At 40.9% G+C, this 144,179-nt stretch overlaps 1 long non-coding RNA gene across 1 annotated transcript; it reads left to right on the top strand.

The window, feature by feature from the left end:
• The first annotated feature begins 50,952 nt into the window (after window positions 1-50,952).
• LOC132371604 (uncharacterized) lies at window positions 50,953-136,765 on the top strand. The gene is made up of 4 exons (XR_009504887.1): window positions 50,953-51,027; window positions 58,518-58,606; window positions 68,882-68,940; window positions 136,687-136,765. It is a non-coding gene; the product is annotated as an uncharacterized LOC132371604 (long non-coding RNA).
• The last annotated feature ends 7,414 nt before the right edge of the window (window positions 136,766-144,179 follow it).

Raw genomic sequence — 144,179 nt, 5'->3', positions numbered from 1 at the left:
AAAGGAGACGTGTACCACAATGTTCACTGCAGCTCTACTTACAAAATAGCCAGGACATGGAAGCAACTTAAGTGTCCATTGACAGACGAATGGATAAAGAAGTTGTGGCACATATATAAAATGGAATATTACTCAGCCATAAAGAGAAATTAAACTGAGTTATTTGTAGTGAGGTGGATGGACCTAGAGTCTGTCATACAGAGTGAAGTAAGTCAGAAAGAGAAAAACAAATACCGTATACTAACACATATATATGGAATCTAAAAAAAAAAAAAAAAGGTCATGAAGAGCCTAGGGGCAGGACAGGAATAAAGATGCAGACCTACTAGAGAATGGACTTGAGGACACAGGGAGGGGGAAGGGTAAGCTGGGGCAAAGTGAGAGAGGGGCATGGACATATATACACTACCAAATGTAAAATAGATAGCTAGTGGGAAGCAGCCACATAGCACAGGGAGATCAGCTCGGTGCTTTGTGACCACCTAGAGGGGTGGGATAGGGAGGGTGGGAGGGCGACGCAAGAGGGAGGAGATATGGGGATATATGTATACATATAGCTGATTCACTTTGTTATACAGCAGAAACTAACACAACATTGTAAAGCAATTATACTCCAATAAAGATGTTAAAAAAAATACACTTTTAAATAGCAGGGTAGAGAATAGTTTATATCCTATCATCCCATAACTGTAAACATGTATTTATATGTGTATGTACATAAATCTCATTTATAGAGAGAGAAATGTTTGGGAGATTGGTCATTAAAGTATTATTAGTATTCAGCTCCACAGTGTGACATTAGGTGATTTCTCTTTCACATTTTCACCTCCATATATTGTTTGAATAATTCCAATGAGCCAGAATATGGTATGTAAATATTTATCAGGTTGTACACTAAAGATGTGAGTACTTGTCCCCACACCCAATCTTCCATGAACAGGAGGCAACTTCAAGGTCTACATATCTCCCAAGGAGGACATGTTCCACAATCCCTACCACAGCTGTGGCCAAGGAAAACCTTAAAAAGCGGAAATCTCCCTGAGGGTGGAGGAAGGCACCATTGAGAACAACGGATGAAGAAATTACTCCCTGTGCAGACCCAGGACCTGGTCAGAGAATCCCCACACTCCACGTGATAAAGCCTTCACCCTGTCGGCCAGGAAGATTTCAGAATTGCTATGGGTCTATCATTCTTCACTTTGAATATTAAAGTAATAAACAATTCCAAGCATTCTTGTTTAAAACAACAAAAAGCTTTTATTCCCTTTTATATAACTCAGCAGGGCAACTCTGCCCATTGTAGTCCTCAAAGATCTGGGTTCACGAACCCTCTCTCTTCCCTTCTGTCCCACATTTGGGCAGCTGATTTTTTAAAAAGCCCAGATGCTCCCTGCTTTGGCAGCGGTGGGAGTTCAAACCTTCAAATCCATCCTTGTGGAACCCTCATCCCAGCCTCACACGCTAACCATCTTAAAAATTCCAAGCCTATTTCCTTTCTCTACTCTCCCAAGGCATTTTTCAGGCCAGCTGAGAGGCTTCTCCTGCTGTTCTTGGAAGACCTTATTATGTGAGACATAAACCTTTTCATTACCTCTCATGTGTGTGTGACTTTATCAATCTCAACATCAAACTAGATTTTGAGTGGGGGTCCATACTGTCTCTTCACGGTATACAAAACCCTCTGCTTCCTCGATACACCTTAGATGTGCAGCTTAACATCAGTTGCAATCCTGGAATGTAGCCACTTTTTTTAGGCTCTGAGCATGTATAGAATCTCAGCTGACCTTACCTTTTTCAGGGCCCAAGAGGTCCATAGCTTCTGCTTATACTTATTGCTGTGTGGTCCTGATCCACTCAGATCTTTGGAGATATTCCTGTTGTTCTTGAGTTCAGCAATGTGTTATGACTAAAAAAATATGTTATCTGTTGCTGCTATGTGTTTGTGGAGGAAAAAGTAGAGAGAGCTATAAAGCAGTTTGCAAGTAAACAAAAAATGGCAATACAAAGTGACAAGTACTATGACATGGTAGTAGCATCAAAAAGTCTGGAAGAATTCAGACTATTTCCCATGACCCAATTAAGAAGAGATCAGGGAAATCGTCTGGGAACTTAATAGTGATTCACAATTTTTATATTCCATTTATTCCTATTATAAAATATTGGCTATATTCCCTGGATTGTACAATATATTCCTTTTTTAAATTAATTTTTATTGGAGTATAGTTGCTTTATAATGTTGTGTTAGCTTCTACTGCACAGCAAAATGAATCAGCCATACATATACATATATCCCCTCCATTTAGGACACTATAGTGCTTTAAGTAGAGTTCCCTGTGCTCTACGGTATATTCCCATCAGTTGTCTATTTTATACATAATATCTGTAGTTTATATGTGTCAATCCCAATCTCCCAATTCCTCCCACCCCTCTCCTTCCCCCTTTGGTTTCCATACATTTGTTCTCTAAGTCTATGTCTCTATTTCTGCTTGGCAATTAAGGTCATCTATACCATTTTTCTAGATTCCACATATATGGGTTAATATACAATATTTGTTTTTCTCTTTCTGACTTATTTCACTCTGTATGACAGTCTCTAGTTCCATCCATGTCTCTACAAATGACCCAACTTCGTTCCTTTCTATGGCTGAGTAATATTACACTGTATATATGTACCACATCTTCTTTATCCATTCCTCTGTTCATGGACATTTAGGTTCCTTCCATGTCCTGGCTACTGTAAATAGTGCTGCTATGAACATTGAAGTGCATGTGTCTTTTTGAATTATGGTTTTCTCTGGGTATATGCCCAGGAGTGAGTTTCCTGGGTCATATAGTAGTTCTATTTTTAGTTTTTTAAGGAACCTCCATACTGTTTTCCATAGTGGCTGTATCAATTTACATTCCCACCAACAGTGTAGGAGGGTTCCCTTTTCTCCACACCCTCTCCACCATTTATTGTTTGCAGATTTTTTGATGATGGCCATTCTGACCAGTGTGAGGTGATACCTCATTGTAGTTTTGATTTGCATTTCTCTAATAATTAGTGATGTTGAGCATCTTATCATGTGTTTGTTGGCCATCTGTATGTCTTCTTTGGAGAAATGTCTATTTAGGTCTTCTGCCCATTTTTTGATTGGGTTGTTTTTTTTTTGAACTTGAGCTGCATGAGCTGTTTGTATATTTGGGAGATTAATCCTTTGTCACTTGGTTCGTTTGCAAATATTTTCTCCCATTCTGAGGGTTGTCTTTTTGTCTTATACCTAATAGCTTCTACCTCTTAATCTGCTACCCCTATATTGCCCCTCCCCACTTCCCTGTCCCCACTGGTAACCACTAGTTTGTTCTCTATATCCGTGAGTCTGTCTCTTTTTTTGTTACATGCACTAGTTTGCTGTATTTTTTGGAGTCATTTAATTAACTGCACTTAGTGATTATCTGCAAAGCAGCAGAAGCAGAAACCTAGAATAACTTCAAGTCTATGCTTGGTCAGCTGGGTGCCTGGCAGTACCATCATGATGATAAGCGATGTACCAGGAGGAACAGGATTGCCAGAGAAAATGATCACAAAGATTCTGACTGTGTTGAGTGGAACTATTTGTGGGAAACCTGGGGGTGATTTCCAGAAGGGAGTTTAAAATAAAAATGTATATATCTGGACAAAATTTAGGGTTGGAGACAGTGATTTAGGAGACATCTGTGGGAGCATATAAGTGTCTCCAAAGAGAGTGGGTAAATGAGTACAGAAAGAGGTCAAGGATAGAACTTTGAATTATATTAAAACCTAAAAGTGAACCTTATCTGCCTATAAATTTCCTTACTAGTTCCTATGTTGGACTCATTTCCCTAGCTAAATTGTAATCCCTTTGAGGGAAAAATAAAACTAAGCAAAAAATGTGTCTCATAGTACAGAAGAGATTATTTGACACAAGATAGGTGAGAAAAAGCCAGGTTGGAAGACAAAATACAGGCCTGAAAATTATTGAATGCATCCATTGAGTACAGAAGATAGAAAAGCATACAATAAATGGAAATTAAATGGATAATTTGAATCAAAAGCCATAGAAATCAGGGTCTTTCCAGACCTGTAAGTTATTAAATAACTAGTATTTGCAGCATGATCCAGTTTTAACTGGAAAATGTAGAAGTTTGGCTTTCATGAGAAACAGACTTGATTTTAATGAAGTTGTTGAATATCTTACTTTCACATGAGTAGGGATAACTTAAATCGTATTCAAGTGTTGTGTGGTTCTGTTTCTAAAATATCTTGCAAAACGATTTTAAGGTGACACCAGCACCTAAGAATCACTTGGGAAATGCAGGGTTTCAATTGGCTTGAGTCTTTAGCCCCAGTCTTCTCATCTTGGGTTTCAATTTTCCAACTCATCCCTGTGGAGTGACTGTCTTCTAACCAGGAAACCTCTCCCAGCCTAAGTCCCTCCCATGGGGCCTCCAAACGGGGACATCCTAAAATTCCCCGGATTCCTCTGCAGATTCAACCACCACCTGGGCTTCATTTCTTTTCAAACCAAACCTATAAAAGATTTGTCAGCACTCTTCCTGGGGGTAAGGGTCACTTTTTTCTTAGATAAGAGGTCAAGCGAAGAAAGTAGAATCTATTTGTGCCTCTTGAAACTAAGGACAAAAGGGTCAAAGAAAGTGCTTTTGCTGCTTCGTTTAGCCATTCTATGTTGTTACGAGAAAGTTGTTTTAAGCCTGCCTCAGCTCCATCCAAATCCCTGTTTAGATATCAGTCATATCACCCTGATCCAGCTACTCCCAGCCTGCATTAGATTTACCCTCCGCTGGTGTCTTGTGGTTGGGAAATGAATCACTCAGACTCATGCCATTTTGACAGAGAGCTTAGAGGCAGCTCAGCCGGGCAGAGTTGGACACATATGCAAAGGGCACCCCGGACCCGTCATGCTACACTCGGGTCTGTGTAGCTGAGCTACTTAATTGGGTTCTTGCTCTTCGCAAGCCTCCAAATAGTTCTTCAAGTCCCAGAGTTGGTGGTGGAATTTTTTTTTCTTTCTTTTTTTTTTCATCTGGTTAATAAGATTTTCCAAGTCACCAAAGCCAGAGGGGTTTGGGAAAGAAAAAGCCTCCTTTGTTAAACAAAGCAAGTTCTATGGGACTTTCTGCCTTTGAATTTAGGGAACCTGTCCCAATTAAAGTGTGAAATGGTTGTGAATATGGAGGGATCTCAGTGGAAAAAGCAGCCTCTAACCCTGATGAGCATGGGCTAGAAATATTAGTTTTAGTGCAAATCCCTTCTTTGAAAGATCCGGAGGCTTGGACTTTGTTCAAAAGAATTTAGAGAAATATCACAGAGTCAAAAGCAGCAAGAGACTCTCCAAAGAGTCTAGGAATTTTAAATGTGTTTGTTTTTCCAGTTATCATGCTACTGATTCTTTTTTTTTTTTTTAATAGAAACTCAGGAAGTAGCCAGCCCTGGCAGATGAATAGAATTCAATGAAATTTCCTTTAGAGCCCCCAAGTGAAGTGTTGCATCAGGTCATAGTTTAGGCTTCTAAGCCAAGGTAGGCGTCCTGGGGTATTATTTTCATCTAGCATATTTCATGTAAATTTATAGTAAGCTCTATTTCCTGCAAATGTATCCATATTTAACACGATGATATACCGTATTATATATAGATAACAAATACAATAGGAAATGGCTTTCATTCTTCAATGGCATTTTGAGCAGTGGGAATAGGGAGGAATAATCCTGAACGATTAGTTGCACAGCTCCAAAGAGACTTCCCATGGGCTCTGAGATTTGAATAGGCGTGTAACTGTTTCCTTGAGAATTTGGAGAGCCTGAGGGAGAAGCTGCAGGAAGGAACATGTTCATCTAAGCGGGCAGCAGTTACCTCATCTCCAGCAGAGGGCTGCCTTGTGGCAATGCAGGCTAAGTGATAGTAGTGATGCTGAAAATTCGGCCTCTGTGCGCTAGCGTTGAATTGAATCTCAGAGGTAGAGGTTTGGGTGAAGTAGAAAAGAATAGCTTTATTGCCTTGCCAGGCAAAGAAGGACACAGCAGGCTCATGCCCTCAAAACTGTGTGTCCCAACCTGGGGGGATTTGGTGAGGAGTTTTATAGCAAAGGTTCAAGGGCAGGGTTGAAGGTAAGGATCCGGATGTGTGCAGGGTCTGCATTCTGTTAATCTGGCCTCCGGTGGTTCCCTGATGAGCTTCTGTGCTTCTCGAGGTTATCAAACTGTGACCTTCTCTCTGGAATAAAGAATGCTTCATCAAGTAGTTAATGTCTTCCATTTGTTGGGGGTTTTAGTTCTGCAGAAGAGCTCAAAGATACTGTTATGTGTATCTCTTTAGGCGGAACCAGGACCCTGTCCCAAGGCTGCACTATTGTTTCTTGACTGCTCCTCCCTTGTGTCTACATCTCCTCCCTTCCCTGATTAGCAACTGTTTGAACCTGCCCTTTGGAAATCAGGGAAGGTCATGAAGGCTGAAACCTATTCCTTACAAACAAGAAATGGGAGACATAGAAAGGCTTCCATGCCCAGGAGCCCCACAGGGACCTGCTCAGTTTCACTAGTTAATCTGATTTTTCAAAAGAAGCTGGAAAATCCAGATTAATATGTGACATTTCCCAATAGAACATGGTGGCATCTAATTTTAAAAATGGGAACAACTTGCATTTGGCAAACGAGTTTCTGACATCTGGTTGAGAGGACTGTGGGCAGGGCTACATGAAGTTATAATGTGCATGCATATGAAGATCTCAGATGGTACTAAAAGTCATCTCTTATTCAAATTACAGGATCACAAAATCCATACCATTGCCAGCTTCCTATTTCTAGGGCAGTGGTCCTCAAAATGTGGCCGCAGAACAAGCAGCATTATAACCCCACCTGGGAACCAGTTAAAGTGCAAATTCTTGGGCTTCACCCCAGACCTACTAAGTCAGAAAATCTCTAGGAGTGGAGCCCACGAATCTGTGTTTTAACAAGGCTTCCAGTGATTCAGATGCAGCTGAAGTTCAATAACCACTGTTTTAGGATATTTTCTCTTGAGTTTCAGGACTCCAATTTTTTGTTGTTGTTTTTTGTTTTCAGATGTTTTAAGAAGAGTATTTATTTAAGAAGAATATTTGTTCCCATTTTATTTGAAATTTTAGTAGGTACAGTACAAACCAGAGCTTGCTTCGGTGAAGTGGAGATGGGGGGCCCCAGTCCTTTTGGCTTCTTTCCTGTCCACTCCCCACCAAGGGGCTCCAACACCACCTTCATTCAACAGTTTCACAGAGCAGCCAGCCAACCATTTGTCAAAATCTGCCTCAGCTTTCTCTCTACAGAAAGGAGGCGAAACACTACAATGAAATAACCTCTCATCTCAGAGGAGACATTTGCTAAGAACAAGACCTTATAGTGTCAGTTTAGCAAAAACGTAGTCAAAGATTTGGAAGATAGTACAAAAGAGGGCTCATTAAAAGTGTAACTTAAAAATTCATCAAGAAATCAGCACTGGCTTTATACAGCAACGCACTGGAAATTCGAATATCCTAAGCAACAAGATGCCACAGAGGAAGATGAACCAAGGAGACTGAAGGACTTACATGACCCTACCCTGACTTCTCCTAGGGCTGTTAGAATCAAGGACATGGAATTGTTGGGAAAGTCATTTTTTTACTATTATTTTTTATTGAAACATAGTGTACAACATAATGATTCAGTATTTTTATAGATTGCACACTGTACAAAGTTATTATAATATTATTGACTATATTCCCTGTGCTGTACATCATATACCTGTGATTATTTATTTTATAACTGGTAGTTTGCACCTTTTAATCCCCTTCACCTAATTCACCTACCTCCCTACCCCCAAACCCCCACCCTTGGCAACCACTGGTTTGTCCTCTGTATCCATGGGTCTTTCTGTTTTGTATATTTGTTCATTTGTTTTGTTTTTCAGATTCCACATATAAGTAAAAACATACAGTATTTGCCTTTCTCTCTCTCTCTGACTTATTTCACTTAGCATAATACCCTCCAGGTCCATCCATGTTATTGCAAAAGGCAAGATTTCATTCTTTTAATGAGTAGTATTCCATTGTGTGTATGTATGTATATATATATATATATATATATATATATATATCACATGTTCTTTATCCATTCTTCTGTCAATGGACACTTGGGTTGCTTCCATATCTTGGCTGTCGTAAATAATGCTGCTATGAACACTGGGGCGCAGATATATATTCTAATTAGCATTTTCATTTTCTTTGGATAAATACTGAGAAGTAGACTCTCTGGATCATATGGTAGTACTATTTTTAATTTTTTGAGGAACCTTGATATTGTATTCCATAGTGACTGTACCAATTTACATTCCCACCAGCAGTGAATGAGGGTTCCCTTTTCTCCACATCCTCTCCAACATTTACTTCTTGGCTTTTTGATTATAGCCATCCTGACAGGTATGAGGTGGTATCTCACTGTGGTTTTCATTTGCATTCCCTGGTGATTAGTGATGTTGAGCATCTTTCCATGTGCCTGGTGGTTATCTGTATGTCTTCTTTGGAAAAATGCCTATTCAGGTCCTCTACCCATTTTTTAATTGGATCATTTGGTTTTTTGCCATTGAGTTGTATGTGTTCTTTATATATTTTGATTTTGGATATTAACCCCAATTCGGACATATTATTTGCAAATACCTTCTCTCATTCAGTAGGTTGGCTTTTCTTTCTTTTTCTTTTTTTTTTCTTATTTCTCCTCTTTGTTTTGATGGTTTCCTTAGATGTGCAAAGCTTTTTAGTTTAATATGGCTCCATTAATTTATTTTTGCTTTTATTCCCCTTGCCTGAGGAGATAGGTCCAAAAAAATATTGTTAGGATTGATCTTAAAGAGTGCACTGCATATGTTTTCTTCTAGAGGGTCTTTATGGTTTCAGGTCTTACATTTAAGTTTTTAATCAGTTTTGAGCTTATTTTTGTGTATGGTGTGAAAAAGTAGTCCAGTTTGATTCTTTTGAATGTAACTGTACATTTTTGCCAACTTCATTTATATTCTTGCCTCCTCTGTCATAGATTAATTGACCATATGTGCTTGTGTTTATCTCTGGGCTGTCTATTCTGTTCCATTGATCTATGTCTTCTTTTGTGCCAGTACCATACTCTTTTGATTACTATAGCTTTGTAGTATAGTTTGAAGTCAGGGAGCATGATACCTCCAGCTTTGTTCTTCTTTCTCAAGATTGCTTTGACTATTCGGGATCCTTTTTTTCCATGCAAATTTTAGGATTATTTGTCCTATTTCTATGAAAAATGTCATGAGTATTTTGATAGGGATTACACCGAATCTCAAGATTGTTTTGGGTAGTATGGTCATTTTAACAATATTAATTCTCCTAATCTGTCCATTTATTTGTGTGGTCTTCAATTTCTTTCATCAATGTCGTATAGTTTTCAGAATACAGGTCTTTCACCTTCTTGGTTAAATTTATTCCTAGGTATTTTTTCTTTTGAATTCAATTGTAAATGGGATTGTTTTCTTGATTTCTCTTTCTGATAGCTCATTATTAGTGTATAGAATGCAACAGATTTCTGTATTTTAATTCTGTATCCTGCAACTTTACTGAATTCATTTGTTATTTCTAACAGGTTTGTGTGTGTGTGTGGAGTTCTTAGGGTTTCCTATATATAGTATCATGTCACCTGCAAATAGAGACAGTTTTACTTATTCCTCTCCAATTTGTGTCTTTAGATCTGGAGTGAATCTCTTGTAGGCAGCATATAGATAGGTTTTGTTTTTTTTTAATTTATTCAGCCACCCTTTGTCTTTTGACGGGAGTATTTAGTCCATTGATGTTTATTTGTTTTCTGGTTGTTTTGTAGTTCTTCTCTGTTCTTTTCTTCTTCTTTTAGTCTCTTCCCTTATGGTTTGATGATTTTCTTTAGAATTATGCTTGGCCTCCTTTCTCTTTGTTTTTTGTGTATCTATTGTAGGTTTTTGGTTTGTGGTTACCATGACATTCATATCTATCTATCTATCTACCTACCTATCTACCTATTTATCTATTTGTTTTAAACTGATAGTCATTTAAGTTCAAACCCATTCTACATTTTTTACTCCCCCATCACGTTTTATGTTTTTGATGTCATAGTTTACATCTTTTTGAGTATCCCTTAACTTCTTATTGTGGATATAGATAATTTTACAACCTTTGTTATTTAACATTTCTACTAGATTTATAGGCGGTTGATCTACTACCTTTACTGTATATTTGCCTTTACCAATGAGATTTTTCCTGTCATAAGTTTCATATTTCCAGTTGTGGTCTTTTCCACTTAAAGAAGTCCCTTTAACATTTCTTGCAAGGCTGGTTTATTGGTGATAAACTCTTTTAGTTTTTGCTTGTCTGGGAAACTCTTTATCTCTCCTTCAATTATGAATGATAACCTTGCCAGGTAGAGTATCCTTGGTTATAGGTTTTTTCTTGTAGCATTTTAAAAGAATATCTTCTGTTCTGCAAAGTTTCCACTGATAGCCTCATAGGGGTTCCCTTGTATATGACTGTTTTTCTCTTGCTGACTTTAAAATTCTCTCTCTTATTTTTGCCATTTAAATTATATATGTCTTGGTGTAGATCTCTTTGGGTTCATCCTGTTTGGGACTCTCTGTGGTTCCTGGACCTGTTTCCTTCCCCAGGTCAGGGGAGTTGTTAGCCATTGTTTCATCAAATACATTTTCTGCTCCTTTCTCTCTCTCTTCTCCTCTGGGACCCCAATAATAATGGTAATGTTATTATACTTGATATTATCTCAGAGATCTCTTAAACTATCCTCATTTTTTTAAGGTTCTTTTTTCTTTTTGCTCTTCTGATAGGGTGATTTCCAATATTTTGTCTTCTAAGTCACTTATGCATTCTTCTGTATCACCTAATCTGCTTTTGATTCCCTCTGATGTATTTTTTATTTCAGTTATTGTATTCTTCAAATCTAATTGGTTCTTTTTTATAATCTCTGATTTTTTGTTGAAGTTCTCACTGTGTTCTTCTACTCTTCACCTGAGTTTGATGAGCATTTCTATGACCATTTCTTTAAATGCTTTATCAGGTAAATTATTTATCTCCATTTCATTAGGGCTTTTTTTCCCCCTAGGGTTTTATCCTGTTCTTTTGTTTGGAACATATTCTTCTGTCTTCTCATTTTGTTTGACTTTCTTTGTTTGTCTTTATGAATTATGGGAAAGAGCTTGAATTTGTGTCCATGTGTGGGTGCATCTCTATGCAGACTGTGTATGCCCAGTGGCTTTGGCAGGAGGGCTGGAGCAGAAGTGAGTGCAGGTTGGGGCTTTTCCTGTGGTGAACCAGGCCTATAAACTTAATGAGGGGGCCTAGAGCTGGAGCATGGTGCAGACCAGGGTTTCTCCTGGGGCATGCTGGGGGCCACTGCCTTGGTGGGGGCTTTTGGAGCTGGAGCTGGATGCAGGTTTTGGGGTGTGCAGGCCAGCTAGAGTGCCAGGCTCTTTTCAGTCTGCTGTCTCCACACTGGGTCTCAGAGCAAGTAAGTTTGTGCATAAGTCCTTTAAGAGTGTAGTCTGGGTTTCCTATAGCCTTCTGGTTCTCCAGGTGGTGAGCCTCACTGGCTTTCAAAACCAGTTAAGGGGGCTTGTCTTCCCAGTGCCAGTCACCAGGATTGGGATGCCCAATGGGGGGCTCAAACCTCTTGCTTCTTAGGGAGGACCTTCAAGTTTGTGATACCCCCTTCTTTTTTGGGTCACCTGATTGCTCCTCTTCCCCTCTTACCTATCTTGGTATGATGTTTTCTTTATATCCTTCATAGTAGAAAAGCTGTTCTCCTAGTCTTCAGGTCATTCTCAGAGAGAGTTGTTCTATATGTAGTTGTAGTTTTGATGTGTCTGAAGGTGGAAGTGAGCTCAGGGTCTTCTTATTCCACCATCTTGATCCCACCTCTCTCAGGAAAGTCTTCTTGGAACACAGCTTCAGATGATCTGACTCTGTCATACTTTTTGCTCTTGCTTTTCATGTGACCCTTGTTTAGAGAAAGTCTAATGATTGGATTTTGATTTTACAGTTTTTTGGCTTGTTGGGAAAGTACAAATACAAGAGCACTGGAGCTAATTAATTGCTTCAATACATGGTTTTATCATCTTTTCTGCTTACATCTGAAATGTATGCCATCTTTAGAGTATATGAGCTCTTAATAAATGTTTTTGTACTGAATGAGTTAATGATCAACTCTCAATGGAATAATTATCCCATGAGCTTGTTAATGCTGTTACCCTTAAAGATAACAACTAGATGGAGGCAGGTTTGGTGAGAATTACCTCCAGTCTTTCTTTAGCTCATTTATGGACTAAGTCTTACTCTAATTCAGAATTGGCAACTTTCTGAAGTGAAATGCATCTCCCCCTTGTAAAGTGGAGATACAGGGAAGAGGGAGGAGGGTGAGAGTTTGCAGTTATTCTCCAGCTGAGATAATGTATCTTTCATCTCAAGTGCCAACTCCAATCTGTCTGCCTGGAGCCATGCATAGAAAATCAGTCTTAGGCAGAGTACATCAGAATCACTGAAGGGCTGATTGAGTAAATCTAGGATGAAGCCTGATATTTTTTTTAATCTCTGCAAATGATTCTGATGTTCAGCCAGAGGTAAGAATTATGGCCATAAGCACATGTCTACATTCTGGAGGAAAGCATGCTCAAATCAATTAGTGATGTCTGCCTAGAGTGTCAGAAGAAAAAACAGAGGTGTATGTCCCCCATATTTTCTGACCTTGTTTTATAACCTTCTCATTTTCCTATAAGATACACCATTTAAGCTTTTATTGTTGCTAACCTATCAGAAAAGATTATAGGGGAGAGAGGGAAATCACACAAAAAAACAGTCTAGGAAAGAAAGCCCACAAAAACCAAGGTTCCATACCTTTGTATTTCTTAAGAACTTATGCTCCTCTCCAAAGTCAAGTCATTGAACCATCAGAAACTATCTCATATATCTAGGGTTTCCTCATTATAAATTAAAGAATCTATCAACATTGGTTAGACCTAATTGTTGGGAATAAAATATCTTAACTTATAGCATCAAAAATCACGATGGCCCCAAATCAGAACCCTATCTCAGAAAATTTTTATATCGATAAGCTTTCTAGACACCAAGTTATATATACATGTATCTTTAATTTCCTAGAGTCATATTTCTATCACCTAAGAATCAGAAAGATTCTTATTAATCTAAAACAATAAAAGCTGCAAAGATATTGGGGGCATCTAGGTTAACCCGCTGAACTTACTGATAAAGAAACCAAGGCCCAGTTTGGTTGATGACTCTTCTACTGATACACACTTCCAAGTTTTCCCCTCAGTAATTCTCATTTTACCTACTCCTTATACTCATAGAGACCTTGAATCCAGACTCTCTACTTTATCTGTACCCATCAGTTCTCTCTTGTATTCATTGCTTTCACTATCCAGTTTACATTTCATGGTTCCCCACTTCGATCACTTTCTTGCCAATATCATCAACTTCCATTTGCCGCTGAACCATTCCTTGAACCCTCTTTCAAAACCCCAAGCCAAGACCCTTTTAACTGTCCATATTCTCTTGCCTGGGCTGCCATGTCTGGCCAGATAAAATAATACAACAACAAAATATAAATTCATTTACTTCTCACCCCATTACCCGATGCTGCTAAAATTATCTTCACTAAGATCATCAATGACATCCTTGCTACTAAACAGAGCTGCTTTCTAGGCTTCATTTGGATTAAACGCTTAGCCACATTTACCCTTAGGAATCATATTTTTCTTACTGAAACATTTTTTCCCTTGGCTTCTATATTTTTTCCCTACTTCACTGACCAATCCCTGTCAGTCTCACTTAGGGGATTTTCTTTCCCTTTTTGGTTCCTAAATTGGTGCCTTTCAGTGTTCTATCCTGAGGACTCTTATCCTCTCACTTTCTATACTCATCCATGTTCATGGATTAGGTACCAACTCTGTCAGTGGTTCTCAGCTGGGGCAATCTGTCCCCAGGGGACATTTGGCAATGTCTGGAAACATATTACGTTGTAACAGCTTGGGTGATGTGCGGCTCGCATCTAGTGGGTAGAGGTAAGGGGTGTTGCTGAACATCCCACAGTGCACACCACAGGCCCCACAGCAAATAACTGTCTGGTCCCAAATGTCAATAGTGCCAAGGTCGAGAAACCCTAGTCTATGTGATGATGAATCACAAGTCTATTTCCCTAGTGGGGGCTTCTGAGGGTCAGAGCCACAGATATTAACTGTCCACTAGGCCTTTCCACTTGTTATCCCACTGGCACTTCAAACTCAAAAATCCAACACAATGATGTCGTCTCCTCCTGAAGACCTTACCTCCTCCTAGGATCATTTTTTTAGGTAAATGGTACCACCTTTTACCCACTTACTCACAGCAGAACTCTGAATGCCAGCATTGAGTCATCCTTTGCCTTACCACTGGAATCCTCTCTTCAATGAAATTCTGAAATATAACTCTTAGAGATCTCTTGAATCCATCTACTTACTGCCCTCCTTTGTTGGATTTCTACTTCTCTAGTCTTCTTGCCGGTCATGGTCCCGCCCAAACCTGTAACAACAAGCATGCCAGAAACACTCTATATTTTAACTGTACTAAATACAGCACAACAGGAATGTGCCATGCTTCTCCTGGCCACCAAGCCCCCATCTATTCTGTTCTCTTTGTCTGCAACAGTTTGAACTTGCCTTTCCCCCGCAGACACGCCATTACATGTGTAATGCCCTTCACCTGTTGAATTCGTTCAAGTCTCAGTGTGGATGTGATTTCTTCCAGGAAGCTTTCTATAATATATAGAGTCTGGGCACCCCTCTAATCTTCTCCCCTGGCACCCTGTCCTTTCCCTAACACTATTTGAGTGGCTTGTCTACTAGACTGGAATTTCTGTTTTATCTTTATATTACTGATGCCTATCACATTCCCGGCACCTGGCAGGCACTGGATAAATGTCTAGCAGGTAAGTGAGTAAATGAATGTTCATCTAATTAGTACCAAAATGTATATTCTTCGTGAACACTCTTTTTCAAACAAGTTTTAATATGAACCTGGCCACCTTGAAAATGTTTTGGTTAAAAGCAATTTGACAGAGGGAATCAGAAATTGTAACACACTTACTTTATGTGTTTGGTTATCTATGGCTATATAATATGCAAAGGTTTTTGTGAAGAATGGAGCTTACACATGAATTGGATAAATACAGTTGGTATGTGTACTTTCAATCCTTTAGTGACAACTCATTCCTAAATTTGGGTAGAGTATATGAGTGGTATCTGAATGGCTGCAAACCCCTGGATAATAAAAAGAAAAGTTAACTAGACACTTTTATCTGATCTTTTAGCTCAAGTAAGCACACAAATTCTTTACCAGAACCTGAACTTGATCCTTATTTCTTAAATGTTCAACACTGCTTACACTTAGCCTTCCAAATAGGATCATTCTAAAGCCACCCCAGTGAGCTTTCTTTGCAACTGTGCTTAAGGCTGATATCCACACAGCAGTGCTAGGTCTAAGTAACTTGTACAGATAAAAAAAATACAAAGAAAGTAAAAAATGGAAAGTTAATGTGAATCCCTCTCCTGCAACTGTACTCTTTGGATCTTAGATATTGCAACATCCTTGCCACAGAAAAGAAGAGATTACTGATGGGTTTCAGCCTCCTATCGTATTAGGTCACACTATGTAAAACAAATCTACCTCCAAGATGTGGGCAGAGGGGGTGCAGGAAAAGCTACTCCGCAAGATTTGGACACCTCTATGGATTTTACCTTAGTTTTCTTATTTTAGAGGTATGTGAACTTAGATCTTAGTCATTATTTGAATCTCTGTTGAATAGAAATTCTTTCACTGTGATATAACATATATGTGAGAGGACTTTCTCTATGGAACGTAAAAGAAAGCAAAACATTGTTTACTTATATACTTTCATAATCTTTACCCAGTGACTCTGCAGAAAATCAAAGGACCTCTTCTGAGGCTTCATATATTTTCAAATCCCGAGACCATTTGGTGGACCTTCTGCTTTCTGGCCTACTGACAAATTATAACATGCTCTGTGATACCATTAGAAATCAATTTAAAAAAAAAAAAAAAAAAAGCTGTGGAACTCAGTTGGTAGCTACAATCCTTCCCTTTCCTTCTTTGGAAAATAACCTCAAATATTATAGCCCCATAGCCCTCCAGTGCGATGGAAGAGTAGTCTTTTTTTTTTTTTTTTAAAGGATATTTATTTTACTTTTTTTTTTTAAAGGAATTCCTTTTTTTTAAATTTTTTATTTATTTATTTATTTATTTTTGGCTGTGTTGGGTCTTCGTTTCTGTGCGAGGGCTTTCTCCAGTGGCGGCGAGCGGGGGCCACTCTTCGTCGCGGTGCGCGGGCCTCTCACTGTAGCAGCCTCTCTTGTTGTGGAGCGCAAGCTCCAGACGCGCAGGCTCAGTAGTTGTGGCTCACGGGCCCAGCTGCTCTGCGGCATGTGGGATCTTCCCAGACCAGGGCTCGAACCCGTGTCCCCTGCATTGGCAGGCAGATTCTCAACCACTGCACCACCAGGGAAGCCCGGAAGAGTAGTCTTCATCAATGGATCCTTCATATGGCATTCTTCTAGGTTGTCTGCAAGCCATTTCAAAATTGAAATAAAATTAATTATTCATTCAAAAAAACTTCACCAATCCATGCTGTAGGTCAGGCTGTCTACAAAGCTTTGGGTCCATACATGAATAAGAGACTTCAAAGTCTAGGAGGGAAAGCAGACATGTAAAATAATTATAATACAGTATAATATAACAAACGCTATATTACGAGTCAACATTTATTGAAGACTTGTCACTTACCAAATACTATTCTAAATGCATGATATGGATAAACCCATTTACTCTCTATAATGGCTTTATGAGGTAGGTTCTATTGTTACTGCCACCCCACCCCCTCACCTTATTAGTGTGATGGCCTTTTGATGTGTCAACTTTGTTAAGCTATAGTCCCCCAGGTATCCAATCAAACACTACTCTGTGGGTTGCCACAGTGATATTTTGTAGATAAAATTAAAGCCCGTTATCAGTAGACTTTAAGAGATTATTCTAGATAATCTGGGTGGACCTGATTCAATCAGTTGAAAGACCTTGACAGCAAAGCTGAGGCTTCCCTGATGAAGAAGAAATGATAACTTTGGACAACAACTTTATCTGCTGCCCCAGTGTTCTAGCCTGCCCTTCCTGATGGCCTTGCCTTAATGGATTTCACACGCAGCCCTCACAATCACATAAACAAATTCCTTGCAATAAATCTCTTAATATACATCTCCTACTGGCCCTGCTTCTCTGGTTGAACCCTGACTGATACAATAAGTGAGTAAACAAAGCCAGGGAGGTTAAGTAACTTGTCCAAGGTCGTAGGGCTAATGCATGGGGGAGGAAGATTTAACCTCAAGGAGTTTGAGTGCAAAACCCCTGCATCGAACAACCATATTCATGCGTCTGATAGAAATTCTGGTTCAAAAGAGATTCAAAGGAAGCAATCCTTAATTCTGATTGAAAGGATTGGCGATGGAGTAGGAAGGCTTCTCATAGGAAGATTTACAATGGAGGAAATGTTTGGACTGGATTTTGAGGGATAAGATAAACTCCGTGAGCAACTAATACATAAAGGATACACCAGAAAATGAAGCCACAAAAGCCATGGGTGCGATTCAGCAGGGTGTGAAAATATACATATGTCCGTAGATAATTAGGGGCATTTCATGTCGCCACTGGGAATGTTTCTCTCCAGTTTCTCATCTGTGAAAAGCTGGATTAGATGATCTCTATAAGACTTGCTGTAAAGAAAAATTAGACAAGATGTGTAAAGTATCTTGCAAGCTGCCTGAAACAGCTGGGTATTCTGTAGCAGTCACTTCTCTCTCTCCACCCCGACTCTACTCTCCCCACCAAAGTCCTCTCCAAGTGCTGTGTGTTCTGAACCTGATGATAAATTTATACTCATGACAGACATTCCATGATATTCAACCCCTTTCTCCATGGAATTGAACAGAATATACCCACCCAGTGCCAAGAACAATGAAGTCATGGTCTCTAACATCAAGCTGCTTGCAGTCTGGTCTGAATGGCATAATTTTAAGTGGGCTATGATAGCTCATATGCAGAGGAAAATGCATTGGGCTAAGAGAGCAAATAGGCAGAGGTTTGAGAAAGCCACTCAGACTGAGGTTGTCAGGGAAGGCTTCCTGGAGGAAGGGACATCTCAACCGGAACCTGAAAACTGAGTAGTAATCAGCTACATGACTGGGGCTCTAGTTAGTAAATAAAATGTGTTTGAAGTCTGGACATGAAAGCAGGTCTAAAAGGCCATTGTCATTGTTTATTTTTGAAGGAGTAAGTAACATTAAGAGTTCCTGGGCTTCCCTGGTGGCGCAGTGGTTGAGAATCTGCCTGCCAATGCAGGGCACACGGGTTCGAGCCCTGGTCTGGGAAGATCCCACATGCCGCGGAGCAACTAGGCCCGTGAGCCACAACTACTGAGCCTGCGCGTCTGGAGCCTGTGCTCCGCAACAGGAGAGGCCGCGACAGTGAGAGGCCCGCGCACCGCGATGAAGAGTGGCCCCCGCTTGCCACGGCTAGAGGAAGCCCTCGCACAGAAGCGAAGACCCAACACAGCCATAAATAAAAATAAAATTAATAAAAAAAAAAAAGAGTTCCTAAAGAAGATGTGGTACATATATACAACAGAATATTACTCAGCCATAATAAAAAACGAAATAATGCCATTTGCAGCAACATGGATGCAACTAGAGATTATCATACTAAGCAAAGTCAGAAAGAGAAAGACAAATACCATACAATAGCACTTATATGTGGAATCTAAAATATGACACAAATGAATCTATCTGTGAAACAGAAACAGAATCACGGACATAGAGAACAGACAGGTGGTTGCCAAGGGGGAGGGGTTGGGGGAAGATGGAGTGGGACATTGGGGTTAGCAGATGTAAGCTTTTATATACAGAATGGATTAACAACAAGGTCCCACTGTATAGCATAGAGAACTATATTCAATATCCTATGAAAAACCATAAAGGAAAAGAATATTTTAAAAAAGAATGTGTGCGTGTGTGTGTGTGTATATATAAAATTGAATCACTTTCCTTTACAGCAGAAATTAATACAACATTGTAAATCAACTATACTTTAATAAAAAAAAAAGTAAAAAAGAAAACTCTAGACACTTAAACTTAGAACCTAAGAATAAAACTGAATGGATCCATTAAAAAAAAAAGTTTCTAAAGTATCCCCTATTCACTCTCCCCCTCCTCAAAGGTTGTCTGTAGGCTGACAAGTTACTGAGGTCTGCCTTTTAGCTGGCAGCGCTCAGACAGTGAGAAGGACCCATATATGGAATCTCCATCCTGTACAGACCATAAGTCAAAATAAACATTCCTGAACTCAAGTTCACTGCGTTTCACATTTGCCTGTGCTTCTCCTGAAGCCTGGAATATTTACTCACTTGGCGTTTCAACCAGACGCCAGCTTCTGCCTAGTTGGCTAGCTTCCAATGATAATTTAATGTCATGTGGTGTGACAACAATAATTTAGTCTCTATAGTAAAATGGAAGGTAATAATTAGAGTGTGAGAGAGAAGAGCGCTGATGTTCCTGTGGCAGTACAAAAACTTTTATAGCCACATCGGATCCATTTTAATCTTGATTTTTTTTTTTTCCCTTTACATGCCTTCTTTTTTTGTTGTTATGCAAAAAAACATTTTATAAGGAAACTCATGATTGATATATTTTATGAAGTAGAGTTGTACTTATGGATTTATGTGAAATCCATCTCTGTGTGGCATCTTGAGACAAGATCATGAGTAAACAGTCCTGATAGGACTAACTATACCAGCCCTTCAGAGAAAAGAGCAGAGGAAAGTCATCATCAGGTACCTGAGGTTCATCTAGATGGGCCCCAGGCCTCAGGAAGAGCTAAAGCAAAAGTTTGCAAAGAAGGGTCCCAAGGACTTCAGCTACTTGGCAAACTGAGCCTTATCTGATCGGGCCTGTACCCCACTCCACGCATCCAGGGGGGATGGAATTCCTCAGACGGTGCTGCTCAAGGGGCCTTAGACTCAGGTCTCAGAGAGTTGAAGGTGGATACAGGACATTCCTTGGAAGTCCCAGTAGCATGTAACATTGCATGGAATTGGGTGACTATGTAAAAGTAATGAGCTTAGTTATTTGTTTGAAGGAGTCATGACTCTCTGGTGAAGTCCAGTCACCTCTGGGGCATAATTGTACTGTATGGGCCCAGGAACAATAAAAGGTATCTGCATTCTCAGAAATAGTAAGTTAGCAGCAAATCCCAGGGAAACACACCCTGAAGTCACAGAATAGCAGTAGGGCTGGGGGTAAGGGGGGCAGGACCTGGACAGAGCTACACAGCTCTGGAGTAGCAGCTTTAGAAGAAGATACAACAGCAAGAACCAGCAAGGACCAGCAAGGAGGACATCAGAGTTGAAGATCACGGCATGAGAACATCATTTGTCTGCAATGAAGAGGCTCAGAACCTGCATTCATGTACCTGAGGGCATATGTGTGTGTTTGGGGGTTGGGAGCGTAGAGAACATTTATTCTCCACCAGTGTGACTGAGACAGTGAGGCCCCGTCCTGGAGCAGAAGTGACAGTCTGAGCGTCCAGGCTCTGAGACAAGTGCAAAGGGAAGTGTTTGCTCTGCTTTGTCAGAATTCACGCTCTCTCCCTCAAGCCTGTATAATCGTAGAATAAAATTCCAGCAAGTGATTGGAGCCGTTTTTCCCGGTTAAGGGAACATCCCTGATTTGATCATATCTGTCCAAAGAAGAAATGCCTAAAAAGGGGAAAGAGTCTGCTTCTAAGGGAAGAAGGAGAGGGAGAGTGAGAGTGAGAGAGAGAGAGAGAGACCCTGCATTTAAATAAACCAGAATCACTAGGCATGGACAGACTTCTCTGGATTTCTAAATCTCAGTAGCTGTGCTATTCCTGCCTTAATTGGGCCTTTTATTTTTGCAAAGGATAGAGAGAGAGATTCTCGTGGCAGAATGTAGGGGAATTAAAGTAGAAGATAAATAAATCCAACAGATGTAGAGCAAGGTGTCACAGAGTAAGACAGGCAACTGCAGGTGGAACTCAGGCCTTCTAGAGAAGCAGAACATCACTAAGGAGTCACCCAGCTCCAGCAAACTGACTCTCTGATTGTCTTTGTGATAGTTTTCATTTATGGCTGCTCCATGCCCTCCCTTTCTAGTATGACCTGCTGCTCTGTCCACATGAGCTAACCAGCAGGTTTCCAGTCCCCTCAGGGCTTCTGTATCTTATGACTTCTGCTGCATCATGGCTTCCTCTCTGTTTATTACTTGTTCCCCAACTGTCTTCTAGAGTCTACTGTTCAGGCCCCCTAAGATGCTGATCTGAACACTCAGTGGGAAAGTTTAGAGCCATCAGCCACGAATCCTGCCCTTCCAGCTGTGGCCACATGATGAACGGCTTGCAGTTCTTTCTTGGTCAGTAGGGATCCACGGGCAGAGGGTCATGACCAATCTATTACAGAGATAGTACGATATATGGGAATATAGACGTGGTAGGAAACAAGTAGATAAATTGAACATGCTCAGAAAATACTATTAAGATATGTCACCATATACCTCTTAAAAAAAATTGTATTTGTCTAAAACACACACACACACACACACACACACACACACTTGCTAATAGAAGGTGATATTCCAAGCGATCTTTGTGTGGCTAGAACTTCCATGCACATCAAGATAGGAGGGACTTTCTGTTTCCTCTAAAGATGAAGGAAAAAGAGAGAAAGGAGGAGGAATAGAAGAGGTGAATAATTATTAACAATGTCACAAAATATTTAGCATGAGGAGAATTTTGTGAAATTGGTGACGGAATTGGGTTCACACCCGGATGGATGAGAAGAAAAATAGTACATGCAGATGCAGAAATAGAGGGCACAGAGAATGTATTTTTGAAAAAACAGCGTTATATTTAACAATTTGAGAAAGTAAAAGGCTTTGTTAAGCAGAATGTTTTATAAACCACTTACTGATCACTCACTCATTTCAATTCTCTGGAAAATACCTTACGTTCCTTGTCTTAAGTAATTCTCTCAACCCCTTGAGATATATAGACCTTCAATTTACAGAAGTGCAAACTGAGGCTCAAAGCAGTTATGCAACTTGCATGAGGTCACACAGCTGGTAAGTGTCCCTGTTATGTGTTCACTTGTGGCATTAAGGTTCTTTGGTATAAAAAATGCCCAGGAATTGGATGTAGGGGTGCCCATCAGCCAAGGAGCCAGAACTGGGCTCCCTATGTGAACTGGAATCCAGGAAGATATGGTAAGTTCAGAAATAAAAACCCAGAAATCATTATCCTCTAGACTAGAAATTAGGCTCCTGCACTATGTAATGAGTACAAGATGTGTCACTGGCTTGAGCTTGGAACACTAAGCCTTTGTGTGGCTAGATACGAACCCTGAATTTGAGCTATATGTCTGGGCAGTATAAACCCTGAGATGATACACTTACATAACAATTGACTTGGAGCCAGTGAAATCCACAGGATCAGGCATAAGCAAACAGCCTTTTAGGAGGTCCCCATATCCCAAGGCACAAGATGCAAGATGAACTCACAGTCAAAAATTCCAAAGCTTGTGAGGAAGTTTAATATCATGATAGACAGTTGCCAGATGCAGCCACTGTGGGAATTTACATTTTAGGAGTTACAGATAACGGAACAAGATAAAAGAGACTCAAATTATGAATGTTTAAAATTTTCTAAGGAATAAAAAACTGGCATCTGCAAAACAAGAACAGGGATTATGAAATAAGATCCAGTGCATTAAAAGAAAAAGAAGTAGAAATGCTGGACATGAAAAAATATGGTCACTGAGAAAAAAATCCAAAAAACATTTTCATCAACAGTTCTTAGTTCTGGTTATACATCATAATCACCTTCAAGCTTTAAAAATATTGATGTTCATGCCCTTACCCACACCAATTAAACCAAAAACTCTGGAGGCAGGGCCAGGCATTGATATATTTTGTAATCTGCCTGGTGCTTCTAAGATGCAGCCAGTTCTATGAAGTACTTTGTTAAATCAATTACTGGACACAGCAGAAGAGAGAAATAACAATTAATAATAATACTGATACTAATAACAAAAACCAAACTAGACATAGCTTAAGACAGAGGAAAAAAAAGAAAAAGGAAGATGATAAGAGAAGGAATACAAAGGCCATAATGAGAAAAGTTTGGCCTCTATCCCATAAGCATTCCAGAAGGAGAGAATAGAAAGAATGGTGGAGGAGAAATAGTCAAAGAGAAAACGGTTAAATATTTTCTCAAAATGAGAAAATACATGAAAACCTGTATTGGACTCTGAGTAGATAAACACAAAGAATCCAGACCTAGACACATCACAGGAAAATGAAAAGAGAAAATGCCAAAGTAGGTGTGGGTGGAGGGCAAGCAGGCATCTCGAGTACAGATGTGGTTGTTATAAGAAAAAGTATCAAATGCCATTGGAGTATCAGAGCTGATTCAAGGTACAGTCCTACTCAAACCAGTACAAGGTTACTTACCAAGCATGGTCTACGTGCAAGTGCAGTCCTAGGAACTGGCAGATCAAAAGGTGAATAAGGCACAATTAAAGAACTCCAAGGAAAGAGAAGACAGGCACATACAGACCTGTGGTAGGTTACACTGATAATACCAATACTTCAGTTCTCCCTCTATCCATCCACTGTGCCTTGTGACTTTACGGGTCTTCTTAGAGTTTATTTCTCAATGTCTTAAAATCGGGCTGACCTTGAGACTTCCTTTGGCTAACAGAGTTTATTGGACTTGACAATGGGCCAGTTCTGAGCTTAGTCCTCAAGAGGCTATGAGGGATTCTGCTGCACTTGGCCTTCACTCGGACAACACGCCCAGGTTAGCCGCCTGGAGGCTGAGGTGTGGGGAGCAGAGATCAGTCACCCCAGTCACCAAGTATGTGAGTGACCCCAGCAGAGCTGACCACCCCAGATGTCTGATGAATAAATAATTATAACTGTAGGCCACAGAGATGCCACTGGTGGGTAACAACCCCCCATATTCCAGTGTGACAGAGGACACAGCAAATATCAGCAGGAAAATAACTCTAAAATCTAAACTCTTTCTCCTCTAGCGTATTAAACCTGTTTTAAACTTGTTTCTTCGGTTTCACAAAGTTCCAGCTTGTTCCGTCTGGCAAATGCGTTGGTGGCAAAAGCTGTGAAGGGTGGCGGCAGCCGAAATCTCTTGCCCTTAAATAGCTGTCAGCTCAGAACTATAAACAGTAAATACTGTGAAGCCTGTCTTAAAACCGCAGCCCAGGGGAGCGGCAGAAATTGGATGCCTCGTAGAAATGATCTTTAAGTAAAGGTTGAATACAATAGCCTTGGGGATACTTTCAAACGGTGGCTCCAGACAGAGTTGTCTGATGGTTGGCGTTGCCAATCTTGGCTTCGAGGGGCGCGCTGGCTCGGAGACACTTAATGAAAGAGAGGCCTTCGGAGTTCATCTCGGTGTACGCAGAGGGGCCAGGAAGACCCAGAGTGTTTGCAGACGTCCAGGGAAATCGTCTGCTTGTGGGTGCATTCATCAGCCTTGAAAAGATAATAGGCCAAGTGGAGAGCTGAACTTTGTCTCAAAGCCTCCATTCATTTCGGGAGCGGCGTGCGCCACGCCCCTCGCCATCAATCCTTCCCTTTCCGGGGAGGGCACCCCGCCCGGGGCGCGGGGGATGGGGGAATGCTGAAAGCCAGCCCGAGCAGACAGGCGAGACCTCTTGATGTCCCCCGACAGGAGGTGGCCGGCAGTTCTGCCCGGCAGTCGGCAAGTACTCACTCTGCGGAGGCCAGAGGAGCTTAAGCTCTTGAGAGGAGACTTAGGGACCCTGGGGTCACAGGGGCAAGACGCTACAGCCCCGGTAGGAATGGCCTCGGGGTACTGTCGCCGCCAGAGCCACCTTTCCGTGGGCGGAGCGGGAGTGGGGTGAGCCGTGCCCGGGGAGGGGGAAGGCGGGGGGAGACGGGTTTACCGTAAGCGCTGCTCATTCTCGAAGCGCTTAGGGGCTGGATGTCCAGAAGGTGGACAGCCCTCTAGGAAGATGCAGACGCCGGCTCTTCCACGCCGCCACCCAGCAGCCTCGGAGCAGCCGCAGCCTTTTATTTTCCGTGTCCGCTGAGTCTGTCAAACCTCGCCCTGGGTAACTCACAAGAGCCCCTACTCAGCAATGGCCGCGGCGGGCCCCCCCCCCCCCGAAAGCAGAGCCCGCTGCGGGTCCCCAGCCGCTCACCTGTCACCTGTCCCTAGCTGGCGCTCCCTCTACCCCGCATTCGTGGGCCTCAGGCCGCCACCCAACTGCGTGTTTCCCGACTCCCCCTCTCCATGAAACGCCACCAATAATTTCAGGCACCTGCCTGCGCATCTCAGCGCCTGGCAGGAGGGGGATTGGAGGGTGGAGAGTGTGGTCTCCTTATCCTGTGGGATCAATGCCAAGGGCATGAGCGGATGTACAGTTAGGCCCTGAGCCCTCACCCTGCCTGGGCACTGACAGGTCATTCACAGGTTAGAATAACATGGCATCATGCTAACAGTTCCTGATGTGCAATTTGTCCATTGTATTAAAATGCCCCCAATTTGACACAATATACTCCGTTTTGTTATCACATTTACGGTCTGCGGATTTCTTCTGCGTGGGCCTTGCAGGAGTAAGGATCCTATGAGGAGGCCAGACTGGCCATGCGTTCAGATGCCAAGCTGACTCCACACTCAAAGCTCTTCAGTATTTCCCGCCTCAGTTTCCTCATCTGTAAAGTGTGACTATTAATAAAACCTGTTTTGATAGTTATCTGGTTTTTGTTTTAAAAAAAGATAGTCCATGTGAATCGCTTAGCTCCAAGGCTTGGCACACAGTAAGTCCTCAATGTTAGTTAGCTACTATTATTCTAACGATTACTTCTAAAAATGCCATGGCAACGATGAAAATCTTTTGTTTTTGAGTTAGCTCTTAATTGGTGGGCTATCTGAAACCTTTACAGAAGTAGTTGAAAGTACTTTTTATAAAGCAAAGCCTCTGAGTTTTCATATTTTTCTGACTAAATACAAGAAAAGCTTACGAAGAAAACCCAACAAAGTAAAGCTATTCAGTTAAAAAAAAAAAGCAAGGTGATCAATTTTATCATCAAATAGAGCAAAGACATTAAGAGGAAGATAGAGGGTCATGTTTGTGTTTATTAAAGACAACATCTAAATCAAAGGTGTGACAGTAGAAAACATACAGAGGTGCTAACAACTTCATGTTCATACTTTTGAAATATGACTCCTAAAATGGTATAAAATTTTGGTCTCACAAACCTGAATCTGCCCCAGAAAACATGTAAAGTGAAAACTAGTAGACATACAAGGGAGTTAAATAAATTAAACTTTCTTGTATTTGACTAGAAAACAGATATAGGTGAATAACCACACAGGAAGATGATCCTGATATATTACATAGAAGAAAAGAACACATAATGTAGTTGTTGTTTTCTTTTTTTTGCTGAATCATATGGTACTTTTATTTTAATTTTTTTAGGGACTTCCATACTGTTTTCCATAGTGGCTGCACCATTTCACATTCCCACCAACAACAATGTACAAGGGTTACCTTTCCTCCACATCCTCATCAACACTTGTTATCTTTAGTTTTTGTTTTGTTTTGTTTTTGCTTTTTTGGGGGGTTTTTTTGTTTTTTGTTTAACATCTTTATTGGAGTATAATTGCTTTACAATGTTGTGTTAGTTTCTGCTTTATAACAAAGTGAATCAGCTATACATATACATATATCCCCATATCTCCTCCCTCTTGCATCTCCCTCCCACCCTCCTTATCACACCCCTCTAGGTGGTCACAAAGCACCGAGCTGATCTCCCTGTGCTATGTGGCTGCTTCCCACTAGCTATCTGTTTTACATTTGGTAGTGTATATATGTCCATGCCACTCTCTCACTTCGTCCCAGCTTACCCTTCCCCCTCCCCATGTCCTCAAGTCCATTCTCTATGTCTGCATCTTTATTCCCATCTTGCCCCTAGGTTCTTCATGACCATTTTTTGTTTTTTTAGATTCCATATATATGTGTTAGCATACGGTATTTGTTTTTCTCTTTCTGACTTACTTCACTCTGTATGACAGACTCTAGGTCCATCCACCTCACTACAAATAATTCAGTTTCATAATGTAGATTTTAATACATGTGTCCTGAGGTCAAATCAATTGTGAAGCTCTCAGACCAGTTCACCTTTTGGAATTTACCTTTAAACTCCTAATTGGCGTATCAATGGCTCTGACAAATCTTAGGACTGAGTTGAATTCTTAAACCTAGTGTTTCCATCACTTTTATGGGATCATGGAATACTCTTTTTCACAACACCCATATTAAGTTTCTTTTGCACTATCTTTAATAGACACATTTTGGGGATATGCTAACCTAGAAGCATTCCCATTAAAATCAGATAAATAAAAAGGAAGGATAACTCTATCAGAGTTATATATAGAGAGAGATATATATTGATAGATATATATATGTAAATACTATATAAAAGGGTACTGGAAAGAACACTAATTATCATTTTTACAGATGACAGTTTTCTCCTTAGATTACTCAAGATGGTCAACTGAAAAAAAACTGGAACCATTATAATATTCTAGAATATATAAAACCAGTTCTTCATATACGATGTCTATAACACCTTGGAAAAGATCATGAATAAAATAATTTATTCACAGTAATAAAATCAACTGCCTAGGAATGACCTTCAGACTTGGTTCAGTTAACTTCCTCTGGATGACTTTGCCTGAGCTGCCTTCCTGTGCCCCTGGTCACCTTCTATCCTGTGGCTCCCTTGATACAGAGCTTATCTTGTTGGACTGCAAATCATCTATTTGCCTGTTGCTTTTTCCCAGCTCACACACATAAGGCAGCTCCTCCTGAGCCGGAAGGATGTTTACTTATCTTAGCATCACCAATATATAGCCCAGGGGCGGAGGTGCTCCACAAACATTTATCCCTTTAATTAACTAATCCACGATTTGAGACTTACAAGAATGTAAATATCCATCTCTTTGATGTCAACTTCTTTGACTTAATATTTTTATCTGTTACCTATCTACACTGTTTGAAATTTTATTTTCACATGATGTATTTTTACAATGTAAAAAGTCTCCTCCTTTAAAGTCATGAAGGGTTAGACATTTAGATTGAATGTAAATGACTACCAAATTTTTTTAGAATCAAAACTTTAAAAAATCAGTTAAGCAATCAGTAGTGTCAAAGTCTGATAAGACAAGAATCTCTCAAAATGGTATGCATCTCTGTGGAGCAGGGCTCACTCCAGTTTGCTTGGAAATGACCTGGAGCTCAAGGCCCAGTTTCCTAGGTCTCCAGGTCCAGCAGGGGAAGAGCTGCACCCAGATCAGTTTCCATCAGGCCCTGGGTCTTCCATGTCTCCAGGCTGGGGTCTGTGGCATTTCTCGGCATCCCACCAAACAGGTGGCATCTGGGCGCAGACAGCCTGATGCAAGCCCCAGTGTTAATCCACTGCCCACCAGGTCACTCGCGCTGTCATTCTGCTTTAAAGAAAGAGCAGCAAGGGAGATGGGTCTCTCTTTTGAGCAGAGCCCAGAGTGCTCAGGTCCAAACACGTGGCCACAAGGACCTGTGACCTGCTGGTCTCTGCCCAAGTGACCCTGTCTGGTGTCTGCCCGAGGCTTTGGCTCAACAGGTGCACACGACCGACTCACCTGTGTCTTCTGGTTGCTTACAGAGTGGGACTGTGCAAATGAGTTAATTTTAATGAAGTGAGATTGTTTGGGTACTTTAGCGATGACACTATCACCTCAAAAAAATCAAACTTTACTTCTGGGGGTAGGGACATGAACTCAAGGGGTTTGTCTTCTTAGTTTTTATTTTTGCTTTGTTTTGTTTTCTTTGGGTGGGCACTTTGTACTAACAGTACTTCTCAACTGAGAATTTCAAAGGGATTCAAAGCTGATGGAAACCATAATGCCCCCCCCCCATGTCACAGAAGGGGAAACTGACTCACTGCAAGGTACTGAGTTTAGGCTTTAATTACTAGTAACTGAGCTGGGTGCCTCCAAAGTCCATCCTTAATTCTCTTTTGTAGTCTGTGTCATACATGAAAGAAGAGCAGGGCATTGGGGTAGGCTTTCTTGATAAGTCACTGAGTGGAAAATATTAATACATTTTCTTTTTCCCAAAGATAATGCCTTATCTTCTTACCATGGGCATTAAGCTACAATAAATATATTATTAGGAGAAAAAAACTTCAAGGTGGATAATTCACCCACTGGCAGCCATTTATTAAGTATGTTTAAGGGGCTAATAAATCCATTTGGACTACAAATAATTTGAGAACCAACCTATTTATTTACATGAATTCAGTGATGCCCTGTAAATCTTCAAAAATCAATATTTTCACCAGATTATAGCAGTCGATTCATCTGTGAAGGATCACGTATTGGCCAAATAGCTCATGATTTTTAAGCTCTACCAATATTTTATATCTCCTCTGCCTGTTTACTCAAATTACATTATGAATTCCTGGAGAGTATAGTAGGAGCCTAATAATAGCTTGTCGAATGAATGTACAAAGGATATTGCAAGTTCAGTGTGATCAGAATATACAGTATTAGGGCCAAACATTATAACAGGAGCAACTTAAAACCCACAATGGAGGGGAGAATGGGAACAAGGGCTAGAGGTTGGTGCCCACGCCCTACAGAGCAGGCATATTTCTATCCTACAGGCACCAAGGGGAGTTTGGCAGTGAGATATTCAGGGGGTAGGGACATGCTCTTTGCTACCTCTGAGGGGACAATCAACACAGATCCCCAGGGCCATTTGCCAACCTTCTCCTCACACATTTCCAGGACCCCGTATTTAGCCCAGTGGTTACTAAAGAAAAGCCCGTTGGGGACAGTTGCAATTGGCAAAAAAAAAATTCAAGCTAAAGAAAACCTGGATGGACTTTTCTCTTTCTTTACCTTTTATTTGATATCCTGGAGAGAACTAGGAGATACATACTGCTAAGTAGCGCCAAGAGAGATGAGAGGAAGAAGAAGTAACTGAAGAACCAAAGAGATTCACGTCGCAGGAAATGGCAAGGGGATTTTCTTTATTTGAGGAGGCACTGTTAGTTTTTGAGGCACAGGACCCAAACGTAGAACAGTACACGAAGGTTGCAGCAGCTGTTCAGAATGCAATTCAGTGCTCCTGTGTCGTCTATGATGAGAAAAAAAGAGCTACTACCCAGACATTACCGGATTGTCTTTTCTAGAGGGTAGATAGAATTGAATCCAGCAAAGAACCAGAACCTGTGCCATCAACATCAGGCGTGAGTGAAATTGCAGCTTTCCCTCCGTCTCCTATTGCTGGAGATCCTGCAGCTCTACCATCTCCCACCTCCTCTCCCTCCTCCAATCAATAACTCTTCTTGCCTGTTCACTCGATGCCAGCCCCTGGATGCCAGCTGTTGTACCGGACTACTGTACTTTTTAAGGTACTGTACTGTAAGATTAAAAATGTTTCCTTTATTTTTTGTGTTTGTTTGTTTTTATGTACGTCTTATGTGTGTGAAAAGTATTATAAACCTATATATACGATTGTGTTAGTTCGGTACCTAGGCTAACTTTGTTGGACTTATGAACAAACTGGACTTCGGAACGTGCTCTCAGAATGGAACTCGTTCGTATGTAGGGGACTTACTGTGCTATTTCTGGTGAGCCAGGATTTAGCTCTTTTTTTTTCTTTAGGCAAGTAATTATCAAGAGAGCATAGCCTTTTTATTGTTCTAAATCCAATGAAGCAGCTGCCCCTCGTCTGACCTCTGGGGGCTCTGCCAGCTGAGGCTCAGCCTGGCAAATCCCGTGAATCCTCCCATTGTCATCTCTTCTGTGGGTCCCCCAGTTCCTGCCCACTTCCCGGCCCTTCACCCTCCTGCACACATGCACACTCTCACACCAGCTTCTCAGCACGGCTCCAACTACTGAACGGGAAGCTTGTCTAAACTAAGAAACCAAGATCTTGTCTTGCATCCCTTGCTAGCAAAAAAGTTCCAAACCTTTTTTAGGAAGGCAGAACTTGTATCACATCCAGACGTACATACTAGCCTAGAGAGATGGCTATCAGGTACCTGCCACCTATAAAATCCTTGCCAGGATTTTCTATAGTGTTTTTCCTCTTTATTTTTTTTTTTTCCATTTGGATCTGTGTTGGATGAAACTGTTTGCATAATCTCTCAACATTACCACCAAATTAGTGTGTGAGAAATAAAGATTCTTGAAATTATCTACTTCATATATAAAGCGTATATATACACATGTAGCTTAAAATGTTACACGAAGCTTAAAAATGAACCATTTGGAGATGCATTTTTTGCTGGAGAAATGGTTCATACAAGAGTACCTATCATATAGAGAATCCACCCAACAGACTCACACAAGAACTCAGATGATAGAGTGAATTGACAAGATTGACATTTACCACATAGAATTCCTACCCCAAGTACAATCAGGGCAAACTCACTATCTTACAAGCAGTCTCATGCTGTCATTTGAAGGTACCTCAGAAAGGACCTTCCTATGGAGAATGTCAAAGGGTAGAAAAAAAAAAGAGCATCCCATAGCTCTTGTATTATTAGTTTAAAAAGGTGAGTTTGACTCTGGGGGAAAATGGCCTCAGATCAAAATAGCCTCCATCACCATCATGGCAGGTAGGGTTTATGGTGGCAAACGAAGGGGTGGGCATGGGTTCCAGCTGGGTGAGCGATCATCCCAGTGGGATCCAAGGACTCAGGTAAGCCAGGAATGTAAGGGACCAGAAGCTGAGTGCAAGGCAGGCCCTAAGGAGCGCCAAGGGAAGCTGCTCTGCCATCAAGTTCGAAAGCAAAATGTGGGCACAGAAAGATAACAAGGACAGGAGACCCAGGAAGCAGGGAGCTGTAGGGGCAAAGCAGGATATGAAGGACAAAGGAAAGACTGAAGAAAGAATTGAACACAACAGCGTGAGTACACAGGAGTGTGAAGCCAGGTTTGTGGCACATAGGTGATTTGGTCTGGTTTAAAGTCATGACTTCATGGCCAAAAGGTCAATCGACCTCCATTCTGAATTGTCCTCTATTCTTGCCCAGCTAGTGCCAAATAGGAGAGCAGAGTTCCCTTGGGATGTAAGGGACCACTCTGGAATTGAAAAGGGAAACTAGACTTTGGGTTGTGGTCAATATCCAGATGTCAGCAAGGAAGCTGCTAATACAAAATCTGAGCAAGTGAGAGAGAAAGCCCAGGGTCCAGCGTTCAAAACCAGCATGAGATGTGAAAAAAGGAAGGCTAGAGGACTAGGACAAAGTCACATGGTTAATATGCAGCTGCACTGGCTTCTAGAAAAGAATAGGGAAATCTTTTCCCTGATATTATTGACTCTCCTCTCTTTTTAAAAAACTACTCATCTTTTGGTTAACATGTTCCATTCTCTCTGGCTAATGTTACCTGTCATGCATTCTCCCTTACTTGGGGAGATGATGGCCAAGGAGCCCTTGGTGGTGTCACTGCTTTTTTTTCCCTTTTCTTGGTACCATGGACACTACTAGGCTCCACCCCCATTTTCTGCCAAGCAGGTGGTCTTAAAGATGGAGGGAGGTGTTTTGTGCATATGTATATGTATGTGTATAAGTGTATGTATAGGTATATGTATATGGGAGTGTATATAGTGTTCATACATTTTTTTAACTTGATAAGAACCTATTTAGGACCCAACACAGCAGTCTACTCCATGAAACTCCTACCTGAGGTTAGCCAAAATTACTCATCTAGTCAAACTTTCGGAGGAGAAAAATCAGGTTATTACTGTGTGACATTTTATTTTATTTTTTTAGACATCTTTATTGGAGTATAATTGCTTTCCAATGGTGTGTTAGTTTCTGCTTTAGAACATAGTGAATCAGCTATACATATACATATATCCCCATATCTCCTCCCGGTGTGACATTTCTAAATCACAAAATTAGGTAGGCATAGAAGCAGGTTTAGTCATCAGAGGATCTGACATCCAGGTTTTATGATAACTATCCAGCTATCAGATTTTCATGAGAGTTGATAGATTCCAAGAGGACAAGCTGTTAAAACTCAAAAGTTTCCAAGTTTGACAAGAGCCTTGAAAAGGGCCTTACAAATGCAAAAGCAAGCTCTTTCCCGGTGATTGCACATTCAGAAATCCATCTGAAAACAATCATCCAAAACATGGTCTAAAGAGCCATTACATAATTATTTATATTAGCTGAATATTGTAAACAAATGTTCAACACTGTGGAATTATTAGGTATATTGGAAGTGATGAAATTCCATTTGATGGACTCTCGTTCAGCTATTAAAACTGATGTTTACAAAGAGTTTTTTAAAGCTGGGAAAGATGTTTACATTATAATGCTAAGTGAATTATGAGGTTTCACCAATGTATGTGCCATATGACCTCAACTTTTCTTAACATGTACCAAAAAATGAGGATAAAACATATATAAATTTTAACTGTGATTTTTTCCCCTAAGATTATAGGTGATTTTTTTTTCTTTTTTCTCTTCTGCTGTCTCCATTTTTTCTGAGTAAGCATATATAACTTTTATAGTAAGAAGAATATATAAATATGTGACATTTCTTTTAAAAGCAATCCCAAGGCAGCACTTGACTTCACTGTCCTTTTACTCATGAATCAACATGACATTGAGAACAGAGGACCTCTGAGCCATTGTAACAAAATACATGGGCCCCCAGAACCAGAGATGAGAGAATTCACAGAGAAACTTGAAACATGAAGCCCAATTTACAGAAGAATGGTGAAATGGAGATTACTATTTGTGAAAAGTGAAAAAACTCATAGTGGATTTTCAGTTCCAATTTGGTTATGCTGCTTTCTAGAAGCCAGGGAAGCATCTCTTCTTTATTTCACAGAAGCGGGTGAGGAAAGCTCAGAGGCTAAATCTGTGATAAAATTCAATATTTCATGTGGCCAAACTCACAGTGAAGAAATCAAATACGGTTAACATTTTTGGTTGCAAGTTTCAGAGACTCACTCAAGTTAGTTCAACTCAAAGGACCAGTTATTAAGGACATACATGGAGTGAGAAGCAGGACGAATTTTCCTGGAAGACAACAAGCGGGGAGAGAGGGTAACCAGGAGCTATTATTAGAGCAAGTTTCACAGACTTGTGACCTAAAGGGTCCCTGGGTATAAGGATGTTCTAAAGACTTCAGCAGAGTGAGTCCATACCTGGGGGCTGGTGCTCCTGTATTCATGCAACTCAAAGCTTCTGATCACCTCTTTTTTCCTGTCCTGTATCAACTGACTTCTACACCTTCTTAGGCTATATGTTTTCTGAACTGTGTATCTTTTGCTCTGTTCCCCACAAGTTCATTTGCCTATGGCTCATTATGGCCGTCTTAAATTTCCTCTCCTCCATGGCATTCTGTGAGCTTCAACTCTGGTCAAAGAGAAGCCAACTACATCATTCTCTCTGTATTCCTAGTACAGGAAGGAGTTGAAGTGTCTCATCTCTTATTTACAGTAAACCATTTAATAAGCCCCTGAGAAGCCCATGACATCACTGCTCTGGGTTCACACATTTTCTCCTTGTCCATGAAACAGAAATTCTACCTGTGACTGTTCAATGAGAAGGATTCTTGGGCTAAGCAGATTCACTTAGAAGAGACAGGAAAAAAAATATTATAACATAGGGATGGCACCTAAGTCTTCACACCTAACATCCTGTGAACAGCCATTGACTGAGTTCTGTTTGCCTGATGAACATTTAGGGTAAAGAATCCTGACTCTGGAATGTTGACACGTCTGTCTCGAGTCAAATCAACATCATTGAGCCCACTGAACAGGGTGGCTGTATAAACTATTGATAGTTTGTGCCTATTTGCTAACAAATATTTCATGAATATTTTTATGTCAAGAAAAAAATATATAGGTTATTTACATATTTATCTAAGAACCACACCACATTTCTGATCCTTTATTATGTTTCACACAGACATACTATTCTCTATGTTGGTTATGTTACCAAAAGGAGTGGTGACATCTTGACTGCTCTAGGTTTCTTTCTTTTTTTAAATTAATTTATTTTTTTTAACATCTTTATTGGAGTATAATTGCTTTACAATGCTGTGTTAGTTTCTGCCGTAAGGGTAAACTGGGATGAGTGAGCAGCATATATACACTACCAAATGCTCTAGATTTCTTAATCACAATTTTGCCTAAAAGCCAGTTACATCAGCTACTTAAGACCTTGATGCCTATTTGTTCCACGAGCCCCCCACAAAATAAGGAGCTTCCTCCTTTTCCTGCTCACTACTATTTAGATTGCTTTGGGCAAAGCTATAAGCAAAACAAAAACAAAATGGAAATCTTGCCTTTGGTATTATCAATGAAAAAACTGTTGCCTGCCATATCAGTAAACAAAGGATGTTGCAGCCATCAAACCATCACACTACAGCCGTCCCGAGGTTAAGCCCTGAGGGAGCTCAAGGTAGAAAAAGGATGCCCACCATCGAGCAGTCAGCTGCTGAAGCCACCACCCCCCTTCAATGCTGCACCCTGAGGAGACTCAGGATAAGAAATCACAGGATGCTGGCCCTAAATAGCTAAGGTGCCTATCAAAGGAATGATTTCAGTGAGCCCAGACTCTTACATCTTCCCATACACAGAAATGTGCTAAATTCCTTAACTTGAGATGTCTGGCTTTCTTTAATTAACAGTAATCTTTTGATATTCCAACTACCTGGTCTTTGCTGCAAAAAATCCTAAATATCCTGGTTCCTCCTTTATCTCTTCGGAGCCATTCCTTAGAGCGATCTGAGAGGCTGCATCCCTGGCTTAAGTCCTCAGTTTTGTCTGCCAAGTAAAGCATAATTCTCAACTTTTAGGTTGTGCATTTTTTTTTCAGTCGACAGCATCTAGATGTGTTTACTAAACTGAGAGTCTGGGGGACTTCCCTGGCGGTCCAGTAGTTAAAACTTCGTGCTTCCACAGCAGGGGGCACAGGTTCAATCCCTGGTTGGGGAACTAAGATCCTGCATGCCGCACAGTGTGGCCAAAAAATAAATAAATAAAAATAAAGTACAAAGACTGCATCCATTAAAAAACAACAACAAAAAAAAAAACAACTGAGAGTCTGAGATGAAAGCAGTTGAAAGGAAAAAAATGCCTTAAAGGAGAGGCCAATGGCAATTTTGCAAAGAAATGTTTCCAAATGCCCTTTCCATGGCAGGATCAGCGAGCCTCAATGCCCCTCGGCCCCTGTGATTCCATTACTCTCAGGGCTTGGCAAAGAAATATTCAGATAGCAGTTTGATGCTCGAGGATTGGAGGGAAGGAATGGAACATTTATCAAGCGCGTGCTACACCAGACACAAGAGTTGGTACCTCTCTCACATATTATCTCATTTAAACCTCACAAAAATGTTGGGAGTTAGGCGTGACAAGGGCCAAGTCTCAGGAAATTGAGGCTTAGAGGGGTAGCCTTTAAGAAGCCTAATCAGAAGAAGAGAAATTATAACTGATATAATAGAGATTTAAAAAATCATAAAAGAATATTGTGAACAGTTATATGCCAACAAATTATACAACCTAGAAAAAGTATTGTTGTACAAATTTCTAGAAACATAAAATCTTCCAAGACTGAATCAGGAAGAAATAGACAATCTGACCAGATTGATTACTACTATTGATATAGAATCAGTAATCAATAAACTCCCAGCAAAAAAAAAAGTCCAGGACCATAAAGCTTCACAGTGGAATTCTACCAAACAAAGAATACCTATCCTTCTCAAACTATTCCAAGAAATTGAAGGGGAGGGAACACTCCCAAGTTCATTCTATGAGGTCACCATTACCCTGTAGCAAAACCAAAGACACTACAAAAAAAGAAATTTACAGGCCAATATCTCTGATGAATATAGATTCAAAAATCCTCAAAAAATATTAGCAAACCAAATTCAACAATATATCAAAAGGATCATATACCATGATCAAGTGGGATTTATACCAGGGATGCAAAAATGGTCCCATATTCACAAATCAGTCAATGCGATATACCACATTAACAAAAGGAAGGATAAAAATCACATGATCATCTTAATAAAAAAAATAAAGAAGAAGACTAATTAAGTGAGCTGGGTTTATTCCTTTTTGCCTCAACTTGATAACTGAAGAGTAACTGTAATTATCTAGATTAATAATAAATAGTACATTTCTCATGTCCTCACAATAGAGGTGGTATCCAGCCGTTCAGAATACTGGCCAGTAGATCAGGTGCTAACAGGAATGGGCATACCTGGCCAAGGGGAGGAAGACAGAGCCTGATGAGAAGGAGAGAAGGGCAGTCAATACCAGAGGACCAGAGCGGGGATTTCACAGATGGTCACACGTTCAAAGAGAGACAGGCCTTGCTTGAAGGCTGGGCTTCCCGCCTTGCTGCCTTGACCCGTTTAGGCCTCCATCTATTTCTGTCCTTGACTGCCAAGTTTACTTCAATCATCGATGCCTATTGGTTCAGAACCCCAGATAAAGTAATGAACATCCTAACATGTTTGAGCAACGCATGGTCAGTGGAAAACGTAACGCTCTTCCTTGGTGGTTACTCTCTGTCCAATGTCTGCTAAGAAAATATAAAGCTTCTTCTTTGCCCTTATGTGGTAGGAAAGGTCTTAGAAATACCCTTGGTTTTAGGCAGGCAAGAGCTAACTTCAAGGCTGAGTGCTACTTGACTTCCCCCCGCTTTTCAGAGACCCATCACTCAACAGTCGTTTCCTGCACACGTGGCAGGATGCCGTGGGCCGGGAGAAGACACGGCTCTAAGTTTCACTCTTAGGGCCTCGTTGGTATTGTGCTGTTCATTGCTTTCTAGCACTTAGAAGGAAGTTCCCTGCCTGTCGATACCCCTCTGTTAAAGTTCAAAATGACAGGAACAGTGAGTAACGATGGTATGAATCAGCAGGATCACCGGGGAACGAATTCATAAGGACTGAGTGCATAAGAATGAAGAATGCACTTGAAGTCTTAGTAAAGTGCAAGTTGAAGGAAACAAGCAAGTTTCTGGATCCAAGAAGATACTTCAGATCAACGTCCAATCGTGTGGGCCAAGCAGAAGGGACGCAGAGAAATGACCCCCTGAGTGAATGAAAAGGAGAAAATGAAACTCAGACTGAGCAAGAAAGCACGGGAGAAAGGAAGCCTGTCTATTCAGTGGCCAGTGCATCAAAGTTCCAACTGAGCAGCAAGAATCAGAAGGGAGTTTTTGCAAACGGTCCCCACCAACATATAACATCTGGGTTGGCAAGTGGTTCTCAGACTTGAGCCTGAATCAGAATTAACTCGATAAAACACAGATTGCTGGGCCCCTCCCCAGGACTTTTGATTCAGTAGGTCTTGGGTGTGACCTGAGAATTTGCATGTTTAATAAGTACTCAGATGGCGCTGATGTTCTTGGTCTGGGGACCAACTTTGAGAACCATGAGAATAGCAGATGTATCCAAGCAGCCTGGTTAGAGGATGCCTGTTGACCTTGGGCAGTAGCCAAGTGTCCTCTTGCTGTAGCCCTGCTCTTGCTGTGGGCACACTTGTGCCAAGGCTGCCCACTGAAAGACATCATGCATGCTTCTGAGTTGATGAAGTTGATTTCTTTAGGTGGGCCTTGAGGAAAGTAACACATATCATGTGATCATTTTTTGCGTTATGTCTCTGCTGCCTCCAATAAAAAAATAGAAGAAGGCTTATAATAAATGATGTATGTATTTAAAACTCAAAATGGAAATAAGAGAAAATATGCAGACAAAAAAAAAGAAAGCAAATACACCAACAAAAAACGAATAGGGGTCTAAGAATCAGTATTAAATGAATCAGCCCTGACTTCTTAAGTAGCCAAGGTAAGAATGGGAAAAATGATGGGTGGCATAATTCTCAACATTGATTAAACATATGTAGAGCCATTCTTCAAGAGACACCCATAGATTTGGGATTTTAAATAATAAGGAGGAAAGAGGAGCTTGCTATCACATGATCAGTTTTTCTTAAAGATTGAAAGAGATAAGAAGGGCATATGTAAAGGATGGTGAGGAAGATGATTGAAGCTAAATAAGAGCTAATTTTGACAATAAGTGAGCAAGACTTCCAACACCCAACAGATAGTATTCCAGTGGCACAATATGTCAGCTCTAGAAGACCTCAGGCGTCCACGCTTACTGCCAAATCCGGCCCTGGTTCCCGGAGCTAAGCAGAAACCAAGACTCTTGAATTGTTGCTGGGTCACTAGGAAAACCAGACCAACTTCCTGTGAGCCCTGGCATCGGGCAGCTCTCCTCGTAAAAGCAACAGCTTATAGTAGAACAAGGAGGCAGTCACAGGTCTGGAAAAAGGCCAGAAGGGATTCGCCAGGATCTTACACAAGGTCACCCACCATAAAACAAGCACCAGAGCGTTTATAAAACGCCCCCAAAACACACAGATCCAGCCCTTCTACTCTGCCCACAGGGTTTTGTGAGGTGTCTCATGGCTCCAGTTCAACTTCCTGTCGTATTGTCAGAGTTTCCAGACTACTGGGACATTTGGCGAAGGCCAGGCGTTACATCTCCTGTCGAGGGACCCTCTCCTGCCAGGAAGGGTGGAGTGGCGCAGTGGAAGAATCCAATCAGGTCTTTTCCATTCCCACTTCTGTGGTCTCCTTTAGACTCTCATCACATCATCACATGAATCAAAACAATCTGGAGACACGTGATCAGACGAATGTCCCAACATGCCTTTTGTCCCTAGTGGTATCCTTCTCAGGAAAAAAAAAAAAAAAAAGACAGAAAAACAGAGTCTCCCAAATAAACATCATTCCAATTTGCTTTGGAATTGTCGGGAAAGAGAAGGCAGCTGAGCAATTTCTACTCCTCCACGAAGTCATGTGGCACTTTGTTTACACTCAACTATTAGGATAAGCGTCGAAAGTAGAGGTCCATGAATCTAAGGCTTTCTGGCCCCAGGCTGATTGTTTACTTTTGCCTGACTGTCAAAATCCATCATAGGCTTCTCTTATTATCTTTCCCGTAAATATACCAGACTCAGTGGAAAGGAAGACATTCCTCTGGGCTGCTTAACAAGCAAATTAGTTTTCAACTGCTTCATCCCCTTCCTCCCCACCCTCTTTTGAGTAAACATTTGGGAGACACAATCCTGCAGCCTGGAAATTTGCAAAGACTCTCTTTGTCCTCAGAAAGGCAAAACAAGATGGACGAGGTTAATGGAGGATGTGAGTTATCTCGGATAATCAGTTGAAATATCCACATCTCTAATTCAAGGCTTCCTTTGATTTATCAATGTCAGATTTCACATTAAGGCCCCCAACGTCCATTTTCTTCATTTCCTTTCTAATTATTGCTTCCCAACTCAATAATTGGCTGTTATATAGCTTCTGAAGTCTTGCATCTAGTTTGTTCAGCATCTTGGAATGTGATGAGAAAAGGGGTCTCTCTGTTAGAAAAACCATATGGACTTTTTGTTCTTTTCATTTGTTCGTCCCGTCCATCCTTGTCAGCGAACATATCCAGGCTGGTGGCTAAGGATGCAGGACACAAAGAGTATTTAACTTTTCTCAGATCACTGGAGGAAGCGCTGGAGAGAATGGGCTCAGGACCCAGTGTTACCCTTTACCAGGGGCAGAAACTGTACGAGTTTCTTAACCTATAGGATTCACAGATACCTTATCTATAAACTGAGAGATTTCAAATGCTCAGAAGATGTAAACTCTGAGGGTTAAAAATAAAAATCAGTTCCGGGGTTGTTGAGAGAATCAGAGAATGGATACCACTTCTTGCCCCTCCACTGTTTCCACCCCAGTACAACCCACTAGCATCTCTAGCCTGGATTTTGAAACAACCTCTACTCCCGACCCAAGTCCATTCTCAGCACAACATCAATCAGACCATGTTACAGGCATCCTCAAGACTTTTCCCATAGGACGGACCCCTACTGTCTCTGACTGCAACTGTTACAACTTTCTTCCTTGCTTACTCCACTCAGCTACGTTGGTCTTCTGGTGTTCCTTGAATGCCTCTGGCATGGTTCCTCTCACCTCAGGGCCCTTGCACTGGCTGTTTGCACTGCCTGGGATATTCTGCACCCTGCCCTACACCCTCAGCCCACCTGCCTTTGCAGCTCTGACGGGCTGTTCCATGTATGCCACCAACCTCTACATCATGAGTATGCCACTACATCGCCCTGTTTGGCTACCCTGGCTAGCCTGAGTTCAGGTGCAACGTGGTCCCACAGGGAAGTTAATGTGCCAACAGCATCCTGAACCAATGGGATTTGGTAAATCAATGGCCAACCTCCCCTCCTGTGGTTGGGATTCTACATGGGGCCTCAGAGGGCCCCTGAAGGATTGAGTCCCAGTTGTGCACAGTGGTAAACAGCTGACGTACCCTCGGTTGATTTTCTTACTTCCCCATCTCACTCTTCCCCACTCTTTACTTCTGGTTCTGGGGTCATCTGGGATCTCCAATCTCAAAGCTGTTTTCCTTGATGACATTCTAAGATGAAAAGCAAAAGGCAATGTTCCTTTTTGGTTGGATTACCATGGGAGCCTAGAAAAGGATGCTTCTGAATTTCTCAAAGTCAGACAAAGACTCACCTTCTCCTTTCCCAATTGTAGCTATTTCTGGGAGCAGACAACCAGGGATACCTCTTATCAACAGCAAATTTGGAGATGGAAGTCAAAGCATGTGTCTCAAGGGGTAAGAGATAGGTCTTTCTAAAAGTATTCATGAAATTCCTTCCTGCTCTTGTTAATTTTCGAGTCAGGCAACACTATTCTCAGATCAGAAAGTGCTTGTCTCTGCTTACCATGGTCTGCACTTCCTGCTGGGCCCCAGCACAGGTGATCTAGAAGGAATGGGAGGATGTCGGTCTCATCATTGTTTTGGGTACTTTTTCCCTCTGAGGAGAAAATCTCCCTGAGGCTTTAACAGAGAATAAAATGAAGTGGTGTATTAGTCCGCGCAGCCTACCATAACAAAATACCAGAGGCTGGGTGGCTTAAATAACAGATATTTATTTTCTCATAGTTCAGGAGGCTGGAAGTCTGAGATCAAGGTGTCGGCAGGGTTGGTTCCTCCCAAGGCCTCTCTCCTTGGCTTGCAGACAGCCGTCTTCTCCCTGATCCTCACATGGTGTTTCTTCTACGTGAGCACATTCCTGGCGTCTCTCTGTGTGTCCAAACTTCATCCTTTTATGAGACCACCAGTCAGATAGGATTGGGGCCCCCTCTAATGACCTTGTTTTACCTTAATTACCTCTTTAAAGGCCCTCTCTCCAAATGCAGTCACAATCTGAGGTCCTGGGGGTCAGGACTTCAACATGTGAATTTCCGGGGGCACAGTTCAGCCAGAATAAGTGGGGATAGATAGAATGGTTTAACCAGACACAGCCCCCTCTGGCTCACTCTCACTCACTCCCCACTTTACACTCTGCCCCAAATTTTAACCTTTTCTAGCAAGGTATCTCAGGATGACCCACTTTGTCTCCTGTCCTGACCCTGGACCCTGTGGGACACTCATGGGCTGGCATGTGGGCATATTTCCTGTTTCACTGTCCCTGGTTCTGCTTCCTGTGAGTCACCCCCTCAATTGCTCTGTGCCCCTGACACATTATGCCAAAGGCACTCTGCTGGAGTAGGCAGGTGCCCCTCGCTGCCACCCCCCAGCATGCCAGCCCTAACATCTCCCAGAGATGGCCCTTGACATCTGCACTGCCATGTCTGCCTCTGGTTGTGGTCTCTAAGACCCACTAACAGATCTTGGAGACAGACACCACGTTATCTCCAAAACCCCTCCCCTCAAGGGCACAAATGCCCCTTCACCAAAAACAACTTCTCTTTCCATCACTCACAGAACACCTGTGTAATCCACTCACTTTGAAATTTCTCCTCACCTGAAAGAACCATGATTTGCAAGACTCAGATCAAGTGTTATTTCAAGAGTGACTCCTTCAGTGAACTTCCAAACATAATCCTACTGAAAACTAAAAAAAAAGATAGTTCAAGAATCTCTTACAGGGACTTCCCTGGTAACCCAGTGGTTAAGACTCTGGGCTTCCATTGCAGGGGGCTGTGGGTTCGATTCCTGGTCGGGGAACTAAGGTCCCACATGCTGCGCAGCGTGACCAAGAAATAAAAATAAGTAAATAAATAAGAGCAGAGAGAGAGAGATTCTAAAAAAAAAAAAAAAGAATCTTTTACATTCACATAGCATTCTAGAGTTTACTAAGAGCTTTTCTATACTCATTAAATCATTTGATCTTCCAACAGCCCTGGAAGGAAGGCATTTCCTCATCTTCACAGGTAACCTGAAACATGGAAGTTTGCCTGGCATGGCCACGGTCAAAAGGCCATTGCAGGGAAGATCTAAGATTAGAACTTGGATGCCTATTTCAATGTTCTTTCAAAACTGCTGTCATTCTTCCTAAGCCTCCCTTACAATATACGGCAAAATCCCTAAGTTAATTTTTATTTTTAGGAAATACCCATGTCAAAGTGGACATGTGTGACAAGTCATTAAATGCTTTCTACATTCTTTAAAAAAAAATTAGCTATAATGTACCAATTTACTGTTATAACAACTCAGTTGATTCTTTTGACCACCCTTGAAGTATTGTATTTATTTCTTAGGGCTGCCATAACAAGGTACCTTGAACTGAGTGGCTTAAAACAGCAGAAATGTATTCTCTCACAGCTGTGGAAGAGAGACTCTGAAATCAAGGTGTCAGTAGGTGTCATGTTATCTCTGTAGGCTCCAGGGAAGGGTCCTTCCTTGCCTCTTCTAGCATCTGGTCCTTGCAGGCAATCCTTGGCTACCCTCAGCTTGTGGACACATCACTCCAATCTCTGCTTCCATCTTCATGTGGCCACCTTCCATCTGTGTTGCTTCTCTCTTTCTTATAAGGACACAAATCATTGTATTTGGGCCAATTCTAACCCAGTATGACCTCATCTTAACTTGATTACGTCTGCAATGACTCTATTTTCTAGTAAGGTCACATCCACAGATACCAGGAATTAGGATTTGAACATATCTTTTGGGGGGGCACAACTCAACTTGTAACATGTATGGTGTTGTGATATTATTACCTATATTCTGTAGTTGAGGACCTTTGTAAGGCTCAGAACAGGGAAGTCAGTATTTCTCTATGCTTGGTCCAACAGACGCCCACATCAGGTGCACCTGGGGGTTTATTACAGTGCAAACTCCTGGGTTTCACCACAGAGCTGCAGAATTGGAATCCAGAATCTGTGCATCTAACAAGGACCATAGGTGGTGGTAGGCACACTAGATTTGGGGAAACCCTTAGATTCACGAGAGCCACCAGAGATTTTGTGAATAAGTAAATGCAAGCCTAAGCACTTAGATTTCAGAACTTTGTTTGCATAGTGGGTCACTTTATCTTTTAATTTTCTAATCCAAGAATTTGCTTGATTATTTGCCCCAAACCCTTGTGAACACTCATCTTCCTTGCTTGGCATACCTGTCCCTTGCAGGAGCCCTGGGCAATGCTGTACAGGTCGGCCTTGCTAGCCCACGTGGAAGCCCCATTCTCTCACCAAACCCTTATTCCACTTCCCTTATCCTGCATCATTTCCTCCACATCACCTTGGGCTACATAGCTGTCTCAGCCGTGTTAGTGGGGAGGCAGAGCTAGTCTCCACTCTGGTTGCTTACAGAATCTTCAGGCTGTTGCATTTTATACCATTTCCTCCTAAGAATTATACCAACTGTCTCTTAGGAAACATTGGGCAGTTTCACTTCAGCCATCTCTTTCCAAGATACGATAGTGGTTTTGTCATGCTAAATCCTTTGCTCAAGAGGAAAATACTACCACTACGTATAAATAATAATGATAATAATAACTATAAATAGCACAGGGAACTCTATTCAGTATTCTGTAATAACCTATATGGGAGAAGAATCTGAAAAAGAATGGACGTATGTATACGTATAACTGAATCACTTTGATATACACCTGAAACTAACATAACATTGTAAATCAACTATACTCTAATATAAAACATAAATTGAACTAAAAAAATTAAAAATTAATTAATTAATTATTTAAAATAATAATAAATATTTATTGAGTCTCAACTATGTGCCAGGCCTCCTGCCATATCATATAGTTTCTCATTAGATCCTCCTGTAGAGGGATACCGTTCTCATACCTCCTTTATGGATGAGCAAACTCGGTCTTAACACCAAGCTCAGAACCAGGATTCAAGCCAAGCTACTTAGACTCCACCTCTTGCTCGTCTGCCTTCCAGCCCTGCCTAGGCAGTCCAGTCCCAACTCCTCGTCCTGGATTCCAATAAGGCTTCTCCTTTTCATCTGACACCGTCTGCAATCACCGTTCACTCTTCTCTACTCAGTCGGCCTCCCCACTATAGCCTTTCACTTCCAAACACCACTCATTCCCACCACTTGACATCCCATTTGGGCCCTTAGCATGTACTGTTACGCGTTGTTGTTATTTACGAGCAAGGACAAGGTTGGGCGCCCACCACTCATCCTACCAGGAGGGCAGTTAGCACAGAGTAACCGTATCTTGAGTGAACGATGGCAGCCCGTCCTGTGGATGGCCCCTCTGCACACAGGGGAAACCCTGCACTGAGAGTCGAGAGCCTTGCTTTCTTTCCACCCTTGTCTCTGTGACTCCTTAGAATCATGCCTGGACATGTCCATTCATCTCCCTGGCCTGTACCAAGAAGGGTTGGACTACAACATTTCTGAAATTTCATCCAGGTCTAACACTCTCTAAATCTAAGTCCTGCTTCTCCCATGAAGACACTCCTATAACTTTTGCCAATACCGATCGCTTCTGTTCTTAATCAAGTCCGTATTTCAGTACTGAAAATCAGAATGCTATCTGACCAAAATATTTTGTACTGCTTCTGGATATGGGAAGCAATGAAATTGCAGCTTGAATTGCTACTGTGCTACCAAAATGCTGCTATGCTTGGGGTATTTTAGTAGCAACAAAGGGGCAGAATATTTGAAAACAAGGTTGTCCCTGAAAAAACAGAATGTGTTCAGTCCTGACGGCAAAACTAAACAGTAAAGGGAAAATTCACAGCCTGTACATTCGTGCTGTATATTGAATACCTTCTTTTGTACTTTTCATGTACTTTTCTACACTCTTTATTTGCAATGTGTAGAAAACTTAGCTCCTTTCCAGATAAACTCCTTGAGATGAGAAAGCATCTGATGTGCTTTTGGTACCTCCACAGCCCTTACCCAATGCAGCCTCACAGTAGAAGCCCAATATGTACAGGCAACAAAGCTAGAAATACAATACAAAGTACTCTATGGATTAAGCATTAAATACTTACTGCAGGCTGTTTGCAAGCTAGAACTCCAAAAAAGGGATAATTTCAATTGGAAAGGGGTCGACAAAAAGGGAGAACAAATATATCAACATAGGCTTTCCACAGTCATTCGTTCGTTCACTGCCAATGACAGCTTGCTGTGACTTTTCAGAGATCATCAGATCTAATCAAAATTGAATAATTAAATTCATCTTTTTCTTTCTTGACAGCCACAAGAGACTTGTACCCAAACCTAAAGGGATTCGGGGGTACAAGAGAATTGCCTGTTTCCAACCACAGATGCACAAAGTCATAGAAACCACCTGGCTCTAGAATTTGAGCATTAAAAGGACCTTTTAAAATGACCAAATTCACATTCCTCATTTTATTGATGGAGGAAGTGGGGGCCAGGATGATAAGGCAACTTGCCCAAGGTCCCAGAGTAAGTTAGAAGCAGAGGCAGAGATGGAAAAAAGCCCTCTGACTTTCAGGCTGGCGTATTTTCCAGGAGATAGACTGAGACTTCTTTTTCAGTAGTACCATAAGGATACATATTTGACTGGAGTCATTTCTTCCCTTGACCCCCATCTCCCCATTTGGGTTAAGGATCGAGGTGGGGACCCCTAAAGAAATGTCCGTTGTTTATTACAGAATAGTGTGGTCAGGACAACCTTCCTGGTTTGCCCAGGACTTTCCAGGTTGGCCCTGAAATTCTCACATCCGGGAACTTCTTCCGTTCCAGACAAGCCAGGACGTGGCCCCCTTATTCCACAGGAAGCCTGTGTTCTGAACATTGCAGTTCCCCACGTTTGATTTGTGGCAGAAGCTGCTGCAGCAAGGGCTCTGTCAGCTCCCACTGTTCTGGTCTGTTTGACACACAAGTTTCAGGATGTCACCGTGATGCCTGTTCTATCTGACAGAGGTTCAAAATCTGCCAGATCACACTTTTATTTGCAAAAGCTCTTAGTCTTAGTTTCAGAGGAAAAAAAAAATTCTCCACTTATCTACCACCCACCCCAAATTTTCTGTTGCCCACTTACGGGAGATGCCCAGCACTGCTGAAGTCCAAGAGCTCCCTACAATGACAGCACTTCTGGGGACCACAGAGCTTCCCAGCGTCTACATGGACAGTCTCCTGTCACCACAGCAGCAGCTGCATGCCCTCTGTCACTTTGCCAGTGTCTTTTTTTCAATCATCAAGAGGCACCCAGAGTATTCACTCAATCCCTTGCTTCAGAATCTTTCCTTTAGATCAAGAGTTGGCATACTACGGTCTATGGACCAAACCCAGCCCTGTGGCCTGGTTTTTCCAAATAAAATTTCACTGGAATGCAGCCATACTCATTTGTTCATATTCTGTCTGACTTCTCTCTACACACTGCAATTGAGTAGTTGGGACAGAGAATGCATGACCTGCAAAGCCTAAAATATCTACTATCTGGGCCTTTTACAGAAGAAATTTGCTGACTCATGAGCTTTGTCAATAGTCATGGATAAGATACTCATTACTAGTGGAATTTTCTATCACCACTATCAAATATGTGATACGGCCTTTTAACTTATAATTGTTGCTTTATTCATTATTCTTGCCAGTAATATTGAGATGCATACATAATAAAGGGTACCTAGCTTTTGGCAAATGAAGAAATTAAGTCAAGAGTCTAGTGGAAAATGAAAGGCAGAAAGATAATTGACATTCCTGATTAGCACTTTTGTAGGAAGCTCTCCTTCCTGGTGAGGGCTGGATCAGGAAGTGACAGATCACAGGGAGGAATAACCACAAAGTTATTCCCAGCTTATCTAGAACAAGTGGAGTGGCCATTGCCAACAAAACAGCACTGCTAACTTCCCCAGGGCAGAGTAAAATGGGTAAAATGATTAGTTGTAATCAGATACAGTCAATATCCGAACAGATTACAAAGCGATCACCCACAGGCAACTTGATCTTTTAAAGGACCAGATTGCATACAGAATAGAAACAAAACATTATTTTTTAATCCATGGCTTAAACAAGATAGACATTTTTTTATTACACTCTCATGCAAAAGTCCAAAGGAAGGACTGGATTGGTGGTACCATGGTCTTTAGGATCCCAGTCTGCTTTATCAACCTACCATAGGGCTTCCAGCCTCAACATCACCTCACAGCCCAAGATTGATGCTGTCACTCCAGCCATTGTGTCCCACTTGCAGGCTAAAAGAAGGAAGAATGCTGATGTTGCAAAAAGGGTATTCCCCAGCAGAACTCTCTTAAAGAAGTCTTCTAGGAAGTACCACCCTAGACCTCAGCTTACATCTCATTGGCCAGAACTTAGTTGCAAGGGAAACTGGGAGCTGTAGTCTTTTAACTGGGTACATGGACTTGTAGAGTACAGTTGGAATTTTCGCACCAAGGAGAAGGGAAAAAATTCCTCCTATTGGCACTGAAAACCCTGAGGAGAAAACTTACTTCTCTAGATTTACTTTCAAGAAGAATTTGCTCTGACTTTTGCACTTTGTCCATAGATAATGAAAAAGCTGAAAATAATAATATTTACGAATGAAGTGCCTGTCATTTTACCACCCGTTCTTCCCTAGGGGGTTGACACCTGAGGGAATGTGATGGATGCCTGTGTACACAGCTAAGAGACGGGATTGATGTCCGCCTTGTTCTTCTGTTCCAGAGACAAGAAAGTCTGAAAAGCCAGAAGCACGAACATGTGGGTTTGGACTCCTCCCACTCATCATGCTTTGAGTCTCACTGGAACTCGCTCCCCTCCAGGGACAGAGGGCAGAGTCTCTGGTCAGCACCTTGGCCATGTGGCTACTCCCGCGGCTGCCACGTGGCCGGAGGAGCACCTTCCCTACTCTCTGCTGAGGACCGTGTGACGGCATCGCAGAGAAACGCGGTCACAGCCGCTGCCCGAGGGCCAGACACTTGCTGTGTAAATACGCCGCTAAAATAGATCCCTCCGCCAGGACCAGGGAGGGGTGTTCCGAGGTGAGGAGGCCAGAGTGGAGGGCTGTTTGTTTAAAAGAAGAGAGACACGGCACATCGTCAAATATCTGCGTGTTTTTTCCCAGCGTCATTTCTGCTTTCTTACCCGCTAGGTAATCTTTACCAAAACAAACATCAAAAATCAAACAAAGAAAAAAAAGCAAATAAGAAAGTGCAAGAAGTCCGTCACCCTCACACTCAATCACCCCATAACAAGATGCCAGAAGAAGCCGGAAGCTAGAGAGGAGAGAAATCAGACCAGGCCCCCCAGAAAAGCCAGTGGCGCCGCAAACTCCGCGGCGACGAGGGCAGGAGGGGCCCGAGGAGGGGCCGCGGGCCAGGATGGGCGTGGCCAGATCGTGGGGAGGAGCCAAGGTGACTGCGCGCTCACTATAGACCACGCCGCCCCATCCTTCGTTCGGCTCCGCTTCTTCCGCTTCCGTCCTTCGGCCTTAAGTTCCGTTCTTCTGCAAAGGAGGGAGGAGGGTTTCCTTGACTGGCAACGGTGTGCAGGGAAGGGTCCGGTGAAAACCCTCAGGCGGGATTCCAAGTCTGGCCAGAGCCACCTCCGTCCATCTCCCTGCAACCGTAAGCCGTTGTGATGACGCACTTTATATCGCTGCATTTGCCATCTGGCTTTTCTGCCCACTTACTAAAAAGTCAGAGAAAATGGGAGAAAGCTATCCAACGCTATCCCCAGCAGCGCCAAAGGTCACTTTTCAGGGAAGCTGAGGGTCCTGCCTCAATGGGCTTCTGGACTCTGTGAGAACTACTCCTCTTCCAGGCGGCCGTACACTGTGTGTCGAGCACATTTTTCCCCAGGGAGAGACCGTGTCACAGATGTCGACAGAAAATGCTGGATCGATGACCGATGGCTCCCCAGCCCCAAATCTCGCCGTATTTGAAGGCATTTTCCTGATGTGTCATTTTCTGCCAGAAGGTCTGTGTCCCCCAGCCTGCCTCCCGCCCTGCGCAATCCACAGCATGGGTCTCCCAGGACTCGTCTGTGCCGGCCTCCGGGGAGACACAGACCTGGCCGTGACCACAGATGCGCTGAGCTGTGTTCTCAGAGCCCCACACTACACTCTCCAAGGCCCCATAGGTTGGGACTGAAGGAGCACAAAGACCAGATCTGCACCGCGGGCCCTCTTAGCTGCAGGTTCCAAGCCATTAGCAAGGAAGCAGCGTGGGGCCGTTCCTAGCTGTGCCGTTTGTTCTAATGGATGAGCCTTCACTTATAAGAGAGGCTGAACCCTAAACAAGTCTCAACCCGGCTCCGCTTATGTTGTCCACCGACGGTTAGAACAGAGACGGACTGCATCTGATGTTTGACTCCTCCCGAATATGAACTGAGAGCACCCCTCCTACCAGTAAGTAAATTGCCTGCGTTTGGATTATAATTGAACTGTTCGGCTGCAAGCGCTGCACTTGGAAAATTATAGCTCTATCGCAATAAGGAGCCAGAAAGGGTTCATTCACCTCTACTCTTTCCTCCCCGGAAGGATCAGATCAAGAGGTAATTATAAATGACTGATAATCTTATTTATGTTTTTATTGGGCTATAATTAAACAGCATGGTATTCATCTTCATTATTCTAGCAGTTCCACATTGGGTATATCCTCAGAGAATCTGGAAGTAATAGACTAGAATCTTCTCCCCTATGAACTCTGGCATCTTCTAAAAGATGAAGAGTTCTAATATTGAGGGGCAGAAAATTTGATCTACAGTAGCAAGACCTGCTCCCAGAGTCCAGTGCAGGTTCCAATCATTGCTTGCTGATTCTCAAGGTGCTAGAAGGAGACTGGAGGTACCAGAGGAGTGTTCATACTGCCCACTGGGCTTTCTTCAGTGGCTTGGAAATAACTTCCTTGCAGGGCTCAAGAGCTGTCTTCAAATAGATATCAAAAAGCAGATCCGGACACTGAAGGCAAGAACATTTAGGTTCACGTTTAAGGACTTCTTTTTTTGTTGTTTTCTTTTCCATTATGGTTTGTTACAGGATATTCATTATAGTTCCCTGAGCTGTACAATAGGACCTTGTTGTTTAGAACTTGTAAACAATGAGGTTCTATGGGAAAATGTTGGGTATTCAGTAGTACGTAAAACAGATATACTCCCTGCCCTTGTATAGGTCACAGTTTGGGGGGAAGTGAATTTAAAATGCATTAAAATATGTAAATCATGTTTTCCAACTATGGCAGTGGCAGGAGTGAAGGGTAATGGCGTGAGAGTGGAGAATAAAGGGCGATGATGAACTCGCTTAGGAAAGGTTCTCAAGGAGATGACCATTTATCCAGACCTGAAGGCTGTGGGGAAGGGAGAGCATGCGTGAAGACCTAGGACAGAGAAGGAGCCTTGCCAGCTCACGAACGAGCAGACTGGTTAAGGAGTTGAGGTTGGAGAGATAACATTTCCAAGTAGCAGCTGGTCAACCACTTTGTTGGAAATGTGATAGTGGGAAAGTGTACCTAGGGCATAGAACTGACCAGTATGGACCTTCGTAATGTGAGGATGTTTAATTTTGCCGTTTAAGAGGGGCTTGCCACGTTGTGGCACAGGTGGTAATAGAACCAGGAAGCCTACCTCCTCGTGTATTTGCTTGGAGGGAAGAGCCTGCAGATATCCGTGCTGCCCCCGGGCCCCATTGGGGTTCAGGAGCTCATCCTCAGACCCACCCCCCCCCCCAGCTCAGCAGCTCCCTGCCTTTCTTTTGGCCATTCCTCTTTCTCTCTAATCCATTCTCCACACTGCACTGGAAATGGTTTTCTAACACCAGATCTGACTAGATCCCTTTAATAAATCACTCCCTGTTATCTACAGAATAGAGCTACTGAACAAATTTTTGTTATTTGTATCCTGCTCACCCCTTTCTTGGCTTCATCTCTTGCTGGTTTGCACTCTCATAATCTAAACTACCCATAATTTTCTAAACTCCACTCCACCCACCTCAGATGCAAGCTCAGGCTTGCATTACTGGTCCCTCTTGCATTACCTTCAACAGTTTTTGCAGATCCACCCACCTCCAGGCTGAGCTTTGCTGCCTTCCAAAGATGCCCACAGCCTGCATCCTACTGACTGCCCCCCGAGAATTCCTCAGCTCCCCTCTCCCTCAGTTGTGAGATGATACTAAGGAACTTCTTTTACTTTCTTGGCCACCCTCCTCATAGCTATGGCTTCTGTTCCTAACTGCTCTGTGAACCAAAATTGCAAGGCCACTATATTTGCTCACAGGCCCACCCAGATGGGACTAAGATCTGGGGAATGGTAGGCAAATATGTGTGTACATCATGCAGTCTTAGGGCTCTTGCTCTTCCTTCTGCCTGGAACACACTTCCCTCATTTCTTCCCCTGACTCTCTTGTTTTGAGCATTTTGCAATCAATCTATGATGTTACTGCCCTCAGGGGTCCATCCATAAGCAACCAGTTAGATCTGATTATTCCTTCTCTCTGCTCAATATCTTGTAGACAACAAATACATTCAGATTATTTGTGTGTGTGTCCTCATCGTACTTTATGCTTCTTAAAGTTAGCAGTGTGTCCCTTCAACCTGTATATCCATTTCATCACTCTCTGCCGAACATTCAGTGCGGCACTCACTAAATGCTCATGAGACTTTGGAAATGTACAAGAAAAATAACAAAACAGAGAGCCAGTTGTAGAAGACAGTCTTTGACTCTCCAGTTCCAGCCAGTGGCACATCCTGAAGACCTTCAATTTGTTGGCTTAGCTCATCTGATCCCTGAACCACCCATAGCCTGGAGGTACATGGGGGTCCAACACTATTTAGATTGGAGGCCTGGGCTTAAACTTATAGGAATTCATTCTTAATTCCCACAACCCCTTATCTGAACCTCTTTGAGGGTACTTGTTACTTTCTACCTGTATACATTTTTATCTTTGCAACTTTATAGCTCCTTATAACTGAAATATAAACTCAGTGAGGGTTGTACCTAGCACACAGGAGGTACTCAATACATTACTGGTGAAAAATTAAATTATGTCTTTTGCTGCATTCACATAACTCATGTGTGCCAAATAAGTTATGTGTTGTGATCAAATTCAATGTAAATCCTGATCTGTGATTATCTAACACATAATGAATGCTACTACAGTCGTCAGCTGCTACTGAGGATGCCAGTACAGATCCTAAATCTAATAGGTCACAAACAAATGGAGGCGTGAAGATTCCTCAGGAAGTTTTTCTCTCTCTCTCTCTCTTTTTTTTTTTTTTTAAAGTCTAGTTGATTTACAATGCTGTGTTAGTTTCTGGTGTACAGCAAAGTGATTCAGTCATATATATTCTTTTTCATATTCTTTTCCATTATGGTTTATTACAAGATACTGAATATAGTTCCCTGTGCTATATAGTAGGACCTTGTTGTTTATCTATTTTATATATAGTAGTGTGTATATGTTAATCTGAAACTTCTAATTTATCCCTTCTCCGCCCTCTTTCCCCTTTGGTAACCATAAATTTGTTTCTATGTCTGTGAGTCTGTTTCTGTTTTGTAAATAAGTTCATTTGCATCATATTTTAGATTCCACATATAAGTGATATCATATGGTATTTATCTTTGACTTACTTCACTTAGTATAATTATCTCTAGCTCCATCCATGTTGCTACAAATGGCATTATTTCATTCTTTTTTATGGCTGAGTAATATTCTATTGTATATATGTACCACATCTTCTTTATCCATTCATCTGTCGATGGATATTTAGGTCGCTTCCATGTCTTGGCTATTGTAAATAGTATGAACATTGGGGTGCATGTATCTTTTTGAATTAGAGTTTTCTCCGGATAGATGCCCAGGAGTGGGATTGTGGGATCATATGGTATCTCTATTTTTAGTTTTTTAAGGAACCTCCATACTGTTCTCCATAGTGGCTGCACCAATTTACATTCCCACCAACAATGTAGGAGGGTTCCCTGTTCTCCACACCCTCTCCAGCATTTATTATTTGTAGACTTTTTAATGATGGTCATTCTGACTGGTAGGGAATTTCTCAAGAGTATCAGAACTAGATCATTTTGACATTGACACACAGCTATGTTTTTAATATTTGTACATAGACATAAGCTTTAGAACACTAAGTTATTTTTAAAGTAATAAGACTGATTCAATTAAAATGATTCTATTCCAATAAACAATGACAACAAATACTCACTCTCACATACACCTAAAACATCCACTCTGACATTCAGTTCACATAAGGATCTATTCAGCCTAAAAGGATTATGTTGAGTAAGACAGAAGTAAGTGTAGAATGTACTGTGTGTGGAATACTAACTGCGGAATTCACTTCACCCCACAATAATATTAATGATGACTGACATTTTGACTTGTGTAGGACATTTTGTCTAAGGTGATTACATTGTAGGTGCAAATCACCGTATAATTGCTCTAATGTGAGCTTAGTTTTAATCACAATACCAAAGTTTGATCTTGAACAATTCATCACACCATTATCCAAGAGAGAATTTATAAAATGGTAAATTGGACTGTGAGAACCCACTTTACCCTTGGTCATGGGCAATTAAAGTTGGGTTTCAGTTGATGAGACATGAAGAAGACTAGAAATCCTACCTACACCGAATTTCTTATGCTTCGTTTATGGGCTCCAGAATATCATGAACATCAAATAAAATGGTGTTCAGTCTTGATTTTTTTAAAAAGACAGCACCATTAATTGAGTGAGAAAAGAAAATAGTTGTGATGTGTGGTAATAGAACAAATAGTTCTCTTTAAACTTGAATATTTTGTAAGCATGCCCCTAAAAAGTTTTCTGGTTCACAATAGTTATCTACTTCTATTTTATTTTTATTTTAAATTTTGTGTGTATTTCTTTCTTTTTTTTCACTATGCATCCTGTATGTGTCCATATTTGAACATAATCCATCTCCATTTATTGTACTAATAATGTGTAGTATTACTTCTATTATCTTGTTTTATGCTTTATATGTTTTATAACTCATGACTGTCTCCTTCTTGTTTTTCAGTCTTTTACTATGTGGGAAATGTTTTCTAATCTTTTTGTAATCTGGTAACTTTCAAGCTGTATATTCTGGCTTCAGTTATATGGATAGTTAATTCAACTGCAAATTTTAAAATGCTCCCCCTGTGTACATTTTTTTCTCAGGAAGGAAACAGAATTGTTGACCGTTTGCATTTAATAAATAAGATGGCAAAATGAGCATTATTTTACTGTCCTTCCCTCTTTCCTTTTCCTGGCTCCCCTGGAACAGAGCATGATTCGGATGCTTCTGTTGACATTTGCAATTATCACTATTATGCATATTACTTATATTTTCCCCCTTTTTACATTTCCATTCAACTTTCTAATCACAATTACAACAATTATTTAGCCTTGATTCAATATTGACATGCTTTCCATAATACCACTACTTGCTGACTTTTAGCTGTTTAGTTTTGATTCATTTGTTGGTCAATTGCAACGTGTCATCAAGCATTTTTCAGGATGAGGATACAGGTGGTTTACTTGATGAGCTTTTCCTATAGTAAGTCTTTATTAGCATGCTATATAATTCTGCACCTTGACATTAATGATACAGTTCTTTTATTGTTCTATTTGTCCGATGAGAGTTTTTTTTTTTTTCCTGTTTACTCATTCTTGAATGATCTGAGGGTTCTCCGTGCCTGAAGTTTGCCAGTATTTACAAATGCATGGCGTCACTTGGTCCGATCGATAACCATGAACTCCACCAGCATCTTCCTCCTAGACCCCAAACTGGAAGGCAGCTTCATTGCAGAGTTCCATGTAAATTTTAGTCTTTAAATGTCAATTATATAATATGGCCCTTTAGAAGTGGTGAGGGTCTGCTTCCCCAGCCTGATCACCTTATAATGGGAAATACAAGTTATTCATAGATAATTGACAATCTCTATGTCTTTCCTTTTCAGATGCAAGCTGAGGCTGCATTTCCCACAGTATGCTCTTCTCACTATTCTTCTGTCCCCTCCAGTTATCACTGTCAGTATCTTATACCTGCATCTGACTATTTCTGACTGGTCCCTCTTGCATTACCAAATGGTACTCCCCAAATGGATATCAAAAGGGAAGTGCCAATGAAAGAGCTTGATTGGATGAAATAAACTTAGCCAAGACAGAAAGCTGTTGCTTCACCATTTAATTGGTGAAGGCTCCAGAATTCTAAGATACATAACTCAGTAAGACAGGGTGGAAATTTCTCAGTATCTTTCTGCTTGATCTGGCTTGTCTACCTCAGGCACCATCCAAGCTTTAGTTGGTAGAAATTCCTCCTGGCATCTAGCAAATCATTAGTCTGTATTCCTAATTTCCAGTATTGTGGAAGCTTTTATCTCTCGTTCAATTTCCATAATTATTTCAATTAGAATTTGGGAAGGTAAATAACATGCCCCTAACTAGCTGCCATCTTATCTGGGAAGTTCATCTTCATAGGAATTTTAATGGGAACTGGGAGAAGGAATGTTAATTTGACACCATCTTAAAAGATAGTTTGCCCTCTTGACTTTCTTTACAGTAGAAATAACTTATGTAAAAGTAAAATAAAAATAACAGACAAAAAGATGACACTGATTCTACAATGCTGCCTTTTTCTGCTGACCATCAAAGTAGCCAAGGGTCAGTGCCTGATGGAAGCAATCATCTCACACCTGGCATTTCTCAACAGAGAAGAATTAACCAAAGCAGCAGCTGATCTAACAAACCAAGGCTGCCAAGAACAAAGCAGAGAGGTTGCTGGAAGAGGGTCTTTGTCTAAGAAAAAGATGCCAAAAGCTAATGTGAGGGAGTAGGACACAGTTTAGGACACAGGCTCTGGCCTCTGACTGCTTCTCTTCAAACCCTGGCTCTACTGGCCGATTAGCTGTAGGTCCTTAGATGGGATAGCATGTCTACACTTCTGGTTCCTTATTGCAGAGATTGTACCTATCTCAACAGGTAGCTGTAAGAAAAAAAGGGCCTTACACATACAAAATGCTTAGCGTAGTACCTGGCCCATGGTGAGGGCTCATTAATGTTCATTATTGTTATGTTTGCCCTCATTTCTTAAATAGAGATCAGATGCAAACAAAACAGAGCCAGCTACTGGACATACCGTTGAGCCAGGTGTGCAGATGAGAGACAGAACATGTGTGCTGTTAGTTCCAGAACATCCTAGTGGCTCTGGGGGAGAACGAGGGGACACAGTGACCTGGACTCAGGGGGGAGGATGGCTGTTGAGATTCTGGGAGAGCAAGAAGTCACTGGCCTCCATACTCCCTGACAACAGGAATAGGGTCTTATTTTCCTCAAAATCACTGATTTTCTGTGTCTAGCCTAGAGATCTGTCTATCACAGACATCTAATGAATATTTGTTAAAGGAATGCATTTGTTCACTGAATTCAGTAGGATCAGGACAAGCCTGGAGCAGTCACAGCAGACCAGAGGCAGCATGGAAACAGATACAAAGCCTGAGTAGATAGTCATAATATTAGTGTCCAAAATAATAGCTTAGGTTATTTATTCACCAATTTACATGGTCCAGGTGAAGGACTTAGTATATTTAAAGTCACTTTATTTTCAGTTCTTACCAAACTTTCCATTTTTTGAAATGAAGAAACTGAGGATTAGGGAAAGTAAGTCATTCATTCTCTCTCCACTAGCTTGTGTCCAAGCCCCAGCGTACACCTTCCCCTGACTACACCACCTCTCCGAGTCCTGGGCACGGGCAAAGCGCCCTGGGCCTGGGAAAGTGCGTGCCACAAGGCCACTGGCTTTGTAAGCAAGTGCTCACATCAGAATACGTGCTTGAGAGAGAGGGAGAGGAAGAAAACTGAGGGATCTGTACCTCAAGATTCAGTCTGGAGGTACCAGAAAGAACAACGGCGCCTTGAGATACTGGTGAATCAATCTGAGATCTCTGGCTGGACCAAGCCTCATACTATTTTGATCATAATTCATCCCTTACTAGGAATTGAAATCCTAAAATACTCAAATATTGTTTGCCTTTTTATTAGGCTGCTACAACATCCAAAGGGGCAATTGCCATGACTGTCACCAGGAAAACCATGAATTTGGATACCGCTGGGTCATTGCAAGGAAGGAGGTAAGAGACAACCTGAAGGGAACCATTATTATTATATGATTTTAATTCACTGCAAATGAAAGGTCATGTATTTAAAAAGAAAAACCACACGTGAGTGTTGCAATGGAACACCCATGGTCCATCCCAAATTAATAAATAACCTTCCATTTCCACCTCCCAGCTGACCATGATTACAAGTCTGACCTTTCTGGCCAATGACACAAGAAAGAAAGGCCAACAATTTAGCTGCTCCTTGTCTCCATGAAGTGATGCAGATTTGCATTTTGAAGGAAATCTTGTAACATTGGAAACGTCCTGGCAGCTCTCTGAAAGGTTACAGGTGAACAGAAAAGTGCCATCCTGTGGGCTTCTCAGAACCCTTTTCCGCACCAGCCTGCAGTGCCAATGCATTCCCAGTGGACCCAGAGTGGACTCGGTGGGGGACGCCTTGGCCCATGGGGTCAGCTGTGCTCTAGGGCCACCAGAATTCCCAAAATAGCCCCACAGAAGGAGAGACTTCCCACTGGTCAGAGCCCCTGGAGGGGAGGTGACGATGTCCCAGCCATATCACCTTTGCTCTCCACCCCTGGTGCCACACCTGCCTGCCCAGACGCAGCTGCTGTCAAGGGAGAAATCCTGCTCCTCACCAGGACCTGCCCACACTTCCCAGTGGGAGGAAATATAGGGGCAGCACCTGGCTCCTCATCTGTGTGTAGGCAGATGACAGTAGAGTCTTCCTCAGACTGGGGCTTAGAAATGGCCAGGATCTCACCCACTGCCCCACGGGTGGGAGAACAAGAGGAGGTTTGGGGAAGGGTAGACCCTACTGCACTTGCCCAGATCAGTGCATCTTTCCCGGGATGTAGGGAGACTGGAGCCACCTGGGAAGAGCGTTTCGTAAAACCAGGATCTGGAGCTGAGAATTTTTGTTTGCGCTGACAGAGGATGCTAAAATGCACAGCACACGAAGTCTCAGACATCCCGAGTCCCATGATCCAGGTTCCAGGGGGTCACAGCCTCCAGGTGCCTCAGGGGCAGGTCTGACGGAGATGAAGGTCCAGGCAGGCCAGCATGGGGGGAGGGGGCCAGAGAGAGGGGGCTGCTGCCCGCCCACGTTGGAGTTTGAGCCTCAGACTCATCAAAAATGTGGTCCAAGAACCAACGCTATAAGCGTTACCTGAGTTCCATGCTACAAAGGCAGAATCCTGTGTCCCATGTGACACCTATGAAGCGGAATCTTTGGAGGTTAGTGTGATCTGATCCTCGAGGGCCGGAGAAAGAGGCAGAGACTCAAACCCACCTCACCAGAGGTTTCCTTTCTTTTCCCAGCCTTTCCCAGGCCACCGCCTCTCAGACTGTCTCCAGGGCCAAGAGTCCCTGGGACAAAATGACTTCAAACCTGAGAATCCACTTAGCTGTGTACAAGGCTCATTACCCCTGGGGCTAATCCCCAGCGCCCTGCCTGCTGTGCTGAGGGGCCCTCATCATTAGTCTACGCCTCACATGGGCCAAGAGCCCGGCTCCCCAGGGTCACAAGCTTGGGGCTTGTCGCCCAAACGGGGGGACCTGTGCCAGTCCCCCACCCCCTGCCCTGCCTTAGCCTGGTCTTTCCCAGCTCCCTGGGGCCAAAGCTGCCCGGAGGCCCAACCGCAGGCTGCATTTGGTGCAGTTACGAAAACAATTACAGGCCCAGGACATCTTCAGTTCTCAGCAGTCCTGACAGGGTCAGAAGAATTATCTGCATCCAAAACCTGCCTTCTGGTGTGACTCAGAATCAAGATCTCCTATGATACATCCGAGATCTCCTGGCTGTGCGGCCTGCGGTGCCAGGCACGATTACTCAGCCATAAAAAGGAACGAAATTGGCTCATTTGTACAGACGTGGATGGACCCAGAGACTGTCATACAGAGTGAAGTAAGTCAGAAAGAGAAAAACAGATATCGTATGTTAACGCTTACATGTGGAATCTAGAAAAATGGTACAGATGAACCTGTTTGCAGGTCAGAAATAGAGACACAGATGTAGAGAACAAACGTATGGATGCCAAGGGGGGAAGGGTGGGTTGGGATGAATTGGGAGATTGGGATTGACATGTATACACTAATATGTATAAAGTAGATAACTAATGAAAAGCTGCTGTATAGCACAGGGAACTCTACTTCACCTCGCCGTACAGTACAAACTAACACAACATTGTAAAACATCTATACCCCAATTAAAAAAAAAAAAAAAAGCCACACAGGCAAAAATCAAACACTTGAGATGCTCCAAGTCACAGATCACCTCGCTCCACCCCACAGCATGTGGCCTGCCTTGTCACCATGTCATCTGTTTGCTCTGGAGCAGACACTGTCTTTTTGTTTTTTTAATAAATTTATTTTATTTTTATTTATTTTTGGCTGCGTTGGGTCTTTGTTGCTGCACGTGGGTTCTCTCTAGTTGCGGCGAGCGGGGGCTACTCTTTGTTGTGGTGCGCGGGCTTCTCATTGCGGTGGCCTCTCTTGTTGTGGAGCACGGGCTCTAGGCGTGCAGGCTTCAGTAGCTGTGGCTCACAGGCTGTAGAGTGCAGGCTCAGTAGTTGTGGCGCACGGGCTTAGTTGCTCCGCGGCATGTGGGATCTTCCCGGACCAGGGCTCGAACCCGTGTCCCCTGCATTGGCAGGTGGATTCTTAACCACTGCGCCACCAGGGAAGCCCGACACTGTCTTTTAAGACCCCGAGGAACTGTTTCTATTCTCCTTGAAGTTGGTTCTTGCTCTATGTGCTCCCAGCCTCCAGCTAGAGGTCTAATAGCCCAAAGCAGGAGTCAGCAAACTTTTCTGTAAGTGGCCAGAGAGTCAATCTCTTAGGCTTGTATGGTCTCTGTCACAAATGTGTCACTCTGCTGTCCCAGTGCCAAAGCAGCTGGGGACAGTAGGTAAATGGGTGGCTGTATTCCAGTGAAATGCTCATTACAAAAACAGGCAGTGATCTGGACTTGACCCGAGGGCTGTAGTTTGCCAACCCCTGGCATAGGAGGGGAGACCCTAAAGACAGATGGTTCGTTTCAAATTTGAGCCTCATCAGTTTCCTATCTGCGCAGCCTTAGACAGATTGCCCGGCTTCTCTAAGACATATTCCTAATACCTACATCACGCTCTTCTGAGAAGACTGCAGTGAGAGTCATGCATATCAAGTGCTTCAGGGGGTTTCCAAGCGCATGGACAGCAAAGCTACCAAAAAAGCTACATTAGCTACAAAAAGCGCTCATCACTCTTACTCTGCCCCTTTCAGACCGTGACAGTTCTGCCTAGGACGTCTAGCAATGGGCTGACGCCTTCCCCTGCGGCCCAAAGCGTCCCATGTGCTCGCCAGTGCCCAAACCAAGTCTGAGTTTGTGCCACTCTCAAAACATTATTTTATTGATTGGTCAGCTGTCCTTGCTGGAGCCAGCCTCTGCGACTGGGTTGTGTGCCATGGGCCCCTCCCCTGCACTACTGAGCAGGGATCCTCCCAGCTCCTGGGTCCCCTATCCCCCCTCAGGGCTGCCACGTGGACCCCGATGCCTCAAGCAGCAGCCTCTGCCCTTTTGGCAGCCTGGACAAACCAATAGGATCATGGGCCAGACCATCAGCTTCCTATCAGTACTTGCCAGTGACCTTCTTCAGAATCACCGTTCTATGAGACGGTACTGAGTGCTCCCAAAAGGGATAAATGACTCGCGGCCAATTAAGTATTGGGAACATAGGGCTAAAGACCCTTTAAAATGTTTCTTTTGTCCAGAACATCTCAGGGCCTTTTAATAAGCTAATACGTACTGTTCATCTTTAAGAGGGGAATCCAAGCACTCCGGCAGCGTTTCCAAACTTTCTTTTAATATGGGACCATTCTCAAGGGCCATGACACAATCAGGATTCTAGGAGACACATTTTGGGAAATGCAGCTCTGGAGGAAGGGCAGTGTGTCTCCGCTCTCTGAGTTGATTGATGGCAAAGGTTAAGAGTGTGCGCCTGGTAGAGACATCTTTAAAATCCTTCCTGTCTGTAATCCGTGTCCTCATTTCCCATCGCAGGTCACTCAGCACATTTGGGCTGTGGGTGCTGCCTGGGGAGCTGGGTTTTCCCAGCATCAAGGCTTGTTCCTTCTGTCAGCCAGACCGGCCGGATCTATAAAGAATTCCCTGTGTTCGTGAAATCCAATGCCCCTTCCTTCCTGAAGACACCCCAGTCACCCCAGTCAATCTGTATCTTGCCAAATGTTCTCCTCTTTGACTCTTAAAAGAAGTTCAAAGTGGCCCACAATTCATGTCAAATGGACCGGCCTGCCATTTCCTCGTTGTCTCCAAGGGCTCCTTATATAAAACCGTGGCTTTATGGGCCTTAGTCATCCTATATCCTCAGGGCCCTTTTCTGAACTCAGTGAACTTGTTTAAACATCCCAGGCCTTCTCCTGTTTCCCTTGCCCCCCTCTCCCTGTGCCTGAGCCTGGTGGCACTGACCTTGGGGGGAGGGGAGGGCACCCGGAAATGCTAAATCTTCCTAGCAGTTTCCAGCACTGGGGATTTCATTCTTCACCCCCCATCTGTGTCCGCGGCAGCCTCAGCCATGTTGTCCGGAAAGAATCTCTCCCTTTGCAGGGAGTGGAGCTGAGACCCTTATCCGAGAGGCAACCCCGCTCCCGCTGCTGGCCTAGTACCTGTTCACTGGGAAGAGACTCCTCTTCCTCGTTTCCTTTATTGCAAATCAGTGGGAAAAGAGCTTCCAATCCAAAGATGCCCAGGAAGAACCTTGAAGTTTCCTGACGAAAGAGGCCGTGGAGGTGCCCATACTATGATCTACAACCCGCGAGGCAAGTTTGTGCCCATTCCTCCCTTGGGTCCCAGCACCCACGCGGAGGGAACAGATGTGTGTCTTTCCCAAGCTGGGGGCCAAGGTGCTGGAAAGATGCTCTGAGGGGACGTACGTAATTCTCACCAGCTCGGGCCAAAGTTGGCCTCTGACTTACATTTCTTCCCTTTTCAGCTTCCTTCTCAAAATGGAAACGGGAGGGTTGATGTAGTTCATGGCTCCCAGGCCACTCCTCCCAGGTGTCACATTCTTCAGGGGACACTTGCAGCCTCTCCACCGGCCAGGAGGAAGCCTGCTGGGCAAGGGGTCTTGGATCTGACTGCAGAATCAGATCCACTCTGATTCTCTACAGTATACATGGTATTCTCCATGTGTAGTTCCCCATGAGATTTTATTTGGGGGACAAACAAAAAGTTTCTTCTGTCTGAAAATGACCAGGTTAAAATATTGCTAAGAACTTTTCACTCTTCATGTCCTTTGATCCCAGTTCTAAGCACCTCCCTTTCACCCCAAAGCCTAGCTTTTCACGCCCCGTGTTTTCTCTCATATTTACCCAACTGTCAGTGAAAACTATTAGGGTGTATTTGTGGGGATGAAATAAATGTATATTGGTTTTGGGGTGGTTTTTTTTTTGGCCGCATGGCACGGCATGTAGGATCATCTTAGCTCCCCGACCAGGGATCGAACCCACGCCCCCTGCACTGGGAGTGCAGAGTCTTAACCACTGGACCGCCAGGGAAGTCCTATATTGGGTTTTCTAAATCTAGTCATCTGGTGGAAATAGAACCCCACCTTTTATAGTCTGGGTTGTCAGGCGTGTTTGTTGGAATAGTTTCCCGTATCCATTGTTTTCCTCAGTCCTTCTGCCTTTACAGGCCAATCCCTACCAGCTCCGCAAGGATTTTGACACCTCCACCCAGTATCAAGGTAGAAACCATTGACATCATAGAGTTTCCACTCCTGTGCTTTTTTTCTTTTTTAAATTTTAATGATGTATAGTTGATTCACAGTGCTGTGTTAACTTCTGCTGTACAGCAAAGTGACTCAGTTATACACATACAGACATTCTTTTTTAAATATGTTCTTTTCCATTATGGTTTATCACAGGAGATTGACTATAGTTCCCTGTGCTATACAGTAGGACCTTGTTGTTTACCCATCCTATCTGTACTAGTTTGCATCTGCTAATCATAAACTCCCAATCCATCCCTCCCACACCCCACTGCCCCTTGGCAATCACAAGTCTGTTTTCTATGTCTACGAGTCTGTTTGTTTGGTAGGTAAGTCCATTTGTGTCATATTTTAGATTCCACGTGTAAGTGATTTCATATGGTATTTGTCTTTCTCTTTCTGACTTACTTCACTTAGTATGATAATCTCTAGGTCCATCCATGTCACTGCAGATGACATTATTTTTTTATGGCTGAGTAGTATTCCATTGTGTATATATAAATATATATATATATATATATATATTTATATATACCACTTCTTCTTTATCCATGCCTCTGTCTATGGACATTTAGGTTACTTCCATGTCTGCCTGTTGTAAATAGTGCTGCTATGAACATTGGAGTGCATATATCTTTTCGAATTAGAATTTTCTCTGGATATATGCCCAGGAGTGGGATTGCTTGGTCATATGGTAATTCTATTTTTAGTTTTTTAAGGAGCCTCCATACTGTTCTCCATAGTGGCTGCACCAATTTACATTCCCACCAACAGTGTAGGAGGGTTCCCTTTTCTCCACACCCTCTCCAGCATTTATTATTTGTAGACATTTTAATGATGGCCATTCTGATGGGTGTGAGGTGATACCTCATTGTAGTTTTGCTTTGCATTTCTCTAATTAGCAATGATGAGCATCTTTTCATGTGTCTGTTCTTAAAGCATCCCTCATGTTTCAGTTTCCCAGTGAGCTTGGCTTCTGCACGCAGCCCGTGGCCAGGAGCCCTCCTTTATGTACTTTCCAGCTGTGGCGCTTGTGCAGGAGAAGCTGCACCCAGCCCAGCTCACCCTCCTGTGAGCTAGAACTTCTAAGGGCGCTCAGGGGCTCCTTCTGAGGCTCCGTTTCATCTCCTCCCCTTCCTGCGGCTTAACCTCTCCCCTCCCAATGCCTCCCCAAGTGCTTCTTTCAGAAGAAAAGGCTTCCCATCTGCTGACTCCTTTCCTCCCTCCCCAAGCCTGCTCACCTCCACCAGCCTGATCTGTCAGAACTTCTGGGAGGACTGCAGACCCTCCCTGTGTCCCTGTAGCCCCCCCGCCCTCCCTGAGTTTCTTCAGGGACGCTGACACCCGTGGTGCTCTTGAGAAGGACGCAAAAGGGACAGAGCAGGGAGCTTTTCTGCAGGCCTGCCACCTGCTCTTACCAAGGACATTCCCCCGGCCATCAAAGGCTGCCTTGGCCCCAGATGTTGCACCTCCAACCCCAAATTCTCTGGCCATGAACTCCCACAGCACCCAATTTTGTTCTCCGAGGCCTTAGGGAGCACGGGGAAGGGGCGGGCCATGTCGATCCCCTGATGCTCACTTCCCCGTGCCGGGCCGCACCTCACCACTGGGGCTCAGCCAGGCGGGGTCCATGGCTCCACCGGCTCTGGAGGTCCCTCTGGCCAGTTGAGGAGGGATGGGAGATGACCCCAGGGTACTCCCCTGCTCCTGGGCTAGACACAGCTCCCCGACAAGCTGTCCTCCTGTCAGCTTCCTTCTGGCCTTCGTCCCCAGCCCGGAACAGCCCCGTCCCCTCTCCCTCCCGTACCCCCAGGCATACACCCCCCCACCCCGACCTCCACTGAGCCGCCTTTGGCCAGGCCCTTGGAGAAGGACATCCTTGGCCAGTGTGCTTCTTAAACCTCATTTGGCCCAGGACCCCACACGCTTTATGGGCTCCTCCCTTGCCGGGGCCTGTACCACAAGGCTATTAGTTAAGATGTTTCCATGCCGCAGTCTGACCCCGCATTTTCTGGCTATTTCCTTGACTTCCCCTCTTTGCCCCCAGCTCCAGGGCTCCCACACGTCGATTTCTCATCAGGGCTGGGGGTCTGAGAGCACAGCTTTCCTCTCTCTCTAATTCCTTTCCTAGGAGTCTGAGCCAGCATCTGGCTTGGGCCAGTCTGGAGAGATCTGGAATCCAAACAGTCTTTAAAGAGTTACGACTCCGGGAACCGTGGATGGCAACGTTTTCTATTATTCACAGTTCCAACTTTCCCATCTGGCTGTTTTCAGAATGAAAGCTGGAGATTACTGTCAGCATTAATTACAATCAGGTGTACTTTTCTTCTACTCCATTTTGCCCCAATGGTTTCTCACACAGCAAGAAATCCCTAAAATGCATGTCCTTTGAAATGGGGCACATAAATCCTTGCTGCTGGTGAGAGCTGCTGTCAGCCCGTGGGGCTCTCCCTGGATCCGGTGACCTTGGTGAGGTTCACCGAGCTTCATCAGGTTGAGAGGTTCGCCTGAGCCCCTTGAATCTTCAGGGCAGGAAATGTCAAAAGAATCAGCTTCCTTGCAAGATTTCTGGCACTTCCTGCTCCAAGTCAAACCCGAGCTACCACAAGAACGGGTTGTGGAATGTCTGTCTTCAGGGCCCTAGCTGAACCTGAGAGGGTGAAGCTGCAGAGAAGAAAATCAGTCTCCCTGATAGTCCCCTCTAGTTCTCATCCCAGTCTCCTTCCTCGTGTCTCAATTTTCACGTCTTCTCCCCGGACCCCTTGGCCTATTTCTAGTCAGTGTTTGAAAAACATCATCTCATTCGGAAGTATTTTCTTCCCCTCCATCTTTGTCCCTATATGCATATTTATAGACGTGCCGCTTTCCTTACATTTTCCAGAAGTGTCTTTTTTTTTTTTTTTTTTGGAGTAGAGTTGATTAACAATATTGTGTTAGTTTCAGGTATCCGGCAAAGTGATTCAGTTATACATATACATGTATCTATTCTTTTTCATATTCTTTTCCCATTTAGGTGATTACAGAATATTGAGCAGAGCTCCCTATGCTCTACAGTAGGTCCTTGCTGGTTATCTATTTTAAATATAGCAGTGTGTACCTGTCAATCCCAAGCTCCCAATCTATCCCTCCCCTCCAGAAGCTTTTTTAAATTACTCTCCTCGGGTTTATTTTTCTCTACAGACTCTCCATAACTTTTTGTTTTTGCTTAACCATCCAACACATTTAAGTTATTTTTTTAATTTATTTTTTTATTGAAGTATAGTTGATTTATAATGTTGTCTTCATTTCTGCTGTACAGCAAAGTGACTCAGTTTTATATATATATATATGTGTGTGTGTATATATATATATATATATATATATATATATACACACACACATATATATATACACGTTCTTTTTTTATGTTCTTTTCCATGATGGTTTATCCCAGGATATCAAATATAGTTCCCTGTGCTATACAGTAGGACCTCCATAATTATTAGTCTTCAGGATTAATTAAACATCAGGACCATTCTCCTTTTATAAAGACATTTGCATTTCATTCAGAAAGGCCATTCTGATATTTAGTTATTCTTTTTAACAGCTCTGCTATGTAAGCCACGGCTCTACTACTACCAGGTGGGTGATGCTGGGTAAGCTGCTTAAACCCACTGCCCTGGGGTTTCCTTGTCTGCAGAAGGGGGGTGCTGGATCTTCACAGGGCTCCTAAGTGCATTAGGGAAAACAACAGCTCAGCAGTGGCAAGTGTAAAGTGTTTGCTCCTCACCTAAGGCATGCTCCATGATTTGGGGCATTGGAAGAAGGAACAAGGGTCCTCGTCTCGAACATTCACGAGAAGACAAATCTCTTTCTCTGGGAGAGTGGAGGAAGGGATTGCTGCTCAAAGACGACAAAATGTGTACGCAGTACAAAAGCAAAACTGTTTTTAATACCACCCATTTTTTCCTCATGGAGCCCAATCTTCATGGGTTCCCTTTGTCACATGTGGCTCATTCCATTTTCTACTGGAATCCAGTTGGCCTGTGTCTTTATCCCTGAGCAACTGCAGTATAAAATGCCAGGGTTTGAAAAAGAGAACCATTCACTTAGAACCTTTGCCCCTCCCTAACGTCCCCTGACACATCACCCACAAACTAATAATCTTGGGAAAAAAGAGAGGGAAAGAGTTGACAACTTTGAAAAAGCTGGACAGAGTATGACATTTCCGCAATAAAAACTGAATAGAGGAATTTACCGTAACCACATTGGTTTTGCTGCTAATTCGACCCTGGCCATAACTTGCCCTAGTTCGCTGCTCCCAAATCACTTGCCTCTTTGAGCTCTAGTCAGGCTGCGTCTGCCTCATCCCACTCATCCTCGCCTTCCTCACCTCAGCTGCTTGGAGACCTTGCACAGGGGGTATTAACCGCAGAGCCCCGGCAGCCATCTTGCAGATGAATTCTCTGGCTGCATTTCATAATCTCGGTAGAATAAATGAAGTTTTTGACAGTTAATTTATTTCCTTGATGTATTTCAGACGTCTCTTCAGACGAAGCACTGGGTCAGTCCTGCTGGTTGTCTTGAATCGGATATTAGGTAAGAACACTTCCTTAGCACTGTTATTGAGATGTGCATTAATTGTATTTGCACACACTCATAGAGCTGAATGAGCCTCTGAGCTCCTAATTTTTCCACTTCATCAAACTCGATGGGTGTGCTGAGATGCACAAATGAGACAGTTATGAATGTGGTCACAACCGCGTGGGTCTGCTTAAAATCGGTATCTCATCCCTGTACTAGTGAATGTACAGGAATCATCCATTATGAGCAAAATTAAGGGAAATATGTTATGTAGACAAATGGCTTTGTCATACATTCCCCTTTCCAGATTTTAAATGCTTTTGCACAAGTGTTTTTTATTGTCCTAGTTCTTTCCCTATATTCTCAACTTCTGAAGGGAGAGTCACCACCTCAGCCCCCTGCCCAGACACGGACCTGAGGAGGTGGTTGAGCAGGTCTCAGATACCCTCAGGTCGGAAGGGCTCAAAGGAAGAATTGCAGGTTGAATGAACACAAAATTCTGGGTATGGCTGTTACCATTTCCTATTTCCCAGACCATGCTACAGGTCAATCCTGTGCAAAGAAAGCCACAGGCATCACTGACTGTTTGGTGGTGAACCCCTGGACCACCCCAAGTGCCATGGCCACCTTCACTTCAGCGTCGTATCCCCGTACCAGTGATTAGGGTGTAACTTTTGGAGTCAGACAAATCCATATTTCAATCTGGGCCCGGTTACTTACTAACTCAGAGAATCAGACTGTCCTCTTGGGGCCTCCATTTCTTTATACGTGCAATGGGATAAAAGCTATTTCAAGGATTCAGTAGGCCGTGAGTATAAAACTCTCAGGACACCTTATGATGCCTGCCACACAGAATATGCTCTCTAAATGGTAGCTTTATTGTTACAATAACTGAACAACAGACATGATCCACCTTGGGAACCACTGACTCTTCCTGACAGAGGTTACCTCTGGCTACTCCAGTCTCTGGACCATAACTACTAGTTTCCTAGGCTGTGTAACAAATGACCAAAAACTGAGTAGCTTAAAACAACCTACATTTATTCTCTCTCAGTTTATATGGATCAGGAGTCTGGGCACAAATTAATTGGTTCTTCTGTTTAGCCTTTTGTGATCAAGGTGTTGGCTGGGCGGTGTTCTCATCTGCAGGCTCGACTGGAAACTAATCCTCTTCCCAGCTCAGTTAGGTGTTAGCAGATGTCAGTTCCTTACAACTGTAAGACTGAGGGTGCTGACTTCTTCCTGTATGTCAGTAACCAGAGGCCACCCATAGTCCCTTGCCATGTGACCCTCTCCATAGGCCCTGTCACAACATGGCAACCTGCTTCTTCAAAGACAGCAACAGAGAAAAAGAATGAATCTGCTAGCAAGACAGAGTCTTGTACAACATAGAAGTAACATCCCATCACTTTGCCATATTCTCTTGGTTAGAAGCAAGATGCAGGTCCCATCCACACTTAATAAGAGGGGCTCATACAAGAGGACACCAGGAGGAGGGGATAATGCAGGTGACCCTAACGTCTATCTGCACAACCAGAAAAGGCTTCAGAGAGTAAGAGGTACAAGTAAAACCTACATCTGTGGTTCTTAAAGTATGGCCTCCTTACCAACAGCATCAGTGTCACTGGTTCCATTCCAGTGCTACTGCATTAGTATTTTATTGCTGCTGTAACAAAGTACCACAAATTTAGTGCATTAAAAATCACAAATTTATTATTTTATCGTTCTTGAGGTTGAAAAGCCTGAAAAGACTCTCACTGGCCTAAAATCAAGCTGTCAGCAGGGCTGCATTGCTTTTGGAAGCTCTGGGGGCAGCGGGGATTTTTTTCCTTGCTCTTTTTTTTTTTTTTTTAAATAAACTTATTTATTTATTTATTTATTTATTTATTTATTTATTTATGGCTGTGTTGGGTCTTCGTTTCTGTGTGAGGGCTTTCTCTAGTTGTGGCAAGTGGGGGCCACTCTTCATCGCGGTGCGCGGGCCTCTCACTATCGCGGCCTCTCTTGTTGCAGAGCACAGGCTCCAGACGCACAGGCTCAGTAGTTGTGGCTCACGGGCCCAGTTGCTCCGCGGTATGTGGGATCTTCCCAGACCAGGGCTCAAACCCGTGTCCCCTGCATTGGCAGGCAGATTCTCAACCACTGCGCCACCAGGGAAGCCCTTCCTTGCTCTTTTGAGCTCCTAGAGGCTGCCTGAAATCTTTGGCTCCCAGCCACATCACTCCATCGTCAAAGGCAGCAAGAGTGGGTTGAGTTCATCTCACAGTACAACACTCTGACCTCTTCTGCCTCCCTCTTCTACATTTAACCATCTTTGTGGTTCCTTGGGTTTACCTGGATGATCCAGGATAATCTCCTTATTTTAAGGTCAGCTCATTAGCAATCTTAATTCTACCTGCAAACTTAATTCTCCTTTGCCATGTAAGGTAACATATGTACATGTTACAGCTCTTAGGATGCAGACAGCATTATGGGGCCATTATTGTTCCTATTTCACACACTGAATCAGACGATGGGTCCAGGTACTTCGGGTTTACCAAGCCCTCCAGATGATGCTGACACACACTCAAGTTTGAGAGCCACTGGTCTACCTCAACAGAGTTTGAAACAATTAATTTGTAAGACACTGGTGTCAACACCTGATCACTGGCAAGAGTTAGGAGGCAGGAAATTATTGTGATGATTGAGTTGTGTTAAACAAAATATTAAAGAATCCAACAGGTATAACTAACAGGAATGCTTTTTCTGGACAGAGTTTCTGAAATCTGTACTTTATCCACCAACAAGTTAGGAGCAATAAGCCCCTCCTTCCATGTCCACGCAGTGTGAAGAGAGCACCAGAGGAGACAGAGTCAGGGGATGAGCCACTGCCACTGGTGTTTCTCAGAGATGGAGCTGAGGAGGAAGGCAAACCTTATTATGCCATTGAGGAGGATGTGAACCACCCCAGAACCCTTTGTAATTAGTAATAAAAGGGCACAGACAGACAACGAGCAGCTAAGTCCACTGATGTGAATCCAAACAGTATATAAAACAGTCCCCTAAGTCACAGGGTGCTGCCTTGGATAGAAATGCTCACCTTAGCAGTAACTGGCCAAGCTGTCACCAAGTATGTTCTAATAATGTGATTTAAAGCACATTGTTCACATTGGATGCTACATGTGGTTTGTTGCATATTCTAAGGGCTAAATAGCTAGGACAATAATGAATGTGCATTTCTTATTTTCTTTCTAAGATCGTGACTTTCTTACTCATTGGCCCAGGGTAGCCTCTTGGTTGGGAGGATGAGAGAAGAGTTGGGGGAAGAGACAGATTAGGATTTGTTACAGAATTAATTCAAAGTTTGATTTCCAGCCCTCAAAATATGAGATTATTCAAGATAGTCTTTCCTTCCTTTTTCACATGTCAAGGGTTAATCATGGAGGACTCGGATCATAAATTTCTCTTTATGGAGAAAGAATTACCAATTTTCTATTAAAGCCTAGTCGTGATGGATTAAGGAAGAAGGAGGAGATGACCTAATTAGTCATTCTCAAACACTTGCTACATCAGAATTACCTGCAGTACCTGTTAAACTACAGATTCCTAAGCCCTACGCCAGAGATTCTGACTCAGGGGAGGAAAGCCTGCCTCTTCTCCTCCCTGGAGTGTTTACGAAGAAAGAGGAAGAGAAGTAGAAAATGATAGAGCAGAGGTATATGTCCCAATCTTCCTCTTTTCCAGGTTCACCCCAGAGAAGCTAAAATAAATTAATTAAATTAGGGTAATTCAGAGGGCAGAAGGGGGAATTGTGTTCCCAAATCCTCCATTCATGATTTTGGAAGATCAGTGCTCAGAGCCCTATGCCAATGTGTTGCATTCTAGCCCAGATAAGAGAGTAGAACAGTGGGGTCAGACAGACAGAGTCCTAGTTGGTAACTTCATGCTTCCCATAGCCTGCAGTGGTGGACTGCTGAACATGGGACACAATGGGGGGGTGTGACAGTGACTTGGTGGTCCACAGCCACCAGAAGCAGAGAGGAGACCATGTCATCCAGTGGGAGATGAATGGTGACCCCACAGAACAACAGCTGAGCCAAAACAACAGACCACAATCCACCAGTCACAGACTTCAGACTTGGGTGCCAACAGGACAAGGGCCACCTGGATACAAAGAATATTGAACAGCCCAGGGAGCGGGCCTCCAAAGACCGTCCACCATGAAGTCACGTAAGCCAGCCCACTCCCCCAACTCCCACACACCTCTGGGAGAGCAGCTAGAAGGGGAAGGACAGAAGGCTAAGAATCAAGAATCAAGGCTGAGCATTACCAAAAAAAAAATCCAACTCAAGACATCGACTTGCACTAAGTTTAAAACAGATAGGTCTAAAAGCGAATTTATTTACAGTAATCAAGACTTTATTGTGTATGCAAATCACGGTAAAATGGATGGTCACCTTGTGTCAATACCCATGGTGCAGTGTCTCCCTGGGGTGCTGTATTGAGGGTTTGGAAGTTTCCAGAGAGCCTGGGCATTCAGCAGTGACTGCCCTAAGTGGGAAGTCAGGTGACAGTTTCTGTGGCACAGGGTGGCCATCACTGGAATAGGCTACATTCTGGTTTTCATGAATCAATGTAAGCACAAATTCACAAAGATGGGCAAAGAATCATGCTTCCTGTGGCCCTAGAAATGTGCCTATTAACAACAGAAACAAAGCAAAATATCTGACTTTGAGTCTTTAGCCATTCGGCCAAGTATCTGTCAATATCATTTTAAGACTGAGACTAAAGTCTGCAACAGATGTGGACAGAAGAGAGAGAAAGAAAATTAGTGAATTTTCAACAGATGTGTGCTGAGTACCTTCACACGTAAGACTCCGTGCCGGATTCTACAGTAACACAGAAACAAGTATGATGCAGACCTTCTCTAAAGAAAATACTGTCATTCTGACCAACAAGCCTTTGAAATGGGGTGGCTGATGTGTTTGCTAGACAGGTGACAATGACCAGGGCGATGGCAAAATGCCTTCTAGTGCCCATTGTGATATGAATCCAAAATCCCTTCATGTACTGCACATACCCACCTGCGCCCTCACCCCCTTGGAAAGCAGAGAGCAATGATGCTGGAGGGAGCTTCAGGAGCACGGTGTCTCCTAGCCACACGCGTTATGAAGTTCCAGGAAAGCCGTGGGGAGAAATACGTTTGGCAGTAATAGTAATTTTAAGGCCATTTATTTAACTATGGGATCATCCCAATTACACATCGAACCCTTGAGCACTGATGAGGTGTAGGGCGGATGGGTGAGTATTTTCCTGCTGGTCACACCTAGTGTGAACACTGCACCATATTTCCTACCAGTAGTAACAATCAGGTGACAACGCATTTCTTCCAGTGTCTTTCTTCCAGTTGTTGGGATTTTTTTCGATATTTCCTGGGTTTCAGATCTAAAAAAAAAATTCTGGAAATACATTTTGGTGAAAGAAGTAGTGTTTTCTGGAAGGTGCATAGCATAATGTGTGCGGCTAAACTCTTGCTATCTAGAACCACAAATAAATTATTTTATGTCTGACTCATTTATGAAATGTACTCTGGGGCTATTTTTTTCTTTGAGGTTCATACAATATCTATTATTAAATCGTGTTGTAATGAGTTTTAGAGATTATTTAAGTAATTCTGTTAGTGCCATGGCTTAATTTAAAGATACATAACACTCATGTATATTCAAAAATTTGATTACAAAAGAATTAGAAAAGTTATGGCAATAAAACTTTAGTCATTCATGTATTTGGAAAAGGCTGTTGGCTGTGTAGCACTGTTTAGTGTGAATCCATATAATCACGTACCCATTCTAGGTGATTCAATAAATGCTACATGATTATGACTTTTCACATTTAGTATTAGTGCACTAGAATGTAGTGGCTGTTCAGTAGACCATCAATTAATCAAAATTCTTGGGAGTAGGATGCTTCTTCCAGTTAATTGAATTTACTGATACATTCAGGTTTCAATGACAAATCCTTTTATTTTTAACCCGTTTGAGGACTCCTTCTAAAATGCATTAGTTCACGTTGGTTCTACAGTGTACCAGGGATTCCCATTTGATATTCACAAAAGATTGGTCCTTTCTGTGCCTCTTTTTATCAGCCTCAACACCAATTCTTAGAGAGTACTGGTTGTTGCCTTGACCCAGGGTGTGTAATTTGCTTCTTTCTCCTTAATAATGAAGTAGAACAAAATATCTCAATCTTAATGTCTTTTGCTTAGAACAGTTTTCACAAGTTTAGAATTGCAAAATGGGATTTTTTTTAACAAAAAGGAAATTCCCAGGTAAAAGCCTTGTGCCTTATGAACTTTCAAACAGGCATGTCTGTCAGGGGAGAGTCTCATTCTTTAAAGCTTTATGGCCAAGGCTAGAGTTACAGCCCTGAGAATGTGGGCCTCAGACTAGGGCAGGTGTTTCCATTCTTTTCAGATGCTTATCTGAACATGGAGTAAAGTTGAGTCTATAAAACAGGGGTGGGAATTTCACCGAGGAAGATTCAGGCCAGACCATAAAATTGCCCCCAGCCCTGTGTCTGCACTGCCTGTGTGTGAGCCCTCTAAAGAAACTTCTAGAAGTGCAGTCAAGGACCTCAGTCTCCCTGGTGTGTGTGTGTGTAAACATATGCATTTTTAATATATTCTAATGGATTAAAATTCATGAAGAATTATAAACACCCATTTTAGACTTTCAGCTCTGCTGTCAAGAGGCTGAAGGGATTTGAAAGCAGTTATGTTCGTCCTTGTACTCAGAGATATTAGAGTCTTTTAGATCAAAGAAAATGGGTAAAGTAAAATCCATAAGGAACACGTACCCACTGGAACTGTGTCTCTAGGAGAAGTACTCACAGATTTATAGAAACCGAGGCCCGGAGATTTGTTCACCATCTCTGTAGCTCAGAAAAGTGACGTTTTAAAATGCACATCGGAGCACGTGACTCCCCTGTATAAGACCTTCTGGGGCCCCTTCTTCCATTTCAGATCAGTTATGGATTCTACGAGGTTCCGAGTATTCTTCCATGTACCCCCAAGATCCTTTGTTCCCAGCTCCCTTCACACTGGCTTTTTAAAAAAAATCTCTAGAAAGTACCAGATATTCCCCCACTTTGGAACCCTCTCAAATGCCCTTTGCGTTAGTGGCCCTGCCCTATTTGCCTTGCTAATTTCACTCAGGTCTCACATAAAATGTCACCCCCCCCCCTTCCAAAATCCATCTAGTTATGTGGCCAATTTTATTTTTAAACTTTCCCTTCGTTATACATCTCAGAATTTGTATCTAAACGAATGTTTGAATATTTAGGGCTTTTTGTTCCCATTGTACTATATAATTGATGAAAAGAGGAGCCACGTCATTTTCACTTACTTCTGGTTTCCTGGTGCCTAGCACAGTTCCCGAACGTGAGAAGTATTCAATAAATGTCTGTTGAATGAATGAGTAAATAGATGAAGGAACACACAGAATAATATGAAATGGAGTTGTATGTGCACTACATGTGCTTTTCAGTGATGCTGTTAGCAACAAACACCATCATCTAGTGATTCCCATCACTTGTTAATTTATTCATTGGATATTTTTTGCATGCCTGCTATGTGCTAGATATTGTGCCAGGTATAGAGAATTCATGAGCAGCGCAGTGGACCTCTGGGGCTTTAAATCCCGGCTCCATCAATTACTAGTCAAATGACCTGGGTTACTTAACTGTGTAGACCTGAGTTTTTCTCATCTGCTAAAACAGGATAGTAATACCTGCCTTTTATGATTGTTGTGAGATTTGAAAGAGTTAATATGTATAAAGAAATTAGGATGGTGGTTAGTGCCTAGTAAGTGCTGTCTGTATGTCAGCTAAGTTACTATGATGGTTAATTTTATGTGTCAGCTTGACTGGGCTAAGGGGTTCCAGATATCTGGTAAAATATTACATCTGGGTGTGTCTCTGAGAGTGTTTCCAGAATAAATTAGCATTTGAATCAGTAAATGCAATAAAGAAGCTCATCCTTACCAATGTGGGTGGGTATCATCCAATTGGTTAAGGGTTTAAATAGAACAAAAAAGGTGGAGGAAGGGTGGATTTGGTCTCTCTACTTAAGCTGGGATATCCATCTTGTCCTGTCCTTGGACAACAATGGTCCTGGTTCTCAAGCCTTAAGATGCAGACTGAGACTTATACCATCAGCTTTCTCAGGCCTTCAGGTTTAGACTGAACCACCAGCTTTCCTGGGCCTCCAACTTGCAAATGGCAGATGGTGGGACTTCTCAGCCTCCATAAGCATCTGAGCTAATGTCTCATAATAAATCTCTATCTATCTATCCATCTATCTGTCTATCTATCTATGCTATTGGTTCTGTTTCTCTGGAGAGCCATGAGTAACACAGTTACTATGTTGGAAGGAACCGTGGACCACAGCCAACCTCTATGTGTTAGTTCTCATTGGATTAGGTGCTGGGACTGGACCTCAATGTCCTCATCCACAAATGGGGAGAGTAATACCAAATACCATACCAAACTTAGAGGATTATCAGCGAGATCATGTAAACTGCAAACACAATGCTAGTGTAAACTATTCTTCTTCCATGGGAGACTTCTTTATTCCACTTGGTATTTAAAAACTTAGAGTGTTCTGATATTATTCATTCTTTCTAAGTGAATATTCTACTTTATTTGACAGTTTTATACTTCATATATTGTACTGGGACACTTTTCACCTTTTTCTCGTGTTTTTTTTTTTCATTTTCTCTGTAAATCTAAATAAAAATTCATACTCTATCTGCAATATTAAATATTACAATATTTGGAGCTTGAAACAGGAGAGCTGAGCTACATTTTCAGTAAAGTATGTTTATTTTCTCAGTATCTTTTTATACAAGTCTATTATTATTATTATTGATAATAAGAGCAATCTTCTCTAAAATTGTGAAATATGTACATATTTTCAGAACCTTGGGAAGAATTTTCAAGGAAAATATGTTAGTCATGTTGCTGTTAGTCACATCTGAAATAAATTAAAATTTGAAAGTCTTTATTATCCCACATAGGTCATGGAGAAAATGCATAATTTCCCAGGAGGATGAGGAAGGGTGGAGGTATTGGACTAAAAGGCCTTGTTTTCTAGATGCCATTTGATATGTTCTCATTGGAGTTTACAGTGGGCCCCTCACATTACCAGTCATGCTGTGTCCTCTTTTGCATCTTTTTTTTTTTTTTTTTGGCATTTTACCCATTTCACTGTAACATAAAACATTTGAAACTGAATGCTTCTGATCGTCTTTAACTCTTTACATCACTTATCATGAGTAGACATTTGATAAATTCATGTTAATGTTTTAGAACTTTCTGCACTTTTGCTTTAGTATACAGGGTCCTTAGGTGTTGAAAAACCTCACACTCTTATTGGGCTATTCATCACTCATTACCTTGCCTTCTATAAAAGAAATGCTAGGTGCACTTTTAAAGAATCTCACCTATAAAGTAATTGTATGTGCCCCCCAAAGTAGAAATCTGTTGTTATGTTATTATTGGCATCACTGTGATTATTTATAAGAATCATTTTAGGAAAGAACTTGCCATTTCTGGAGAGTCCATAATCCCAAAATAATAATCATAGCAACCGCCATAATAATGAGCAATAGAATCATCATTCATTTAGACAGTGATTCGTACTCTGAGCTATTATCCTATTACGCTTAATTATCATGATGGTGGTGAAAATTACTATTTCCAGCTATTGAGTATACAAGGAATTTCAGAACTCAAGGGAAGAAAATGAAAATTAAAAATTTGATGAAACTTTTTTCTTAAAACTCTCAAGTAAAAGCTATTTAAAATAAAGCTAAATGTTCAAATTTTATTTTGATTTAACTCACACTCATTTGCCTGATCTTGAATAGAGAGGTATGTGTTTTCAAGTTGTTAAAACCTCCTATTTGTGTGACTTCTTTCTCCCAAATTTCCACCAAAACCATTTCTGTTCAATTCCAAACTAAAAACAATCAGGAGCAATCCTGACAGGAGGAAATGCTTGATTTTTGAAAGTCATGGTGAGCGTTTATGATAAAGTTGGTCCCGCCACTGAGGAGCACGGAATCGTGATGTGACCACAGCGCAAGAAGGGAAGGTGGGCTTCTTGGCTTTTTATGACTCTGGCATCAGAGAGCTGGATGTACTCAATGGTCTTGTCTGTGAAGAAAACAAAGGAGAATGTTTTATCCTCTGGGATGCTGAAAGCCTTTTAAACATGACATGAAAACCATAACCATAAAGGAAAATATTGACAAGAGGTTTGACGTTTGAAAACTTTAAATTTCAGTAACAGAGAGAACATGATAAATTAGCTAAAAGACTTTTTTTAAACTAATGAAAAATATAGCAGACAATGGATTATTATTTGTAAGACATAAATAATTTTTTAAATTACCATGGAAGGCCAATAGGCCAATGGAAAAGAACACACCACTAGGGTATGAACTGGCAATTCAGGTAAGAAGAAATATAAATGATACAGACATTAAAAAATAATCATCCTACTTATGACTCATAAAATAAAAATAATATAATAAAACACCACTTTTACCTGTCAACTTGAAATTTTTTAATTGATAAATAATACAGTGGAGGGAAATGAACACCATCATGCACTCCTGGTGAAAGTGTTTTTTGGAGAACATACACTTTGGGAAGTCTCAATTCCAGGAATTTACTCTGTGGAAATATTGGCATAGTACAAAGATATGTGCATAAATATGCTCAGTAATGCTTTACTTGTAATAGTTAATCAGAAATTTCTACAGAAAAATCAGTAGACAACTAGTTAATTTATACAGACAATGGAATAAAATCAAAGGAAATTGGACAGCTCTTTTATGGATGTTTTGAACAGGACCAAATGATCCTGCAAATATCAAGAACCCCTTAGCAGGGACCAAATGTCTTATGGACCGATGTCTTATGGACATTTTGATAGGACTAAATGTCTGCTAATCAGGAACATAACAGTAAGCAAGAGACCTCACTGCCTCCATAAACTTACAGAGTAGTGAAGAAAATGGATACCTAACATGAAATCACAACTCACCTCGAGATATGGTGGAATACTCTCACCGAGGACGCTGGAGGACCCAATCAGGCTTGAGATAGAAAGAACCCACCAAAGGTGGCACCTGAAAGGTATAAAGAAATTATTCAAGCAAAGAGTGACAAATTATGGTTGAAGCAGAGATTTCTAGGGAAGAAAGCAAGAGATATACTTGGAGGCTGCTCAGGAGACCCATAGAGAGCCTGACAGGCCATGCAAAGGAATTTTCATTTTATCTTCAGTGCAACAGAAAATTCAAGAAGGGTTTACACATGTTTACACAAGGGAGAGATATGGTCAGATTTGTATTTCTGAAAGATACACAGCCCCGGCCACAGTGAAGAATGGAGTGAAGACTTCCTTTTCTGGCAGTGTGGCTGGCTGGAAACTTTAGGGCAAAATAACTAGATCTTGCATGAGAAACAGTCTTGTGTGTGTGTGTGTTTTGTTTATTTTAATTGCTGAGTTTTCAGAAAATATGGGAAAGGGAAAACAAAACACAATATTTCAGATCAGTGGTTCAAACACATGGCCCGTGGGCCTCTGGGATTCCCCAAGAACATTTCAGCGGGTCAAGGTCAAACTTATTTGCATCGTAAGCTGTTACTTGCTCGTTTTACTGTGTTAACATTTGCTCTGATTGTGAATGAACAATGATGGTGAAACCACATCAGCACAGTGGTACAAACCAGTGTCTCTTCACCTCCATATGCTCGCAATGACAAAAATGCCAGTGTCCCACGAGAATGTCCTTGATGAGGCTGTGGGATGGTCCGTTTTGTTCATCTCAGCACTGGAGAATCAGTTTTTAAGAGTCTCTGTGACGATGGGGGAAGAACACAGAAAGCACTTCTGCTGCCCACAGACGCAGGAAGATCGTCTCAAGGAAAAACACTTGTCTGATTGTTTCAGCTGTGAGCTGAACGAGCCACTTTTTTCATGAAGCAACATTTTTACCTGAAAGAAGAGCTAGAAAACTATAATTATCCAGACTTGGGTATTGGTCAAATATTTTCTTGAAAGTGAATGAGGTGAGCCTGTCGCTTTAAGAAAAACAATGACAGTCTGTATTGCCATTGATTGAACTGAAGTTTTCAAAGATATAAATTAAAAAAAACACAACTTGTCCCCATCACATTGAGCTTGAAAGTCTCCCAATAATTAAAGATTTTTCTCATGTGATCAATGGACTTTTAACAAATGTGTGTTATTATACTGTACAATGAAATGTGTCAATATTGGAAAGATTTGTATAACCCAGTGAACCAATATTGTCCAGATGATCAATATATGATCTATAAAATCACACATGCGTAAAAAATCCACCTAAATTGAAGATAGTCCAAATGGATTTTAATGTAAGAGAGAACAAAAATTTTATCGATAAAAGTACAGAATTACAACTAACCTTTAAGAAACTACCACTTGTCTAGTTTTGGTGATATATCACAGAATAGCCACAATTACCTGAAAAAAACTACTAAATACTCCTCCCTTTTCCAACTACACAGCCTCTGTGAGGCTAGATTTTTTTCAAATACTTGAACTAGAACAACTTATCACAAAGACTGAACACAGCTGCAGCTATGAGATTCCAGCTGTCTTTTATTTAACGAGACATTAAAGAGATTTGCAAAAATGTAAAACAATGCCACTAAGTATTTTGTTTTGTTTTGGAAAATATAGTTAGTATTCCATAAAAAAAAATGTGATTTATATTAACACAGAATGGACTTATTAATGTTAAAAGTAAATGTAAAATTTTCAAGTTTTCATTGCTAATGTTGTAAATCTCAGTAGATGTCACCCATATTAAGAAGCTTTTCGGGATTGTCATTTTTAAGGGTAGAAGGTGTCCTATAGAGAAAAGACTGATGGTTGCCAAGGGGGAGGGTGTTGGGGGAGGGGTGGAGTGGGGTGTTGGGGGAGGGGTGGAGTGGGGCATTGGGGTTAGCAGATGTGTGAGCTTTCATATATAGAATGGATAAACAACAAGGTCCTACTGTATAGCACAGAGAACTATATTCGGTATCCTATGATAAACCATAATGGAAAAGAATATGAAAGAATGTATGCATATGTATAACTGAGTCACTTTGCTATACAGCAGAAGTTAACACAACATTGTAAATCAACTATACTTCAACAAAAAAATATTGATTGATGAAAAAAAAAAGAAACAGGCTCACAGACATGGAGAACAAACTTATGGTTACCAAAGGGGGAAGGCAGCAGAGGGATAAATTAGGAGTATGGGATTAACAGATACAAAACAGATATAAAGTAAATAAGCAACAAGGCCCTACTGTATAGCACAGGGAACTATATTAAATATCTTGTAATGACCTATAATGGAAAAGAATATGAAAAAGAATATATATATTATATACATATAACTGAATCACTTTGCTGTACACCTGAAACTAGTACAATATTGTAAATCAACTCTACTTCAATAAAAAATTTAAAAAATTTTAAAAAACGAGTAAAAGATACCCTGAAACCAAAAAGGTTGAGAACCACTATATTGCATACTGTAATAAAATTATTACAGTTCAGTGTCTGTTTGACAGCAGAGCTTTGGGTAAGGACTCATGTGCAGGTAGCTTATTTGGTAATGAGATCTCAGGAATGCAGAGAAAGTGAACATAAAAGGAAAGAAAACCAATGTGTGATCAAGTCAAGCATGGCTATGGGACCATGGGACCCTCTACTGAGCTGTATGGAATAGTTCTCAGAACCATCTGCCTAGACTATGAAAGGCAGAAGGCATCAGTCCGCCAGCTTCCTTCCCCTATGGGTCAAAGTCGTCTCTGCAGGCTTTACCCTCCTGAATTTCCTGGTTGTCCGATGGCTGTCAGAGCATGAAGGCTAATCCAGGTCCTCTGAAAATCCCAGGACAGGAAGCAAGAGGCCCATTGCGGATATTCTAAGGCACAGTGTTGTAAGAGTGTACCTGGGTGAAACCGGTTGGAGCCTGCACAGGCCTGATTGGTCCAGAGGTGGCCAGAATTAGAAGACAGGGCAAGAAAATATGAAATAATGCACAAAGTTTCCAACATAATCCACCCCCCTGCACTACTCGGATCTCTTCATGCCTTCGTTCAGTCGAGTCCCCTTCACGGTGGTGGTTCAACTTAATCACTTCAAACATTGATGACAGGGGTTTAATAGAATAAGCTATGGACTGCAGTCCCTCTGCTGCATCTGGTCCCAAGGCCATACTTGCTATTCACCATCTCCCTCATCTACCCTCCAGTCTACATCTCCCTTACCTTTAGCCAGCACTTGGGCTGGTCTACATGGCTGGTCAGGTGGGGTGACCCAGACCTTCATCACTGATAAACCTGTGCCCTTGTCCTTGTCAGGCTCTGGTTGCTGTAAATGTTCACTCAATTAGATCACCAGGCACAAGAGCAGCAAGACACATCCCAGTGAATATCCCTGATTCATTGTAGCAGCATAGCTAGCTCTACATGGCAATCGGGGTCAGCCACCTGTAGCCCAGAGTGACCCAATGGTAGTCATAGCTTCAAGTTCAAAGGAACCCTATACGTTGTGTTCTCGTGAAAGTGTCCCATCTGCAGGCTCTTGTCCTCAAGCAGACCCATTAGCTGAGCTTTAACAGGCTACTCTAATATTCTATTATTCTTGCTGAATCTGGGTGATAATATGCCATGAGCGGATCCTGTGGTCATGTACTGGTTTTTGCAACTCTTTGGCATGAAATCAGTCTCTTGGTCCAGAGCATTGCGTGATCCCATGTTGATACATCTGGTATTCTGTAAGCCACTGGATTGCAGTGATGGCAGAGGCAGAAGACATACCCACAGGTGGGATAGAAGACACACTCACACCCGTGGTAGAAGGGTTTTGATGGAATCAACCTTCCCCTAAGAGACGGGCTCATCTTGAGGGACCAGACCTCCCTTTGTGATGCCTCTGCCTCAGCTGAGGTCTTTTCAAGGAGAAAGTGGTCTTTTCCAGCAACGGGAAGAGGTCACATCCGCCAGCTGGCAGAGTTCAAGGGGGAGTTTGGGATTCAAGATTCTTAGGCTCATCCACTCAGCTGTTCCATCCCAGGTCTCCAAGTCCCACTCATTTCCTATCATGGTCCTGATTCTGACGTGGCAACATATTGAACCTGTACACACTTGTTGTTCTTAATTGTCTCATTTAAACAAATAACCTTGCTGTAGAACTCTTGTGCTTGAACTTTATCTCTCTTTTTTTTTAAATTAATTAATTAATTAATTTGTTTTTGGCTGGTTGGGTCTTCGTTGCTGCCCGCGGGCTTTCTCTAGTTGCAGCGAGCAGGGACTACTCTTCGTTGTGGTGCGCGGGCTTCTCATCGCGGTAGCTTCTCTTGTTCTGGAAGCTTCTCATTGTGGAGCATGGGCTCTAGGTGTGTGGGCTTCAGTTGTGGCACGCGGGCTCAGTAGTTGTGGCTTGCGGGCTCTAGAGCGCTGGCTCAGTAGTTGTGGCGCATGGGCTTAGTTGCTCCGAGGCATGTGGGATCTTCCCGGACCAGGGCTTGAACCCGTGTCCCCTGCATTGGCAGGCAGATTCTTAACCACTGTGCCACCAAAGAAGTCCAAATTTTGTCTCTTTTTAAACACATTTTAGTCTCCTATATTTGTTGCATTTGCCCTATATATTGTGATTTTTAGGTATAGATTCTATATTTTCATGGTAGTAGTAATTATCTTTTCAAAAATACATATGGGCATATATTTATCCAATCGGCCAAGTCAAAACCTAATGCATATTTTCATTCCCTCCTTAGTAAGATGAATAAATTTATGACACCTCTATTTCCTTATTCACTAACTTCATGGTGTTGCCGTAATTTGAAGTTTTAGAAACCAAAATATTATTGTTTCCATCACATGATATTCACTTATCACCCTAGTACCAGCATGGGGAACATAGAAAGGCTGCCGCTCTCTGGCCGTTACCTGCAAAAGCAGGTTTAAAGCCTGAGCTAATGGTCACTTCATATGAACGGGTGCTGCAGGGCTGTAAATGAAACCTGCCCTCAAAATGTCTTGAGGGAGATAATGGCCAAAATATTTCAAATGGTGACACATTAAAAAAAAAAAAAATTAATTGGTATCTAATTTGTAGGTTATCTAAAATAAATATTTTAAATTAAATTATTAAAATAAATAATTTAAAATAAACTTTTTAATATGTTTAACGATTTCAATGCTTATTGTCACATTATTAATATATGATTTGTACGTTTTGAATTCTTAATAATAATTTGCTTCTTAATTATATTGCCATTGTTCTTAAGTAACAATGTTTCTGCTTGTTTGTTGCTTTGTTCTTATATGCACTGTACACTTCCTAAAACTGCTAATCTCGTGTTACCGTGCTATCATTCAAACACCACAAGGCTTGGATTGAATATACAATATGGAGTACAAACTTTCCCCAATACACTGTAATCATTGTTTCCGTATGTTCTGGCATTCAGAGTTACAAATAAGTCTTAAGACCAGCCTAACTATTATTCCTACATGAAAAAAGTAAATTGCTTTACTTTTTTCTTTGTAATTGAAGAATTTTTGCCAAGATTTGTCCAAATGCAAGTCCCTTTTTATCAGCTTTGCCTTACAATATAAGAAAAACACTTTAAATCTACATATGTAGGTCTTTATTTAGTTCAGAAAATTTTCTTCTATTATGCACATTTTTAGTCACTACATTTTCCCCATTTTTCTAGTTTCTTAAGGAATTACTACTATTTGTATGTTAAATATAACACACAGAAAAACTAAATCCATCATCCTCTCCCTTTTCTTCTACAGCCCAAGGGAACTCCAGTTTATCCTCAAAAACTGTCCTTTTTTTGTAGTGTCCAGTTTTTTCTATATTGCTTCCAATCTTAATTTTCATTCTGTGTCCTTTTCAGTTTCCCAGAAGTCTTTCCTCTTCTCTGCCAGCACCCTTTTCATCTTAGACTTAAATTTTCAGCCTTTTCCAAATCAGTCTGTTCTCTTTTAATTATTTTTCCTGTTTCCTACATTAAAAATTTTTTAGGAATCTACCATTCCTCTGAATCTCCAAGATAATTCTTTCTTTTCCTTTTGGACCACTGTTTTTACTCAGGACTCATTTTGGCTATAAAAGCTACATGCCCTGTATGATACAGGAATCAGAGGAGGAAGAGCTTACAAACATGAAGGGGTCTGGAAGGTGTTCCTGAAGGAAGAGGGTGTCTGCTGAGCTGGAAACTACGAGATTGAGTGGCCAGGGAAGACAGAGGTGTTTTAAAAGAGACTGACTTTTTCTCACTATGTTTCAGTTGGATAACTCTGGCAGTCAAGTGGAGGAAATGCTCAAGTCAGGAACACTGGTTAGGAAGCTCCTGAAATAGGCTGGTGAGCAAAGATGAGGCCCTCAACAAGGTCAACGAAAGCAAGGCTTAAAAGAATAGAGCTTTCAAAAATATGTGAAAAGGTTAAGTCACAAAACGTGATGTCTCATTGTGTCATTGAGGAAGTGGGAAGATTCCACTATGACTGTAAAAAGAGCAGAGTTAGGGAGATGACATGCTGGGTTTTTATATTCTGCATGCGCCGTTTGTATGGGATTTCCCGGTGCAGATGTTCGTACCAAGCCTGAAGCCTAGGGGAGATGCAGGCCTAAAGAAATGTGAAGTGCTTTGGACTCTGATGAGGCAATAGGTCCTTCGTCTGCCAAACGAGGCTAATACTGCTGCACTCACAGGATTTCTGTGAGACTTCCATGAGATGATGTATGCCCTGTCCCAGACTGATTCTGCCCATGGCCCTCTAGACATGATGTCTTAGGTCTTTTTCCTCCTTCAAGAATCTCTCTGTTCCTTGATGGACTCTGCCTTAGTGTGTCCCCTTGGGTTTCTGAATCTCTTGCTACGTTGGGTAGAGACACCTGCCATGGTAATAGCTCCTTCCGTCCAAATTTCTGACTGTGCTCACTGGGTGGGCATTTGTGCAAGTTAAGCCTTGTTCCCCAGAAGGGGCCTTTGAGTCCTGCCTGGCAGAGCTCTGCCCCACACCTCTGTTCATCAGAGCTGGACAGCGGGAGGAGGTGAAGAGAGGTTAAGATGGACCAGAAAATCTGGCATCTATGGAGGATCCGGTGGCTCTCTGTGGGCAAAAGTGACTAAAGATGGAATATTATGTTACTGATGGCCTCGGCGATTTGAACAGCTTTTGACTTTGCATCAGAAAAGGCTACTGGAGAAAAGGCTACTGAGGCTCTACGTTCTCTGGCTTCTCCTGCTGCCCTGTGTGGTGCCTAGTTGGGGCTCCCTGGGTTGCACTGCAGAGCTTCGTAGCAGCCTCCAGACCTCCTCAACCCCACGTGGCAGCAGGGGCGTGCTGGGGCTCCAGGGTGCAGGGAGGGGGCAGGAGTGGAGGGCAGATTCTGGGCAAGGATGCAACGGGTTGCTGTGATGTTTGATGGTCAGAATCATGGCAGGATCAATAAAACTAGTAAAAGAGACTTATGAGGTCCTTTTTTTTTTTTTTTTCTCCAGAGTAAATATTTTTCTGTCAACCTTCTCCTGAGACCCAAGGAGTGTGAAAGGGATAAAAGGAATTACAAAAAACATAAGGAGTAAGACACTAAAAGCTGTCACCACAAATAATGATTATAGACTTTAGCGTCATTGTAAGTTCTCATTCTAACCCAAAGTAGAATGACCGGACCCCAGTAAGCACCTGGATGCCTTCACCTGCACTAAAGTATTTTAGCACATATAAGGTTTTTCCCTCTTTCTTTGCATATTAGTCATAAATTATCTCAGACTCCAAAAATTGAATATTGTCTGCAGAGGGGAAAGCAATCGCTTTCTTGAATATTGATTGATTTAGTTTAGTCGTTTAGAATATAGAATTCGGTGGGTATTATGATATACCCATCATACATATTATATGCACGGTAGTATATGGTATTAAACCAATAATTATAAATATATATTATTACATGTAATTTTTTTCTATATTACCTTGGACAAATTATTTCACAACTTTAAGCCTTCATTGTAAAGCTTATCAATAAATCAATATTACCTATCTCTTAAGTATATAATGAGAAAGTGTGTATAGATTTGCTGAAAGACAGTAAGGTCTCAATAAAAGCTAAGTATTATTGGTATTATCGTTATCCTACAGGAAATGGCATGGAAATTGAATTAAGATGTCAGACTAACCAAAGTTTCCTCTCTTCTTTTTCTGTGTTCTTTCCCTTCTCTTTCTCTCTTTTTGTCCAAGATACTATAGAAAAAGTAATTTTTTTTAAGAAAAATTGTAACTACTCTCAAAAAACAAAGAAAAGGGAAGCTCCCTACTTCCTTACATATGGCTATTTCTTTTTTTTTTTAATTTATTTATTTATTTTTGGCTGTGTTAGGTCTTTGTTTCTGTGCGAGGGCTTTCTCCAGTTGTGGCAAGCAGGGGCCACTCTTCATCGCGGTGCGCGGACCTCTCACTATTGTGGCCTCTCTTGTTGCGGAGCACAGGCTCCAGACGCGCAGGCTCAGCAATTGTGGCTCACGGGCCCAGTTGCTCCGCGGCATGTGGGATCTTCCCAGACCAGGGCTCGAACCCGTTTCCCCTGCATTGGCAGGCAGATTCTCAACCACTGCGCCACCAGGGAAGCCCCTTTATATGGCTATTTCTTAATCCCAACTGTATTGACCAACTTTGTGCACATTTTGGAGTTAGTGTGCTTTAACTTTTGCTAAAATATAATCAATTTCCTAAAATATAACTGAAACACAAAATACCCATTAAGTAATTATGTTAGAATGCAAAGTGGTTAAAATATCACTTCTGGATAACCAAAAAATTAATGATTGTTAATAAATACCTGCTTCATATGCAATAAAATAGTATAGATGCCCTTTGTTGACATTTGGTGCACTTTCCAAAAATAGCCACATGTGATTCTGACATTCTACCTAATGTATTTGGAATATAACTTGAGAATTTTCCAATCCATCATTTTGTTTAAAATGTTATATTTGGGTTTGGGGAGGAAATGTAAATGTTTCCTACATTCATGTATTCTATGATTTGGGAATATGAAAAATGAAAAGAATTTCTACTGAGAAAGCAGTAACCAGAGAGATATTTTATAAATTCTAAACATGCAAAATAAACATTCTTTGGTGAAAAGCACAAACAATAGAGGAGTTAAACAGTAAAGATACAGCTTCAGATAGAACTAGTGAATGTGAAAATAGAGCTGAGTAATTCAAATACATGTAGTGAAGGGGTAAATCAGGAAACATGAAGGAAGTTAAATGATATGGAAGATGCAGAGAAGGACCACTATGTATCAAATAAGCATTCCAAAAAGAAAGAATAGCTAGAATAGAGGATGCGTGATATTGAAAGAAATGATTTTCTAAAAGTGAATAAATCCATTAGTTCTCAAACAAGCTAAATCCCATCTAGAAAAACTATAATAAAATTGTAGAAAGTCAAAGAGAAAATTCTTCAGTAATTAGAAGAAAAAAAGATTGTATAACAAAGAATACAGAGCAGGAGAAGAATTCTCTGAGTAATCAGTAATAGCATAAGAAATTAGAGTATCTTCAAAGATATTATACGAAGCAATTATGTCACTCAGTATTGAGAGTGAAATAAAGATATTAATAGGCATATAAAAATGAAGGTATTATTTACTGTATAAACTACTAAGGAGTAGAATGGAGAGCAAAATAACAACAACAAAAGGTGAACAAACAAACCAATAAAGAGATGATAAATCTTAAGAAGTATTGGCAAAGTTAATATTTCTCAGTTTAGAAAAAACTAAAACATCAGATATTAATAATAGAAATGGTGGAATTTGGAGGAAAATTAAAGTGTGCTAATTTCTTTGAGAAGAGAATAAAGATATTGAGCAATCTTAGGCTTTGTTATAAAATCTAAAATTGTAAAAATTTTTTCAAAATTTAAATCAATCCTAAAAATAAAGAAGTAAAATATATAACCTTTAAGTTAGTAACAAATAATGAATAAAGAAGATCTCATCAATTTATAAGAAGGTAATGAAGGAAAAAGAAAGACACAAAGAGAAAGCACAATAAATAGTCAATGCATATTAATTAGTATGGTGGAAATAATTTCAGATACTGGCAAAAATAACAAATAAAAGATGGACTATTTTAAGACTGATAAAATTAGATAAGATTAAAATAATAGCTACAACAAAATCCAGCTATATTTTTACACAATAAAAACATCAGTGTATAGAAACATTAAAAAAAGTGAGAACAGTTAAAAGAGATGGGTAAGTTATCTTCTAAAAGTCACAGGCTGTAACAATTGTATAAAAGTATTAGCAAATCAAATCCAATAGTATGAAGAAAAATAATACATTAGAACCAAATAGAGTTTATGCAAGTCAGGTTCAACATTAAACAATCTGTTAACATAATTTTCTCCATTAATAAATTTTTAAATGTATATGTTCATTTCAGTAGAAGTAAAATTTTAATTAATATAAACACTATTTTTTTTTTAATTTGCAAACTATGAATAAAATAAAACTTCTAACCTAATATAGTAATCCATGACCAAATGCACTCCAGACCTGAGGACATAGTAAAAATAAAATGCTGAAGAATGTAACAAAATGCTTAGAAGGACAAATTTCTTATACGGTAGGATGTAGACGTTGGGCCTAGTGTGACCCCCTCTCCCATGCTATTTGTATAAAAAACACTGAACTGGTGATTCTGAGTTCCTTCGAAAGATAGGTTTCTCACTCCTCACAGCTGAAAGTAACCACCAATTTGGACATGGAACTCTGAGCAATAAAAGAGTTCTTGGAATCTGCATCCACTTAATTGGGTTACTTATTTCCTTAGAGGGCTTGTTTTATGGTTAGGAAACTAAAGTGAAAGCAAACCTGAATTAAGTCTGATCCAGTATTATTTTTGACCTTGGTGAAATGGTAGATTCAATCTCTCCAAATTGAGGAAACCTTACTATTGAACACCATCACAAGTACCAGTCAATGTGATCAGACAAGAAATAGACATAAGGATTATGAGATTTGAAAGGGAGACACCAAGTTGTCATTATTGGCAGACAACACGATTGTCTACATACAAGGGTTAAGAATGCATCAAATACAAATCTATTAAAATTAAACTATTAAATTTATTACATTAAAATTAAAACTGTTGAAACTAATAAAATTAAGATTTTTAAGGTTTCTTATTTTAACAACCACATCACGCATCAGTAGCATCTTTACACGTCGGAAATAACCAATTAAACTGTGGAAAAGGAAAAGAACCTTATTCACAACAGCAACAAATACTAAAGATACCTAGGGGAAAAGTCTTCTTATATAGACTTCTTGTATAGAAGACCCATGTAACATCACACACAATTAAGGACATACACATTAAAACAACAGTGGTGTAGTACTTCACACACTGAGGTTTGGCAAAAGCAAAATGTTTGAAAACATCAATTACAAAGGATTTAGAGAACTGAGTAGTTATTCATTATTTGGCTGTAACAACTACTGCTTAGGAGAGAACACTCTAGCAATACCCATTTAAAATGAAAATGCATCTACTCTAATACCCAACATTGTGTATTTCTAGCTATACATGATAGAAAATTTTTTCACGTAAATATTCAAGGAGATAGGTACAAGGATGTATAGCATTTTGTAAAAGTAAAAAATTATGAACAACCTAATGGACATGGATAAATAAATAATGTCATATTCACACGTTGGACTCTATACAAAAGTTAAAATGAATGAACTAAAGCTATGTATATTAACATGCATTGACATAGTCTTTTATATTCATCTAAATTTAGAATAAAATAATGGGACTAGTTCAAATGACAGGAAAAAAGGAGTTATTTGAGCAATAAATTGTTTAGAAAATTGGCTATTAAATTGAAAAAAATGAAAATCCCTAATTCACAACCACACAACAATAAATTACAAATTAATTTAAAAACTAAGCAGAAATATGTAATTTTGTATTTGTAAACAAAGTGGGTTTTTTGTAATAGATATAATCATGTGTTTATATTGTTTTATGTGATTTTAAATGAAACCTGTGAAGCAATTTCTATTCCATGGAGTAAAAAGGAAAACAAAAACAAAAAAGGAAGCTGTGGGCTTAAAAGCAGAGAACAAAAAGCATAAATTTTAAACACAACTACTATGACCAAATGATTTTTTTCTAGGAAGCTTTCCAGAATACTTCTATCTAAAGATAATTTTTTCAGGATTATCTAGATAATCTGGATAAAATTGTTTCTATTACCATATGTTTAATGCAATCCATTGCCTTTCCAATCTGTTTTATTTTTTCCTTCTAGTTTTATTGAGATATAATTGACATACAGCATTGTATAAGTTTAAAGTGTACAGCATAATGATAAAATCAAGAATGTCATTTTTACAACTATTTTAGTGGGGAAGGTTTTCTCGAGCCAATATTCAGAATCAAAGCAATATTGTTGGATTTGACAACGTGAAAATAAAAGTTTATGGACCCTTTTGTCATATAAAAATAAAGTACAAGTGGCCAAGAAATATTTACAACATAATATCAATTACATAGCGCTTCCATGCTATAAAAGAACCACATACCCTAATGGAGAATATTATAAAACAGTAATGAAAGACAGAAAAGAACATTTGTGAGTAGAGAAAATTAATATTGCATGGATATTAATCTCTCCAACCTCATATATGAATTCAATGCATAGCAGCATAAGAAAAAAATATGAACAACCCATGGAAAAATTTCTGAAAAAAATTTAAGAATGTGAAATAGAAATGTCCAACAAACTCATGAAAATATATTCAAGTTCACTAACAAACTTAAGCAATTTATCACCTATCACATGGTCAAAAAATTTAAAAGACTGATACTGTTCAGTGTTAGAGAAGACAAAGTTGAAACAATTGTCCTCAGGCTTTGTTGTAGAGGTGAGAGAGTTGAACACACAATTGTGGGGGATGATTTTGCAGGATCATTTAAATATTTAAATATGCATTCCTTTAGATACATTAAAAAATGTAATGGTGGTTTTTTCTATTTGATTATACTTTGTAGGCCCCCATATCATGCAAAATGCATACTACTCCCACAGACTCTAATTAAAGTAGATAGTGTGAAAATGTATAAATATTGCAGATCCTTTGGTTTTATTATGGGCTTAATATATGATGATTTAAGTGTTATTTGACACTAAGGTATTGTTCATGACTATCTTCCCTCAAAACCCTGAATGATATTTTCATTCTGTCAAAACCCAAAAAAAAGCGAAGCTTTTCTTCAGTATTCATTATTTTCCCACTGTTCTCCATCCACTCAAGAAATACGTTAAGATACTTAATCTAGAAATATAACAAGATAGAAGTAACAATAATGATACAGAAGACAAACTAAATTAAATTATCAGGTGAAAACAGGAGTTCAGTCGGTGAGGAAAAAAATACATATCATGCCATTTTATGTCCTTGCTGAAATCTGACATCCAGCTTGATCACGATCAAGATAACATCAAGAGGCATGACCAGTTACATCATTCACAGTGTCTTAGGATAAGTACAGACCAGTCTCTCAGGAGGTCCTCAGCCTGTCCTTACAATAAGGCTAGGACCAGAGTCCCCAGAAGAAAGACAAAGAGCAGAAAGCAACACAGGTTGTTTCACAGCAGCTTCACAATGAACAGAGCGACAGATTTTAGTGAGGCTGTTCTTATAACTTCTCTTAATTTAGTAAACGCCACAATTCTTTAAAACTTACCAAATGGGGAGCCAATTCAATGCAACCCAGGAACGTGGCTCTCTAACAAACTGGCTTCCACCAAGAGAAGATTTTGCAGAGGTTGCAAACAGGCAGCTAAAATTTGGCCTAAAATAAATTTGGTTTGGCCACAATAGTGGCTGGAGAGTTAATAAAAATTGGGCAACTGCATATAAAAATCCAGATTTTTCAGCATTCCTTGAAGAATTGTAAGATTTGGCAACACTGGACTCACATGGCCACAGTTAGCTGGCCCTGAGTATCAGTAGCCCCTTTTGGACAGGGGATAGGCAATAGATTTTCCATAACCCTCACTAGTCTGCATAACTCATTTATGTTACCTTCTTGGTCCACTTAGGCATTTTGCTTGTGATCAATCTTCAGACTGTTGTGCAGTAATTCTCAGCGCTGGCTCTACAACCAAAACACCCATGGAGGTTTTTAACAATACAGATTTCTGGGTCTTACTATAGACCTGCTGAATATGCAGTTGCCTGAGCCTCAGCCACTGAGTTCTGCAATGGATGAGGCTCAGGCATCTGTATATTCATAAGTGCCCATATCATCCAATACCCAGCCAAGGTTGAGAACTGTGAATCTAAAGAAATGAATTTCCTGTTGGTGGGAATGTAAATTGGTACAGCTACTATGGAGAACGGTATGGAGGTTCCTTAAAAAAACTAAAAATAGAACTACCATATGATCCTGCAGTCCTACTCCTGGGCATATACTCGGAGAAAACCATAATTTGAAAAGATACATGCAACCCCAATGTTCATTGCAGAACTATTTACAATAGCCAAGACATGGAGCAACCTAAATGTCCATCAACGGATGAATGGATAAAGAAGATGTGGTGTACTAATACAATGGAATATTACTCAGTCATAAAAAAAGAATGAAATAATGCCATTTGCATCAACCTGGATGGACCTAGAGATTGCCATACTAAGTGAAGTAAGCCAAACAGAGAAAGACAAATATCATATGATATAACAAATATATGTGGAATCTAAAAAAATGATACAAATGAACTTACATACAGAACAGAAATAGAATCACAGCCGTAGAAAACAAATTTATGGTTACCAAGGGGGAAAGAGGGGAGATAAATTAGGAATTTGGGCTGAACATATACACACTACTATATATAAAATAGACAACCAACAATGACCTACTGTATAGCACAGGGAACTCAATATTTTATAATAACCTATAAGGGAAAATATAGAAAAAAAAGATACATGTGTAAGTACAACTGAATCAATTTGCTGTACACCTGAAACAACGTCAATAAAAATAAATTAATTAATTTTAAATAAATAAATTTCTAAAACATTACTCCGTAAACATTTCTCTCAACTGAGCTTCTGAAAATTACTGAAAATCTATGAGTTTGAAAACCGCTGAGTCTGAGGTTAGGCTTCAGGAACAGTTCTTTTTTGATGCCCCACCAACTGTAACAGTGAGCTAAGCATGGAGCAGGATTGAAATCTGTCAATACATCTCTAAAAAGAATGTTATGCCATTTCTTTTTGGACCCTAGAAAGCACTTTTACAGGTCAGATTTCTCTAAGACATAATCTGTTGCTGCCCCAAAACAGGGACATGTAGAAATCATCTCTCCATCCTCCTTCCACAAGGGAACATGAAGACATTCCACCATCAGCACCTGCTGGGCTGACAAGCATTTGTCACCAGGAGCCCTTTTTGGACCCACACTTTCTCTGTCCTTGTAGACACACTGATGGGCAGCTCGAGAAGAATCATCACTTGTAGAAGTTTCTAAGGTGGAGTGATTTTATCTCCTCCCCATCCTTGCATACCTCGTCCCCCTCCAGCTCCTATTTACTATGGAACCTGGACACATCAAAATGGTATGGGGACCAGAATGTTCTAGGTGGCACCTTCACACTCTGTCTTCTCCATTTCCTCTAAGACAAGAAGGGTAGAACTACACCATCCAGAAGAAATGATATCCTACTAGTAAGGTGTGATTTTATTCACTTACTCAGCACATCTGTTGAACATCTTCTAAGTGCTAGGCAATGTTTAGGCACTGGGAATACAACAGTGAACAAAAAGGGAGAAATCTCTGCCCTCTTGGGGTGAATATTCTAGTGGGAGGGAAGATGATAAGTCAGATAAATGAAAAAACAGATCATATCCCATATGGTGATGAGTCACCAAGAAGAAATGAGGGGGAAAAGAACAAATAGAAAGTGTTGGAAAGGAGAGTCAATTTTAGGTGGTGTGGCCAGGCAGGTGAGGAGGCATTTTGTAAAGATCTGAGTGAGCTTAGAGTGGTGAGGCCAGAAGAGCATTCCAGGCAGAATAAATAGTAAGTAGAAAGGCCACAGGTAGGAGGTGTCCGGAATATCCAAGGAAGATCAAGGAGGCATTTGAAATCGGCAAGAGAATCAGTGTTGGAAAGAGGGTGTCTGGAGACAGAAGCACCTGCATGTGTGTGACCCAAACCTGGGCCACCCAGGTGTGGTGGGTCCTCTCTTTTCCATGTTTGCTTTTTTAAACCCCTTACACCTCCCATCCTCGGGACCAAGTTTCAAAAGTGATTTGGGGAAAATCTTAGAAAAACTTTTGGGCAATGCTGCAAGGCTAGGCGTTTGTCAATAAAACCCCCGGGTAAGCTCCTCCACCCCGTCATCCCAATGTAACAGCAGTGATTTGAACCATATGTTCAAATTTGAGCATCTTTCAAAATTTCACTCTACCTGGAGTTTGCACCCAGAGACTAAAAACCTTAGTAACCCTTAGATCCGCTTATGTTCAGGGTCCCTAGTCCACATCATAGTAAACATATGGAAATACACACAAATCCCATGTAAGTCTTTTGCCCCAGATTTGAACACATCTTTATGATTTGAGTTTTCAGATTATTTTTTATTTTGATTTGGTCCTTTCCTTTTATATTTTCATATTTGGCATGACTCATCATTTTTCAGGTCTCAGCCATTTCCACACCCTTGAAAATCATCTTCACATAGACACTGTGCCTATAGGCACAAGGCACCTGGTCTCACCCTGAGGGACTGCCCCATGTCAGAGCGACTGCTGCCCCATCTCTCAGAGCGACTGCTGCCTTCTCCCCTCTTGTGAGAATGTCCTAACCCAAGAGAGAGGTGCCCTGACAGCCAGAGAACAAAGCTTTTATAAGTCCCTTCAACTCGTGCAAGACTCTTGGTAGCCCCAGGTCCTCGATAAGGTGATGTGGAATTTTACAGTCTATCAGACCTGGCTCTACACTGAGACTTGCCCTCAGGAAGATGAGGTCATTTGCAGTTTCTGACAACCCAACCACACTAATGGCACGGCAGTGCTTTTCAAATGTCTTAGTCTCCGGCCCCCTTTACAAGCTTAAAAATGATTGAGGAACCCAAAGAGCTTTAGTTTACGTAGGTTATAGTTGTCAGTAGTGACTATATTAACAGTTAAGACTGGGAAATTTTTAAATGTTTATTAACTCATTTACAAATAGAAATAATAGACCCCATTACCTTTTAATAACATAAATAATATATTCCTGTGAAAAATAACTATACAAATAAAATTGAGTGAGAAGATTGATGTTGCTAATCTCTTTATGCCTGGGTTGACAGAAGACAGATGGATTCTCACACGTGCTTCTGCATCAATCTGTCGTGACATTGGTTTAGCTGATGTACATGAAGAAGATCCTGCCTCACAGACGTGTCCTTGGAAAAGCGAAGACCTCACAGCCCCTGTGAGATGCTCGGTGACCTCAGTGGGCTCGCAGACCACACGTTGAGCACCATTGCTCTGGTGACGGATGAACAGGAAGCAGCACTTTGTGTGTCGACATGCGCAGTTGTGGTTAAGTGAGAAAGAGAGGTGGAGAGCAGTGGGGCAGCTAATACTACACGAGCGCTCGAAAACAAAAAAAAGGAATGTTTAGCATTTGTCAATCTCTGTGGTGTAAATACCCCCCACTCCAGCTCCCACAGCGATGGCTGTGTTTAACAACCAGCTCAGAGAAATTTCTGAGAATTCAACATCAGCTCCAACGCATGGCTGGGAAGAACTAAGATCAAGAGAGTGCTGATAAAGAAGTTGTCCTATATCTGATCATTTGAAATAATTGTGTAATTAAAATAAAAATAGTAACGAACCGTTAAAAATAAAATGGGGAAATGCTGCAGAGGGTTGATCTCCTAAGTTTCTCTCTTTTAAAGAACAAGCTGGGCTTCATGTTAAGCAGGTGAGTCAGTCTGAGTCCTAATTGCAAGCAACAGAAATAAACTGTGTTGATCTTAAAGGAAAGGGAGGTTAGTGGAAGCATATTTGGTTTTATAGAATTGATAAAAGGCTGAAGAGCCAGGATTGAAAAAATGGGCAGATCCAGAGGCAGAAAGTATAATTGTGCTTCAGAAAAAAATTGGTGCCAGGACAACATGATACAAGGAAAGAATTGTTTCCTTGAATGGAACAATACGGGACATAGTCACATATGGAAAGTGGAAAGGGATTATCAGATGACACCGGGCCGGATAATGACAGGAGGAGAGAATTCAGGGGACAGAGGTATTTCCCAAGCCCCAACTGGCTAATGATTTCACTTATACTTTGGTGAGAAAGGACTTTGTATTAACACTAGAATTGCTCTTTGTTTTATGAGTTAATTATTTTTAGCTGGAAAAATATACATATATAAAATATATATGAGATCTATATAAATATAAATTGTGTGCATGTATATAAATATAAAATGTGTGCATATATAAATGCATAAATGCATATATATGTATCTATATATGCAGTGCAAAGGTAAACGGCTTAGTAAACTGCATATAATGCATTCCACAGACTAGATTTAATATTTCCCAAACCCTCCTTTTCTGTTGTTTTAGAAATCCAAGTTAACATATGTCTCTAAGGTATTGTTACAGAAATGTGTATTGACTACTGCATGAATATGGTTCATTCCTAATCATTGTAACAGTCACACTAAGAATAAAAAGTAGTAACAGGCTTCCCTGGTGGCGCAGTGGTTAAGAATCTGCCTGCCAATGCAGGGGACACGGGTTCGAGCCCTGGTCTGGGAAGATCCCACGTGCCGCGGAGCAACTAGGCCCGTGAGCCACAACTACTGAGCCTGCGCGTCTGGAGCCTGTGCTCCGCAACGAGAGAGGCCGCGATAGTGAGAGGCCCGCGCACCGCGATGAAGAGTGGCCCCCGCTCGCCGCAACTGGAGAAAGCCCTCGCGCAGAAACGAAGACCCAACACAGCCAAAAATATAAATAAATAAATAAATTTTTTTTAAAAATGCAGTTTCACATTAAAAAAAAAAAAGTAGTAACAAATGTTTGGGTAGGGCCAAAAGTGCAAGTGAAAGTTTGGGGATATAATCGGAAAGACTTGTTTTTAGTCCCTCTCTATTAGGTCTTAGACTTTATCAATAATGAGAAAAAAAGGAACATTTTTCTATTGAGGACTAGTCACAGGGAAAGAATTAAACTACAGCTAGTAACTAAAGGCCACGCTAGGTTTTGTTGATAGAAATTTAATTAATTTTTTTTAAGGCTAAGAACGGATAATGCCGCTTTCTTCCATCAAAGAGCAGATATTGTGTTAAATACTTCAATTTCGTATGTTTACCAGCAAGGGGAAAGGGAAAACCAAAGAAGCAGAGGCAAATTGAAGACCAGATAGAGGAGATGGGAGAGCTCTGTGGGAAAGAAGAAAGGCGAGCATAAGAAGACTTGAGAGGGTGTGTTTCAGAACTTTCAACACAGAGTGGAGAGTGGTCTGGGGACCACACAGAAAAATCTCGGGCAAACCTGTGCCATTACCCTTCTCTTCATTTCAGACTGTTCTTCCTCGGAGCTGCCTCTGAGGGGCTTTGCACTCCAGACTGAAACGCAAATGTACTGTGAAAGAGCAATTCTTATACGGAAGCGAAACTTACCAAGACTCTTTGTTTTTATATTCTTTAATTATTGGTCTTGCCTGGAGAAAATGCTGTGCTTCCATCTGCATTTCTTTCTTTCTCAGAAACTTCTCTGTGAGCAGAGGATTTGCAGTAATTTGTCAGGGAGGGCATTTTCTGAATTTCTTGGAACGTGGTCTTTCCTACACCTGCTCTGGGCTCTGGAGCCCTGCATGGAAACTTCCCATAAAGTCTTTCCACAGTATAATCTATAAATCACCCTGTAGAGCAATATTAAACTTTAAAAATCAGCTTCCCACCTAGGAGTGCTGGTCAGATGAAACTTCTCCGTGTTCTCTCTTTAGCTGTGTGACTTCTCTCTTTGAAAAGTTAAACTAGAACGAACGGATAAATGGTTCTTTTACGACTAACCCGAGTCTTCCACTTCATCACCACCACAAGTCAGATGAGGTTAGGACTTACTGTAAATATGCTCTTACAGCATCTTGGACCCCTCTGTAGCTGCGGTCACCAGAATTAGCCATTAAATACATAGGGCGTGGAGTTAAATTTGATTTTCAGACAAATAACAAATAACTTCTTAGTATAAATAAGTTGGAAATATTTTTCTGAAATTTAGATTTAACTGGATATCCTGGATATTTTCTGGCACTCTTATCCATCACACATGTTGCAATTGTCATGAATTAAGCATTTGTATAATTATGTGTTTAAGGTCTGTCTTCTCCTTAGAGTCTATAAGTACCATGTGGTTACGACTCTCTTGGTCTTAGTTGCAATCCTATTCTCAGCACTTACCCCAAGGTGGGCACAGGGTACAAGTTCACAAGGAATTTGTGGAGTGAATGAAGGTCAACTCTGAAAGGCATGGTCGTTCACACACCACTGGGAAAACATTGTCCTGTCAACTTCTCTGCCAGTGACCAGAGCATATTACCTTAAGATTCAAGCCAAGTGGTAGATTTGTCCAGAGCCCACTCTTACCCACCTCTGAAATAGTTATCCCATTACTATATAAAGTATAAAGAAAAGAGATGCTGTGTGCATGCCCTTCCACACAAGAGCAAGTAGCGAAAACAGCAGTAAACACGTCCAGGGAGGGAAGGAGGGACTCTCTAAATCCCAGTGCCAGGTGATTATAGCAGTAGGATAAAGTGTCTGGATGCCTGACCCAGCCAAGAGAAACAATCTGCCTTTGGTTTGTCACAAGCCAGCACCGAGTGGAATTCAGCTTCCAGACCCTCCCAGGGAAGAGTCCTGGTTTGCCCTTAGGATGGTCACGGGAGCGGGCCAGCTCACCACATCCCTGTGCAGGGAGGGGAGACCTGATATGGAAGAGATAACAGGGCAAAAGCTGACTGATTCTTCCCCCATCCATCCACCGTTTCATGAATACATGTCTCTTTGAAGTACCGTCTGAGTTAGGAGAAGTATAAAATAGTTGGATCAAGGCCACAGAGGGCAGCCCATAAATTACATATTTTGCTAACTTTCGCCTTTTCTCTTGGTTTAGCTAAGCAAAATAAGCTCCATGGTACTGAGACAGGATGAGACCTGGGACCTGGGACCCTTTGCTACAATGTTTGCACCTGGACAAAGGTCAAAAAAAAAACTATAAGGGACTAAAAATAACTGTGTTTCTGGGCAGTTGGGGCAAATTATGGACAAGATACAGAGACCAAAAACCCAGCTGCCACTTCTGAAGAGCCGGGAGCAAAAGCAAGGGACTGAACATGCCCCCTGCACACAACACCACTAAAGGGGTGGGCAAACTACCTAAGCCACCTCTCCAGCCTGACCCCTGGACCCTTCCTACCCCCACCCCATGTAAGGAACCAGCTTGCCCCCCCATCGCGGAGCTAGCCAGCAAGCAAGGGAAACTGTTGCTTGTTCTCGCTCCCCCCTGCTGCAGCAGGGGCCCCAATAAAGCCTTGCCGGAATTTCTTGTCCGGCCTCTGGTCAATTTCTATTGATTAAGGAGGTCGAGAACCCTGGTCAGTAACAGTATACTGATACCTTGTGTTCTCCAAGGGCCCCAAGGGGTTTTTAGAACTGCTATTTGTATAAGTGCATTACAGTTTCCAGAACTATTTTGCATATTATTCATCATCTCAATTAACCCCTGACAACAACGCTGGGAGAAAACTACTAGTTCCTTTCACAGATAAGGGCACTGCGGTTCATGGACATATTTGGTACTTAGTCAACACTACTGAAGGACTCAAAACAACAGCACTCAGCTTCCCGAATTAACATCCTGCCACTCTGCAGTGCTCCTCAGCTGGTGGTCTTTCTGCTGCTTTCAGGCCCATGGGCCTGGAGCCAGTTCTCATGATCCAGGTCTAGGGTTCCTTTTCAGGCCCCAAGGTGGGGGCCTGAAAGCCAGTCTGCAGAATACTGGTGTGTAGAAGACATATTAAATTCCAACCATTATCATTTGAGTATGAATTAGTTCATAGTTTTACCAGGGAAGGATAAAGGTCTTTCTGTTTTGCCTGTTTGTTTTCTGTGCATTTCCCATCTCCTCTTCCATCTGCCATTCCATCGGGAAAAAGACACAAACTTAAAGAAACAGCTCAGCTGTGGCGGGTGGGGGGGGGGGGTACCTACAGATTCTCAGATGCACGTTTGCCTCCATGGACTAAACGACTGTGTATGCAGAGAAGAAGGAGGGGGCACAGGGTTGAGAACAGAAGATGGGAGAGAAGCACAGTCCTTGAAGTGGGGAAAAAAGGCAGGTGCTAAAATCAAAAGGCCCAGGAAGCAGAAAGAAGGGACTTAGGGCCCAGCTACACTTTAGCTTTGGACAACATTCTGAGGAACTTGGTGAGGAATTTGAACAATCTGTTTGGAGATACGGATTTCAAGAGAAAGACCTTCATCTCCTGCCCAAGACATGGTTGAATAAAAGGAATGGGCTCGCTGTGCTGACACAGGCCACACAGCGACGAAAACTTTAAGGGTCAAGGCAGAACTATACTTTTATCTATGTGTTTGTAAGAAACTACCATATGACCCAGCAATTCCACTCCTGGGTATATGTCTGAAAAAAACAAAAACACTAATTCAAAAAGATACATGCACCCCAGTGTTCATAGCAACATTATTTACAGTTGGCGAGACATAGAAACAACCTAAGTACCCATCAACAGATGAATGGATAAAGAAAACATGTTTTTTATATATATATATATATCTGAATCACTTTGCTGTATACCTGAAACATTATAAATCAAGTATACTTCACTAAAATAAACAAATAAATAAAAATAATAAAGGAAAGGAGGAAATATATGGAAAAATTTTTTAAAGTAGAGAGTATGTAACTACTCCCATAGACCAGTCACCCAGCTTCAGCTGCTGTCAGCTCAAGCTAGTCTTCCTTCATTTACACCTCATCCAATACCTTCCCCTATCATGACTCCCTAACGTTAGGTTGAACCAAATCCCAGACATAATTTTATTTTGTCTATAAATAGTTCAGTCTTTATTTCTAAAGATAGACACTCCAGACTAACAATTTTTATTGGTCTGGACTAGACTGCACTCCATGGGCTCTGCCTGAGGCGTACACGTAGAAAATGGAAAAGGGAATTCCCATGGCTAAAGGCCATGGTTAGAATATAATAAAACCATTTAATAATATTTGTACCCCACAAAGTTTTCGTCTGTTCAATAAAATTATTACAACTTGAGTATGAACAACTTTATGGGATTCACACAATGAGTTGATTCAGGAGCAGGAAGCTGGGAACCTGAGGCCCTGGACTAGGGCAACATGGCCTTGATCTCCAAGATGGCAGTGCCCGTGCTGGAGGCGGAGGGGGTCTCAGAGCAGAGGGAGGCTTTTGAAGAGGACCATGCCCCCCTGTGGGGAGACAACAGCATATCCGGTTTAAGTTCTACTACATTTTACTTTCGATTCCAAATTGACATTCCATTTTTATACAGACTTATCAAAGTAGCACTGTTGTATTAGTGTATGTCACACTCTTTAGACTTTCGGGGGTCAGAAAGGGAATATGGATCATTTCTTCCACTGTGTGTGGTGACCACTAAGGATGAAAAGTTTGCAGTGTCCAAAGGACTTCATAAACAAGATGAAAAGAGAGCCCTCAGAATGGGGGAAAATATTTGCAAATGAAGCAACTGACAAGGGATTAATCTGCAAAATATACAAACAGCTCATGCAGCTCAATATCAAAAAAACAAACAACCCAATCCAAAAATGGACAGAAGACCTAAATAGACATTTCTCCAAAGAAGACATACAGACTGCCAACAAACACATGAAAAGATGCTCACCGTCACTAATTATTAGAGAAATGCAAATCAAAACTACAGTGAGATATCACCTCACACTGGTCAGAATGGCCATCATCAAAAAATCGAAAAACAATAAATGCTAGAGAGGGTGTGGAGAAGAGGGAACCCTCCTACACGGTTCGTGGGAATGTAAATTGGTACAGCCACTATGGAGAACAGTATGGAAGTTCCTTAAAAAACTAAAAATAGAATTACCAAATGACCCAGCAATCCCACTCCTGGGCATATACCTGGACAAAACCATAATTCAAAAAGACACATGCACCCCAATGTTCATTGCAGCACTATTTACAATAGCCAGGACATGGAAGCAACCTAAATATCCATCAACAAAGGAATGGATAAAGAAGATGTGGTACATATATACAATGGAATATTACTCAGCCATAAAAAGGAACAAAATTGTGCCATTTGCAGAGACATGGATGGACCTAAAGACTGTCATACAGAGTGAAGTAAGTCAGAACAAGAAAAACAAATATCATATAATATCACTTATATGTGGAATCTAGGAAAATGGTACTGATGAACTTATTTGCAAAGCAGAAATAAAGACACAGATGTAGAGAACAAATGTATGGATACCAAGGGGGGGAGAGGGGGCAGGATGAATTGGGAGATTGGGGTTGACATATATACACTACTATGTATAAAATAGATAAGTAATGAGAACCTACTGTATGGCACAGGGAACTCTACTCAATGCTCTGTGGTGACCTAAATGGGAAGGAAATCCAAAAAAGAGGGGATATATGAAAAAAAAAAAATTTAATTCTAAGCTTGTGTCATTTCGCACTTATATAGCCCTTTCCTGCTCCCCACAGCTCAACTAATTATTGTGTGTAGAAGGGAAGGATTGAGATTTTGACCAAAAGATCCTTCAGAATGGGAATTCTGAACCTCAGAGCCTTGGACAACTGAGAAATCTGTGAATTAGTGAATTGAGCCCTCCAATCTATATCACACAAGCATCATCATTTTGGTTTTTATTTAAATCCAATAAAATATGTGATATGGAGAATGAGTTTTGAGCATAAAACAACACTGTCTATTTTACTCAGTAGATACATTAGTATCAGTAAGCAGCCATATGTTTTATAGATTGAATAAATGATATTTTCCCACACATACCCTCCCCTGCCAGTTCTAATGTATGTAGATATATTTTTGATTCATTAAATTTATATAACATTAGTAGATTCATAGAACTTTCTCAATCAGTGTTTACTTAAAGGACACTTGTACTATATGAGGGTCAACAAGACATTCTGATGTTTAAAGAGAATTCTCATATCAAAATCATGGAAAGCACAAGGTTACCATGGACTTCATGAATAAACACACAGGGAAAAATGCCTGTAATTCAAAGTCCTCCGTCACCAGAAAGCTGGGAAGCAGAGGGAAAATAGAATATCTGTACATGTGTATTATGTGTGTACATATATACATATATATGCACATGAATATATACAGAAACAAACATATATAACACATACATTCACACACACACATCCCTACATACATATACAGACACATATACATGTATATACACACATGTATACATCTATATACATGCATGTGTGTATGCACATATACATACATGTACACACACATACATGCATATGTGGGTTAGGCACATGGTTCTAAAAGAAACATAAGCAAGGAAAAGAAAGAAAGGGCAAACACCTGTGTTTTCAGGTAGAATGGAGCTTATAGCACTGGCTCAGAAAGTGCATGTCACTTAGGAGCCTTGATGCCCCACCTCCAAGGAAATAAGGGAGTGAGCAGTTCCGATGTCTGGAAAATGTCATCCACATATTAACAGTGGTTCTCCTTGGGTGGCAGAGATGATGAGCAATGTTTACTTACTTCTTTAATTTTCTGCTCTTTTTCATATTTTATAATCAGCATGCAGTATTTAGGTAATCAGAAAAATAAATACCTCTACTTTAATTTTGACTACTACTACTGTAGAAGTCTCTATGGAAAGTGGGTTTGTTGTCTCTCTAGAAAGGAAGCCCAGGCCAGTGGTGGCTGCATGAGCAGTTGGACCTCCAAAAACAAAGTGAAACGTGAGATAAGTTAGGAGTTTGGGATTAACAGATACACACTACTATATATAAAATAGATAACCAACAAGGACCTACTGTATAGCACAAGGAACTATAATCAATATTTTGTACTAACCTATAAGACAAAAGAATCTGAAAAGAATATATATATATATTCATATATATAAAACTGAATCACTTTGCTGTACACCTGAAACTAACACAACATTGTAAATCAACTATACTTCAATTAAAAAAATAAAATAAAATAAATTTTTTTAAAAAGCAAAAGGAAACTCTCACCAGGGACTCTGTGTTTCTAGCCTCTAGACCTCAGGGATTTTTCAAGAAAATCAGATCCACATATTTCTAACTTGTTCAGTATGAAATCTTCAAAATGTTTTCTTTAAGTGTTCTCTGATACGTATGAAATCCTTTGAACATTTTTTCTTAAACTAATTTGTCATTTCCGCTGACAAATGAAGGTAAATGAGTTTCAGCACCATACAGTGTCGGCCATAGAATGAAAGGCTTTTTCTTTCTGATTGTGAATTTCAGCAAGCATTTTCTCTGTTGCTTCATCAGGTGCAGTTGAGAAATGAACAATCATGTATATCTTACAGTGGGAAGAACAGGGATTTAGAATTTAGAGTGAGATGGCAGGAGGTGAAGTTTCAGATTCAGCATGTTCGGCAGGTTACTTCTCCCTGAGCCTTGGTGTCTTGAAATGTGAAAATACTTAGGTCAGAATATTTCGAGGGTCAAAGAGCATCACATGTGAGAACCCTGGGGACAGAAGGAAATCTCTGCATTGGTTAGGACTCTGTCAGCTGCAAGGACCAAAAGCCAGCTAAAACTGGCTTATGCAAATGAAGGAATCTGTGGACAAATCATGGCTGGGAACGGAGCTGAAAGGATCCCACTTGTGTTAGGACCACACTTCTGTCTCCGCTGGCAGGCAGGTCTTCATCGTGGTGGCCCATGGCAATTCCAGGCTTTCATCCCACTAGCTTAGTGACTCCCCTTTTCCAAAAGCACCAAGAACAAAGTTCTGTGCTGGGCTCTTGCTGGATGTGTTAATTTCTTCCTTCTTGCAGCCATTCACAGGTGGGCCTGGTCAGGATGTTTCTTGTGAGCTAAAGATATTTTAGCTTACGGCTCAGGAAGGGTTCCTGGGGATGGGCCATTATGTATACTTTAAGCTATAGGCAGTATCCCTTTAGTGATTAACTTGTAGCAAAAGAAATAGAACACAAAGATTAAAATAAAAGAAACAGATCCAATATGGTGTCAGATTTGTTCTTCTCTATTACAAGAAGATGGACCAGATTTGAAGTCTGGTCCTTGAATGACATATTGAAGAACCAAAACCTGCAAGTTTTAATTCTTCTAAATACTGTCCTGTTTCTCATCACCAAATCCTCATTTCTTGACCCTTATAATGACAGTTGGGCCCAACTCTATCTTTCCCAGCCACCTTCAGTCATTGGAACAATACTCAGTTTTGGAATGCAGGGCTCTCCTCTTCACCTCTCCCTAATGCAGGCTGGAGCTATGGTCAGAGTCAGGGCAGGACCAAGCTCTCCCTCAGCCTCTTCTGGGCCCAAGCCCCTCTAACTGTAAGAAGCAGAAGACGGAAAGAGGAAAGGCATATGCCCCTCATTTATGCTGGAGGAAAGAGCGCATTGACAAAGGGCTCCTTCCCATGCACCGGGCATCCCTGGTGATGGGGCTGCATCTCCAGCAGGGGGCATCACGCCATGCCTGGGCCTGGTCCCTGGAATCCCAAACTTTTCTGTCACCCACTGCTCATTTCAATACAATCCAGCTTCTATACCTCTCCAGAACTGGCACAGTGCTGGCCTTTTCTGCACCTGGAACTCTATCAAAATGACATCTCTCCTCAGTTTCTTTTAGGTTCTTACAGCCTTAACAGTCCAGGGTCAGGTCAGGAAATAGACAGGCGAAGCAGTCCTACCAGGGATGAATGTCCTGTCTCCCTGTGTTGCAGGACTCTCTTTCTGAAGAGTTCCTGCCAAGCTTATGGGAGACGAATTAGCAGCAACTCAAAGCCCATTCCCAATGCAAGGTTCTAGAGGAGAAAGTAAGCTCTCTTTGCAGGCTCAGCCTCTCCCCAATACCTCCCTTCTCAAGGCCCCCCTTAGAGTAATGATGGGGAGTTGGTGGTAGGTCTCCCTCTCTCTCCTGCCAACTGTCTGGCAGCCTTCTGGTGAGATGGCTGGCCAAAACTGTTGGCAGAACTCTGAACTTAGAATTTAGGAACTTAGTACCATTTGCCTATAATTTGGGGCTTTAACTGCAGTTCCCATCAACAGGGAAAATCCCATTCAAATGCTCTAATATGTTTTTTCTTTGTTTTATTTGTGTTAGGTTGGTTTTGTTGTTGTTGTTTGTTTTGCCTTAGCAAATAACAAGGTACTTCTAGATATTAAAAAAAAAAAAAAAAAAAACTCCCCCTGGAAAGCCCATCTTTGCTTTTCTAATCCCTTCTTGGCAAGTCCCCTGGATTGCATTCAATGACTGTGCTTTTTGTGCTTATCCTTGGGAAGAGCAAGGTTATATTTGCTTAGATGATAGACATCTTTCAAAGAAGCTTCTTCTTTCAAGATTGATTTTAAATTTAAAATCGGGTACTTGGGCATAAAGAAATAAGAGTATTCCTTTTCAGATCTAACTTTCTTAGAATTATGCATTCTATATAACACTCCTGGAACCGGTCATTGCAGAAAGGCTTGTACATACAGTTAGGGAGTCAGTCTCTCATATGAACCATAAGCAAATCTCTACTAAATCCATGTCTATGCACACAGATTTGCACATGCATGACTCCCATCAGTGTGTTCCCACTGTTACACTAATGTGCGTTTTAGTAGGACCGGGCTGGCAGAGAGCTTCCGGTGGGACATCAGTGCCTGTGGGGCAGGAGGTGGAAGAGAGAAGAGCAGCGCAGCGTGGTCGCTGGAGGGGTGGTTTTCCCAGAAGGGATATATCGATTCAGACACACAAGATGCAAACTGCACTTTGAACTTTGATGCAAGGGGGACTCGTCGCATAGGAAGAGGAAGGCTGACTGGTGTGAAGATGAGAAGCAAAAGCAGAGAGCATCCTTTTTCACCGCAGCATGGGAAAAGGCGAGAATTCAGTCCTTTCCTTCCCTCACCTCTTCATACATATGCAGCATTGCAAAAGAGAATTTACATCCATGTTTAACTTTTTTGGAAAAATTATTGCTAATAGGCAGAGCACAGAGGATTTTTAAGGCAGTGAAACTACTCTGTGTGATACTATAATGGTGGATACGTGTCATTCTGTATTTGTCTAATCCCACAGAATGTACGACACCAAGACTGAGTCCCAAGATAAACTATGGACTCTGGGTGTTAGTAATGTGTCAGCGTGGGCTCATCCATTGTAACAAATGTACCACTGTGATGGGGGGTAATGATAATGGGGAAGGCTGTGTGTGTATGGGGGCAGGGGATGTATGGGAAATCCCTGTACCCTCCACTCCATTTTGCTGTGAATTTAAAACCGCTCTCAAAAATAAAGTTTATTAACAACTACTACACAGACCTGCCTTCTGTAATACTGGAAAAAGCAAAACTGCATTTGACTCTGTCCAACCCACACTTAAAGCAAGAAGCACTATCACTTAAGACCTGTCTCAGGGTAGGCTTTTGCCAGTAGCACCTGGCTGGGATCTCTCTAGAGGATTCTCTGCTTTCCTGTTGGATGCCTGCCCCCATGCAATTGTAATCTAGCCCAGGTATCTAAGAAGATGCAGACACCAGCCCGGCAAAACAAGCAGGGGGCATGTTAATGAGTCATACCCCTTGGCTTTCTCCTGGAATAAGTCTTTCTCTCCGGCCACCATATGGACTTGATTCACCCCCTGGAGAGGAAGCCTGCTGCTCCTGTCCTGCAACTGCTGGGAATTTTATGCCTAATAAAGGCTTCATTTAACACACAAGTATAATTATGGCTTGTATGCAATGGCTGGGAGGTCTAGAGGTTTGGTATATTTTATATTAAAATGTGCACATTCTTCCACCTGTATTTTTTAAGAAGCGGGGGAAAATAGTGAAAACGTGTCCATCTCTAATGATGCGTCCACTTGCACCTTCTTGCAAATGAGATACAATATTGAGGGCCTCTCACACATAGATGTGAATTTATTTAATAAATAGGAATAAAATAGCTGTGTCAAATTCTGCTGGTATGGACCCCTTCTTCCTCTTTTCTCAAAATCTTTGACATTGAATGTGGGTTCCAGGAAGACAGGTTGCTCCAAAGACACAATTTATGCATTGCTAGATGCACCTTAGCAAGGGCTGCAGGCGACTTTAAGAGATTTAAACAATGTAGAGATGGCCTCAACGATGACTTCATTCTTGGTCCCAGAGAGCACGTCCATTACCTCTGCTAATGCCTACATTTTGGTTTTCTTGAATGGTTTGCCTCTCAGGCTCAGAAAGAGGATTCTTTCCCATTAGTTTCCACTCCCACCTCCTCATTAACCCTTCAACTTGGAAAGAAAAGAAAAATTGGCAATCTCTGAAAACATTCTGTTTGGGCTTTTGTGTGGTGCTTACAGGATGCCTAAATTAGCTCAGAGGATTCTGGGCGGGCAATCCTTATTACATCTATTGTTAACTCATCAGTAGACCAAAACTGCCTAAACCAAGTTTTCCACTCAATAATTAGCCAATGGTTTCATTTGGTGGTTTCTTCCATCAACTAATTACAGCCTTCAAAAAGAATGATATCACTGCCTGGCTAGAAGAAAAGTTAAGCTAATCAAAAGCCATTTTCAGAGTCGACTGAAAAGGGAGAAAATGAATTTAGGATATCAAAGAAATCATGCTGCCAGCTTTGGGGAGACAGTGAATTTACAGCTTGGACTTCTAAAACTCGTCTTTAACCCTGTGCTTCCTTGACTAAGTTGTGAAAATATGCAGCTAGGGATATCAACAACTTATTAGGATTATTAGAAGCTCCTCAGGTCCCAAATAAAAAAGTGAGGTCAAAATCACTTTCTCAAAGTCTCAGAACAGAATTGAACTAAAACTTTGATCCCTCTAAGATTCCTTGAAACTTTTAGAATAGAGTTCTCTTTGAATAAAATGAAATAAAGTGTAGAGGAAGAATAATCTTACACTGATTTGAATACATTCACAATAATTTTTTAAATTTTTTTATTTTTTAATTTTTGGCTGTGCTGGGTCTTCACTGCTGCGCGCAGGCTTTCTCTAGTTGCGGCGAGTGGAGGCTACTCTTCGTTGCAGAGCACGGGCTTCTCATTGCAGTGGCTTCTCATTGCAGAGCACAGGCTCTAGGCGCGCGGGCTTCAGTAGTTGTGGCACGCGGGCTCAGTAGTTGTAGCTCACGGGCTCTAGAGCACAGGCTCAGTAGTTGTGGCGCACGGGCTTAGTTGCTCCGCGGCATGTGGGATCTTCCCAGACCAGGGCTCGAACCCGTGTCCCCTGCATTGGCAGGCAGATTCTCAACCACTGTGCCACCAGGGAAGCCCCACAATAATTTTTAAGCATAGTAATTAGTCATTAATGCACAGTAGTTTGCAGAGGTAGCTCTGATTACTGTAAATTTCAAAGAGCCAAACCAGGATTTCTGTGTCTTCATTGGCTCCTGGGCAGCCGACAATGGTGTAAATGGACTGGTGGTTTGCAGCGTGTAGAATTTACAGACGCACATTCACTGTCACTCACTAGACCCTGACACCTCAAGGTGATGCTGATCTGGCAACCCAGGCCTTCGCGCCTCAGGTGAGCAGAGCTGTCTGCCAGAATTGAAGGAAGATGATCCAAAAACATACCTTTGTCATTTAAACCCTGAGTCTGGGGGTTATGTGATACCTGGTAAACATGTTCCAACCTTTTCTTTGTCTTTTTGCTCTTTGTACAAAGTTGAATGCATCACTTTTGGTTTCAATATCATTCAAATATTCTCCTATTCATTATTTTAAAAGTTTTGTTGTTTTGCTCAGTCTAGAATTTAGTTTTGCTTATGGAATGAGGAAGGATCTAATTTTATCTTTATTCCAAATGGGAAGTCCAATATTTTATTGGTTACTTCATTTTTTTTTTCCTCACTAGTTTACAATGCCACCTCCTGCATATACTTTTCAAACATGCATATGTAAGGGTTTGTTCTGGGCTCCTTACTTTATTCCATTGGTCTATCCTAGAAACGGACACTACACTGTCAATTACTATTATTTTATACTAAATCTTCATACCTAGTAAAATGTGTCTTTCTTTATTTTTATTCTTGTCCAAAACTGTCCTAAATGTGCTTGACCATATAATATTTATATGAATTTCAGCATCTACTTGTAAAGTGAAAAATCATGTTGGGACATTATTTGGAATTACATTGAATTTATACATTTATTTGGGGAGAATTGCCATTGAGTCTTTCTTTCTCTGAAAATAAAACATGGTATAGTTCTCCATCTATTTAGGTTTCCTTTAATTTTTTCCAAAATTGTTTTCTGTTCCTAGTTACCTTACAGTTTGTGGTGCCATACTAATTATATCATTTTTTATTTGTATTTGTGATTATTTGTTGCTCACATATAAGCATATAATCAGTTTTACATGTAGAAACCTTGCTGAAATTTCATTATTTCAAATAATTTGTGAGAAAAGGAAACTTTATTTCTTTCCTTTTTTTTTAGTTTATTATTTATTTATTTATTTATCTATGGCTGTGTTGGGTCTTCATTTCTGTGCGAGGGCTTTCTCTAGTTGTGGCAAGTGGGGGCCACTCTTCTCTTCATCGCGGTGCGCGGGCCTCTCACTATCGCGGCCTCTCTTGGAGCGGAGCACAGGCTCCAGACGCGCAGGCTCAGTAGTTGTGGCTCACGGGCCCAGTTGCTCCGCGGCATGTGGGATCTTCCCAGACCAGGGCTCGAACCCGTGTCCCCTGCATTGGCAGGCAGATTCTCAACCACTGCACCACCAGGGAAGCCCCCATTTTTTTTTAATTGATCTTAGTGCACTGCCTAGGACCCCAATTAAATGAGGGAAAAAGGCAGAGATACTGGGTATTCTTACCTTTTTCTAGATATTTAAGGAATTGCCTCTAAGGTTGAATGTTTATGTGCACCTGTTGTGGGTATTTGTGGGTTTTTTTAACCCTGTATCGAGTTAAGGAAGTTCCCTTCTCATCATAGTTGTTAGAAAAAAAGAGAAAATCTCATATAAACATTTCAGTTTAGCAAAATCTGGCTTTCCCAAAGCCCATTTTGAGTCTCATGGACACTGAGTTACTAAAGAGTTTCTCTGAAGAGGTCTTGGCATTTGCTTCTTCTTGGTGCCCCAAGAGTATCCACTACTCTGAACCAATTCTTCTACTAATGCCTTGGCTTGTGATTTTTCACCCCTTGAGGGTTAGGATTCCAATTCAGGTTCAGGTCCAGTGATTCAATTTCTCAGAAGGATTTGGTTTTCCATGTCAGATTCATGGTATAGATGAGCTTCCTTGTCATCCCTCAATTCTGTAAAGGGAGTTTAATACGGAGACCAAGCAGGACCCTGTGGGACCTTCCCGGGGACAGACCCCTCCCATGTCCCCTGCCCCTTGTCTGTAGAAAAGCTTTAGCCTCCTGAACTCCTTCCCTGAGTTCGAAAGAGCCAATTTAATCAGAGAAGGGAGAAAAATGCAGAAACAAAGGAAAACAGTCAAGCAAGACAAAATAATATTAGTTGAGCCATAAAACAAAGCCAAAGGCCTTTAGTTCCTCCTCAAGGGCCATAGATAATATCCTGAGGCATATCCTTGACTCATTTTAGAGACACTAAAACCTCCACCAGGGGGAAGAAGGTAACTGCATGCTGACCACCAGCATGTAGACCCCAGACTGGTTTGAACCAGAAGGTTGATTATGTTAACTCCGGAATACTACCCTGTTACTTCACCACCAACCAATCATAAGAATATTCACAAGCTGGTCATGCATTCTGTGACCCTCTCCCTCATCTTGCCTTTAAAACTCTTTTGCTAAAAGTTTTCTGGGAGTTCAGGTCTTTTGACCATGAGCTACCTGTTCTCCTTACTTGATACCACATTGGGCATATTGCAAAAACATTGTACTTTCCTTCACCACAACCCAGAGTCAGTAGATTGGCTTTGCTTTGCGTGGGTGGGTGGACTCAAGTTTGGTTCAGTAACAATATTCCCCTTTCTCCAGGATTATAGGTGTTCTGAAGTCTGGACTTCATACAGAGACCTCCCATCTGACTCCCATTTATGCAGCAACAAGAAATAGGGACCCTCTATGGGCATTAAAACTCAAATCCATAGCCCTAACTGAGTCACTAGACCCTGGGGACAGTTGCTGCATTGCTCATGGCTTCCTGTCCTGATGGTCAGCTCCTCTCTGCTTCAGACACACTTAGTGTCAGTCGTTCTCAAACTTTTTGGTTTCAGGAAACCCTTTAAATTTGTAAAATTTATTGACAACTCCGAAAACCTTTATTTGGGTGGATTATATATGCTAATAGTTACTTTATTAGAAATTAAAACAAAAAATACTTATTTAATAATTCATTTAAAATACCAGTAACAAATCCATTAAATGTTAACACAAGTTATGTATTTTTATTTAAAAATACACTCTCCAAAAGAAACACATTTGTATAAAGAGTGGCATTGCTTTACATTTTTGCAAATATCTTTGTCTGACTTAATGAAAAACAGCTGAATTCTCATATCCGCTCCTGCATTTAATCTGTCATGATATACTGTTTTGGTTGAAATATATAAAGAAAACCCAGCCTCACACAGATAGGCAGTTGGAAAAGGGAGGAAAATTTTAGCAGCTTTTTCAGATAACTATAGGTATTCTCCTTTGATACCACACCTGAACTCAAGTAGTAGTTTTTTACAGATCGGTTGCAGTGTGGAATCTGAAACCATGATGCTGTACCTCGCAACTCCGTACCATTAAAATATGTTTGGTCTATCTTACAATTGGGTTGGATCTCGCATGCATGATTTTATACATTTAAAAAAATATTGGTTCACTGTTTTTCAGATCTTCCAAATATTAATATATTTCATTCACAATATTAAAAAACCACATTCATTAAAATCACCAGCTATCTCATAAATATTATGAAAGTAGTTTTAATGTCACAGACCTCTACAAGGAGTTTTCAGGGGTCCCTAGACCACTTCGAGAACCACTGCCTTAAGTGATACAGTTATATTTTATTCACCATCTCTCAGGTTTCAGCTCTTCCATATCTGCTAATTTTCCTAAACCAGAGACAAGAAATATTTTCTGTCAACAAAGAAACATGCTACAGTGAAGAGTTACAAAAAGCTGTCAATAATCTCAGCAATGTCTTCAAGCATAAACTTTCTGCTTGCTCACCATGGGCCAGGCTCTGTTCCAGACAACAGTCTAGTGAGTAAGAGAACATGAATTATATTTATGAATAAAACAGTTCTGTTGGTTTCTACTGGAGATCCAACTTCGTTTCTCTCACAACAGTCCAATAACTGTCGTTCATCAAATAATTCATACTTGCGTTTTAAAAATACAAGTTGCCAAGTGTTATATGGGAACTCTCTGTGCTATCTTTATAACTTTTCTGTAAATCTAAAATTATCCAAAATAAAAGTTTGATTTTAAATTAATTAATACAGTGTGCTTCCATCAAGTTTTCTTGAGTCAAAAGTATTGCATTATGAATTCAGTTTAAGCTGGTAGCCTCTCTCTTATAAAGACATTGACTTTATTTAGAAACTTGAATTCCAAAACAGAAAAATGATTTGGTCACAAAGGAAGAGATGAGTTTGGAAGGAGTATAAAAATGAATTCAAACTATACTCCAATATAAAATTAAAAATTAAATTAAAAAATAAATAAAAATGAATTCAGAAACACTATAAATTATTAAAACACATATATTATTTTAGTATGTATCCTACTGCATTTCTCTCTTACTCTGTGTCAGTCTCTAAACTAAATGTACTTCTTTTAACTTTTACAGTAATCCTATGCATTAGGCACTATGAATCTCTACTCTTCACAGAGCTACTCAGAAAGTTCAGTAAGTTGTTTGTCAGTGACAGAGCCAGAGCAAAAGACAGTCTCTCTGGATCCAGAGCCCCTGCTTTTAGCCACTTGGCTCTACAGTTCTTATTGATGTGATTTCCAGAAATGGAAAAATTTACAGCCATTGAAGCCACCACAGGGAACGGAGAAATGTTTTCATTGTTGTTGGACTCAGTCCCTAATTTTCGTGCTACCTTTCTCCTGAAGCCACTTTTAAGGATGTGACTGTGGATGGTTTGGTTGGGTGTTTGGAGGGTGGTTTCATTGAGTAATAAATCAAGGTATCCAAGAGCAGAAGCCCAGAAATCTAAAGCAGTCCTCAGAGGAAGAAAAGGGGGATTTTAGATACTCTCCCTACCAGAAGGGAAATTGAACAAATGAATTTAAACCAATTAATGTTTACTTTTTAAATTTATTTTTTTACTTTTTAAAAACATGTTAAACATTTCATTGAAGTATAGTTGATTTACAATGTCGTTTTAGTTTAGGTATACAGCACAGTGATTCAGATATAGATATATAGATATATATATTCTTTTTCAGATTCTTTTCCCATGTAGGTTATTACAGAGTACTGTGTAGAGTTCCTTGTGCTATACAGTAGGTCCTTGTTGGTTATCTGTATTCATATATAGTAGTGTGTATCTGTTAATAATTCAATGTTTACTTTTGCTTACACAACACCTGATATGTTTTGTAAGCATTTTATTCTGGAGATTTTTAAAACATACTCAAAAACAGAGATAATAGCCATGTAAGCCATAATCAGCTAAGTTAAACAATTATCAACATTAAAGCAATCTGGTTTAATCATTCACTCACACACTTTTTTGGAAGGATGGCTAAAGCATTTTAAAGCAAATCCCATATTTTTTTTAAGATAACCATGGTATAACGATCTCTTAACAAAATGAACGATTCCTCAATATCATCTAATACCCAGTTTGGATTTATATTCCCCTGATTGTCTCAAACATAACATTGTACGGTTAGTTTATTGAAATCAGGGTCCAAATAAGTTCCATACATTGCATTTGATTGATCAGTCTCTAAGGATTCTTTTCATCTCTAACAGTCTCCTTCCCCTCATTTTCTTCTATGTCATTTGTTTGTTAAAATAACCAGGACGTTTGTCTCCTTGCATTTTCTACATTCTACATTAGGTTGTTTGCTTCCTTGTGGTGTTATTTAACACATTCGCCTACTCTTTATATTTCCTCTAAACTGATAATCAGATGAAAAGTCTTGATTAGATGCTAGAGGTTTGCTTGTTTGTCCAAGAATGTGTCATGAGTGCCCCATTCTGAGCGATGCTAGATGTTAGTATTGAGTCAGTAGGCTCCAGTGCTGTCAGCCTGGTCCAGCTATTAGAGTTCCCATCGACCTTCACCTAATGATTTTAGCAGGCAGTTGCTAAGTGGTTGCCTATGTTCACTTTCTCATGAGGGGCTACAAAATGATCATCTAATTCCATCATTCCTTCTGCTTTTATTAGCTGGAATTCTTCTACGAACTTCACTCTGAAATAGGGTTGGATTTTATTTTATTTCTCTATAAATTCATCTAAGAGCTTTTGTCTTTTAATAAGGAGTCTAGACCATTTATGTTCAGTGGCCTATTTGATAAGTATCCTCTTCCTTTTTTTTCTATCTTTCTTTTTTGCTCATTATATTTTTGTTTTCTTTTCCTATGTTTTGCTATATGGACTATACTTTGCATTTTTGTTATTCAGTGTCTTGGAGCATATATATGGTAGACAACCTTTACGACTTCTTCTCAGGCCATGCCCCTTTGCCTAAGAACTCTTCTCACACTTCTGTGGGTGAGCCCTTGGCAACCGTGTTTGTACAATATGACCCTAGAACACTGGCCTGACTTGAATGAACTAAGGGTAGACGTTTGACTCTAATTGGGCTGATCAAAATCTCTCCCCTGGGGATTTGGAATTGGGACCTTACATGCACTAGTCAATTTGGGGTTCTTACTAGAAGTAAGAAAATCTGTAAGCTTGAGCTGTGTTTGTATATTTGCACCATTCATAGTGGAAACTGGGGAGAAGGAACAAAATGAAAGAGAGGTGCAAATATATGTAAATGTATGTATTCTAGAGCAAGAGAAGGCAAGGCGCAAGAGAGGGTGGGGTAGCAGGAAGAGGGAGAAGCCTGCCTGAGCCCCCAGGTTACCTGCAGCTCTTTGGTCCCTGAATCTCATCCTCCATGGCTCTGTGCATGTCCCGCCTTGGTGGCTGGGAGACATCCCAGCCACATTTTAGGGGGACCAACCTGGTGTGGGCTTCTGGCCATGTCACATTTTAAGGTGGCTGTTTTCTCTCAGAGGTGACATGGGGCAACTTCCAAAAGGACTCATCATTGCCGACTCACTGACCCCTTCACTTTGGCTCCTGGTTCTCTGGCGTCCACACCCACTCAGATCCTCTCTGTTGAAGTCCCATCACCTCTCTTGGGGTAGAGTCACCCCCTTATGAAAGTGGCTCTTTTTCTCACACACACCTGGCCCACATCTGATCGTAGGACACTTGTGCCTTCCACAAGGGAAGGGGTGTATTTGGGGAGGTGGTCCTTGAAGCTTCTCTCACTAGACTTGAGATTAAGAGAAGCACTTCCTCCATGGGTGGGGACAGAGGTCATAGCACCACCACCCTCTATCCACCCCCCACGACACACACACACTGGACAACATTTTGTACAGAAATCCACTCTGGAATTTCCAGCTTCAAACATTTATAAGCATCAGAAGGGTGTTGAGCTCAGGGTCACAAAGTTAGCTGTTGGCCACCTCCTTTCCAGATTATGCTTAGATGATCAGCTCTTTACTGCCCTAGGGGTCCAGGCTAACTGGGCAGGTTTTCATTTCTACAAATGTAATACACACATACACATAGTATTTTCTAAGTCTCATCTGCTCATTCAGAACTAAGGGTTATTATTTATTCAAAATATACTAAATGAATGGGGTCAATTGGAAATCTCCCAAAACTTAAAATAGTCTGAGTGTTTAATAGATTGATTCATTCTTTGATTTTTTTTCTCTCTCATTTGGCTTAATATTTCTTTAAGTTTAAAACTAATACTTAATACCAACATCTTCTATTTGCCTATTCTTCAGCATTTACAACATGATTTCAGGTGAATAATTTCATTCTACCTTCCTAGCAATCCTTTAGTGTTAACCTCATTACAGAGGATAAGAGAACTTGATCCATTATACAGATCCAGATGCTCCTTATTTTATGCTGCTACTACAGCTTAAGTAAACACATAAATACAGTTAAAACAACAACAATGACACGTGGACCCCTGCCTGAGAAGAGAGATTTTAATCACAAGTCACGTTTGTAGTGGAGTGAGCTATTACCTACAGTGGAATCTCGGCCCCCAGAGTTGTGGCTAATGGCAGTCAGCAGGGAGGCCACCAGCTGGATGGATTAAATGACCTTCTTTATGCCAATGGCTCAATCTTCCTGGTGAGGTAGGAGTGGGAGGTGGGGAGAATGTAAGAACTTTCTTTCTTGAGACCCCAAAACGAAAGCATCCCTATGTTATACAGATGTCTGATCTCCAATGCTCTGTAGGCCTGTGAAGTTAAGAAGACCACATTCATGTCAAAAGTCATGTAAAAAGAATACAAACTGTGAGTACCTCTATTTCCCTGAGTTTCACACGCTGGCATTCCTGCTGAGCTGCAGATCTCACCCCGAAATGCCTTGGTCCCCCAGGAATCAAAAGTGCTTACAACACACACCCAGCCTCTTATTTCACCCCATCACTGCCAGCTGGAGCTTCCCACCCAAGCCCTTTTTTGAGTTAAGATTAATAAATATATTTGACACTGAAATCATCTTTTCCCCTGTGCCTTCTCCCTTGCTCTGAATTCTGACTCCTTTCTCAAGGCATGATAAATACATACATAATTCATTATGGGATAGATTTGCCTTCTCCTTTTGCTGCCCTTCTTCCATTTGCAACTTCCTAGCACCTTCCAGCTTTAAGAGAGAAATTCCTGCCCATTCCTACCCCCATCCAAGTCACTAACAGTATATTTTGTAAGTTCCTCCAAGTTGTCTGTATAATATTCTATTTTGCTGATATTCCAAAATATATTCAACTCTTCATTAGTTCATAATATTTCCAAGATTTTTGTTGTTGGAAACAGATCTGTAATCAGCATCTTGTTCTTCCCATATTGTTTTCCATATTTATGCTTATATTTCTGTGGGATAGATTCCTAACCGTCAAGTACTGAGTCAAAAGTTACGCCTATTTTCAATTTTAATAGATGTTGTTAAATTGCTTTCCAAAATGTGCTGAAACAATGTACGTTCCAAGTGTCATGGATGAAAATCCTCTTTTTTTCCCTGCCAGTATTATGTGTTATCACTCATGAATTTTTACCAATCTGGTGATTCTGAATGATATCTGATTGTTACCTTAATTTGTAATTTCCCTGACTGTGAGGGATGTGAAGAATATTTTCATATGTTTTTTGAATGTATTGTTTGGATTATTTGCTTGTTTGGGATTTACTTTTCTATGAAGTGTCTATTCATATTCTTTGTCCATTTTTAATTTGAGTTTTCTCTATTCATTATCAATATAAAAAGCTACTTTTTCAATATGGAGATTAAACTTTAATCTGTCATCAAAACACAAATATATCCCTATTTTACACTAATTTATAGATTTAGTGTATCTTTTCTATTAATTTTTTGGGGTTTTTTAAATTAAAGCATGCTCAACTCTCTTTGATAGTGTATTTCTTAACATTTATTTATTTAATCAACTGGAATTCATTTTTTGTATAAGGTGTTAAGTGAAAAATTAGTTTCTTTTTTTCTGAAGCACTGAGAAACTTCTTAGCAACATTTATTAAAACATCTTTTGAATCAAGCATAATAGCACTTTAATTATATTCAAAATTCTTACATATTTTAGGGCCTATTAATGTCTCATTAGGATCCAGTGAGCCGGCTATTTTTATAACAAATTTTAATAATTTCAAATTGGTAGGATAAGTTCTTCCTCTCTTCTCTCTTTTCATCTTTTAAAAAAGAAGATATAGGAAATTATATTGTGCTTATTGAGGTGAACTTTGGAATAATAGTTTCAAACTTCACAATTTTGATTACAGTGGCGTTACTCAGATCACATACACTAATTTAGAGGCCATCACCATCTTTAGGCTTTAGGAACAAAGCTGATCTATTTAGACAAGTCTGAATTCAGATCTCAAGTTCTTATTTAGTTTTCTTCACATTTCTTATTAGAGCTGTTTTTACATATTTTATATGACTTGTTTAGTGAATCAAATCCCCCTACTTATTAAAATACACTTAATTATACTTTAACTTTCAGAGAAATTTTAAAAGTATAAATGATTCAGTGCTATGAGTCTGTAGAAGGAAATATGACTCACAAGAGTTTGGGAAGATTTCAAAAATTAAATCCTTTGAAACCATAACAAATGATTCCAATGAGACATCTGTTTGAATAGGCAATTGGCTAACAGCCACCAGTGTATTCTCTCTTGATGTCTCCCCAAAATACCCATGAAGACACAAGAAAAGTTGAAAACATAAAACGAAACTGACAACTAAGACAGGCAGTTGACCTGATTTTAGAATTGACACTAATTATATGTCAGATAACACAGGATTGAGAAAAAAGACAATGAGGGCTTATCTCATGAAATATCTTGACTTCTCTTCATGAAATCAAAACCACCTGAGCAAAGGGAAGAGATGCTTTGCATCTCCCCAAACATGTATCCCAGGAAGCAAGGATTTACGGTTTGTACCAAAAAGGAAATGGTATCATCATTCTTCTGCCTCCAAGATGCTGATCTGGGAGTTGACCGCTCTAGTTCCTGTACTGCTTCTTTCCCTGTCTCTCTTACCTTAATGTATCTACTTATTCAAAGACCTAAAAAAGATTCAATCAAACCACAGGGCATTGTTCCTTGCTAACCCTCGGGGGCCACTTTGCGAAGCAAATTAAATGTCTATTACTGCCACCTGATCTCTTATGGTCATCCTTCTATGTTTCAGCCAAGCAACTCATGGCTAGATATAATCCTTAAAAAACGAGAAGCACATGAAGTGAGTGCCACATTCACTAAGGCTTTCCCTCTCAAGGCATTTTCCAAACCATGGCAACAGGAAAATAGAGCCCAAGAAATGAGTAGAAATCTCACAGGATGGGAGAAATGAAGATAGGCGTTTGGGATTGCTAAGGTGGCTGGTATTTGGGTGTCAAGACACCAGAGAAGAGGAAGCTGCAGAAAGGAAGTTCAAAAAGTCTGTTTAAAAGTATTGTTTTTTCCTAAGCCAACTTCTAAGCTGTGCATGCCCAAGATGGGTGTCTAGAAGGCTTGAATCAGTAGCTGCTGGGAGGCTAAAAGCTTAACAGGGATTTTAGGGGGTCACAGAGCGGGTATATATTAAAACAATTCCGGCTCAGTCAGAGTGGAAGGATCTTGGTGAACGTCTCAGAGAGCCCAGAAAGACCACACCCCAGGAGAAAGGACTATGCCCCAGGACTAAAACAAATGCTGAAACAGGGGTGAGGTGAGGTTCCCAGGGTGCAAACTTTCATGCCCCTGAGAGTGAATGGTTCGTTTAATACTGTGCTCTGGGCAACTCACTTGCCTCATCCTAGTTTTGGCCGTGCAGACAAGGACTTCAACATCACTGTCATTAATATGCTTTAAAACACACACACACACACACACACACAGACACACACACACACACACAGCGAAAGGATGTATAAAATGATTGAAAGGGAGGACATTTTAATACAGAATTTAAATTCTCATGAAAAAACAAAATCAATATTTGAGAATTAAAATACCTAAATAAAATCATTATGGGGCTTCCCTGGTGGCGCAGTGGTTGATAATCTGCCTGCCAATGCAGGGGACACGGGTTCAAGCCCTGGCTGGGAAGATCCCACATGCCGCGGAGCAACTAAGCCCGTGAGCCACAACTACTGAGCCTGCGCATCTGGAGCCTGTGCTCTGCAACAAGAGAGGCCGCGATAGTGAGAGGCCCGCGCACCGCGATGAAGAGTGGCCCCCACTTGCCACAACTAGAGAAAGCCCTTGCACAGAGACGAAGACCCAACACAGCAAAAAATAAATAAATAAATAAATTAAAAAAAAAAAAAAAAAAGAACAATTGGCTTTCGGTCCCAGTTACCCCATCTGCTGGCTGGGTGCCCTCAGATAAGTCGCTTAACCGCCCCGAGCCTCAGTTTAAAAAAAAAAAAAAAAAATCATTAAAAATTAGTGAAAGAATTAACAACTGGAGGGACAGAGCAGAAGTCATAATTAGTGAATTCAAAACCAGGTTGAATTGAAAAAAAAAAACAAAAAAACCAGGTTGATAGAAAGATAGCCAAATGGAAGTATAGAGAGGAAAAAAAGGAAAGAAAAAGAAAACCAAACTTAGAAAGAGAAGATAAGAGCCATATGGGACATAGTCAGAGATCTAACATAAGTGTAATTATGTTACACTTTGGAGTCACCAAAAAAGAAAAGAGAGAAACTGAGGAATTAAATTAGAACTCAAAAAAGAAAGATAAATAGAAAATCTCTTAGACATTAAAACACATACGCACACTTCTAAATGACTGTTAGGTCAAAGAAGCAATAATAATGGAAATTAATAAGTATTCTGAGCTAAAAGATTATGAAAATATATTCAGAAATTGTGAGATGCAGTTACTTAGCAGGAATTTAAAAGTTTAAATGCATGTATTTTTTTAAAAAGTCTTAATAACGGTGACCTAAGCATTCAATCCAACAAGCTAGACAAGGAGAGCCAATTTAACCCAAAGAAAGTATAAGAAAAGGGATAATAAAATTAAGAGTAGAAGTAAATGAGATAAAAAACAGTATATAATAGAGAAAATCAACCAGGCCAAAAGTTGATTCTTTGAAAAAAATAAATTTGATAAATCACTAGTAAGACTGCTCAAGAAAAAAAGAGGGAAAACACAAATTATCTGTATCATTCATGAAAAGAGAAACATTACTACAGGTCCTACAGTTATTATTTATTTAAAGAATTATGCAAAGATACTATAAACAACTTTGTGCTAATAAATTTGAAAATTTAGATGAGATGAACCAATTCCATGGGAAAAAGCTTACAAAATAACATCAATCTTACATAACTTCATTCGGAAAATAAAAAGAAAAGTCGTGGTCAGGGATTTTTTTTTTTCCTGGGAAAGAGCAGAAGGGAACTTTCTAGGGTGAGGCAAATATCTATATTTTGATCTTTCTGGTGGTTACAAAGTTGCATCCATGTGCAAAAATTCACCAAGATGTATACTTATGATTTTGCACTTTATATGATTTACATCTCAAGAAATACAAAGCAAAAAATAAAAGACTTTTATACTCAGATTTCTCTAATTTCATACTCTAAGGCAATTAATTTTTGACAATGTGAAAATAATTGTGATCTATTTAGGAAGGCACATAGAACGCCACTCAGCAGAAGCACACACAAAGAAAAAGACCTGATCCTATCCCACAATTGTGGCCAATGATTGCGCACTTACAAATTTTAAGTACCAATCAGTGATATTAAAAAAAAACAAACCACTTTTCTATGCCTATGTCATGAAGATATTTTCTTATAACAATTTCTATTAACATTTTAGATTTGGTCTTTTATCTATCTGGAGGCTATGTTCCTATGCCATTTAAAAAAACTTTTTATTGGAGTATAGTTGCTTTACAATGTTGTGTTAGTTTCTTGCTGTACAGCAAAGTGAATCAGTCATACGTATACATATATACACTCTTTCTTAGATTTCCCTCCCATTTAGGTCACCACAGAGCACTGAGTAGAGTTCCCTGTGTGCTATACAGTAGGTTCTCATTAGTTATCTATTTTATACATAGTAGTGTATATATGTCAGTCCCAATCTCCCAGTTCATCCCACCCTCCTATACCATTTTAGGTAAGGATTCAGTTTCTTTCTTTTTTTTTTTTTTGTATAGTGATCAACTTCTTTGCTTGTTGAAATAATTTTCTTCTTTTTTATGCATTAATTTCCGCTTATACATGGATCTGAGTTCCCAAGTCTATTCTATTTGTTTTCATGCCAGTCCTACATTCTTGCTATTCTGTAGCTTTGTCTTAACATCAGGGAGAGTGAGCTCTTCTCAAAGCTATCTCCTTGTTAACTTAGCTAGTCACAGATTCTTATCCCTCAAAGGATGTTTAGTAAATCAAGTTCTTTATAAAACTTCCAGTCCGAATTTTGTGTGGGATTGTGTTGAGTTATGTTTATTATTTCAGCTCCCATATTTTTTCATATTTTTGAAATATGAAACTTGGTTTTTATTGTTTTTTCCTGCTTTATATTAATAATATCCCCCTTATATCTTGGACATATTATTATGCTTATTATAAATTTGTTGTTCACCTAATCTAATAATTCTCCTTTTTGCAATATGTTTTTCCCTTTTGTTGATGTTTTTGAAGTGGTTGTGTTTTTCTCTTGTCTGTTCTTTTGACCTGTGACTTTAAGTTTCCTTGGGAATATCAGCTACCTTATCCTGTAACGTGCATAGGGAAGGGTCAAAACACACACTCTAGTTTCTCATCCTACTAGATAGTTTAGGGGAGAGTAGGGGTGAACCCATAGAACTCCACTGATCACCATCTCTTTATTGTCATGCCACCAGGCAACTGTTGGGCCAGGAAGCCATCTATAAACTCATCCAAAGAAACAGCTCTGGGATTTAGGAGGGTGATGGGAGTGGTGGCTGTTAAAGGCCTGGGCTGGTTGCCACATCTGATTTCCTCAGCTCTGCAGGGCTTCTACGAAGCTCTGATATTTCCCTGTCAACGTGTGGTGTACTATGGCAACCTGCAACAATCTTCCAGCTGAATGGGACAGGCAACAGCCAAATGTAAAATCCTCTGGAGGTTCCATATCTTGATTGAAGTGCGGCTTACCTGGGGTATACATTTGTCAAACACATTGAACTATACACTTGAGATCTGTGCATCCCAGTATAAGAACGCCATACCTAGGAAAGGCGGGACATCTACTATCATCACCCTTATTTTACTGCTATTGAACACTGAGCTGGAAAAGCTAGCAATTAAAATAAGTTGTAAAACTAAATAAGAATTATAAATATTCAGAAGAAAGATATAATATTGTATTTCTTTGCTCTTATCACATTTTCTCTGGAATCCCCAAAAACTCATTGAAAAAAAATTAGAACTACTGAGAGTTTAGTAAGATTGTCAGTTAATCAATAAACCCACACTGATCTATAACTGGGGGCACAGTTCAAATGCTTACAGCATTTTCACCTAATGAAAATGGATGAAAGAAAATAAACTGTTAGGAAGATAATACAATTTTTTAAATTTTATTGAATTGTGGTTTAAACAAGTGATATAAACATCTGTGATACTGAAGATTATATTTTAAATTTGAAGTAGAAAAAGTATGAATGGAGAAATCAGAACAATTTTATTTTATATATTTTTTTCTCATTTGGGGATGCTGTTTTAAGCCTGAAAAAATGCCATATTTTGCATAAAGATATCAATATCAAGCTTTATATTTCCATTGTAATGTGCAGAACAGAATTCAACCTTGAATTCTTTAACTGGGTGCAATATTTAATTTTATATGGTTTCATATTTCATGAGAGAAAACAGCTGCTCACAAATTTAGGAAGTTCCGAACCTAACAGAATCTTTGTACAATGCTTTTTCTATTTAGTGCAATCACATTCCGGATATTTGTAGAATTACGGAATTCTGGCGTAATGATGTAAATATGTACCACAATATTGTACGAAGCTCAGAAACTTTTCTTTGTAGCTGTTCATTCAGTCTTCTTCTGATAAAGAAGAAGTGAGCACTATTGGTAATTTTTCTCAAAATGTGAAGTTATCACAGTAGACTGTGTAGACTGGTTAGAGGTTTAAGAGAATTGATTCTGCGGCCAGACCACCTGAATTCTATCCTTGCTTCAACACTCAGGAAGTGTGGCCTGGGGCCAATTTCTCAGCGCCTCTGGGCTTCAGTACATAATCTGTAAAGTGATGAGGCTTATAGCACCTACATCAGCAAGAAGATTAAATTACCTAATATACACAAAGCTCTTAGATGATCCCACTGCGTAGCAAGCTCAGTTATTAGTAAGAACCCGTTTTTGAATTCAGTCTTTCAACCCACTATTTAGAAAGTGAATATAGAAACTAAAAATGGTAAAATCTTTTGGATGGCAGAATCCAAATATATATGGATGGTTGTGCATATGTAAGTGTCGGTTGTGTATGTGTGTATGTGTACATGGATATACTCTTTATTAATGTTTGTATTCACTTGGATCCAGTAATTCCTCCTTTGGGACTGTATCATGCGTCTAAATAATAATCCTTTCAGTGTCAAAACAAACAAACACCAAGGAACAAATAAACAACCCAGAAACTTACTTGACTCAACAGGAGGGAGACTTATTCTTAAGTCAGAACCTAAGAGAAACATTTGAGGTCAAGTTTGAGACAGACCCGTGAACCAGAGGCCTCAAGAACACAGGCAGCTATCATCCCATCCTTCTCTTTACCCAAGGACAAACTCTCTGAGGAGGGGATGTGAGAAGAGCCTCTAAGAAGGGAAATAGAGGAGTAATGGGAAGCTTTTGTAGTAGGCTAAAGAAGTAATCATGGATTGTACAAAGATGGACCCAAAAAATTGTTTATAAAAATAATATATGTCATACAATGTCTAAATGTATTGTCTAAATTATAGTAAAATATATAGGCATTTAAATTACATTAGAGAAGACTATTTAATAATATGGAGAATCAGTTACTATATCATCTCTATTATTATGGAAAAATACGTATTTCAAAAAATGATAAATATGATGTGAATTAAATTTACATTTAAATTGTAAATATAGCCTGCAAATGATCTGGTTTCACCAGCATGCAACTAAAAATTAAGGGGATACTGCTTTTTCATGTTCAGTAACGACGGAGAAGTGGTTCAAATGGACTGCACAAAATACCTGGTCATTTCTGCCCTTTCCACGGGTCCTCTCACTCAATGTTTCTGGGGACTCCTGGTGGTTGGTGCCAGCATCTCAGCCAGTGGTCTGGTTTCCTGTATGGTTCTGTTGTCCCCTGGGACATCGCTTGCCCTCCTACAAGGGCCTTCAGCAGTCTCAAGACTCCTTGCCTCATGCTTACTGCTCTCTGCTCCCGTCTGTGTCCCCACTGTGGGCACAGACTCTAATCCATTACTTAGATCAATAGAAAGGGTTAGGCTGTCATTTTCTATGAGACATTAGTTAAATTTCATGGATAAGTAAAGGTAATATCACAAAGGTTAAGGCTAGACATGGCCATGCAAAGAGCCCACCTACAAGGCTTGGTTGGGGGGTGGGTCCTCAAAGAGCGTCCTCACTTGGTATCCTGATCACCTCCCCAGGCTGGGGGCCCCTCTTGAGCTGAGCCCTGGGAGAGCTTTGGGAGTCTCCTTGCCTCAGATCCTAAGCCCAACCTCCAGGAAACTCCTCAAGAGAGGCTCCCCCTCCCCTTATCCCATTCCATGATTCACATTTAAAACTTTTTTAATATTAGGTTGTTTTTACTGAGATACAACTCACACTGTAAAATTCACCATCTTGCGGGGGTGGGATGAATTGGGAGATTGGGATTGACATATATACACTATTGATACAATGTATATAACAGGTAACTAACGAGAACATACTGTTTAGCACAGGGAACTCTACTCAATGCTCTGTGGTGACTTAAATGGGAAGGAGATCCAAAAAAGAGGGGATATACGTATGTGCATAGCTGATTCACTTTGCTGTACAGCAGAATCTTAACACAACATTGTAAAGCAAGTATACTCCAATAAAAAAATAATAAAATAAAATAGAATGAAATTCACCATCTTAAAGTGTACTATTCAGTGGGGTTGTTGTTTAGCATATTCACAGAGTTCTGAAACCACCACCACCATCTAATTCCAGAATATTTTCTCTGATTCAGTTTTCAATCCTTATTTCCCATTCCTGGTGTTTGAGAACAAGTTTGAGAACCTCACATCTAAACCGGTGGTTCTCAAAGTTTAGCATCATCCAAATCCCCTGAAGGGCTTAACACACCACCAGCTGGTTTCTGATTCTGCAGAGCTGGGCTAGGGCCTGAGAATCTGCATTTCTAACAAGTTCTCAGGTGATGGAGCTGCTGCTGGTCTGGGGACCACACTTTGAGAACCACTGACCTAGATATTTAAACAACTTAGTTTTCAATCATTTTAATCTACCTTTGGGATTTAGTTTGCCCGCTAGTCTTTCAGATTCCTGTCTTCTGCAGAAGGTGGGATTTTAGGATCTGTGCACTAGAGAGGGCTCTCCCCTCCACTGGGTCCCCGGGAGCTGTGACTACCGCTCTGCTCGCATCATAGACTGTCTGCTGCTGTCTGAGGCTTGTGTCTACCAGTGTTGAACTTGGGATCTGGCCTGGGCTCACTCGGAGCCCGGTGGCCCTTCAGCTCTCACCGGCCCTACATACCCTGCTGGAACTGGCCCTGCCTTTGCTTGCGGAGGGTCACTTTGTCCCCCCTCGACGGGCCCCATGGCCAGCGCATGGGGCTGACGGACTCAGCACCACAGCCTCTCTCTGTTGCACCACGCCGCTCTCCCCTTTCAGCTCTGCCTCTAACAGGAGGACAGCAAGGTCCCTGTGCCCCCAAGGTCCCTCCAGGCTTTGCGTCCTGGAGCAGAGGGATGAGAGCACCCTGTGATCATGAAGGACCACTGGACGAGAGGGAAGCGCCCTCGGCGACTCCAGGACTCTTCAGATGGAGGGACCGGCAGACGCCAGGGCTGGGAGGCGGGGTCCCGCTTTCTCAAGCACGACCTCTGCTCTCCCTTATAGCACTCATGCTCCTGCTCTGCTCTCTTTTCTGCTTAGCTGCCCTCCTTCGAGGTGGCTCCCTTTTTCTTTTCTTTTTTGATGATGTGGACCATTTTTAAAGTCTCTGTTGAATTTGTTACCGTATTGCTTCTGTTTTATGTTTTGGTTTTTTGGCCGCGAAGCACGTGGGATCTTAGCTCCCTGACCGCTGCATTGGAAGGCGAAGCCTTAACCACTGGACCGCCAGGGAATTTCCCAAGGGGGCTCGCTTCTGACTTGCAGGTGTTATGACATATTCCTGAATCCTTTCTGTGAAGTGCCTCTTGCCTGATCATCAGACCAGGGTGTGGTCGGGGGTGCGGGCATCTGGATCACCTGCGCTGCTAGCCGAGCAGCCGGCTCGCAGGCCACAACCCGGACTTACCGAATCAGAGACTCCAGCGATGGGACGCGAGAACCTGCACTTGAACGGGCACCCCAGATAATTCTATGTACACTCAATTTGAGGACATCTGTACTAGGCTAATAGCCACAGAAACTGAGGGATAGAAACTGTGCTGTTGACAAGCGTATTTTCACCACGTGGCACACAGCATGCGCAGGAGTCGCCGTACAGAGGGCTGGGTTCCACAGTGGGGATGGGGTGGGGACAGTCATAGGTATAGTGACACGATGCTTGCAAATTGTGCGTGTGTGTGCGCGCACGCGCGTGTCATCTCAGCACCACCTGAGTCCTCTTTGGCTCTGGAATAGACCCCTGCTTTTGCTTGGACACTGCTCACCAGAAGTGATGGGGTGCTTTAAACACCAAAGTCACAGCCTGTTGCTTACATGAGAAGAGAGTCACAGAAACCAAGACCCACGTAAGGTCAGAGCCGGGGTACCCTTCTCTGGTTTTCCATTTTCTCTGGTTTTCCATTTTCTCTGGAGCAATTCCTGGTGGAGTGAGTGAGTGGCCAGGACTGGGCTGGGTAGATGTTCTCTCTCTCCTTGTGTGGTTACATTCACGGAAGCTAAAAGCACACGTTACACGTCTCCACTGTGAACACACATAAATGTTTGTTGGAGGATTGAAGGAACAACACGTGGCAGTCCACGGTCTGCAATGAACTTTCTATAATACAGAAAAATAGCTGTCCTGTAGATCGTACTTTTCACGCACCAGGTCCTGTTCCAAACATTTTCCATATAAGACTCAATTAAATCTTTGATTTTATTTATTTTCTCTTTTAAATTAAATCTTTGATTTAAAAAAAAAAAAGTTTCCCATTCGACAGAAGCACAGGCACAGAGATGAAGAAACTCACCCAAAGTCCCAGAGGCAGGGGCTGAGGCAGGGGCTGAACCTCAGCAGTCAGTTACAGCATCTGGGTGTTTGGCCACCTCCCCCTTGGCTGCCTGAACACATATACCAGGGGATTCGAGGGCGTTTCTGAAAGTCTTCCTCAGCCAGTCCCCCTTTCATGAGCACATATGGATGTCCCCCTGAATCAAACTGGAAAACCAGGTACAAATATTTCTAGAGACAGAAGCCACCTTCTACGCTAAGGCATGTTTCCTCCAGCATGTTTTGTGCTGGTGAGGAACTGGTGGTCGGCTGGATTGAGATAACTCTCTTTTTATTTGAAAACCACACACACAAAAGAACCCCACAGCTCCTACTTAGTTTGCTTTCTCCTGCACTTTATATTATGTTGCATTCAGGTGGAATTTTGATATTTCAAGTCATTGTAAATTTTATAGCTAAATAAACACCCCAATTGCAGGCTTTACTGTGTAGTCAGGGTTAGGTGTAAACATGAGAAGCTTTAGTGGAATTATTATAATACCTGTTTGTATTTCAAGATTATAAAAATTCTGCTTAAATAAAGTAGTACATATAACCTACATAACATTAAATTATGTCATAATCATTCTTCTACACACACAGAATTTGAAGGCATTCCACTGATAATGATGGAGAGTTTCAATAATTTGTACCTTTTCTAACAGAACTAGAGTCTGTTTTGCTTGTTAAAATGCATAGTGATTTACAATAGTCAAAACTGCATTTGGCAACAAGTTATGTTGAAGACAAGATAGTAGGAAATATTTTCTTGATTAGATAATGGTTGGTGGAAATTCTTTCCAGCTTTGGCGAAACAAAAGTTAGCAATTGAAAGCATATCAGATGATGCATCAATTTCCCATAAACAGAAGACTGTGCAACCTACTTTATTGAAAAAACCTTTATGCGGAGCTAGATTTAATCTCTCAATTTAAGAAGCAGTGCCATGAAATAAGACGTTTGCATGCAAAATCTCCAGATTTCCAGTGGAAATATAAAACAAAGAAGCGCTCCGTTCCCTTGGGGATGGCACCTATCTTGGATTTGTTTTTTCTCTGATGTTCTTGCATGGTTTTATCAGTGGCTTCAGGGAAGCGAAACAGCAGTTTGCTTCTTTCAGAACAAAGGCTTGGAGAATTAGGAAAAAAGAAGAAGATAATATATTAAAAGTAGTTCCCCTACTGTTCTTTATATTTGTTATGGATTTCCTGAGGAGTAATCATTGTTTCAGATAATTTGTCTTTGAATGATTTTAATATTTAATCTAGCAACTAAACATGACCTGACTTTATGCTTTGTTTTCTTGGTTTTTGTTTTTCTAAATCACACATGCAAATGTTTCTTGAAGAAGGCAAGTCTTAACTATGTAAAACTGAAAAGAGTATGGACTTAAGCAAACTATACATTTTTCCTAAATGGCTGGTTACTTTACCAAAATAAAAGCGAAACTTTACTAGCATCTTTAAATTTATTTGGTAATTAAGTATTTAGCACACGATGTGTGCCTGATAAATGAATAAATGACAAATAGGACATGGTCCCATGGTCAAGGTCCAGTAATGTAGTTGTGCATCACTGGTGTATATTATAAACATGGTGCCCAGGGAGAAAACACATCCTTTCCAGCACATGCACCTTATTGGCTATATGGCAACCATATTGGTTTCTCCTCTTTGTTTCTGTAACAAGACAGTCATTTCACATTCTGTAAAATTTATTGATTTCTATTTTCAGTTGTTAAATGCTCCAAAGTTCTACCTACTTATTTAAAGCACTGCTGCAAAAATGTCTAGTGTTTCACAGTCCATTTTTATAAAGCCATTTCTCTCTACATATTTATTTGTGTCTTAATAGGCAATCTTAGGTAAAGTAAGCATAATTTCTTACCAAAGCAATTTAGCCAAATTTAGTTAATTATCTGAAGCCATAATATCGTGATGTGCTTGGATGGTTTTCCCTAAATACTGTTTCCCATGAAAGGGAACCAGGCAATCTTGGAGAAATCTCCAATTCCACATCTGATTCCTATAGCTGGAAATGTACAAGATAAGCCTGGATTATCTCAAGATTGTGTCAAAAAGACACAGAGCATTTGAAGAGGTTTCCCTGGCTAAAAGTGGGACAATTTCAGCATCAAAAAGCATTGATATCCTAAAACAAGTAAATAAAATGAGCCAAAGAACAAAGTCAAGCACATATACAATACAAATACAAACAGCAATATAAAAGCCTGAGGTCAAAAATAATAAGTCGGAGGACTTCCCTGGTGGCACAGTGGTTAAGAATCCGCCTGCCAATGCACGGGACACGGGTTCGATCCCTGGTCCAGGAAGATCCCACATGCCACGGAGCAACTAAGCCGGTGCGCCACAACTACTGAGCCTGCTCTCTAGAGACTGCAAGCCACAACTACTGAGCCCACGTGCCATAACTACTGAAGCCCGTGTGCTTAGAGCCCGTGCTCCGCAACAAGAGAAGCCACCGCAGTGAGAAGCCCGTGTACCGCAACAAAGAATAGCCCCCGCTCGCCGCAACTAGAGAAAGCCCGCGTGCAGAAACGAAGACACAACGCAGCCAAAAATAAATTAATTAATTAATTTAAAAATAATAATAATAATAATTCGGGACTTCCCTGGTGGTGCAGTGGTTACGAATCTGCCTGCCAATGCAGGGGACATGGGTTCGAGCCCTGGTCCAGGAAGATCCCACATGCCACGGAGCAACTAAGCTCGTGTGCCACAACTACTGAGCCTGTGCTCTACATCCTGTGAGCCACAACTACTGAGCCCATGTGCCACAACTACGGAAGTGCATGTGCTTAGAGCCCGTGCTCTGCAACAAGAGGAGCCACCGCAATGAGAAGCCTGCGCACTGCAACAAAGAGTAGCCCCCGCTCGCCGCAAACAGAGAAAGCCCAGGTGCAGCAATGAAGACCCAATGCAGCCAAAAAAATAAAATTAAATTAAAAAAATAATAATAATAATTCATGTTACAGGTAGTAATGAGACAGGGGACATTTTAAGTTATTAAAAGTATAATTCACAACAAATATATATATCAATCATAAAGATTCATGTGATAAACAATCTATGTCTGAATATTTAAATTAAAAATGAAACTGAAACATGACAAAAACATAATAGTAGAAGATGTGAACATATCTCTCAGCTTTTGTCAAGGAAGTAGACAAATGTTTTAAGAACGTATAAGAAATTTTATTAAGGCAATGAATAACTATTATTTTTTAAATGTTTTTAATTTTTTTTTTTTTACCTTATAAGCAGAAAGTATCATTTTGTTTGCTGTGTCCACGAGTAGTTTTTAGAAAATGATCTTATTTTAAGCCACATATTGAATTTCAATTTATTTGGAAAAACACATTCTCTGTCTTCAATAAAATAAAATTAGAGGTAGTGGTAAGGGTTTAAATAAAGAATTCCTCCAATTAGAAATTTTACAATGGCATTCTAAATGACTTCTAAGTTAAAGTGGAAATAAAAACTGCATATATAAAAATTTTGTAAAAATTAAAATGCCAATTCAAGAAACTTCAACAAGATGTTAAAGTTTTGCTCAGAAGGGATTATGTATCCTGATGGCTTTATTAATCTCAGTACATAATGATGTAAATGAATGTATTACTCAAAACTCAAGGATTAGAAAAAGAATAAACATTGAAAACTAAAGAAAGGATTCTATAACTATAATTTCTACATTCATAAATTGACAAAATGCCATCATGTCTAATCAGGATAATATAGAAGAATACAAAAGTATATACAACACTAGGCACAAGAATGAGGATAGAGAGACATATAGATAAGAATTTTAAAATTATATTGACTTAAAAATGTTATAGCTAATTCTTCTCATGTGAATATGGGATTTCAATAAAAATATCAAGCAGGAACTTGTTTTAGGACTTGGCAAAATGATTCTAAATGTCATCTGAAAGTATTATCAGACAAGAACAGCTTCCAAGCCTCCCAGTAAAACTTGTTTCTGTCATTTGTGTTTGTGTGTGTTATAAATGTCTATATTGTATTATTTGCTGTATAAAAGTTTTAACAGTTATAACCTCATAGTAGATTAAGATTTTTATTAATATAAAAACACTCTGTCCCAGGTAATGACTTTTTCTAGGAATTATTTTTGGTTTCTTGACTTTTTCTTTGTGTTTTTGCTTGATGTATTTGATCTTCCTTTTTATTTCTAGACTTTGTCTTGATTTATTTCACTGTAGGCAACATATAGTAAGATTTTGTTTTTGAACCTAATCTAAGGGTTTTCTTTTGTTTCTTTTTTGTTTTGTTTTTTTTTTGAGTTTTCAAGAGGTTAAACCATTTGGTTTTATTGATATGTTTGATCTTCTGTTATGTTTTTAATTCCGCCTTCCTTAGTGTCTGCTTTGTTTTTCTATGTAAACCGTTTTCAAACATACAATTTAAATATATACTTAAACCTGTAGTTCTCTAATTATGCAAATTATAGTAAAATGAGATCCTTTAATGTCCTTGTTGCATAATAAAGAGTGAAACCTTATTTCCCCTAAAAAAAAAAAAAAAAGTTATAGTTATATCTCAAAAATATATCAATGTAAATTTCTGATGCAGTAAATACTTAAATATTTTTAAATCACTAAAATAAAAAAGAGAATATTAACATTAATATTAACCTTGGATGGAGACAGATTTTCTGAGCATTACAACAAATGCAAAACCCAAAATGTTAAGTATTAGAAGACTTGAGAGTTTGTCTACAGCCAACTGTGGATCAGTGCAGACAGATTCAATAAGTGAGTGGCAGTGAGGAGAGCAAGTGCCCCAATAAAAGACCAATGAACATGTCTTTTTTTGGATGCTCCAGGCCAACCATTCAATCCAGATTGAGATGGGGCTCCCACACTGGCTTGGATTTGGTGGAGGATATTTCCAGCAATGCCACTTCCAACCATATTAAAAAAATTTTTTTTTCAGTCAAGCAGGGTATATTTCCTATGAACCAGCCAGGTCAACTGGCTCAGACCCAGTGTTTTTGAGCAAATGCTTATTTGTTTTAATAGACCTTAGTTTTCAGAGCAGTTTTAGGTTCACAGCAAAACTGAGTGGAAAGTCCAGGGATCCAGGGACTCAAATGATGTCATCCAGACATGATCTGACTCCCTCCATCCTCTGTGTTGGCTTCATTTTCAGGTAAGCTCGTCTCATGGATGGCAAAATTGGCCCCCGGGGAGCATTAGGCCACGCTGTGCCAGTCCTTTCCTCCTGGAATCTTGTCATGGTAAGAAAAAAAAATGTTTAAAAAAAGCAGGAAAACTCCTTTTAGAGGACAGAAAAGTCTTTGCTGAGCAGAACACCTTGAGGAGGCTTTGTGGATATAGAAAGATGCACTGGGGTCATGGCCAGTTGGGCTAGAAGAAACATGTATTTTATTATCAAATCAGGACACTTTGGAGGGTAGGAGGGAGTACTATTAATCACTTCACTGGAAAACAGGTATCATCTGGCATCGTTCCCTATAAACTAAGCTTAGGCTCCCCTTCTGAAGAAATGAAGCCAAGAGGTAGCTAAACTGCTGTGCTAAAAAAAAAAAAAGCACGATGAGATAACTAAATGACTGACCATACCAAACGTTGGTGAGCCCATGGGGCATCTGAAACTCTCACACATTGCTAGCGGAAGTGAGATGGTACCTACTGGTATTTGCCAAAGAAAACTGAAGTCACAAAACCCAAAGATTTGTACGTGAATGTTCGTTGGAGCTCCATTTGTAATAGCCCCAAACCCAGAAACAATCCAAATCCATCAATAGACAAACGAATAAACACGCTGTGGTATATCCATGCAATGGAATGCTACTCAGCAATAGAGACACATAGCTATTGATGTACACAACAATGTGAATTAATCTCAGAATCATTACACTGAGTGCAAGAAGCCAGGCTAAGAAAGAGAACAAATTGTATGATTCCATTTATATAAAACTCAAGAAAGTACAAGCTAATCTATATACAGAAAGAATGTAGATCAGCAATTGCCTGGGGATAGAGGTAGAAAAAAGAATGGATGAAAAGGGGCACAAGGAAACTTTTGAGAATGATGGAAATGTTTGAGAGGCGATAGTTTTGTGGGGTATGTATGTCAAACCTAATAGAATTGTACAGTTTAAATATGTGTAGTTTTGTGCACTTCAATTAGACCACAAAAAAGTTGGAAAACTTCTAAAAAATAAAAATAAGTGAGATTTTTTTTTTGGAGAGGTGGGGATTGGAGTAGTTTGAGCCAGGGTAGAGAGGAGGAGGTTGAGGGGGAGTGAAGGGGCCCAAGAAGAAGCAGAGTCTGAAGCTAACAGCAGAGACCAGTGCACATTCCCCGGTTGGTCTGGGGCCCCTGGAGAGAGGGTACCAAAATGCTTCCAGACAAATGATATCTGACAGTCTACTTTACCTGCTGCGGTATTCTCTGATGTAACCTCCATACTTAACACACTACGTCTTTAATAAGAAATGGCCTTGTATGAGTGCCGTTTAGGGGATATAAAGGAGCTGAATCTCTGATTCAGGATAGTGAGAAGGGACAGCTAAAATATGCAACATGAGAGAAAGGTCCAGGAGTCATTGGCAGCACAAAATCAGTCTGAAATGAACCAGTGAAATATGACTTTCAAGAATCATCACTGATGTTTGGAACTTAGCTTAAGGTCCCAGCACACAGGGAAGCGGGGGATTTGAGACAGTGTCATCTGACTTTTGAAGACTGTTAGATCCTGACTGACACCTGAGGTACATGACTATGTCAAAGGGCAGTGGTCCCGTTATTCCAACCAAGTGCTGCATTCTGGAGCCCCTGCTCTTTATAACCATTTTCACCTGGGGTCAAAGAGATCAAGGTCAATGGCCTCCTGCTTCTTAGTCATCGGTTTCAAAGGTAAATTTCAATTCAGGGGGAGGGAGAGGTGGTGGAAGATGAGAAGGAAAAGCAGTTTTCAATTTTCAGTTTCAATACCCACGGTGCCAACACTGGAAATGCCGTGATGAGCAAGATACTTGAGTCCTCTATTCCCAGAGCAGAGAAGCCAGCAGGAACATAGACGTTAAATCAGGAAGAGCAATGCATGCTAGCATGAAGAGGAGAGGAAGGGAATTCCGATGTGAATGAAAAATAACTGAGTCTAGGGGACTTCCCTGGGACGTAGAGGATGGGATTTGAAACATGAATAGGGAATGTGCCCCACCCCCTGTCCTTGCAAAGCAGTCCCCATTCCCCAGTCAGTGAGGTTCAGCCAGGCTGCTGACAGCTACCCCGGCACCGACACTTGTGCATCAGCCAAGCTGGATACTGTCCTGAATGTTGGTGTGACAAAGCAACATCTCCTACTGCTGTGGCCTCAAAAGTAGGTTTGTCACTCTCTACCACAGTGGGCTTCTGTGTTCCTAAACTGATGAAACAATCAGGCATTGGCAGTACAGTCAGTCCCCTACATACGAATGAGTTCCGTTCCGATAGCACGTTCCTAAGTCCAATTTGTTTGTAAGTCCAGGAAAGTTAGTCTAGGTACCCAACTAACGCAATCGGCTATATAGTACCGTACTATAATAGGTTTATAATACTTTTCACACAAATAATACATAACAAACAAACACAAAAAAATAAACATTTTTAATCTTACAGTACAGTACCTTGAAAAGCACAGTAGTACAGTACAACAGCTGGCATACAGGGGCAAGTTCGCATCTTTGAAAGTTCGCAACTTGAAGGTTCGTATGTAGGGGACTTACTGTACACTTGAATATTCTAAATCAGAGCCTGCCTTCCTGGGAGTCATGGCATGGGATGGCACAGAAGGGCCACAGATGGACACCGTGGGCGATGGTAATAGACGTACCTTCAGCCTCCACACTTAGTCATGGAATTTTACTTCCTCTTCTGCTCTTGTATATAGACACTCAGCCATGAATCCCACTCTCAGGAGCGTTTTTATCTGGTTCTCTGAGTCTACGGCTCTACTACAGAGCAGCCTGTGCTTGACTGTTACATTGGTGACCCCCAGTGAATCATGCTTCCCGGTACCCTTGTCCCTATGTAATTCCTTCTCCCATTGATTCTGGGCTTGACCATGTGACTTGCTTGGACCAGTGGGACATTAGCAAGAGTAAGGCAAGCACGGGTTTGATGAGCACCTGCCCACTGGGTCCTGTCCTCTCGAACTGTTCCCTGTTGGAATTCAGCTGCCATGTTACATATAAGGAAGTCCTTGCTCTTCTGTTGTGAGAGAGGGGCCACGGGGAGAAGAACTAAGGCATCCCAGCCCACAATCAGCACTGAGGCCTCAGGTGTGTGAGGGAGGCCTTCCAGAAACTTCCAGCCCAGCCCAGGCACCAGCTGGCTGAGCCAGCAAGAATGGGAGACGTCCAGCAGAAACCACAGAAGCAGAGAGACCACTTAGCGGAGCCCTGCCAACCCACAGGGCCATGAAAAAGAATACACTGCTATTGTTTTAGACTTATAAATACTGAAGTGCTTGCCTCACAACAACAGTTATCTTATAGATGTGCCCCTCAGGCCTTGTTTTCCCAGACTTATCCACACTGAGCCTCCATCAGTTCATCAATGACAGCTCAGATTTTCCTACCCGGGTGCTGGTTCCCATGGGGGTTTCTGTTCATGGGTCCCCACTCTAGTAAATTGTGATTCTTTGTATCCACCTGTCTGGGTCTCCAATTTTGGGGCAGGGGTTTCACCCTGTGACTTCAATTCTCCAGCAGATGTAGAAAGAGTAGTTGATTTTTAGTTTTTCAGCTTTTTACTTGATGCTATGATAGAGTGACAACTTCCAAGCTCTTTCCATGCCAGATTGGAAATTGGAAACTGGAATTCCAAAGCTGGTTTTTAAATTGAGATTATATTGATAAGCAAAATTAAACTACTTGTTTAACATATTAACAGCTGGCTTTTTTCTGCTTTTATTCTTAGAACAATTTTCCTGTGGATGCTATGTTTTCTGGTACAAGTTTTTGAGTTGATCATAATCTCTACTGAGGGCAGATACCTACCGATTTTCATTCTATGATTGCAATTTTCCCTTTCATGGGAAGCCACAGGGTAGGGTGCTCTTCTGACAGACGCGATATTCTCTAGGTCAGCAGGTAGTGCCCTCAAGTGGAAGTGATCAAAGTGCTTCCCTGGTCACAGTACCTACACAGTCTCCCAACCGGAAGCGGGCCTCCTTTGCAGGAGCAAAACGAAACTAAGTAGAGGGCTTCCCTGGTGGCGCAGTGGTTAAGAATCCGCCTGCCAAGGCAGGGGACACGGTTCGATCCCTGGTCCAGGAAGTTCCCACATGCCGCAGAGCAACTAAGCCCGAGTGCCACAACTACTGAGCCCGCAAGCCACAACTACTGAGCCTGTGTGCCACAACTACTGAAGCCTACGCGCCTAGAGCCTGTGCTCCACAACAAGAGAAGCCATGACAATGAGAAGCTCGTGGACCACAACCGCAACTAGAGAAAGCCCGCACGCAGCAACGAAGACCCAACACAGCCAAAAATAAATAAATAAATAAATAAATTTATTTATTTTAAAAAAACAAAAAAACTAAGTAGAGGTGGATTCCACCCCTCACTTTCCCCAGCTCCACTAGAGGCTACACTAAGGGAGTGTGGGCAGATTCCATCCATCCTCTGTTCCTTTATTTGCTCCACTCCTCCCGCCACTGATGCCACTGATGAAAAGTAGAAGCTCAGGATAACTGTAGAAATGGAGGTGCTGATGACAGCCATGGCTTGGGAGTGAAGGGTTGGGGTGACTCCCCTTGCTTTGGAAAGCAGAATTTTCACGGTAAGAACAGGTAGCGATTTTATAGAAGTGAGGATAAATACCCAGATGTATTCATTAGAGCCCTACCAGCTTCTTCAAGAGAGAAACCGCAAATGAAATGAACACGGTAGAAGTGTGTTTCTCACGCACAGTAAGTCCATTTGGCAGTTCACCGAGCGGGGCGTAGGGAGGGAAGCTCCGCTCCACGCAGTGACGCATGGAGCCAGGCCCCTCCGTCTCGTGGGTCTTCCATCCGCTGGAGCCTCAGCACCCTCTCCACTCAGTCAGTAGAGCAAGTGGAGAATCATGCAGGAGGTTTTATGAGCCCGGACGGTAAATAGGACCCGCCATACCTGGTCGTATGGCCACAGCTAACTGAAAGGGGTGCTGGGGAATGTAGCCTTGCAGTAAATGAGAAGATAAACATTGGGTTTGGTGAGCACCTAGTCGACTTCTTTTATACCAAGATAAGGGTAGACAAGACTGACAAGTCTTTGCTTCCTACATTAGTGACTGTGTTTTAAAGGATCAATGTGCATTAGCCACAGATTGTGTTTTTCAGCATACTCTTCTGTTTTTTTTTTAATGTCCTAATATTTATTTATTTATTTATTTAAACATCTTTACTGGAGTATAATTGCTTTACAATGTTGTGTTAGTTTCTGCTGTATAGCAAAGTGAATCAGCTATATGTATACGTATATCCCCATATCCCCTCCCTCTTGAGCCTCCCTCCCACCCTCCCTATCCCACCCCTCTAGGTGGTCGCAAAGCACCGAGCTGATCTCCCTGTGCTATGCGGCTGCTTCCCACTAGCTATCTATTTTACATTTGGTAGTGTATATATGTCCAGGCCACTCTCTCATTTCATCCCAGCTTACTCTTCCCCCTTCCCATGTCCTCAAGTCCATTCTCTACATCTGTGTCTTTATTCCTGTCCTGCCCCTAGGTTCATCAGAACCTTTTTTTTTTTAGACTCCACATATATGTATTAGCATATGGTATTTGTTTTTCTCTTTCTGACTTACTTCACTCTGTATGACAGACTCTAGGTCCCTCCACCTCACTACAGATAACTCAGTTTCATTTCTTTTTATGGCTGAGTAATATTCCAGTGTATATATTTGCCACATCTTCTTTATCCATTCATTTGTCAATAGACACTTAGGTCAGCATACTCTTCTTATCTAAGCCATAATTAGTCAAAACTTCCACCGAGAAAATAATTGCAATTCATATGTATCTGACAAGAACTCTCATCTTGAATACATTAATAATTCCTAAAATCAATAAGAAAAAAAGAAAAACAACTTTTTAAATTTTTATTTTATTTTGGAATACAGTTGATTAACAATGTTATATCAGTTGCAGGTGTACAACAAAGTGATTCAGTTATGCATATACCTATATGCATTCTTTTTCAAATTCTTTTCCCATTTAGGTTATTACAGAATATTGAATAGAGTTCCCTGTGCTATACAGTAGGTCCTTGTTGTTTACCTATTTTAAATATAGTAGTGTGTATATGTTAATCCCAAACTCCTAATTTATCCCTTGCCCCCCACCTTTCCCTGTTGGTAACCATAAGTTTGTTTTCTATGTCTGTGAGTCTGTTTCTGAAAAAGCAACTTTTTTTTTTTTAATGTTCAAAGGACAAAAAAAGGCATTTCACAGAAGTCATCCAAATGGTGCCTAACATCATCAGAGAAATCCATATTAAAAGCAAAATGAGATCCACCATAGAGCCATCAGAATGGTGAAAGTTGAATTTTCAATTCTTATTTTTAAAAAACTGGAAATACCAACTATTGGAGAGAATATGGAGCAATTGGAATTCTTGTATGTGTTGGCAGGTCATAAAGCATTACAACCACTTTACAAAATTTCTTGCCAGTCTCTACCAAACATATATATCTAAACTGTAATCCACCAATTTCCAGCTCAGGAATTGAGTGGATTCCAATTCCAAAAGAATCAAAGGTGTATATCCACTAAGAGCCTTGTTTCTGAGTTTCCATAGAGCTATATTTATAGCTGGGATTTTAAAAATGTACATTAGTAAGAGAATGGGCTAACTAAAATGGACTAACTGATCTGGGTGGTACCTACACTGAAGTTTTGTGCATTTTAACTGTATGTAAGTATTTTTAGATCTGAATTTTTTAAACATCAGATTTATTGAGGAACAATTGAGGTAAAATGTCCGCTTTTTGTTCAGTTTCGTAAGTTTTGACAAATGTATATACCACTATAATCAATATATAGTATATTTCCATCACTCCAAAAAGATTCTTAATGGCTATTTGTAGTCAGTTTCCTCCTTCCAGCCCCTAGCATCCACTGATCTGAGTTCTGTTTCCAGAGTTTTGTGTTCTCTCGGTTGTCATATAAATGGAATCATACTTTATGTAGAATTTTTGTATCTGGCTTCTTTCACTCAGCGTAATTCTTTTCAGATTAATTTGTAACGCATATATCAGTACTTCATTCCTTTTCACTGTTTAGTACTATTCCTTTGTTATGGCTTTAGCACTCTTTGTTTATCCGTTCACTAGTTGATGGACGTTAGAGTTGTTTCCAGGTTGGGTCAATTACGAATAAAACTGCTGTAAACATTTACATACAAGTGTTTATGTGGACATATGCTTTTATTTTTCTTGGATAATACCTAGGAGTAAGATTCCTGGGTCATAAGTTAAGATGATGTTTGACTTTGTTAGAAACTGGGAAACTGTTTTCCAACGTGGCTGTGGTATTTTGCATTCCCACCAGAAATCGACGAGGGTTCCGGGTGCTCTACATCCCCACCCAGCTCTTGGTATCATCAGTTTATTTTAATTTAGCCTTTCCAAATGATGTGTAGTATCATT

Source organism: Balaenoptera ricei, chromosome 9 (genome assembly GCF_028023285.1).
Source record: "Balaenoptera ricei isolate mBalRic1 chromosome 9, mBalRic1.hap2, whole genome shotgun sequence".
NCBI lineage: Eukaryota > Metazoa > Chordata > Mammalia > Artiodactyla > Balaenopteridae > Balaenoptera > Balaenoptera ricei.
This window is presented reverse-complemented; position numbering and strand designations above follow the sequence as displayed.